Source organism: Heterocephalus glaber, unplaced genomic scaffold, assembly GCF_053883595.1.
Source record: "Heterocephalus glaber isolate CG9 unplaced genomic scaffold, H.glaber_assembly_v1.0 deba00000594, whole genome shotgun sequence".
Classification (NCBI taxonomy): Eukaryota; Metazoa; Chordata; class Mammalia; order Rodentia; family Bathyergidae; genus Heterocephalus; species Heterocephalus glaber.
Genome location: NW_028258151.1, coordinates 16,162,626 through 16,280,304, shown reverse-complemented (window position 1 = coordinate 16,280,304; position 117,679 = coordinate 16,162,626). Strand labels below are relative to the sequence as shown.

At 48.1% G+C, this 117,679-nt stretch overlaps 6 protein-coding genes and 1 pseudogene across 20 annotated transcripts; 3 read left to right on the top strand and 4 right to left on the bottom strand.

Moving 5' to 3' along the window:
• Window positions 1-18,273: 18,273 nt before the first annotated feature.
• Ctsf (cathepsin F) lies at window positions 18,274-23,537 on the top strand. 7 transcript variants are annotated; one of them, XM_013074856.3, is made up of 15 exons: window positions 18,276-18,562; window positions 18,756-18,854; window positions 19,138-19,222; window positions 19,576-19,637; window positions 19,757-19,832; window positions 20,403-20,516; window positions 20,610-20,755; window positions 20,843-20,939; window positions 21,022-21,102; window positions 22,020-22,139; window positions 22,218-22,282; window positions 22,378-22,468; window positions 22,855-22,913; window positions 22,990-23,086; window positions 23,397-23,537. In XM_013074856.3, exons 1-14 carry the CDS (start codon window positions 18,344-18,346, stop codon window positions 23,062-23,064), a joined length of 1,389 nt encoding a protein of 462 aa, XP_012930310.2. In that variant the 5' UTR covers window positions 18,276-18,343; the 3' UTR covers window positions 23,065-23,086; window positions 23,397-23,537. The 7 variants fall into 7 exon arrangements, 5 of the variants coding, with proteins under 5 accessions (XP_021120199.2, XP_021120198.2, XP_087061508.1 ...); XM_013074854.3 differs by having other exon boundaries at window positions 23,394-23,537; XR_015448940.1 differs by lacking the exon at window positions 22,378-22,468 and having other exon boundaries at window positions 18,274-18,562.
• A 125-nt stretch (window positions 23,538-23,662) lies between these two features.
• Window positions 23,663-37,441, bottom strand: Actn3 (actinin alpha 3). The gene is made up of 21 exons (XM_004852297.4): window positions 37,113-37,441; window positions 33,740-33,854; window positions 33,454-33,573; window positions 32,866-32,952; window positions 32,690-32,777; window positions 32,173-32,251; window positions 32,007-32,088; window positions 31,202-31,287; window positions 30,783-30,875; window positions 29,977-30,207; window positions 29,705-29,852; window positions 28,040-28,190; window positions 27,336-27,444; window positions 27,107-27,247; window positions 26,371-26,553; window positions 25,614-25,748; window positions 25,341-25,520; window positions 24,806-24,952; window positions 24,658-24,723; window positions 24,043-24,201; window positions 23,663-23,963 (listed from the first exon to the last, which is right to left on the bottom strand). Exons 1-21 carry the CDS (start codon window positions 37,254-37,256, stop codon window positions 23,805-23,807), a joined length of 2,703 nt encoding a protein of 900 aa, XP_004852354.1. The 5' UTR covers window positions 37,257-37,441; the 3' UTR covers window positions 23,663-23,804.
• Window positions 37,442-38,122: 681 nt separating this feature from the next.
• Zdhhc24 (zDHHC palmitoyltransferase 24) lies at window positions 38,123-46,253 on the top strand. The gene is made up of 3 exons (XM_004852296.2): window positions 38,123-38,445; window positions 40,165-40,442; window positions 43,617-46,253. Exons 1-3 carry the CDS (start codon window positions 38,186-38,188, stop codon window positions 43,910-43,912), a joined length of 834 nt encoding a protein of 277 aa, XP_004852353.1. The 5' UTR covers window positions 38,123-38,185; the 3' UTR covers window positions 43,913-46,253.
• Window positions 46,254-54,328: 8,075 nt separating this feature from the next.
• Window positions 54,329-72,409, bottom strand: Bbs1 (Bardet-Biedl syndrome 1). 2 transcript variants are annotated; one of them, XM_004852298.3, is made up of 17 exons: window positions 72,282-72,409; window positions 71,889-71,965; window positions 71,699-71,733; window positions 70,373-70,645; window positions 69,772-69,818; window positions 69,617-69,655; window positions 69,443-69,515; window positions 66,182-66,313; window positions 65,189-65,295; window positions 62,171-62,291; window positions 61,923-62,081; window positions 60,840-60,909; window positions 60,276-60,434; window positions 58,695-58,828; window positions 57,671-57,805; window positions 56,492-56,578; window positions 54,329-56,246 (listed from the first exon to the last, which is right to left on the bottom strand). In XM_004852298.3, the coding sequence occupies exons 1-17, from the start codon at window positions 72,326-72,328 to the stop codon at window positions 56,160-56,162; spliced, it is 1,782 nt and encodes a 593-aa protein (XP_004852355.1). In that variant the 5' UTR covers window positions 72,329-72,409; the 3' UTR covers window positions 54,329-56,159. The 2 variants fall into 2 exon arrangements, with proteins under 2 accessions (XP_004852355.1, XP_021120202.1); XM_021264543.2 differs by lacking the exon at window positions 72,282-72,409 and adding an exon at window positions 71,194-71,260 and having other exon boundaries at window positions 55,970-56,246.
• A 711-nt stretch (window positions 72,410-73,120) lies between these two features.
• On the bottom strand, window positions 73,121-95,757 carry Dpp3 (dipeptidyl peptidase 3). 6 transcript variants are annotated; one of them, XR_002397379.2, is made up of 19 exons: window positions 95,628-95,757; window positions 94,226-94,500; window positions 92,020-92,109; window positions 91,313-91,450; window positions 90,701-90,775; window positions 89,973-90,066; window positions 87,343-87,473; window positions 87,108-87,238; window positions 86,979-87,037; window positions 85,884-86,078; window positions 85,570-85,682; window positions 85,152-85,244; window positions 84,043-84,105; window positions 83,840-83,964; window positions 83,627-83,747; window positions 81,957-82,136; window positions 75,525-75,687; window positions 74,659-75,018; window positions 73,121-73,680 (listed from the first exon to the last, which is right to left on the bottom strand). XR_002397379.2 is itself a non-coding variant. In XM_004852299.4 (18 exons), the coding sequence occupies exons 2-18, from the start codon at window positions 94,493-94,495 to the stop codon at window positions 73,508-73,510; spliced, it is 2,214 nt and encodes a 737-aa protein (XP_004852356.1). In that variant the 5' UTR covers window positions 94,496-94,500; window positions 95,628-95,757; the 3' UTR covers window positions 73,121-73,507. The 6 variants fall into 6 exon arrangements, 4 of the variants coding, with proteins under 4 accessions (XP_004852356.1, XP_087061505.1, XP_087061507.1 ...); XR_015448938.1 differs by lacking the exon at window positions 73,121-73,680 and having other exon boundaries at window positions 74,668-74,825; window positions 74,918-75,018; window positions 75,525-75,589; XM_004852299.4 differs by lacking the exon at window positions 74,659-75,018.
• A 3,011-nt stretch (window positions 95,758-98,768) lies between these two features.
• Window positions 98,769-108,410, bottom strand: Peli3 (pellino E3 ubiquitin protein ligase family member 3). Of its 3 annotated transcripts, none has more exons than XM_004852300.4 (8): window positions 108,230-108,410; window positions 106,979-107,131; window positions 106,387-106,458; window positions 104,004-104,133; window positions 103,292-103,393; window positions 102,137-102,331; window positions 101,712-101,900; window positions 98,769-100,408 (listed from the first exon to the last, which is right to left on the bottom strand). In XM_004852300.4, exons 2-8 carry the CDS (start codon window positions 107,128-107,130, stop codon window positions 99,839-99,841), a joined length of 1,410 nt encoding a protein of 469 aa, XP_004852357.2. In that variant the 5' UTR covers window position 107,131; window positions 108,230-108,410; the 3' UTR covers window positions 98,769-99,838. The 3 variants fall into 3 exon arrangements, with proteins under 3 accessions (XP_004852357.2, XP_004852358.2, XP_004852360.2); XM_004852301.4 differs by lacking the exon at window positions 108,230-108,410 and adding an exon at window positions 107,973-107,996 and having other exon boundaries at window positions 99,409-100,408; XM_004852303.4 differs by lacking the exon at window positions 106,387-106,458 and having other exon boundaries at window positions 99,409-100,408; window positions 108,230-108,365.
• Window positions 108,411-113,858: 5,448 nt separating this feature from the next.
• Window positions 113,859-115,598, top strand: LOC101721727 (coiled-coil domain-containing protein 181 pseudogene; annotated as a pseudogene).
• Window positions 115,599-117,679: the final 2,081 nt, after the last annotated feature.

Below are 117,679 nucleotides of genomic sequence, written 5' to 3'. Positions count from 1 at the left end.
TAGTTAATTTATTTGCATATTTACAAATTTATTTATTGGACTGGGGATGTAGCTTAGTGGTAAAGCGTGTGCTTAGCAGGCATAAACCCTGGGTTAGACACTCAGTACCAAAATAAATATGTGTGCATATTTATTTAAGCTAACACAAATTGTATTACATATTAACAGAAATAGTGTATTTTTATGAAAAATGATTATATTTTCCAATTGTATGGTGGCACATGCTGAGAGGCTGAGGCAGAAGGATCAAAAGTTTGAGTTTTGGGGCCGGGGATTTAGCTCAGTGGTTCCACTGCCTGCCTCAAAAGCGCAAGGTCCCGAGTTCGATCCCCAGTACCAAAAAAAAAAATGTTTGAGCTCAGCCTGGACATTTTAACAACTTTGTGAGATCTTGTCTCAAAAAAGAAAAAGGGCTGGAGATGTAGCTCAGTGTGAAGGCCCTGAGTTTAATTCACAATGGCACAAAACCAAAAATTTGTATTTTCTAAAACAAAAAATGTAAAAATAGTGGCTATTTTACAGTTTTGTAAATCTTTTCAATGTCTGGCTTCATAGAAGACAGTGATTCTCATATCTGCTTCTGCATGCAATCTGTTGCAATATCACACATCATGTATCCTCTGGGAAGCATTCTACACTTGGGAAAAAGGCAGTATCTTAGCCGTGTTGTGAAAATAGTTTTGACCTCATAAAACCCCAGAAAGGGACTAAGGGGCCCTCTTTGTGTTTTGTTTTGTTTTGGTTTTTCTAAAAACAAAAACAAAGGAGCAGGAATGAAGGCAAGGCAGAAGTGAGGATTCTGGTTGAGGCAGTGAGACATGCTAGAACAGGAACAGCAGAAGAGGGGGATGGGTGGCTGCCTAGGAAAGTTTGTTCATTTCTAAAGTCCAAGGACAAGGCCAGAGGTAAAACTACAACTTAGAAAAACAATGGGTAATTCTGCCAAATGGTTATCTAGCTACTAATCGAGCAGATTGGCTATGGTGATCTGGCTTCTCTGGGAAGCTGAGACACACAGAGCTAAAGCCAAGTGCCAAAGGGCACACAGGTGCTCGTGGGGAGGGGCTGGAGCCCAGGTGTAATGAACTCCACTAAACCACTAAGCTGACAAGACTTACCCCTTCCTGCCCCAGGGTTTTCTGTGTTAGGCCACTTTTACAGTATTTTGTACCATCATCTTCCTTAAATTGACCCCCCCTTTTTTTTTTGGTACTGGGGTAGAACTCAGGACCTTGTGCTTGGCAGGCAGGAGCAGTAACACTAAGCTAAAGCCCTGGCCCCAAATTGACACAATTTTTTTTTCTTTTTTGGGGGGGGGCGGTGTACCAGGGATCAAACTCGGGTCCTTGCACTTGCAAGGCAGGCAGCAGAACCACTGAGCTAAATCCCCGGGCATTGACCCAATTTTAAACTTATTTAAAATGGAGGCTGTATCAGTCATAATTGTGCACCCCTGTAATCTCAGCACTCAAGGAGGCTGAGACAGGAGGATTTCAAGTTCAAGCTCAGCCTAGGAAATTTAAGAACTTAGCAAGACCAGACCCTATCTCAAAAAGTACAGTGGACCCTTGACTTACGAACTCAATTGGTTCCTGAAGGCTGATTGTAACTCAAATTGATTGTAAGTCAATACAGCTGAGATCTGGATGTTTATCTGGGTACATGCTATAGATAACAAGAGGTAGATGAATCTTCCATTAACCTAATTAACCCAAGTTGTTCATATGCCAGGCCAGTCACAACTTAAGGATCCACTGTAGAGCAAAGCACCTGTAATTCCAGCACTCAGGAGGCTGAGGCAGGAGAATCAAAAGTTTGAGGCCAGCCTGGCTACATAGTAGCTAGTCTGAACTACATAGTGAGACCTTGTCTCAAAAAACAAAGCAAAACAGGGCCAGGGATGTAGCTCAGTGGCATTGAGCCTGCTTGGCAAGTGCAAGGTCCTGAGTTCGATCCCTGGTACCAGAAAAAAAAAACCCCAAAAACAATTACTTAATTTGAAAAAGCTAGATAAGGATGTAGCTTATTGTGAAGAGTGTAGTTTCAATCCCCAGTAGCAAAAAAAATTTTTTTTAAATCACATTTGTTCATACCTATATAGTGATTATTGTCAGGTCTTCTCTAAACACCTTCCATGCAGTAATTCAACTAATACTCATGACAATACAATGAGGTAGATACTATTATTATTTCAAGGTCCAGATGAGGAAAATGAGGCACAGATTGGCTCTGTAACTTGTTCAAGGTCACACAACTTGGAATATGGCAGTCTAGATTCAGACCCTAATGGTCTGGCTCTAAGTCCAAGCTCTCAACCACTATAGTGTCACTTAATATAAAATATGGAAATCACCCAGTTGAGGCCCATTGGAAGCCCTGAATATGGGAAGGAAATCAGGCTTTTCCTAGCTAATTTTATTCCTACCAATGACTGAGGCTTACATCATTCCCTTTTCAGGTTCAGGTACATTCATCAACCTCCTCCTAAGTGACAGCCAGACACTGTGTGGGTGTGGAGTGGAATCAAAGGAAACCAAGGAGAACAAGTCCCTGTTGTCCAAGAGTTTAAAGGTTTAGTAGTAAGAAAGATAATTTCAATAATATGTCAAGCAAAGGATACAGTGGGAGCCCACTAAAAGGTCATTCGACAGAGCCTGGAGGTTGGGAAGGGTGGTAAGGAGGAGACACTACCTAAGGGGAGTCTGGATTCTAGAAGGTTGAGCTGGAGTTATGAGGCTCTTCTTGGCAAAGGAAAAGTACTCACCTGGGACCTAAAATATCTCTCAGGATGATTTGTTTAACATTTTTGGCAGAGCTATGCTTTTTAAAAAACCATTACTCACTAAATACAAAGTTCACTCAGTGCCATTGAGTTAGGCATCATTTAAGTACATCCAGGCCAGGCAGTTGGAAGTCCCAGCTTTCACATTCATGGTTTGAGTGACCTTGGGCAAGGGATTCCAGCTCCTTTTCATTCATTCATCACTTTTTTGGGGGATGGAACCCAGGGCCTTGAAAATACTGGACAAGCGCTGTACTTCTGCCCCATTCAGCATATATTTAATGAGCACTCTATGGGTCTGGCACTGTACTGGGCACTGAAGTACAGCAGTGAACAGAACTGACAAGTCTCTGTGCTCAAGGAGCAGATCTAAATAAACACCACAGCACACGGCGTGGAGGAGACAAGGGGAAGCCTGTGGATTACCCAGCACCCCAAGCCTCAGAGACACCCTCTCAAGAGCCTCAGCAGGTAACAGGTTCCATCCAGGCTGACCAAGCGCTGGGATCTGAGCCTCATGTGCCTCATTATGTAGTTTTAGTTCATGCCTGTGCAAATGAATCCTCAGAAACTTTCTCATAGTATTGAGTGATTTGCTCAACCTTTAGAACTTGTGGTAAGTGTGGAAACACAGGCCTGTAATCCCAGGACTCTGGGAGGCTGAGACAGGAAGATCACAAGTCCAAGACCAGTCTGGGCAACTTAATGAGACTTTGTCTCAAAATTTGAAAAAAAGAAAGAAAAAATTAAAAGGAATGAGGACATAGTTGAGTACAAGGGCCCTGGGTTCAGTCTCCAGTATGGCAACAAACAAACAAAAAGTGTCAGTGAGGACATGGAGAAATTGGAACCCTCAGGCTCTACTAGTGGAAATATAAAGTGTTGTTGTCACTAAGGAAAATGGCTCAGCAGTTCCTTAGAGTTAAATATGGAGTTACCATATGACCCGTCAATTCTAACTCCTAGAGATGGACCTAAGAGAAGTGAAAACATATCCACACACAAAAGTTGCACCTGAATGGTTTTTTTTGAAGTTTTATGGTCAGTTTATTAAGTTCAGTGGTGAAAGTTAGCAGAAGAATATTCCCCTGAGAGTTATTTTTTTCTTAGAAAAAGAAGAAAGGAAAATTAAAACCCTCTCAGCACAGCCACAGGTGCTGAGGCTATGGAGCTCTCCGGAGATGGTGCATCAGTCCTCTGAGTCACTCCCTGGGCCAGCAGGGTCGTAGTCTGGGTCATCCTCAACATCCTCCAGCTCCAAGTCATCCAGTTCCTGGAACAAAGACTCATCTACTTCCACATTATTTCCAGCATCCTCCAAGAACTGGATATCAGATGTGTCAAGATTATGATGTTTGCCACTTAATTTATTTTTTCCTGCTTGCTCTTCTTCTTTTATCTGTTTCTTTTTAATTTCCAAGAGTTCTGCATCAAACTTGGCTTTCCAACATAAGAAATTCTCAGTTGTAACAGGAGTGCTGTGGAATAATTCCTTCTCTGCTTCTTCTCCTTCTTTTTCTTTTAGTTTCTTTTCTTCCTCTCTTCTCATTTTTATCTGATCTATTATTTCATTTAATATTTCTTGCACTGCCGTCACTAGAGTAAAAGATCATGACTACACCAAGATTTTCCTCAGCCTGTAATGCTAATAATTTTAAAATGTCTATGACATCATTATCTTCTAGGTTTTCCTGGGAAAATAATTCATAAAGAGGAGCTTCATCTGAGTATTTTTCACTGTATGTAAACTTGAGGGTGGTCTGGACAGTTTCATCATTTTCTCCAGCCTCCGATGTCACAGTGATGGTGAAGCTGGGTGGATTTTCTGATGATACTGTGAAGGAGTCAGGGTAGATGGACTCCAGCGCCTCCAGCTCGTTTCGCTGCTCCTCACTGTAGTCTGTCATCACAGCCCTGGCTGCTGCCCATGGAGCACGCCGATGCTCAGGCAGCACGCCACAGCCGAGTCCCAAGGCCTTCGGCCAGGCCCAGCCTGCTGAGCAACAGCCCCGCGCTGCTCTCAGACGATCGCTAGTTCTGCACCTAAATGTTTATAGCAGCTTTTTTCTTTTTTCTTTTTTGAGACAGGGTCTCACTGTGTAGTGCAGGCTGGCCTCAAACTCACAGGGATCCTCCTGCCTCAGCCTCCCACATGCTGGAATTAAAGATGTGCGCCACCAAGCTCAGCTAACTCCTTATTTTCACAACCTACATAAAAACTATTAGGCCCCATTCCACAGATGAGGACACAGGAGACTGTAGCTGAGCCTGGTCTCAGGTCCCTGTTCAGGTACCAACGATAGTTTATCCACCAGGCTGGCCTTTGCCGCAGACTCAGGTCTCTCCTGTCCCAGGCACCACCTGTGGGGAGCCAGCCCACTCCTCCAAGCTGTCCCCACCCAGGTGCCAGTTGTGGGGGACCTAGCTACTTTGTTCTCCCTGGCCCAGGGGGCAAATGAGGATGAATAATAAAGGGACATAAAGTCAGTTTAACATCCGGGCAGCCAGGGGGCTCTTGCCTCTTAATAGGCAGAGGAACCCCAAGCATCTGGCTCATCTTACCTTTATTCACCCAACATACCAGCAATCAAATAACACAAGGTTCATCTCCTTTCCAATATACATTAGTACGCGCTCAGGTAAACAACTTAATCTCAGCTATCTTAACTTTTCCCTAGAACCTGCAACATGCAATCACCCCTGAGTGCAGCCTTTCTCCTTTGTGCTCATAGAGGCTGCCAATTAGGCTTTACTTCTCTGGTCTCCCACAAGAGACCAATAATGGGAGCCTCTCTAGTTCAAGTGTAGATAGCATGGTGCAAAGGAAAGGACACAGGCCTGTGGGGTTAGACTTACTGGGGACCTTGGACAGTTAAGCTCTGAGTCATAGAGGCCATAAGGAAGTAGTAGGTGACTAAGGAGCTTAAGCTCAAGCCAAAAGACACAGTTGGCTCAGCTGTTATTTGGAGATCTGCCCATTTATAGTAAGATACCTGCTGAGGACTAGGTTTAATCACTGGGTATGGGGCAGGGAGGAGCATGGCAGGAGGGCACTCCAGGGAGGGGATAGGAGGCTGGGACTAAGACATCCTTCGGTATACAAGAGAACCCATGACCCAAGGCTCTGGACCAGAACTAGATTTGATGGAGGCAGCATATTCTGCTTGTCCCCAGCTGATGAGGTCCAAGTGAGGGGGCCTTGCCAGCTGCTGACTGACTCCCATCGCCCATGGGTCTGTATCTCCCACCTCAGGAGGGTCCATGTGGCAACTTGTCCCTCCACCCCCCCACACCCCCTTTGGATGCCTGTGACTGATTCCTGCTATAGGACATTGGGTTCTCTTGGACAGAGCCTCATGCATCACAGCTTCCACACTTGCTCTCCATCCCTGCCCCATAAGTAGTGGTACCAGCACAGGCTTGGGTCTAGTCTCAGGTTTTGAATTGCTATACCACATCTGATTCTCCTCCTCCAATGACAACAACAGCTGATTAAGACAGAGATTTACTGGGTTCCATCAAGGGAATGAAGAAGTCAGCTCCTCCTAGGCCTGAGATCACCACAGATGACCTTTTGAAATTAAAAAAATTAGCACTGGGGACAGAGGAAGCACTGGCCCCAGGTTATTACTATCTTACTATAGTTGTCAAATGACTCCCCTGAGTTATGCAAAGGTGAGGTGAGGGGGAGGTCATTCTGGGATTAGGGTGTAACAAGACTCTTCCTAAATTGCTGTAGCCTGAAATCTTGGCAAACAAATTAGTGAGAATATGGATCAATTTATGCATGAGGCACTGAGGCCTTTGGGATGGGAGTAGGAAGGCCAGTACTGTAACCCTTGACCTAATTCTTCAAAAGGAAGACCTGGAGGCAAACCAGAGCTGCCCACCCAAGGCTAAGGGACACACTGAGTACATTCACTTCAGGGAGGATGTCTGGGCTCAATACTTTAATCTTAGAATCTTTATTCTGTCTGTCCACCCACCTGCCTACCACCTCATCTACCTAGCCATCGAGGCATCCATCCAGGCATCTGTCCATCCATCCATCCACCCACCCAACAAATATAAGGGAAGTCAACTAAGGGCCAGACAAGACCGTTTTTTGACCTTTGTTGGCCTTAGTTTCCCAAACTTTTGGGGGCTCCAGTGTTATCATACTCGATCAAAGGCACCTATGTATTACAATAAATAGTATGTTACTGCAATATTTTTATATGGAACTTTATAAATTTTTAAAAATTATCTGGCTTCATGTAACTCAAATTGCAATTTCCTGTGATGTTTAAAGTAACATCTTGAATCCTCCAGATGGTCTTGGGTTGAGAAATCTAACTTCCAATCTTTTTCAGTTGAACTGAAATCTTTATGAATATTAATAATCAAGTCAATAAAATGAATTTATTCTAGTGGCATTCAATTAAATTCATAGCAATTAAAAATTTGAAGTCAATAGAATTTTTTCACAGTCTGCAGCATTTTCACAGCCCCTGGAAAGCTCAGCAGCCTATGGTATCTGACGGAGAAAATGGTGCTGAGGCTCAAGCAATGTTCCCACACCGAGCATAGAACAGAGAGAATAATATAATCAGGCCCCTATTCTCAGTTTACTGACTAGTAGGACCTAAGAACAATAAGGACAGCAACAAGTACTGGAAGACATAGAGTAATCTGAGACAGGGAAATGGTTTCCTTTACGTAAACTGGTCCTGTGACATTTCCAGCTGAGACTGGGCAGCTAAGAAAGACCCTGAGTTCTACAGAGCAGAAGAAATGTCTTCAAGGAACAGCTAGTGCAAAGGCCTTGAGACAGGAAAGTACCTAGCACGTAGACAGAAAAAGGGTTGCTGTCGCAGTGATAGAAGCATGAGATGAATAGACAGGAAGGTAGGGATCAGAATATGGCCAGCCTCACAGCCCACAGTGTAGAATTTGGATTTTATTCTATGTGTAGGAAGGGCTGTGATGTGTCCTGAGTTGTCCTCTCCAGGAAGCAGACTCTGAGATGGAGATCAGCAGGTAGGTCTGCAGGGGAGGGCTCTCAGGATTAACACTTGGAGAAAGAAGAGAAGGAAGGAAGACTAGGGAGGGAAGTTGAACTGCATGCAATCTCAAATAGGTACTGTACCTCCCCTGACTCCCCATGGAGTAGGGAAGCTTTTAGATTTCTCATTAGATACAACTGGCCTCAAAAGGGGCATGGCTCTTCAGTCTAGGCAGTCTCAACTGGGGAATAACAGCAAAGGACAGCATTCCCAGTAGGTGGACACTAAGTCCACATCTGATGCAGGATCCCAGGCTACACCTGGTCTGGTTTATGTTTAATGAGGTACCTCCAACTGCTGGATGGAGCAAAATTTACTGAAAGCAGGAGAGGATGTTTTGGGGCAAGCAGTGGTAGTGGCTCGACCAGGAGCAGTGGCCATGGGAACGCAGAAAAGTGGTTGGGCAATACTGGGAGATGGGATATAGGGCACTGGAAGATGAGCTAGACATGGGGCATGAAGGAAAGGGAGATCAAGGAAACAGCCAGGTTTCTGGACTAGACAACTAGGATAATAGTGATGCTATATGCAGGGATGAGAGGTTTTTGAGGTGGGGTGGGGATGAAAACAATATGCAGTTTAACCCAACCTAAATTTAATCCAGCACTCAGGAGGCTGAGGCAGAAGGATTGCCATGAGTTCATGGCCAGCCTGGGCTCCATAGTGGGTTCAACACAAGCTTGGATTACATAGCAAGACCCTGTCTCAAAAAACCCAAAATGTAAAAAATAAAATAAAATTTTGAAAGAGCTGGAGTGTAGCTCAGTCTTACAGTGCTAAGTAGCATGAGAAAGGCTGGTCTTGGCTAATTTTGAGATCTAGGGATTTATGCCAAGTGTGAAGAACAGATGTCAGATCTCTGTTTCAAAATTTTAATTTTTTTTTTTGGTAAGGGGATTGAACTCAGGTCCTTGCGCTTGCGCAGCAGGCGGCGAAACCACTGAGCTAAATCTCCAGCCCAGGTCTCTGTTTCAATTTTTTGTTTGTTTGTTTTTTGAGACAGGGTCTCGCTGTGTAGTTCAGGCTGGACTTGAATTCCCTATGTAGCACAGGCTGGCCTCGAACTCTCAGGAGTCCTTCTGCCTCAGCCTCCTGACTGCTGGGATTACAGGAGTGCACCACGACGCCCAGCTCTCTGTTTCAATTTTTAATGGCACATAGGGATGTAGATTAAGGCTGATTTTCATCCAGAGATGCCAACTTCTCTGGTCTGGCTTCCCTGACTCAGTGGTTCTGCTGCGGAGGGCAGTGCCTGAGTGGGAGCTAGGAGTGCACAGAGAGATCTTGAATTTCAAATAGGGCTCCTACCACTCTGGAAAGTGCATGATCTAATCTCAACAGCACCACCTCGTGTCTTTAAAAAGTCACAATACCGTATACTCCCAGACACTTGGTTGCATGATCTGGAGGAGGAAAGGGTCAAGCTAAATAAATCGCTACAGACTTTGGAAAACTTAGAGAGAGAAGGATCCCCAAAATGAAGATGTAGTAGCAAGCTAACGGGGTTTGAATAATGATTTAAGAAAAATAGGGACAGGACATGGTGACACAGGCCTGTAACCCCAGCCACTCGTGTAATTCAGGCAGGAGGATCATAAGTTCGAGCAGCCTAGGCAATTTAGTGAGATCCTATCTGAAAATAAGAAATAAAAAGGGCTAGGGATTAGTTCAGTGGTAGAGCACTCCGAGTTCAATCCCAAGTACTTCAAAAGATAAATAAATAATAAAAAATGAAAAATAAAAAGGGTTGGGAACATATGAGGTAGCTCAGTGTTTCCTGGGCTCAATCCCCAGGTCCACACACACACCTCATTGTACCTGTACCTGTGCCATAAACAAATCAGCATAGCCAGGGATTTAGCTCAGTGGCACCACACTTGCCTCGAAAGCCCAAGGTCATGAGTTTGATCCCTGATACCAAAAAAAATTAGCATAATAATGTTGACAGCTAATATCCAGTGAGGATACACGAGGGTGAGGACTGTATCTGCATGATCTCATGTAGTCTACACACATCTCTACAAGAAACTGAAGCTCAGAGAGGTGAGAAGAGGATATGCCCCAGGTCTCAATGGATGGTGGCAGAGTAAGGGACTCAGGTTGGCCTACCAGGGGATTCCAGTTGTATCAGATCCAACATGTCCTTTGAGCAAGAGATATTTGATGATGTTTTCTTTACAGCATCTAGATTGTGCTTGATGTGTAGTATCTACATGGTCAATACTTGTTGAATGAACAAAATAAAAATAATAGGTGATATCCTACCTATCCACTTTAAAAATCAAGGAAAAAGCCAGGGATTTAGCTCAGTGGCTCTGCTGCCTACCCTGCAAGCACAAGGACCTGAGTTCGATCCCTGGTACCAGAAAAAAAAATAGCAGTACAAAAATCAAGGAAAAATAAAATGAAAGTAATTTATACTAAAGAAATCTGCATTTCCTTATGCACATGCTCAGTTAGGATCACAGTAGAAGACAATGAAATGATCAATGTGAACTTGAACTGCTCCAGTGCAGATACACTGCCTTCAGAGACACAAACTTCTGAAATGGTGAATAATCCTTCAGAGAGATCTGAACTCACCCAAGGAAAATTCTGCCCCTGATTCACATGTTAATAGCATTCCAGGGAAATTCAGTGTATCATAAAGCCGTGTGCATAATATTACATGTTTACATATATAACAGAGTTCAGGTTCTGGGCTCAGATAATTATAAACAGGTTTTTCACTTACATAAGTAACCTGTGGGACATTGGAAGGTCATGTAGGATGTGGAACAATTCTCTCATGTGGGACTGTCCCAAATGAGGGAGGATGTTGAGCATCCTTGGTCCCATCTATTACAGATCGGAAGAGCTTGATAACTCAAAATGCCTATATATCTTTCTAAATCTGTCCTCTTCTTCTTCTTTTTTTTTTTTCCTTCAGTACCAGGGATCAAACTTGGGTTCTTGCGCTTGCACAGCAGGCGGTGAAACCACTGAGCTAAATCCTTGGCCCTACCTTTCTAAATCTGAATTACCAGGGACAGGAACTTCCTTTTTAGACCTCTGTTGAAGCTCAGCTACCCAAGTTCTGCTTTCTTGACCTTCTTCTCCCTCTGGGTCTCAAGAGATGTGGGTTTCCCCATCCTCCTTTTTAGGACAATGCATGCGTTTTTTTCTTCCTAGAAGGTTGAAACTGACATGATAAAAATGAGGCACGTTTCTATCTTCTTTCTACTTCATAAAAAGGCCTAAGGAGTTCAATCCCTGGTACCAAAAAAAAACAAAAAACAAAAAGGCCTAAGGAGAGGGATAGGGTGCAGCTCAATGGTGGAGCAAATCCTTTGCATGTGTGAGGCACGGGAAAACACAAACAAAATAGAGATCCGGAGAAGTAGAGGAACTGGATTATAGTCTCATGATCACACAGCCACTTTGAAGTGGCAGAACCAGAATTAGAACCCAGATCAGATGCCTGCATGGTGGCACATGCCTGTAATCCTGGCACTCAGGAGGATGAGGCAGGAGAATCACCGTGAGTTTGAGGCCACCCTGGGCTATAGTGAGTTCAAGGCCCATCTGAACTACATAGTGAGACCCTGTCTCAAAAACAAACAAACAAACAACAAATAAGAAAATCCAGAAATCATTTAAAAATTTGATGGATACACAAAATTTTTAAAAAGAACTCAAATCAGTCAATATGACTCCAAAATCTATGATTTTCCCTCTTTTCAAATCCTTCCTTCCTGTCTCCCATGTCCCAGTCCCAGAAAAAGATTTTTTTTTTTTAAATTCTGGAAGGTAATGGTTTAGAAACCTGAAATAGTTCATTTACTGGGTAAACTTTTTTTTTAAATACCAAAACATTTATTGGTTCATTTTAGGCATACATAATGATAATACTCATAGGGAATTTGCACCTGTACATGATACATCCTGCCTCTTTTGCGTAAACTTTTTGTTAGTTGTCAATCATCTCGAAGGGCAGGAAATGTATCCAGAGGGGTGTGGAATAGATTCAGACCACCAGTCATTAACTACCACATAAATCAGGGAATATTCCCAGAAGTGGAAACCCTGTCGTTTGCCCCATTTTGTTCTGAAAAGGTCAGTTCTGTCTGGCCATGATCTGGGTGCTGGGCCATCCCTATCAATTTTTATTCTTAGGCAGCATTTGCTTCTGTGTAAAGTGAGAGTCCCCAGACCCTGGGCTGTGGGCCAGTACAAGTCCATGGCCTATTAGGGAACCAAGCTGCAGAGCAGGAGGTGAGTGGGCAAGCAAGTAAATCTTCATCGGTATTTACAGTCATTTCCCATCACTTACATTACTCCCTGAGCTCTGCTTCCTGTCAGGTCAGCAGTGACATCAGATTCTCAGAGGAGCTCGAACCCTACTGTGAATTGCAAGGGATCTAGGTTGTGCACTCCTTTGAATCACCTTGAAACCATTCCCTCCACCACCACCACTACCCCGTCCATAGAAAAATTATCTTCCATGAAACCAATACCTGGTGCCAAAAAGGCTGGGGACCACTGGTATGAAGGATGTAGACCTTTTCAAGTCCTAGTACCAAAAAAGGGTGAAATCAACTCTTTACTCTGAGCCCTGGGGATGAGCAGCAAGTAACTACAATTTAATTGTAACTTCATGTCTTAAAAGACATCCAGCAGGGCTGGGGATTTAGCTCAGTGGTTCTGCCTTCTGCCTGGCAAGCACAAGGTCCTGAGTTTGATCCCCAGTACCAAAAAAAAAAAAAAAAAGACATGTAGCAAATTTTGTGTACTACTGTAACTTCATTTTTGTGTTAGGGGTCTCGTGTTCTACCAACAGAGCTAACTGGACCCTTGATACCTGTGAAAAAAACTGATGTGCAGCCAGGCGTGATGGTGCACGCCTGTAATCCCAGCATTCAGAAGGCGAGGCAGGAGGATTGCCATGAGTTCGAGCCCAGCTTGAACTACATAGCAAGACCCTGCCTCAGGAAAAAATAAAAAATGATGTACAAGGGCATAAGATACACTCATTCCTAAGATTTATCAGCATATTCCAAGGTCCATACCTAGACCAAGTGAAGCAGAGGCAACTACCCTACATCCTACTCTCTGGTGTTTGGTGACTGATTTACTTAGTCCCTTGAGTGTGGTTGGAGGAGCAGTGCTCTATTTATCTGTTGGCTTTCAATGGCACAATGGTGTGTACCTGGGGGTCTGCAGAGGCCAGCTTGAGAAGCAAAAACTTTATGAATATTACAACTTGATTTTAACTCTGCTCCTATATTTCCCTAGTTCCACAGTTTGGGATCTCAAGTTACTGGATATCGGGTTTTTTTGTTTTGGTTTTTTTTTTGTTTTGTTTTGAGATACCAGGGATCAAACTCAGGACCTTGTGCTTTCGAGGTAGGCGTGGTGCCACTGACCTAAATCCCTGGCCCCAACTGGATATCTTTTTGCTTTAGATTCATCATCTGCATTAACCCTATCTCATAGGGCTGTGTGGGGTTAAAAGGCCAATACTAAGAATTGTGCATGCTAAGAATACTGAGTGTTCTGCTTGGCATCGGTGCACATTAAATGTTAGCCATCATTACAGCCACTGTTGTTTCGTGTGCCAGGGAGTCACAGAAGGACAGGCAGATGCTGGGGTGGCCTGCATGATCCCCCCTCCTGGTATTTATAGCCTTGGGTATGGGTGGGGGCTATGACATGCTTCTGACCAATGGAATACAGCAGAGGTGGATACATGTGAGTATGTTATGTTGGGTTGAAGTAGCCTCTTTCCCCCTTTGCTTTGAGGAAGCAAGTGGCCATGTTGGGATGGCCCATGCAGTAAGGAGCTGCCAGCAGTTAATAAGCAACCAGGCCCTCAGGCTGGCAGCCCACAAGGACACGAGTGCTGCCAATGCCACTGAGCTTGGCAGTGGAGCTTTCCCCAGTTGAGCCTCAGTGTTAACCATAACCCTGGCCAACACCATGGTTGCTGCCTTCCAAAAGATCAGTTAATCAGTGCCTGGACTCCTGACCCACAGAAATGGGTGTAACAAAGATGTGTTGCTTTAAGCCACTAATTTTGCAGGAATAGATAACTAGTACACTACCCTTCACATTCTCCAGATCTTTGTTCCTTCAGGTCTGCTCTGTGGTGAATCATCAACCTCTCCCTTTCTCTTCCCATCAACCCATCAACACACTCTACAATCTCCATCTTGAAAATACTCTTAAACTGGGCATGATGGTACACATTTGTGACCTCAGCACTCTAGAAGGCTGAGGCAGGAGAATGGCAAGTTCAAACCCAGCCTGGGCAAATCAGTGTCTTAAAACAAAAAATAAAAAAGATCTAGGGGTGTACCTCTGTGTGAAGGCCCTGGATTCAATCCTGTACTATATAAAACAAAACACAAAGCAAAAACAAAGCAACAACAAAAACACTCTTTAGTTGCCCCTTAGCCCTCTAGTTATCACCTTGTTTCTCTGTTCTCCAAAGCAAATCTTCTTGAAATTCCTGTCTCCAGTTATTGTTCCTGTGTCTCATATTCTCTCCTCAAATCACCACCTTTTTTTCTTTTTTGGAGACAGGGTCTCACTATTAGTTATGGATGGCCTTGTCCTCACCATGTAGCTCAGGCTGACCTCAGATTTGTGGCATCCTTTTGCCTCAGCCGCCCAAGTGCTGGGATTACAGGTGTGCACCACTACTCCCAGCTAAACCACACTCTTAATGGAATCTCCGGGGAGCAACATGTTACCCAATCCAGAGATCAGGTCTAATCTTGCTTGCCCTCTAGATAGCATTTGACACAGCTAGCCCTTCCTCTTTCTTGAAATCCCTGCTTTTATGGTTTCTTGACATTGCACACTATTAGTCTTCCTCTTCCCTTGGCTCAGTCACTTTCTCATTGATGAGACACAATACCCAACATCCACGATTTAAAGGAAGAGAGACTTAATTTGCTCATGGTTTCGGTCTGATTAGCCAGTTCCAAGACAGAGACATAATGGTGGAGGGGTGTGGTGGAGCAAAGGCACTTAGTTTATGGTAGCTGGGAAGCAGAGATGAAGATGACTCCAGTGTTAGAAAACAGACTCAGGGGGCTGGGGATTTAGCTCAGTGGTTTCGGCACCTGCCATGCAAGCACAAGGTCCCGAGTTCGATCCCCGGTACCAAAAAAGAAAAAAGAAAACAGACTCAGGGAGGTGACTGCTTCCCACAAAGGCTAAGTATGACACAATGTGGTTTATGCAAAACCTGGATCTAAGAAAAGTCCTGTGTCTCTCCAGGGCCTGAGAAATCCTTGTTTTCATTCAGTTTCAGATCTTTCAGGAGATGAAGTATGTATGAGTATGGGTAAGTGGCTATCCAAATACAAGTCCTGGGTCAATGACAGGAGGCATCTTCTGAGATTTTGCTCCCAGGGCTCTGAGGACCGTATTCATACCCTTCATCCTTCTAGAAAGTGACCCAGGCATTAAACAGCAGTTGGAGTGGGTGTGGTGGCACATGCCTATAATCCCAGCACTCGGCTGAGGCAGGTTTGAGGCTTGCCCGGGTTACATACTGAGTTCAAGATCTGAACTACATAGCGAGACCCTGTCAAACAAAAAAAAAGCAGTTGGATAAATCATACCTGCTCTAGTGCAGGCCAAGGGAATCATTCATTCACCCAACAAACACTTATTGAGCAGGTATCCAGGGTGTCTGCCATGATGCTCAGTGCTGAGGAAAGAGCAGTGGGTGAGATAACAAGCAACAAGGTGTCTGCCCTGGGAAGCTCCTGGACAAGGGGAGGATGCCGCCAGGGAACAGGAAATATCAGTCCTGTGTGAGAGGAAGTCAAGAGGGCTGGAAATCTGGCAGTGGCAGCTACGATGGGTGAAGGAGAGGGACACCTTCTTGAAAGTGACTTGAGAGCTGAGAACTAAAAGTGTCTGTGATCTAGCAATCCCACTTCTGAGTATTTACCCAAAATATTTGAAATCAGGATTTAGAAGAGGGTTCTGCACATCTGTGTTTGTTGTAGTACCCAAGTTATGGCATCACCCTAAGAGTCCATCAACAGATGAATGAATAAAGAAAATGTCTTGTGCACACAATGGAATACTATCCAGTCTTGAAAAAGGAAGAAATTCTGTCTTTTGTGACACCATGGGTGAAATTTGAAAACATTACACTAAGAAATAAGCTAGGAACAGAAAGACAAATATCTAATGTTGTCTCTTATATATGGAATCTAAAACATTTGAACTCACACAAGCAGAGAGTCGAACAATGGTTACCAGAGGCCAGGGGAGAGGAAAATGGAGAGATGATGATCAAAGGACACAGAGAGAAATTGAACAAGAGGAACAAGGTTGATTTCTTTTGTTTGAGATCTATTGCATAGCACAGTGAAGACAGCTAATAATCAAGTGCTGTACACTTCAATATTGATAGGAAAATAAATCTCAAATGTTCTCATCACAAAAAATGTCAAGTATTTGAAGTGATATGTAGGTTAATTACCTTGATTTAATCATTTCACATTGTATTAAAAAGCATAACATCAGGCCGGGGATTTAGCTCAGTGGCTCTGCCACCTGCCTTGCAAGTACAAGGTCCTGAGTTTGATTCCCGGTACCAAAAAACCCCAAAAAGAACAAGGACAACAAAAAGCATAACATCACATTGTACCCTACAAGTATATAAAGCTATATTTTGTTAATATATAATTTTTCCCCTGAGATGGGGGTCTTACTCTTTTGCTCAGACTGGCCTTGATCTCCTTGGCTCAAGCCATGCTTCAACCTTAAGTCTCTCCAGTATCTGGGACTACCAGTGTGTGACCACATCCAGCTTTGTCAATATATAATTTTTAAAAAGTATCTGGGAGTTGGGCTGAGAGGAGATTGAGTGTGAAGGTTCCAAGATTTGCAAGAACCTGAACTTCTGAAGAGGTGCAAACAGAAAGGCTGGAGTGGGGGTGAGAATCCATCTTGCTGGGGGTTGAAACTACCTGAAGGACCTAGGATCATTTCCTATAAGAGACCAGGCCTCCCCCCCCCCACCCCCCACCCCCCGCGACAAAGAACTTACTTATCCTGGGGGAGAGTTTAAGCAGGCAGATATAAGGATCTGCTGGGACCCCATAGGCCAGCTTCTCTCAGACCTCAGCCGGTGGCTAGGAGCAGAGTTGGCTCACTGGCTAATCTTCAAGTTGTAACAACCTCCGCTGCTGTTTAAAAACAACAACAACAACAAAACATTGAGTTTGGACCAGATGATCTTCAATATCACTTCTCCCCACCTTCTAAAACCAGATTAACTCCTTGCTCCCTTCTGTGATTTCTCCAATTCCCTTAAATTCTCTTCCCAATTCCTCTCCCTCGCAGGATAACACCCCTTTCTTGCCTATCTCTCCATTAGATTGTGAACTCTGAAATGCAGAACTACTTCTAATGCATTTGCACATGCTTCCTTCGAAAACTGCTGATCCTGAGATGAAGTCACTTCCAGGCAAAATTTAGAGTGAGAAAGCACGAACCCGCAGGGTGGGGAGTAGGGGAAGCTCATTCTTTGCTATAAGAACCAGTCTCAAGGCCTTTCTAAAAATAATATCCATCGGAGAGTCTTTCACACACTCCATGCTTTGCATGGTTCACACGTATCCACAGATCTCTGTAACAAAGTTTATTTCTAATACCTTTAACTGCAACAGTCTAGACAAGATGCTCCCAGCAACAGCACCTCCACCAAACGAGCTTATGCCAGCTCCTGCCTGCATTCTCCAAGACCAATGGATTTTGTATCCAAGCAGTTTATGGGAATTTTCTCCTTTTAATAGCAAAAGCCTCCCTTACTTTTCCTAATTCCCACACACGTGCCATAACATGCATCTCGGATTATAACCCTTTTATTCATTCCCAAATAAATTCTTTACACTTGGGAGATATTTTTTTCTCTGCTGTTTCTTTTTGGCTTTGATATGACTGAATGCTTGTAGGAATGATCAGACCCTACGCACACTACATTGCTTTAGTTACTAAATGCTCGCATGATTCCATTTGAGCCTCTCCACAGCCCAAGACACTGCCAGAATCCAGAAGATCACTTGCCAGTTCTCAGATGAGAAGAGGGGCCTCAAAGGGGGAATCAAGCTGCAAAGCCAGCCTCTGGAGTTTATCGCCTGGGTTCGAGTTCTGCTCCATGAGACGTTTGACAAACCATTAATCTCCTCTGTTTCCTCTCCTATAATATGGGGATAGCATCTGCTTTACAGGATTGTCATGATCAAAGGGAGATGGCACACAATGCCTAACATATAATAAGCATGTTATATATCAGTTTGTTGTTGTTGTTTTTTCTCAGACCAGCACCCTTTCCTCTCCTTACACCCCCCCATGTCCCACGTGCCTCACATAAATAATCCAGCGCGCAGCCGCCCCGGGCCAGCGCCAATTGGCTGCCCTGCCCGATACCCGCCGTGGCTCCAGCAGTCGGTTGGTCCCCGTGTCTGTCGGCCGGTGTGTCCGGGCCGCCAGCTTCGCGCTCGCCATGGCGCCCTGGCTAAGGCTCCTGTGGCTGCTGGGGCTGCTACTGGGCGCGGCCCCCACCTCTGCAAACCCCTATCCCTGGGCATCCGGCGCGGAGGCCTGGGAGCCGTTGTCCCCAGAGCTGTTGGGACCCGCCCGCTTCGCGCTGGACGCGTACAACCGCGGCCGGGCTGCGGGGACGCGGGCAGGGCTGGGAGCCGTGCGCGGGCGAGTCCGCCGGGTGAGGACGCGTGGGGGCCGGTCGCCAAGCCTGGACCCAGAAATGGGGGACTTTGTCATAGACTTGGGGTGGGGTCCTGGATAACAGAGAGAAGAACGTCTGGGAACTGGGAACAGGCAGGGGACACGGGTGGACTGTGGGCCCGAAGGAGGAGGGGATTGGCTGTGCCTGCCTTATCTGCTCCTCCGTTTAGGCGAGCAGGGGCTCGCTGTATTCCCTGGAAGCCACCCTGGAGGAGTCGGCTTGCAAAGACCCCATGGTGTGCCAGCTCCCTGTGTCCAAGAAAACCTTGGTGAGTGATTTCCACCCCCGGTCCCGCCCACCCCAGGCCCAAACAGCAGTTGGGATATTAGGTCAGGTCAAGAGCCAAGGGTCTGAGGGAGCAGCAACCTGACCCTTAGTTACTTCTGAGGCCTCCAAGGCCAGAGACCAAGAAGTGTTGGGGTGTTGGCTGTGCCTCTTCACTGTGGGGCCATTGCTTTGGGGGTGGACCCTTTCTGAGGAGCCTTTAGGTCCTTTTGCCTAGAACTTGTTCCCATCCCAGCCCCCACACTGGCTTATTCCTCTCTCTACAGTTCTGCATTTTCGAAGTCCTGGAGGAGCTGGGAAAACACACTCTGTTGAGGCGGGACTGTGGCCCTGTGGATACCAAGGTTACAGGTGCTGGGATAGCCCAAGGAGGCTGGGGTAACTTAGATCAGTGATGTCGAACCTTTGATTGTTTTTGTTTTGATTTGAGATAGAGTCTTGCTATGTAGTTCAGGCTGGCCTTGAATTCCTGTGTATCCCAGGCTGGCCTCAGACTTGAGGCAATCCTTCTGCCTCAGCCTCCCAAGTGCTGGGGTTACAGGTGTGAACCACCATGCCCGGCTATAATGGTGAAACTTTTAGAGCTTTCAATGGTAACAAATAGCCCACTGTGGCACATGCGCCATGGGTTTGCCACCACTGGCCTAGATCGTACTTCACTTAGTGTTCAGCCTTAATTTTCTCTCTGTTCCAACCCTATCCAGACCTCAGAAATGAGACTTTCAATTCAGTCCTTCCACTGTCGAGCAAGGATCCTCTTCCTGAGGTGAGGAGCCCATTTATGGGGAGCTGGCTGCTGCCTTTTTCCCCATCTTCTCTCTTCACCTTAGAGGAGGGCTGTTGGCTCAGGCCAAATTCCTTATAAAGATCCTCCTGCCTTTCCAGGAGTTTTCTATGAAGATGATTTCAATCTTCAAGAACTTTGTTGCTACCTATAATCGAACTTATGAGTCAAAGAAAGGTGAGGACTCAGCTTCGGCTGTACCTGTCCCAGTCAGATTAGGGCCTTACCCCAACTTGGGAGGGGAGGGACACAAGAGGCAGAACATCCTTTCAATGACCCCTCGGTCCCCAAGTTCTTTTCCAGCCCTCTGGGACTGGGAAGCCATCCCAAGTATCTGTCTGCTTCTCTTATCTTCCTGATCAGAAGCAGTGGGTCTCCAGCCTTCTAGGGAGGGTAGGATGGGGCAGAGGGTAGATTTTTCTCTGGGGAAGGCCCCCAACACCATAGCCTTTCCTATGACCTCTCCTGGGGATGCCCCTTAGAACCCATTTCAGTTACTGTTTTCACACCTGAGAAATCATTGCTCCAGTTTCCCCCCAAAAGTTGATCACAGTTCCCACTCCAGCACCCGCAGTTCTGCCCTTGCAATCTCACCTGCCCCAGGCTTCTGTCCTTACAAAGAGGTTCAGGCCAAATCCAGAATCCACCTAGTCCCTGGGAAACCCTTTGCCTCTTAGCCCCACTCAACACTGGCCTTATGATCTGTCTGGGGTCTGAGTTCCTCCTTTCCTGCTCTTTGGTCCTCAGAAGCCCAGTGGCGCCTGTCTGTCTTTACCAGAAACATGGTGCTAGCGCAGAGGATCCAGGCCCTGGACCATGGCACAGCTCAGTATGGGGTAACCAAGTTCAGTGACCTCACAGGTAGGGTTGGAGCCTGGGAGAGAGAAGGTCTGCTCCCAAGGACCCTGGTCAGGGTTAACTTACAGCACTCCTCCCTCTATGCTCTGCCCCTAGAGGAAGAGTTCCGCACTATCTACCTGAATCCCCTCCTACGAGAGGAGCCTGGCAAGAAGATGCACCTAGCCAAGGCTGTGCGTGACCCTGCCCCACTTGAATGGGACTGGAGGAAAAAGGGGGCTGTCACCGAAGTCAAGAACCAGGTTGGAGCCCTGGAAGTAAGGGTGGGCATGCATACTGCACTGGGACTGGGGAAGGGGTCCTGCCTTGATACTGTCCATGTCTTGCAGGGAATGTGTGGGTCCTGCTGGGCTTTCTCTGTCACAGGCAATGTAGAAGGCCAGTGGTTCCTGAACCGGGGCACCCTACTCTCTCTCTCAGAGCAAGGTAAGCATCTTGCTCCATACTCTTTTTTTCCCCAGTCCAGCCCCTCCAGAGGGTTCCTCAGGACCTGCTTTCTGTCTCCTAGAGCTCTTGGACTGTGACAAGATGGACAAGGCCTGCATGGGTGGCTTTCCCTCCAATGCCTACTTGGCCATCAAGAGTTTGGGTAGGCATTAATGGGGTCAGGAGGCGCAGCAGGTATCTCTTGTCCTTCTGTAAGAAGCCAACTTGCAAGGGGGAGAGACAGGAGCATGGAAGTCACACAAAACTGGGTTTAAGTCTTACTGCTGACCTGCTGGGTGTGGTGGTGCACACCTGTTAGCTCAGCTCTCTGGGAGGCTGAGGCAGGAGGATGGCAAGGTTGAGACCAGCCTGAGCAATGTAGTGACTCAGACCCTGTCTCATTAAAAAAAGTGGGGAGGGGGGGAGATAAGTAGAAAGGAATGGGATTTAATCCCCAGTACCACCAAAAAGAAGAGAAAAAAGTCTTAATACTGACCCTTGTTGGCTGAAGACCTTGAGAAAGTCAGTTCTGTCAGAGCCTCAGTTGCCACATCTGTTAAATAGGACTCACCATGCCCATCTCAGAATTGCTTTAAATGTCAAGTGAGAAAATATGTGTAAAGTCCACGTGTATAACAGGGACTCAGTGGGCAAGCAGTAGCAACACAACACACCCCTGAGAGGAAATGTGACCCTACATTGGCAGTTCAGTTCATTGGTGGGCTGTAGTGGCAGGATAGAGCTGGACAGAGACTGGCCCAGGACCTGGGCTAAACTAGAGGGGACTGTCAATGTGACAAGCATGCCAAAGTCCACAGTCCAGGAAGGCTGGGGTGAAACCTCAGCACGACAAAGGCTGGGAGTTGAGTCCTGTCTCTGCCACTGTTTCTGCTGGTCACTGGCTGCTCCCTTTCCCACCTTCCTCCGTCCCCACTGTGTTATCTCTGGAATCTAGAGGTTTCTCATGCGGGGAGGGGATGAGGAATGTGAGATCTTGTGTATAAGGGGAGAAAGTCAGCGAAGGATGAATGGCAGTCCACTCTTCCTCTGCCCCCTCAACCCACCCCCATTGTTCCCCAGGAGGACTGGAGACAGAGGATGACTACAGCTACCAGGGCCACATGAAGGCCTGCAACTTCTCAGCAAAGAAAGCCAAGGTCTACATCAATGACTCAGTGGAGCTGAGCAAGAATGAACAGAGTGAGTGAGGGGTGGGAAGAGGCCCGGCTGGGTGAAGCTGGACCAGGTGCCCACTGATGTGGCCCCTCCCCCTCTCAGAGTTGGCGGCATGGCTGGCTGTAAAGGGCCCCATCTCAGTCGCCATCAATGCCTTTGGCATGCAGGTGAGGTCCTGCCTTTGTCACTTTGCTTCATCTCTTGCCCATCTTTCCCTTCCTCCTTCTTGGAGCTGGCTCTCTACTCCTTATTCTCCCCCTAGTTCTACCGCCATGGGATTGCCCACCCACTCCGACCCCTCTGCAGCCCTTGGTTCATCGACCATGCCATGCTGGTTGTGGGCTATGGCAACCGTGAGTTTTGCTGACAGTCTGTCCATCTACCCTATCCACAGACAGGGGTCAAAGAGCAGCATCTCAGGACCTCTGAGGGGAAGATGAAGGGAATGCCTAGGAAGCCTCAGCCTAGGGGAATCATGTATCCCTTCTGTGGCTGGGACAGATGAGGCTAGGGGAGGTGGAACAGTTATACTGCAGGTAGTGGTAGGTGCCCTCTCCATGCCTCAGAGCTACTCCAGGCCTCTGTGAGGGTAGTAGGCAGCCCTCTCTTGGTTCCTGCTTTTTCCTAGTACCTGTCTTACAGTAGGCCCACTGCAGATATGTGAAGGGTGTAAAGCACTTGAGGCTCTGACTGGAGAATTGGGGGCCTGTGACCCCTTGCCCTCTACACTGTTCCCCAGGCTCTAATGTTCCTTTCTGGGCCATCAAGAACAGCTGGGGCACTGACTGGGGTGAGGAGGTAAGTCTTGCCCACCTGGCCTCTGATCTCCACCCTCTACCTTGCCTGAGCCTCTCACCAATCCTCCCTCCCTCAGGGCTACTACTACCTGCATCGTGGGTCCGGGGCCTGTGGTGTGAACATAATGGCCAGCTCAGCGGTGGTAGACTGAGGAGCCAGTGGCACAGGACCTGGTACTGACCAGAGAAGCTCCTTCCCCGGCCTGATCCCATGTCTAGATCCTCCCCAGGAGGCACAGCTGACTGACCAAGGGGTGGGTGCTGGGAATCTTAGGGTGAGCAGGGGGCACTGGACCCTACTTTTGTCTAACCTGCTCCTGCCGGAAGCCCCCTAGCTGCACCTTTGTTGAATTGTGGTGTGGTAGCTAGGACCCTGGGGTGAAGAATGTTTTCAGAGAAGCCAAAGCTGACGCAGGAACCCAGGGTTTGGGTAAGGAGCAGAATGAAAATATTCCTATCTTAAACCCAGCTCTGTCCTCAGCAGGCTCTGGCTTCCTGCCCTGGCTTTCCTCTGATGCTGTAAATTTTCTGGTCCTCCTGGATTTGGGGACATTGACCCCTTCAACATTCAGGAAACCTGTAATCACCTTTCTCTAACAGGAATAAAAAGGTGTTTGAGTTCCCAGTACAGTGTGAGTACTCAGTCCCTGAGGGCAGGGATGGGTGGTAGTAAGTCAGGGTGGGATAGCTGGACCTGCCCAGGGGTCTGAGGGCCCAGCTTCTACTCTAGGAGCCACCAGGAAATGGGAAGAGGGCCATGGGTGGGTCTTTATTCAGGAACACTTGGTTGGCCAATCCCTGAGGCCCTTGCTCTGGGAGATGGATAGGATCAGCTACAGGGAGCACCCTGCCTCCATCTTCCATCCAGAACTGCAGGGGTAGAAGTCAGAGGTCAGAGGTCGCTCTCCCCATAGAGGGCACTGGAGAAGGCCACATAGTCCAGGGCTCCAGCCGGAGCCCCGGAGCCCTTGTATGGTACCATCCGGCGGATGCAGTATTCAGCCTGCTCAGCTGGGAGCTCCCGCCTCAGCTCCTCAGGAGTGATGTAGTTCTGGGGGAGACAAGGTGTTGAGGTCCACTGTCCCATGCTCTGCCACATGCCACCAGTCCCCCCACTGCCCAGGGCTTACCTTGTCTCCTGCCAGGATCTTGAAAGAGGCCATGACTTGCTCAGCTGTGTCTGTCTCAGCTGTCTCTCGAGTCATGAAGTCAATGAAGGCCTGGAAGGTCACCACACCAGCGGCATTGGGGTCCACCATGGTCATTATGCGGGCAAACTCCACCTCTCCCTGCAGAAATAAAGGCCAGGTGTCATGCTCATGGGTGCTAACATCAAGAAGCCTCCCAGAGTCCCCTCCTGGGAACTGTACAGATTTGGCTTCACAAACCCAGGGAGAGGATGCTGCCTTCCTCCAAAGACCTCAGCCTGGTTTAAGGAAGTCTTTTGTGCTAGGCTAAAACTTCCTTTGTGCCCTTGGCAACACTACTTTTTGCTCATTGGTCCTGATTTTTTCCTGGGGCCATAGCCCTTTGTAGTGCTGCTTCTCTAAGGTAAAAATAGTGCAGGCTCAGACCTTGGGGTCACCCAGAACAAGGTCCAAGTTAATTTACCATTGCCAGTCCCCATGGGGTGTGACGAGGAGTAGAGATGATGACATGTGTGAAGGGAGGAGGCACACAGGAGGTGATCAATATGCAGGAGAGGGTACCAGTGGCGCTCCTGGGAAAGGGGTTGGGGCACTTACCAGGTCATAGCCCATGGAAATGAGGCAGGCTCGGAAGTCATCGGGCTCCATCATTCCATTCCGCTTCTGCAGAGCGTGGGTGGATGTCAGGCTTGGTTCCCCACCAGGCCCCTTAGTATCTTACTCTGCAGGCTGGGACCCTGCTGACCTGGTCAAAGTGGTTGAAGGATGCCCGGAACTCGTTGAGCTGCTCCTGGCTTAGGCCCTTGGCATCTTGGGTCAGTACCTGATTCTCTACTTCGTTGATGGTGCGGGCGATGGAGGTGAGCAGCTGCTCCCAGCCCACACGGATGTGCTAGAGAATGAGAGATGGGCCAGTCAGTGGGTGGCTGGTGCCTGGTCACTATTCTAGCCCCACTCTCAACCCTCTGTGACCCCAGGCAAGTCCTTGCCCTCAATGGCCTCTGTCCCCATCACCAAGTAACCCTAGTATCCCTTCATGCTTTAAAGTTTGATGATTTATTATGTATTCAGTATTGACTGGCCAGCTATGGCCAGTCCTGGCCTGGCTTTAATCTGCTTTGTGACTGAACTGGTCACTGTCCATTGCTGGGTCTCAGCATCCCCACGGGGTATGCTGCCAAGCTGAACTGGAGCCCTTCTGGAACAGACATGCTCCATCCAGCTAGGGTCACGCTAGCCTTCCCCAGCCTGTGCAGCCTTCCTCTCTCAACAAGGCTCACCTCCATGCTGTAGACTGTGTGCTTGTTGTCGAAGACCAAGCTCTCCTGTAGCAGCTGGTGGTCACCTTCCAGCCGGTCGATGTTGCTCTTGTAATGAATAATGTTCTGCTCCTGCTTCCGCAGCCCTGCCATCTGGTCGTCCAGAGAGCCAGCCAGCCCTGCTGCCAGCCGCCCCACCTCCTGCAGGGGTACCCAGGCAGAATGAGGGCTCCCAGCTCCCGGGGGCCCTGCCCTGGCCCCAAGCCCAAGTGGCCCCACTCTCCAAGCCTTTACCTCCACCTTTGCCTGGATCCAAGGTCCCACAGCATTGGCCTGGGCGGCAAACTGTTGCCGGAGCCTCTCATTCACCTGTTGCCGTGACAACTCCTCCTGCAGTGTCTGGTCACGCCTGGGCACCAACTTTCGGACCTGGGAAGGAACTTGGTTAGTCAAAGCCAGTTCTGGGGGTCAGGAGATAGCTTTGAGGAGAGATGGGCCCTAGCCTCTCAAACCTCAGCCCCTGTTGCTGTGAGCCGAATTGGGCCATATGAGCCATCTGTGAGGTACATCACTTAACCTCTGCAGGCTCAGTTTCTCTATGTGCAAAATGGGTCCATGACATCATTTGTAACTAATATAGATGGTTTTATGAAAGATAGCTACACACACAAAAAATTTTTTTGTACCAGGGATCAAACTCAGGACCTTGTGCTTGTGAGGCAGGCGGTGGGACCACTGAGCTAAATCTCTGGCCAGTTACACAAAATTTAATTGTTCACATCAATCCTGATGAGAGATGCTGTTGTTACAGCCATTATAGAGATGAGGCCATGACAGGCAAGGTGATTTATCCAATGTCACACGAAGGCAGCTGGGGATTTAGCTCAGTAGTTCCGATGCCTGCCTTGAAATGTCACACGAAGGCAGTGGCAGACCTCAGATCTGGAGGTCGACTCTGTTCCCCGTATCTTGGGACACCTAAGGCTTCAGGGTGTTTAAGAGTATGTATGAGAGGCTCAGGGGACAAGGCAAGGCTGCTGGTGGCACTGACCGTGTCCCACTTGGTGTTGATGTCTTGCGGGCTAAGGGTGATGTAGGGGTTGGTGGACGAGGGCCGCAACCCATATGTTTGGCAGATCTTCTGGATCTCGCCCTGAATGCCCAGGATGGCACCTCGCTCTCGGTCAGCCTCGGGCAGTGTCGCCTTGAACTGGTCATGCGCTGTCAGCAGGCTCTGGGGGTGACAATCAGGAAGGATCAGCCTGGATCTCCCACAGAACAAGAAGAGTGGGAATGCCTGCTAGGCCTGGTCCAAGAACACAGGCTGCCCACCTCCCAGCCCAGCACTATGGAAATGGGTTTTTCCGCTATCCTCATTCCACAGGAACCCAAAGGATTTGGAGCCAGCTTTTCTTTTTCCCCCTCTATTGGGAATTGAACCCATGGCCTTTGCACTGAGCTATATCCCCAGTCCTTTTTTATTTTTATTTTTGGGTTTTTTTAGATAGAGTCTCGCTACATAGTCAAGGGCTTAAACTCACTATGTAGTCCAGGCTGGCCTTGAACTCACAGTGATCCTCCTGCCATGGCCTCCTGAGTGCCTTTTTTTTTTTTCTTAGACAGAGACTAAGTTGCCCAGGCTGGGCTTGAACTTGTGATCCTCCTGCCTCAGCCTCCTGAGAATGCTGGGATTATAGGCAATGGCCACTGTGCCAGGCTTTGGGGCCAGCCTTGCTGTCATCCAACCCATTGTCCCCTAGGACTGCCTTCAGAATGCCTGCACCCACCTGGGTCTCCTCCACCGAATGCACCAGCCACACGTCCTGTAGATCCTCCACTGCTCCATCCAGCCAGTTATTGAAGGGTGCTGCCCGCCTTGAAAACTCCAGTTGCAGCTGATCAATAGTTTCCAGGAGCTTCTCCATCCGCTAGGGGCAGACAGGACAGGGAGTCAGCACCTCCCCAGCAGGCACTGCCTCACTGCCTGGCCCCCAGCTGTCTGGCCCCAGACTCCACCTCTAGTGCATCCCGTCTCTTCTGGGTCAGTGTGCCCAAGTTGTCCCATTGGTCACAGATAGCCTGGCAGTGGCTGTTCACCGAGGCCACTTCATGGTAGTCCAGCTCACTGGGGGTGAGAAGAGGCCTGAGTGTGGGGCCAGACCCGGGTCTCAGTTGCCCTCCCAGGGCTCGAAGTAGTGCCAATGGTGTTGGTGAAGGCATAAGCAACAGAGGGCAGTGAGGGATAGAGCAGAGCTTCTGCAGGGGGATCCCAGGTAGGCATCCCATGTTCTTAGCTCCAGTCCTTGGAGGTGCTTAGCTGGAGGGGGGGACCTGAGATGTCGGCCAGGATTATTCGAGAATGGGGTGGGTTTGCAGGAGGTGGTGACAAAGCCAAGCTTGAAGATGAGGTTTAGGGTAGTAGGCTGGGGCCCAAGGTAAAAGGAGCAGCCAGGTTGGGGGACAGGCCATGGAGTGGGACAAACACCAGTGGGCAAAGAGTGTGGGCAGCAGAGCTGGTAAGGAGATGGAGCTGGGGTTCCAGAAGGGGAAGAGCAAACGATGCAAGGACTTGGGTACCATCACAGGTTAAGAAACCCGGGACAATCTGGGTTGTTGAGAAGGGCGGGGTGGGGTGGGGTGCTGGGAGCAAGGCGGGGCTCGGCGTGGAGGAGCTGGGTCAGTCAGGGACGTGGTCTCTAGGGCGGGTCTGCCGCGCCTACTTGAGCTCCTGAGCTAGCGCAGCGATGTGTTCCACACGGTCCTGGTGTGCAGCCAGGTCGCTCTCAAAGGCTTCATGGCGCCGCAGCAATGCCCGCACCTCCTGGAGCGAAGCCGACTCATAATCGCGCTGGTTTAGCATCTCCTCCTGCCCTGCTCAGAGAGAGGTCCGGCTCCAGTTACCCGATGGCAGCCGCAGCAGGAGCAGGGCGTTTGGGCCGGGCTGCAAGGGCAGGTGATGACAACTGCCCAGCCAAGCCTAGCGGTTTCCTCCAAGACACCAGCATAAGTGAAGCTCCTGATCTGCAGCACGGCCAGTAAATGAAGCTGCCCCTTGGTTCCATTTTGAAATCATTTGGATGCTAACTTCCTCTCAATGACTCTGTAAGCCACGCGCTTTTCTCCACAGCTTGGCACAGTTATGTGCCCTTGGTAGCCTCTGATGAACAGGGTATTGGTTGGATGAATGAATAATGAGTGTAAAAGTACTTTGTGAGTGATAATTATCTTCATTTTGCAAATAACGACCTATATAATCATAATAGTGGTAGTGCTACTTTATTGAGTGCTTCTGTATTTTGCAGAGGAAGTACCTGAAATTTAAAGGTTCAGTGATCTCTCCAGCACCATATAAATAGCTGTAAATTTAAGGAATTCTTAGTCCAAACTATTGGTTTGTTTTTTTGTTTTATTTTTTTGGTACCAGGGATTGAACTCAGGACCTCGAGCTTGACAGGCAGGTGCTGTGCCATATTCCCCAGCCCCAAACTATTGTTTTTTTATTATATCCACAATCCATTTTCATTGTTTGTTCTTTATATTTTGGCTGGACTTATTTGTAGGATTAAAATCTCTCACAAAATACTGAATGAGTGACTTTATACAGTGACTTAAAAAGTAAATTTTAGAGTAGACTTTATAATGTGAAAGGCAAAATAATAAAGCTTCTTCCAACACTTTTTCATAAAAGGCACTCAGTAAATTAGGAGTAGACATGAACCTCCTCAACCTAATAATGAATGTCTTCAATTAAACCTAGAGCTAGGCATGGTGGCACAGGCCTGTGATCCTGGCACTCGGGAGGCTGAGGCAGGAGGATCACCTTGAGTTCAAGGCCAGCCTGAACTACAAAGGGAAACCCTGTCTCAAACAAAACAAAACAAACCTAGAGTTATTCTTAGATGATGTAGCGATTTCACAGAGTGATATATTTGACTCATGCAATATTTTGCATCAGTATGACATAAGTAATGTTAGGGTTAGAAATGGATTCATCTTTGGACACCTGCTGTATACACAGAATGTCTGGCTTTTTTTGTTTGTTTGTTTGTTCTTGGTACTGGGGATCGAACTCGGGTCCTTGTGCTTGCAAGGCAGGCAACAGAACCACTGAGCTAAATCCCCAGCCCCACCTGCTATATATACAAATACAATGCTAAATTACAAGTTAATCAGAAAAGAAGGAGGACCAGAGTCTAGAGAGAAGGTTAGGGGCCTGAGTTTACACATAAAGAAACTGTGATCCAAAGAGGGGCCAAGATTACAGCAAGTTAGAGTGGGACTAGAAATCTTGTCCCCAGCTTCCCTGCAGAGGACCTACCCCTGTCCTGAGCATTTTGCTAGGAGTCCACTCCAGGAGAAAGTCCAGCCCCTTGAAGTGCACCTACCCCAGGTCCAGGCTTCATGCAGGGAGGCCTTCTGCTGGAACTTCTCAGCCAGGTGCTGGAGTCGCTGCAGGCGCCGGATCTCTGAGAGCAGCCAGTCTTCATAGCCTTTTTCCACTTGCTCCAACCCTCGCCATGCATTGGCAATGTCCTGTGGGACAAGCAGACGTGGCCTCCATCATGGTTCATCCATTACAGAGATGGGGACACAGAGCTTAAGGTCACCCAGAATATGTGGGCAGAGCTGGGGTACCCCCAGGCCCGGCCTGGCTCACCGAGACCAGCTTTCCCTCGGAGGGCATGAAGGCAGGCCGGTGGCTCAGCCGTAGCTTGGTCTGCAGTGTGTTGAAGTTGATCTCCAGCTGGCACTTCTCCTGAACTCGGGGTGGCTTGTGTAGGCGCCAGTAGTCCCGAAAGTCCTCCAGCTTGCGCTGCATGGCACGCATGCTGGGCTCGCCCACCCGGTTCTCCAGCCATGGGACAGTGCGGCGGATCCACTCCAGCAGCTGCCAAGGCCAGTCAGGGGCAGAGAGTGCTGAGCTGACTGCCCACCTCACCTACTCTTTTCCACCCACAGCAGAAGGCTGAGCTTTAAGTACATGGGGTGATTTTCAGAACTATAGAGGACAGAATGCAGTAATCTTTCCCCACTGGTCAGGGAAAGAATAGGATACTTTTTTTTTTTTAGCGTGGGGGGGTCAAACCAAGGGCTTTGTGAATGCTAGGCAAGTGCTCTATCACTGAGCTGCACCTCCAGCTCCAGATAGTTAATTTCTGGGCCTAGGGGCCAGTGTAGGTTGGCACAGAACAAAGGGCCAAATAGCTGCCTAAATACAAGGGAATGGACTGATGAACGAATGAGTGACTGAATGATGAGTGGATTAGGGAATGCCCAGGAACTCAGGTAGACAGAAGGGCAGGTGATGGATAGGTTGGATCAGGAGGAGGCTGCAGGGAAGCCAGGACTATGCTGAGAAGAAAGAGACTCTACAGGCCTACGTGGGGGGCTAGCAGGTTTGGGAAGGCCAGCCAGGCCTACATGGGGAGAAAGCTGAAAGGGGGTCTCTGGCCCCAGCCTCACCTCACTGGCCAGCTTCTCATACTCCTCCATCAGCCTCTCATTTTCCTGGTTCACGGCCAGCACCTTGCAGATCCTGTTGGCAGCTGTCTCTGCCTGTGGTGGGGTGGGGAGGAGGGCTGGCATTAAGACAAGATGCCTCAGACACCCCTGACCCAGCCTCCCTCTAAAAAGCCTTGAAAACTTGGACTGGTGCAAATCGGGGTGGAGGAATAAAGGGAACAGATTTCTTATGTTGGGGAGGGAGCTGCTAGGCCAGATGCCTCTGTTCCTGAGCTCCCTGAGGACAAGTGCTTGCAATTAGGACAGTGGCACCCCTATAACTACATGGTTAGGAACTTCCAAATGTTGGACTGCTGTCAAGATTGGACTCTTGGGCCTGGCCTGAGCCCCCAGGGGTTCAGCATCAAGGCCCTCCTTACCTGCTCAGCCCCAGCAAAAGCATGGTAGAAGCAGGAAACATAGGTCATGATGGCTTTCTCATCTGGCTTGGGGGTGTTCACGATGTCTGGGGGAGGGCAGCAAAGTGTATGTTGACCAAAGCCAGGGAAGAGAATGAGCTCAGCAACCCTCTTTCCCCTCCCCCATCTCCTAGGCAGAGAAGCTCCTCAAGATGGCAGCAATGGAGACACCTAATCACCAGCTGCCAACTAATCCAAACCCAGCATCTTTCTCTTCCCTGAAGCCCTCTCTGATCACCCTGGGGCTTGGCAACCTCCCCCTCTGTGAGTTGAGCAAAGCATGAGGCCCTAAGTGACTGAGCAGACACTGTGACACTGCCGGTACCCTTACTCTGACTGTCATTTCCCCCATCTATGCACTCCAGGCTCAGAACCAGTCCGCTCCTTTGGTGCCCACACAGCCAGAGCACCACGCACAGCAGATCCTCAGATGTTTCCTGCTTCATTGCCTAAATGCCTTGCTTGGTCACAGGCAGAGGCAGGATGTTCCCCAGAGAGGCTGCCAGTTCTGGGGAACCAACAGTATCCCAGGTAACCCAGAGAACTGGAATATGAGATACTCTATGGGGAGAGTCAGGACAAGGCGGGGAGACACGATGGAGGACTCCCGGAGAAGGGGACCAGTGAAAGGAAAGATTGTGATCATGAAACAGGATGAGGGCCAGACCATCCCAGGAGGAAGGAAGAGTAGAGTGTAGGTATGGCACTCGGACCACACCCACCCATGAGGAAGAGGGGTCCTGGTCTGCATGAGGCTCAATCTCACCTTCTGCATCCAACATCTTGGGGATATCTAGGTATTTCTCTGCCACCTCAAAAGCAGTGTTCAGGTTGCCGATGGGGTCATCCTAGATGGGTGTGACAGGGAGAAGTGAAAGGTCAGCTAATAGCAGAGGTTGAGGAGTTGGGGCTGGGTTGGGTCAGAGGCCCACCTTGCGTAGTTTGGCATAGTCAATGAGGTCAGGCCGGTGTCGGTGGATGAGTGCACAGAGAGCCAGGCCATCCTTCCAGCTGGACAGAGACAGGGGGTGTCAGGCCTGGGCTCAAGTTGAGGCCATGCTCCACCCTCAGCCCAGGAGCACCCCAGCACGCTGGCTTCATCTGGTAATGGAAGTAAAGTACACACGTCTGCGCTCTGCAAGCCCCTCATTGTCAGACTTAGGCCATCTCCTCCTGGCTCCTCAGATTCCTGGGCTTAGATTGGCTCATTTCTAGCTGGGTTTGGCCTCCACAATGTCTCTGGCAGGAATCCCTTTTCAGGGATTTTAAACATGCTCCCTGCTCCAGGATTTCTTGGTAACCTTCCTGGATTCAACATTTACTAAGGCCTCCTATCTTCAGACTCAGTGATCCCTCCCTGCCTTGTGGCTTGGGACAGAGGGCCAGCTCTGTGCCCTCCCTGACCAGGCAGGCTCCTCTCTGCTCCCCAGTGCTGATGGGCTTACAGACCTGGTGTGAAAGTTCTGCACATTAACATTGCGGTATGGTGCCGTCTTCCGCTGGCACCACAACAGCAGACCTTCCTTGGCAGAGGTTTCTGGAGGGGGCAAAGGAATGGGAACATTAGTTGGGAAGGGGTCTGAGCCAGCCCTCCTCTCGAGCTGGCCTTTTCCCTCACTACTCACCCTCTACAGAGATGTCCTGGATAGCAAAGCGGAGGATGATGGTCCAGATCATGCCCAGGGTCATCTTCAGGTTCCCATCAACAATCTCTGCAGGGTAGAAGAGAGAGAATAGCCTCTGGTTGGCACTTGAGGCCTGTGTGTCCGAGCTTTAGCTCACAGTTCCCCTGATTAGCCCTCTGGCCCTTGTCCACCACCTCAGGACTGGCACCTAATAATTGAGCATCGAGCAGGTACTTGGTAAGCATCTGTTGTTATTTATTTGTTTATTGAGACAGAGTATCACTATGTAGTCAAGGCTGCCCTCAAACTCTACATCCTCCTGCCTCAGCCTCCCAACTGCTAGAATTACAAGCATGTGCTGCCTTGCCTGGTTCTACTGTTATTTTTAAATGATTTATTGACCACCTACTAGGTGCCAGGTGCTATGCTGACATAAACTTTGGGTACATTTATTCCTTTCGATTCCTTCCATGAGGCAGGGATGATTATCCTCATTATGGGGATGAGGAAACTGAGGTTCACAGAGGTGACTCGTTGATGCCAGAAGAGCCCCCTGCTCCCCCTAGACCCTATCCTGCCCCTCCTCACCTTCAGCACCAATGGACACCAGTTTCACCCCCTTGCTGGCAATGAAGTCCAGGGCCTTGTTGACATTGGCGATTTTGTGGAAGCGCATCTTTCCTTTGTCCGGCCTAGGCAGCCTCTCTCCTGAGAATAAGAAAAATTAAGGATCAAAGATCATGAGAAGCAGCTGAAGACATTGTCCCCAGGGACACCCTCCCCTGACAAGCTCCTTCCAGTGCTCCTTCCACTATTGTCCCACTCCCCCATTCCCCTGGGTCCTGGGGCACTGAGCATGGATATGAACCCTCACCTGAAATGACCTCCAGGAGCAGCATGAGCTTGAGGCCATTGCGGAAGTCCTCCTCGATATTCTCAATCTGGGTGCCTGCCTTACGCAGGTGTGAGTTGCACCAGGCAGTGAAGGTCTGGGGACAGAGGACAGTACTGAGACCCTGTGACTGACTGCTCAGTCAGGGAACATCTCAGAGCCTGAGGACCTGAATGCACATCTCATCCCAGTTGCTGACTTGCTGTGGATCCTGGGCCAGTCTCTTTCTCTCTCTGAGCTTTAGTTGTCATGGAAGGCAGAAAATGAGGTCTGGGATTTATGCTAGGTCCTTTAGCAAGCATTCTAGCTTTGGCTAAGTTTTTATTTTTTTATTTTGAGACAGTGTCTCCCTATGTAGTTTAGGGTGGCCTCAAACCCACTATGTACCCTAAGCTGGTCTTGAACTCAAGGTGCTCCTCCTGCCTCAGCCTCCCAAGTCCTGGGATTACATCCACTACCATTACCATACCTGGCTTGGCTGATCTTAAGCACTGACAGGGGATTCAAATCCCTGCACCCCGCCCCGGTACCGGGGATCAAACTGAGGACCTTGCGCTTGCAAGGCAGGTGCCTCACCACTGAGCTAAACCTCTACCCTGGGTATTTAAAATTTTTAACATACCCCCAAGTGTGGGGTCCCCTAAGGTGCAGGGGTCAGGGCAGGGTTATGACCTCTCTAAACGCTGAGAAATTCTAGATAGAGGCTCATGTGCCCTGAGGGCTATGGATTGGCTTCCAAGGAGACCCGGTACATGCAAGGGCTGTGGATGATTCACCAAGCACTCAGGCCCAGTCTGACCTGGTTCCTGTCACTGGAGGTGTGTAAGTGCACACTTAGAACTACCCAGTGGGGACCCCAAGCACCAGAGAGGGCATTTGTCTCTGTAGTTCTTTCTAACCCTGGAGTTTGGATGCTTTGGGTCTGGATAGGGAATAGGGCAGGGGCAGGGGCACAGGTAGGTCTGGATAGGGTATGTGAGATGTGTGAACCCTGCCCTAAAGGAACTCACAGTCCATCAAAGAAGCATGTTGGTCTGAGAAGTGCTGGGAGAGAAAAATGGAGAAATCTATGGGAGACACTTTCAAAATTGGGGGGAGGGGCATGCTTCTCAGGGAGGGGCTCACACTTCATCAGAGCTGCAAAGGAAGCTCAGGAACTACTCTGGCAGGGAAGGGCAGGCAAGGGCTTTCCAGGCAGGGGGTAGCCCCTCATTGAGAAGAAGTCGGTCTGTTTGTAGGACTTGACTTTCTGGGTATTGCTGGAATGAAGCTGGGGGTGTTGGTGTATCAGTGGCGAGAGGCAGGCCAGAGGGGTGGCAGGGGCCAGGTCATGCAGGATCTAGGATGCTAAGCTGGGGAGTTTGAACTTGACCCTGAGCCACAGGAAGTCAGCAAAGCTTCAGGCAGGAGGGAGGTGGGCAGAACTGTGTTTCAGAGAGCTCCTTCTGGTTGCAGAGTGGAGACGATGGCTTGCCAGAACAGAAGGGACAAGTGAGGAGGTGCAATGGGTCAAGGGCAAGAAAGGAAGGGTGTTATCAAGGGGAATGAGGCAGGATGGATGGGGGGGTGAGGTAAGAGGCAGGCAGGGGCTTTATTTTGTCTCTTGCTGAATCCTGCCACCTAACAGCACTGGGACCTTCTTAAGAAATGTTTATCAACCAAATGTTTTCGTATAAAGAGAACACAGGCATCAGGAAGAAGGGGGAGTGCTCCAGGTCTTTGGGAATGATTGGATGAAGAAATTACTACTAAGAAAGTTAGCTCAAAAGAGCAGGGGCTGGGGGAGAGCTAAAGGGATGGCTAAAGCTAATTACAAAGATATTTATTACAACCTTGTCATAAATGATATTGGATGTGAACAAAATGATCCAAATGTCCCGCTGCAGGGGAGGCTAATTGATTGACAGAACATTTACCAAGGGCAGCTGTTGGAAGAATGGATGAGGTGGGTAGCTGTGAGTTGCGATGAAAGGATGTTCCTGATATTTTAGATGACAAAGGCAAGATATAGACGGGCATGTGTCATATGAGGGGCATGTGGACCTGCAGATGGGAGAAGCCTGAGGGGTTGGGGGTGGGGATGGGAATTGTTGCAAAGCAAATGACAGCTGGAGCCAGGAGCAGGGATGACATCACCAGAGATGACCAAATCCAGGGACCACAGCTACGCTGGGAGACAGGTGCAGGGGCAGTCTAGGGGGGCTGCACCCAGGTCACCCCAGGAGAGTCAGCTCAGCCTCCCAACCCCTGGGGTCAACACCTGTCACCTAACCCAGTGGAAGTGCACTGATTCTAGATTCTGGGATTCTCAGATCCTGCAAATTCCACATAGCACCCCAGTGCCCTGCCCTTTCCAGGAGCCCTGCTTTGTTGCCAAACACTCAGCAGCATCTAATCACCTCATGGTGCCCTTCCTACCCCTGTCTGCCACTCCTCAAATTTTTCTCGTGCAAGCTGGGCTCATTTTCTCTTTAGGGAATCCAGGTGTCCTGCTCCCTCCACTGGTGAAAGTCTGGGAATGAAAATAGTTCAGGGAGGGAGGAGGGCCTAAGTGCCCTACAAGGCTGGGCTGGGCAGCTGCTGCCCATGTGGCCTGCTGTCTCAGCACAAAGTGCCCATCAGGCTGGAGCATCAAGTTACTACGTAAGGGGACCCAGGGCTCCCCTCCTCCCCGACCCTGTGGCCTTTTCAGCAGACTCAGGGCCCCTGAAGCAGAAGAGGTATCTTGGAAAAGAGTGGGGGTGGGACTAGGATCGAGACCCTTAGATTGAGGGCTCCTGTTTTCTGACAGTATATGATTTGGGGGCCACCTCTGCCTCTTTCTGAGCCTCAGTTTCCTCAACTGCCAAGTGAGATAGAGTGACTGTGGACTCACCCTGGAAAGAATACAGAGAAGAGGATCAGGTGGGATTTGAGATATCCCCCTCTCCCACACTCCCAAGTCCCCCAGCATCCAGCTTATCTCCTTCAGGGTGGGGTCTTAGAATATTTAATTAGAGAGTGGAGTGGGCATGGAGAGAGATTATTCTTCTTGAACCCCATCCCCCCAGTTTGTATCTTCTGGGCTTTGCCCAATCCCTTTTTGCTAGCAGAAGTGGGGCAGTAGGCCCAGGGGAATAAGCCTAGGATTGGGGAGACCCTAGGATAGTCCTTGACATCCTAGACCCACATGAGGGACCTCAGCCTGCTTTTCCAGCCCTAGGGGACAGCAGAGGGCTGGTGGGCAGCGCCTGGGCTGAGCAGTAGCAGACGGGTTAAAGTCGAGCTGTGCCCCTGTACTGCTGAGATACTCAGGACACGTGGCCTGGCCTCCTAAGGCCTCAGTTTTGCCGTTGGGAAATGGGCAATCACTCACTTTCCGCTGCTGTTTCTCCCAGGCCGGGTCCAGCAGGAGGTCGCGGTCCCAGTCCTCCTCCTGTTCCATGTACTCGCCGCTCCCGACCCCCGCGAAGGGCCCCTCCCCGGCCCCCAGACTCTCGGGCTGCATAACCATCATCATTTCGCTCTGGCTCCTGGCTCCGCTCGGTTCGGCAGGTTCTGGGACACCCCGGCCCGTTAAGTAGGGCCCGGACCAGCCCCGGATCGGATTCGCACTAAATATGGGGGAGGTGGGTGGGGCCGGACATGGGCTAGGGCGTTCAGGTCGGGACTAGACTAGAGGGTGCACTGGAGCCAGGGGTTGCGGAATTGGGGGACACTGGGGTGGGTCTTGTGGCGGAGTTCTGGGGTTCGCGTTCCAGCTCCGTCGCTTGGGCGCTGTGTGACCTTAGGGAAGCCACAGGCCCTCTCTGTTTCCTCATGTGTAAAACAGAGATGACGACACTGATTGTGGCTGCAGACTGCCCTAAAGGCTACCTCCGGGCCTTCTCCTGAGCCTCTACCAGCGCCCCGCGGAAGGGAAACGGAGCCCCATCCCCATTTCACAGTCAGAAACACGGCGGCGCCAAGCTGTTTTAATGTTTTCTGGGGTGCTGAAGGGAGATACCCGAGCACAGGGAGGGGCTCTGAGCCAGCTGGATGGACCTAGGCAGGGCTATTAATATCTGGGCGGCTGTGGGGAGGTGGGGGAGAATGTGCTGAGCCGGGAAACCCCGACACCACGGAGGATGGAACTCAATCCTCCGAGAGAGCCAGCCAGCCTCAACAGCTAGTGTAGCTCCCGTTGGCCTGGACTGAGCCCGCGCGGTGGGCGGGACGATGAATACTGTGTCACCTGGACTCTAGCGCCAATCGGATTTTGAGCACCTCCTGGCTCGTTCAATAGACCAATCATCTCTCGTCATCTACGATCCCGCCCTTTGAGTCTAGCACGCACCGCACCCCCCTCGGAGTCTCTATTGGTCGCTGAAGATGACCGTCTGCCGCTACCCCCGCCCCAATACGGAAGCGGTGGGGTTCTAGAGCTCCCGTAGTGGGTGGGTCCAAACCATGGGGCAACCGGGGACGCCCACGCAGCTGCCCCTAGTGCTCACGACGCTGTGGGCCGCCGCAGTGGTCCTGGAGCTGGTTTATGTGCTGGTGCTAGGTCCCGGGCCGCCCCCGCTGGGACCCCTAGCCCAGGCCTTGCAGCTCGCGCTAGCCGTCTTCCAGCTGCTTAACCTGCTGGGCAACGTGGGGCTGTTCCTGCGCTCGGACCCCAGCATCCGGGGCGTGATGCTGGCCGGCCGCGGCTTGGGCCAGGGCTGGGCGTGAGTGGGGCGCGGGGCTCCGGGGCAGAAGCGGGAATCTGAGGCGGGGGAGGGGCACCAGATTCGAGATGTTAGAACCAGAGTACGTTTCGGCCGGGTTGCTAGCTCCAGCAAATTTGGGATAGAAGAGGAAGAATGAGTATTATTTTTTCACTCATTTCAGGATCTGAGGGTACAATGAAACATTCTCCACCACTTGGAATAGATCCCAGTGGAGGTGGGGGACAGAGGATAACTATAAGCCTGATAAGTATGCAAATTATATGAAATGTCAGACAACGTTAGTGTGTGGGAGCAAAAATTAGAGGGGGGCTATCTGGTCAACTTGGTGAGACCTTGTCTCAAAATACAGTTTTAAAAGAGCTGGAAGCTGGGCCTAGTGGTGGCACTTTGGGAGGCTGAGCCAGGAAAATAGCAAGAGCACAGACGCCTTAGTGATTCAATGAGACCCTGTCTCAAAAATACAAAAGGACTGGGTGTATAAGTCAATACCAAGCCCCTGGGTTCAATTCCCAGTACGAAAAAGGTGGTGTGTGTGGGGGTGCTGGAGATGTAGCTTATTGCTTTCTGGGATCAATCCCCAGTGCATAAATAAATAAATCAGCTAAGGGGAATTCAAGTTTCTGTTTTAAATAGGTAATCAGTCCTCACTACCAGAAATAAGTTTGAGGTGATGGATTTGTTAATCACATTGATTTAATTATTTTGCATTATATTAAAAAATTATAGTGTGAACATTGGAATTAAAAATAAAGGCTGGGCATGGTGGCACATGCCTGTAATCCCAGCACTTGGGAGGCTGAGGCAGGAGGATTGCCTCAAGTTCAAGGTCAGCATGGGCTACATAATGAGACCCTGTCCCCCCCCCCATAAAATAATCAAGGGAGACCTCATTGAGGCATTTGAGCAAAACTTGGAGATGACTTAGCTTGAGAATTTGAGGGCAGAGTGTTCCAGGCAGAGGGGCCAGACCATGCAAAAGGCCCTGAGGCAGTTGTGTGCCTAGCATGTTTCCAAAACGGCAAGAGAGCCAGAGTGATTGGGATGGAGTGAGAGAGAGCAAAAGATGTTAGGATCATAAGGACCTTCTACTACATTGAAGGCTTTGCTTTTTACTGGAAAGGAAATGGACATCCATTGGAGGTTTCTGAGCAGAGGAGGAACATAAATTCTAGAAGGCTCAGTCTTGGGCCAGGGATTTAGCTTAGTGGCACTGCACCTGCCTTGCAAGTGCAATGTCCTGATTTTGATCCCCGGTACCAAAAATAAATAAATAGAAGGCTCAGTCTGGCTTCTGGGGTGAGATTATGCTTGGAGTGGACAGAGGTTCAAGAGGCTACTATAACAGCCGGGGATTTAGCTCAGTAGTTCCGTTGCCTGCCTTGCAAGCCCAAAGACCCAAGTTCCATCCCCGGTACCAAAAAAAAAAAAAATCTAAAAAAGAGGCTACTGTAATAATGGCAGGGACAGTTCATAGTAACTTGGACCAGAGAAAGGCCTTAAAACTGGGAATGTCAGAGCTAGAAGCCATCCCAGACCTTCAGCCTAAGCCCTGGAGAGCCTGGGGAATCTTAGCTTGCATTTTTCTGCAGGGTACTTGAGGCTCAGCCAGGGTAGGTGGCTGTACTCGTTCTCTAGGATGGGTACAGGGTCTTACACTGGGTGGGATCTGGGGCACTCAAAGCTGCTGGCCCTGATCTTGTGGCTCTTTTACTGCAGTTACTGCTACCAGTGCCAGAGCCAGGTGCCACCACGAAGCGGGCATTGTTCTGTCTGCCGTGTCTGCATCCTTCGTCGAGACCACCACTGCCGCCTCTTGGGCCGTTGCGTGGGCTTCCACAACTACCGGCACTTCCTTTGCCTGCTGCTCCATGCCACTGGTGTCCTGCTCCACGTCTCTGTGCTGCTGGGCCCCGCCCTGTCAGCCCTGCTGCAGGCTCACGCCCCCCTCCACACTGCTGCCCTCCTCCTGCTGCCCTGGCTCATGCTGCTCACAGGTGGGGACCCTGGGTGGCCTGCATTGGGCCAGGGAGTAAAGCCCCTTCTAATAGGAAGTGGGGTTTCTGGCTGGTTCTCCTGGAACTACCCCGGGCCCAGTCCTGTGCCATTTGTGGGGCTAAGGGCAGTCTGGTGGGTGTGCAGACCTGTCGAATACACCATCTCTAGGCAAGGGATGAGTTTTGTCTGGGAGAGGAAGGTAAGATTCCAGGATTTTTTGGCAGAGGAAGAAAGAGCTGTAGGGGCCCATGGGGGTGGTGGGTGGTGGCAAAGCATTGTTAGAGGAGGTGGGCACTCTTAAGTGAGGGCAGCTGCATGAGCAAAGGCCAGAAAAGGAGCAAAGGCAAGTTGGTAGGAATTGGGAGAATGAAGGCTAGGACAGTAGATCAGGACTGGATGGTGGAAGGCCTTGAATGCTGGCTTGAGGACCTGGCTCTGCTTTGACTGGGCAGTGGGGAGCCAGTGAATGTTCTGGGCAGGGAAGCACCCAGTCACTGGGAGTTGAGAGGGAAAGACAGGACAGGGGTCTAAGGTGCAGTGTTCTGAGTGACGAATACTTTCTCCTCTGACACTCCCCATGATAATATTTCCAAAGATCTTTTTACTCTTTGTTCTCTCCCTGTCAGGATGCTTTCTCTCTTGCGTTCTTCCTCCTGACCTTCCCACCATCCTTTATAAACTTGTCCAGTTAGCTACCTCCCCAACTCTGACATGTCACTGTGCCTTCTTATCCTATCCCAGCCCAGCTCTGGCCCAGACCCCCCCCCCCCCGCCCCGCCAGCCCAGGGTCAGACTCTGGAGGCCCACAGGGGTTGTCAGAGTCTTCGGCCCCCAGTGACTCTTTGAGCAGCCCTCCTCCACCCACCTTGCTTCCCCTGGGCTGCACTGAGGCTCAGCGCTCCAGCTCCTTCTCCTTGCTGTCCTCGCAGCCTCCTGCCGCTGCTCCCAGTCGCCAGACTCAGGCTCCATCTCCTAATCTCTCAGGCCTGGGCCCTGAGAATATAAGCATCTGAAAGTCTGTGTGAATGGTCCCATTTGTGCCTAGATGGCTCTGTTTCTTGACCTCCTTCTCCATTTTACTTCCTTCTCCCACTCAAGTTCACATGCTCATCCTTGTCAGAATCTGAAATGTTGCCTCCCAAACCAGCCCATCAGTCAGTCCTCTTTCTGCCCTCCCCCCCTTCTCCTCCTCTCCACCTCTCGTTCTTCCACTCCATGACACCTGTCCCAGGAGCTGCTGGGCCCTGCAGGGTCCTGGCTGTCACCTTTCTGTCCACCTGCTTTCTCCTGTCTTCACTGCCTCATGTTCAATTCTGACCCCTCCATTTCCCACCACTCTCCTACCAGCACCTCAAGCTTCCTTGCTTGTATTCTCCCGGCTCCTTTGTGTTTGCCTCTGACGTGGTACCCTGCCACGTTCATGGCCGTTGACCTCAACAGGTCCTCAGCTGTAGCTGGCCAGCCTTTGTTCTCAAAAGTTTCCTCCCCCAACGACTGCAACTCAAACCTTCCCCACTCTCCTGTCCCCCAAGGTCCATCCTGGAGAGAATAGAACCTTAGATGGTACTTCCAGTCATCCTGTGCTCACCTGGCTGACTGCCTCCAGTTATGTCTGTCCTCCTCCTCCCTGCTTAGACAGCCCTCTTTGTGGTGTCTACCTATCCTCTGCATCCCGCCCCTCTGCTGGCTTCCTTTGGGGTTTCCTACCTTGTGCAGACCTCTGAGCCCCACATGCTCCTCCTGCCTTGCTCTTCTGTCCGGTCTGCTGCTTCTAGAAGGTCTTGTGCAAGGCTCACAGCTACGTTTCTCTTATTCCTCCCCTGTGCTCCAGCCTGGCTTCTGCCTTATACCTTTCTGAGACCACCCCAGGTCCAGACTGTTTCCAGCAAATCTACAGGACTTTTCCAGTTCCCTTTTTGCTTGAGGAGACCGTTTAGACTAAAAAACTGCCAGTTGTTGCATCCTTGACTGTTGTATCCTTGGCTTCACTGATACTTCTGACTTCTGACTTTCGTGATGTTTCCACCTTCCTTTCTGGTTGTCTATCTATCTGTGAAGTGGAGTCTTGCAGGTCTCAAACTCCTGAGCTCAAGCAACCTTCCTAACTCAGCCTCCCAATTATCTGGGGTTGCAGTCACCCATCACCACATGGGGCTTGCTCTCCCCTTTATCTGATGCCTGAGTGTAGCATGGTTCTCCTCTTGCTCCATGTACTCTGGCAGATCCAGCCACCCTGGGGGTTTCAGAGCCCCCACTACTCACATTATCTGTGTGTCCAACCTGAGATGGCATCTCAAACTGTACACTTCCTATCTCACCTGTGCCTCTCTGTCCCATCTACAAATAGAATGTTCTTTCTTCCACCTTGTCAGTATAGACAAAATTCACCTCCTCTGCCCTCTCAATATGTTTGTATGACAACCCTCCTACCTTGAGGATCTTTTTTATTGAGGTAAAATTCATCATATAAGCAATTTTAAAGTGTACAGTTCAGTGGCGTTTAGTATATTTGCAGTGTAGTACAGCCATTTCCACTATCACATTCTACAACATTTTCACCCCAAAAAGAAACTGTGAACCCATTAAGCAAACTCTCCTTATTCCTCCCTAATCTCTCTGGACCTGGCAGCCACTAATTGGCTTTCTCTTTCTATGCACTAGTGGATTGAGCATATCTTACATAAAGGGGACCACACAACACCTGACCTTTTGTGTCTGGCTTCTCTCTCTTAGCAGTGTTTCAGGGCATCTTGTAGTTCATTATTCAGCAGATATTTGTTGCCTCCTGTGGCATAGATGGTACAAGATGCTGTACTTTTTTGTTGTGATACAGACCATAGTTGTAAAGAAATAGCAAACATATCTGCTTAATGCCTGAGAGCACCCTGAGGGCAGAGATGCCATCTTATCCCAGTTTTTACAGTATCCAGCCTTTAGGCAGTCACCAAGTTTGTGATACATGAAATGGAAGTCATCACAGGCAGGAGTGTCTGTCCCGCTTACAATTGTGTTCCCATAATCCAGCATGGGTTGGCCAGTCAGTAGCAACCTGGTGTTTGCAGAGTGGAGCAATGAGCTCTGGAGGGTAGAGGTAGACCCTGGGGGCAAGACTGGGCTTTGGGAGGGCTGGGCCCAGCTGCTGCCCCCTGACTCTCTCTGCTCTCTCCCTGCAGGCCGAGTGTCTCTGGCTCAGTTTGCACTGGCCTTTGTGATGGATACTTGTGTGGCAGGTGCATTGCTGTGCGGGGCTGGGCTGCTGTTCCATGGGACACTGCTGCTGCGGGGCCAGACCACGTGGGAGTGGGCTCGGGGCCAGCACTCCTATGACCAGGGCGCCCGCCACAACCTGCAGGCAGCCCTGGGGCCCCGCTGGGCCCTCATCTGGCTCTGGCCCTTCCTGACTTCCCCTTTGCCTGGGGATGGGATCACTTTCCAGACCACAGCTGATGTGGGACTCATGGCTTCCTGACTCCAGGAGGAGCCAAAACTAAACAGGGCAGAGAGGAGCTGGACGGTGTGTGTAGGGGTAGGGGTTTTTAACATATTTTCAGCCCCACCTCCAGGCACAGGAGGGAGGCCAGGTTGTCCCTTATCCTTGCAGTGGGCAATTCCAGCCCTTTCTCAGCCTTTCTTGCCCCTGCCCAGCTTCCAGCTTGGTCTCAGGTCTTGTGACTATGCCTCTCCTGGCAGAGATTACAGAAGAGAGTCTAGCAAGGGGCTGCTTGGCTGCTGCTCTGCCAGGCTAATAAATTGACCATTGGGTCCTTGGCTTCCCTCTGTCCTTTACTGAGTTTCTGGTCCTTGTTTTGTTGCCTTGGCTGCTGTTTCTAGTTCCTCCATTAGGCCTGGAAGCCACAGAATGTCTGAGGGCCCAGGGCTGGGCCTCCTCTGGCTCTGGCAGGGGAATGGGATACAAGCAGTGGGAATCCAGACATGCTTTACATTTTACCAGTCTTTATGATTGGAAGCATTTCTGCAACATTCTAAGAACTAAGTTTGGAACCTCTCTTAGCTAATGTGATACACTGGGTAGTAAGTATGCTTATTTGGTGAGTGAAAAATGTAAAACCGGAGGAGTTGATGTGCTAAGGTCATGGGGTAATAAACAAAGGAGGCAGGATTTGAACTCAGGACTTTGTGCTTTCCCCTCACCATGCACAGATGGCGAGGAAAGGGAGCAGGAAAAGAATCAGGGCAAAGCAGCCAGCTGGGACTGCAAAGAGGATGGCTGTGCTCTTCTGTGGCTCTTTGGAGCTGTGTGCTTCACCTATTTAATGTAGCAGTCAGCAGGCTTCAACCCACAAGTTTTCTCTGCTCTTAGAGCCTCTCTAAAATGATAGTAAAGAAATAAAAGAGATATAAATTTACAAGGGGAAGGAAGACAGTAGACAGCAGTAAGTTAAGGAGCTTGACAGTTAGCCCAGGCTGGCCTCAAACTCTCCTCAATCCTCCTGCCTCAGCCTCCCAGAGGCTATTAGCAGCCTCTAAAGTGCTGGTATTAGAGGCGTGTGCCACCCTGCCTGGCTCTTGACAATGTTTTCAAAGATGGAAGGTAGTTAGAAGCCTGTTCATCCTTTAGCAGAGAATTAGAAATTGAAATAGCATGTTCTCGGAGGGACTGAGAGGCCAGCAGAATTGCCCCCTGGAGAGGCTCAGGAATTCCACCATAAGGTAGGCAGGTGAGGCTTGGGGCCAGCAGTGGGGATAGAGAGATAGTGGCTAAGGAGCAGGCAAGCAGCTACTGCTGGGGGCCAGGTAGAGTTACTGGAAGAGAACTGGATCAGAGAAGCTCAGGTCTTGAGGGAACTGGGGAAGGTGGGGATGAGGGGCTAGACCAAAAATGAGGTTAAGTGAAAGAGCACAGATAATGCTGGGGCACTTGTGTCCTCCCAGAATGCCCAGGGTCACCCACCCTCTGACAGACTCTGCCCATGCCACAGAGGTGACTGTTTCCTCCAGTCAGCGTGCACTGTTGGTATTTTTTTAAAAAGATGTTAGGTGGGCTGGGGATTTTAGATCAGTGGTGTTGCCTTGAAAGCACAAGGTCCTGAGTTCGATCCCTGGTACCAAAGAAACAAACAAAACAAAAAAAAGATGTTAGGAATTTGTGCCTGGCACTGTGTGCTGTACATAAGCACTGGAAGATCCGTCCTGTTTCCTTCCTGCATCATCCCCCGGCCTCCAGGATATCTTATTTTCATGTTTTTATTTAATGCTGAAGAGATGCAAGAGAATATTTATAACCCCTATACAGACACACACACTCCCACTCCCACTCCCGTTTGAAGGAACTACCATTTCCTTCAGTCTTCCCTGGCAGGGAACGCACTGTCCTATCTTAATCATTCCTTGCTTTGCTTTATAGTTTTGTTATATTTGTATTGGTTTTGCATGTTTTTGAATTTTACATAAATGTAATCATGAAGTTTATTCTTCTATGACTTGTTTTTTTACTTAATGTTATGTTTCTGAGATGTATCCAAATTGTTGCATGAAGCTGTGGGGAGTTCCTTTTCCCTGCTGTACAGTGATCTACTGGATATACCACATTTAATTTTTTTACTTTGTTCCACTGGTCATTTAATATACTCATGTCCTTTGGGACTGAGAGCCCTTGCTCTTCCATATACATTTTACAATCACCTTGTCAGATTTCATCAATAAACCTCTTCATATGGAACCCTATCGAATCTATAGATGAGTTTGGAGAAATCAGAATCTCCATGACGTTCAATCTTCCAGTTCATGAACATGATGTATCTCCTCATTGAATGTTTTCAATAAAGCTATACCTTTTCTTACAAAGATCATTCCCCGAGTATTTATTTTCATGCTACTATACATGACTTAATTGGGTTCAAGCACACCTAAAACTCATTATCATTTACTTGTACATTTATGAACATACTACCCATAAAAGGTTTTGTTTATCCTTTTAAATTTCTATACCTCTATTCTTGGACTTCTGTATGGGTGAGACTACTATAGATAATGGAGTACTGGCAGGGTGCACTCTTATCTCTGACTTTGGGGGATTAAGTTTAATATTTCACCATTAATATGGTCATTATGGGTTTTTGCTTTAATAGATGCTATTTACTAGACTAAGCAAGTTTTCTTCTATTCCAAATATGTTGTTTTTGTCTATTTATTATTTATTTATTGAGACAGTATGTACTCCAGGCTAGCCTTGAACACACAGTGACCCTCCTATCTCAGCCTCCTGAGTCCTGGGATTATACACCAAGCCCTGCCTGTCTGTTTACTTTCCTTTTTTGTTTTGGTACCAGATCGAACTCCAGTCCTTGCGTGAGGCAGGCAGCCAAAAAACTGAGCTAAATCCCCGGCCCTATTTTCCATTTTTGTCTCTTAACAATGGCTTTGCTGGGTGTGGTATCCCATGCCTATAATCCCAGCTACTCAGAAGTCTGAAGCAGGAAGATCACTAGTTTGAGGCCAGCCTGGGAAACTAGTGATAGCCTGTTTCAAAACAAAGTAAGGGTTGGAGATGTAGCCCAATAGTGAAGCACTTGCCTACCATGACTAAGGCCCTGTTTCTTTTTTTTTTTAATGTATAACTTTATTATCATTCACTAAACATACATATACAAAAATTAAAATTATTCAAAGAAAAGCAATACAAAGGGAAAAAAACTATAATAATATTCAAATATAACAGAACTCAACCAAAGCAAAACTGAAAAGTACTTAAACATTTTTCCATATAATTTTAAAAAACATCTCAGGCATTAACAAGACATCAGAAGATGTGATTTGTTTTAGAAAGATTTTCAAAACTAATATTGAACAAATAGTGGTCTGGAGAAAAAATTCTAATTAACTAGTAGACTCCATATAGGCCAAATTGTTTTTAAATTTAAATTTCAATATAGTCATGTGACACGTGATGGAAATATAATGAGAAATATGTTATTAGGCAATTTCATCTATGTGTATCGCAAAGTACCACACAGAGTGTCAACTTCTAAGTGCAAACTGAGAAGGTATACATCAATCATCTGTGATGGCCCCTTGATATTATCCAAATACAGTTAAACACGAGATACATGAGGCTACCACTGGCATAGCAGCACACTGTTTTACAGTAAACTTTTATATAAGTAGGATTATGCTCTAAAGGATGAAAAGCACAGCATGTTATGATAAGTACCTAAAACAGTAACAGTCATCTATCACACTATCAAGTACTGTGTACTGTACATAGTTGTATGTGCTTCTTCTGGAAACACCCTTCTCTCCTTTGATCTCAGTGACTTTTCCTTCCCAACCCACTGATGAGCTCCAGCCTAGTCTCTATCCACATCTCTTCCTATAGTTTTAAACACAATCTAAGTATGGGTTCTTTCCAGATTCCAGCCTGTAACTCTGATCTCTCCCCTTCCCCTCCTGCCACCCCTACCCCTTTGAGCCTATTCTTCATATTTCATGTTATCAATTATTCATTTTTATTATTTTAAACCTTATTTACACTTTCAGTTTCTCACACCAGAGAAACTATTCGGTATTTACACATGTGTGTCCTATTTATCTCACTTAAGAGGATGCCCTCAATATGCATCCATTTAGCTATAAATGTCTCTAGTTTCTCGTTCTTTATGGCTGAGTAGTACTCCATTTTATAAAAAAACCACATCTTCTTTATCCAGTCTCCAGTTGATGGGCACTTGGGCTGTTTCCAAGCTTTAGCTATTACAAACTGTGTCGCTATAAACATAGGTGCACATATATCACTGTGGTATGATTCTTTTAATTCTTTTGGGAAGATACCCAGCAGGGGAATAGCTGGGTCAAATGCAACCTCTAGTCCTAGTTCTTTGAGGTATCTCCATACTGATTTCCACAATGATTGCACCAGTCTGCACTCCCACCAACAATGGAGAAGGGTTCCTTTCTCCCCACACCCCCACCAGCATTTGTTATTGGATGATTTCTTTATAACAGCCATTCTTTTTTTTTTTTTTTTTTTGGTACCGGGGATCGAACTCGGGTTCTCGCGCTTGCACAGCAGGCTGCTAAACCACTGAGCTAAATCCCTGGCCCTATAACAGCCATTCTTTCTGGGGTGAGGTGGAATCTCAGTGTTGTTTTTATCTGCATCTCTTGAATAACCAATGATGTTGAACATTTTTTCATGTTTATTTGGTGCTTTTACTTGTCTGAAAAATGTCTGTTCATTTCAGATGCCCATTTTTGAATTGGGTCTTTGAATCTGGGGGGTCTGATTTGTTTCAGTTCTTTATATATTCTAGATAGGAGTCCTTTGTCTAAGGTACCACTGCTGAAAGTTTTTTCCCACATTGTAGGTTGTCTCTTAGCTCTGCTGGTGGTTTCTCTTGCAGTGCAGAAGCTTTTTTAATAAGGGGAGATCCCAGTTGTTGATTCTTTGTGCTTGTTCCCGTGCTACTGAGGTTTTGTTCATAAAGTCTTTTCCTATGCCAATGTCTTCAAGAGTTCTACCTAACTTATCTTCCAGGAAATTTAATGTTTCTGTCTTAATATTTAGATCTTTAATACACTTTGATCTTAGTTTAGTGCATGGTGATAGGTATGGGTCGTTTTAATCTTTGGTAGGTTGAAATCCAGTTTTTCCAACACCATTTATTTGGCTTTTTTTTTTTAGTACTGGGGATCAAACTCAGGACCTTCCACTTTCGAGGCAGGCAGCGGAACCACTCAGCTAAATCCCCAACACCATTTATTAAATAGGCTATCTTTTCTCCAATGAGGATGGTTGGCTCCTTTGTCAAAGATGAGGTGGCTGAGTATATCTGCAGTTGTTTCTGCATCTTCTAATCTATTCCACTGATCCTTGGGTCTGTTTCTTTGCCAGTACCATGCTGTTTTTATCACAGTAGCTTTGTAGTATAGTTTCAAGTTGGGGATTGTAATACCCCCAGCCATGTCTCTGTTGCCTAGAATTTCTTTTGCTATTCTAGGTCTCTTCTGGTTCCAAATGAATTTTTGGATTGTTTTCTCTAGTTCTGTGAAATATATTGTTGGAGTTTCAATTGGCATTGCATTAAATCTATATAGTAGTTTTGGAAGTATGGCCATTTTCACTATTTTGATTCTTCCTACCCAGGAACAAGGGATGTCTTTCCATTTTCTTATATCCTCCTCCATCACCTTTTTCAGAGTCCTATAGTTTTCAGTGTAGAGGTCTTTTGCTTCCTTTGTTAGATTGATTCCTAGCTATTTCATTTTTTTGGATTCTATTGTAAAAGGAATTGCTTCCCTAATTTCTCTCTCAGTGAGTCTATTATTTGTATATAAAAAGGCTATTGTTGGGGCCAGGGATTTAGCTCAGTGATTTTGCCGCCTGCTGTGCAAGTTCAAGGGCCTGAGTTCGAACCTCAGTACCAAAAAAAAAAAGGTATTGTTTTTTGAGTGTTGACCTTATATCCAGCTACTCTACTGAATCAGTCAATTAAGTTGAGAAGTCTTTTGGCAGAATATTTTGGGTCTTCTATGTAAAGTATCATATAATCAGCAAATAATGACAGTTTAACTTCTTCCCTGACTATCTTTATTCCTTTTATTTCTTTCTCTTTGCTAATTGCTGTGGCTAATGTTTCCAGAACAATATTGAACAGGAGTGGTGATAGTGGCCAAGGCCCTGCGTTTGTTTTTGTTTTTCAGGACCGGGGAATCAAACTCGGGTCCTTACGCTTTCGAGGCAGGCAGTGGAACCACTGAGCTAAATCCCTGGCCCTTAAGGCCCTGGTTTTAATCCCCAGGACTGAAGAAAAGATAGTTTAGACAGATTTTATTTTATTTATTTTTATTTCTTTGTGCCAGAGATCAAACTCAGGACCTTAGGCTTAAGAGGTAGGCGCAGTGCCACTGAGCTAAACCCCCGGCCCCAGATTTTATTTTTTGATAACTGTTATATAGTTCAGGGTGGGCTCTTTGAACTTATTATGGAGCCCAGGCTGGCCTCCAACTAACTGTAATCCTCCTGCCTCAGCCTCCTGAGTGCTGGAATGACAGGCATGTGCCACCACACCTGGCTAGACATGAATTTTTAAAAAATTACCTAGATAATATTCTTGGTCTTTTTTAGTCTTCTAATTGAAACATTCAGCCACTTTTATTGTAACTTTATAGTTGCTATATTCCTAACGCTTTATTTTGTGCTATTTCTTTCCTACCCTTTCCAATGCCTTTTTTTCCTTTGGTACCAAGGATTGAACTCAGGACCTTGCACTTGCCAGGCAGGCATGGCACCACTGAGCTACATCCCCAGCCACTTAATCCACTTTTTACATGTGGAGTATCTGTGTTTTCTTATTTTTGGAAGATTTATTTGGTTCTTTTTCAAATCAGCTTGATCATTTTGTATATTCTTTTGCTCTCAGCCTTTTTTCTTTACATTGAAAATGAAAAAGGACAAAACAAATCAAAATGAAAGAAAAAGAAATACATTGAAAACATTTTATATGTTGGGCATTCTGATAAATATTTGAGGGTCTGCTTCTGCTGGCTACTGTTTATGCCAGTCTTTCCCCAGTGTTTTATGTTACAATTTGACTATGAGTTGTTATTTCTTGGAATTTTATCAGTGGGATTCTTCTGAGGTTGGGTTAAAAACAAATCTCTCCAGGGGCCAGGAATTTAGCTCAGTGGCGAGGCACCTGGCTCACAAGCGCAAGGTCCTGAATTAGATCCTCAGTACCAAAAAAAAAATCTCTCCAGAGAGGAAATGTTTGTTAGTTGCCTGAGGACTAATCTGACCAATCCTACATCACTTTCAATGTTCAGTTTGGGGTTTTTAGGACAAGCCAGGCATTGTCAATTCAGGATTCAAATTTATTCAGTGGCATATGGTTAAAAAGTTCTCAGGAATGAGGGCCGGGCATGTAGCTCAGTGGTACAGCACCTGCCTAGCAAGCATGAGGCCCTGAGTTTGATTCCCAGTATAAAAATAAATAAATAAATCTCAGGAATGGGCCAGGGATGTAGCTCAATAGTAGAATACTTGCCTACCACCCACGAGGCCCTGGATTTGATTCCCAGCACCAGACCCTCAGAAAAGGTCTCTCCATCCCTTTTTAACCACCATGGAAACAATTCCGCTTGCTGATTCTGGTGAGATGAAGGTGCGGGGAGCGCTTACCCCTAGTTTATATTGAACATGTGAACTCTTTAAGGTCCTATGTGACCCTCATTTGGAGTAACAAAGGAGAAAATACCTTGGAAAACAAAAAACTGAAATTCAGGGGAAACACTGGTAAAGTAAAAAGATAATCTCAGTTAAGAGAAGAAAGTACAGTTTTGAAAAGATACCATAAGTAAAGACTGAACCAAGAGCAAAAAAATTGAAAAATAACAAAAAATATTTAAAAGTTCAGAAAAGCTGACAAGCCAGGCACGGTGGCACATGCCTATAATTCCAGCACTCAGGAGGCTGAGGCAGCAGGAGGATCACTGCAAGTTCAAGATCAGCCTAGCCTATATAGTGAAACCCCATCTTAAAAAAACAAAACATAAAACTGCTAAAACTCAGAAAACAGAACAAAAAGATAAATGTGAGAGAAGAGAAAACAAAATCAGAATCAAGCTTAGCCTCCCTGCAATAAATGGCCTTTTATCAGATGCTAGGCTTAACTGAAGTTGCAGAGAGATCAGAGAAAACTGAGAGGAGGAAATTATCCAACAAACAATTCCAATACAATTTCCTGGTTCTGAAGGATGCACATCTATACTGCACAAGAAATAATGACAAGCGCTGAGGATTTAGCTCAGTGGTTTCGCCACCTGCTGTGTAGTTGCAAGGACCCAACTTTGATCCCCAGTACCAAAAAAAAAATAAATTTAAAAAAAAAAGAAAGAAAGAAATACTGACAAAAAAGTCAGGCATGTCACAACATTCAGAACTTCTGAGAGAAAAGAAGACAACTGGAAGTAGAAATGGTACAGAAGTTTAGAAGACACAGAGAACTGCCTGCAAAATGATTTCCAATTTCAAATTTTATGATCCAAAGTACCACATATATTTGAAGAATTAAAAAAATATTCAGCTGGGTGGGGGATTTAGCTCAGTGGTTTTGCCGCCTGCTGCGCAAGTGCAAGGACCCGAGTTTGATCCCCGGTACCATAAAAAAATATTCAGCCAAGGGGGCCGGGGATTTAGCTCAGCAGCACCGCACCTGCCCCACAAGTGCAATGTCCTGAGTTCAATCCCTGTACCCTGTCCCCCTCAAATATAAATATTCAGCTAAGCAGTCCCATAAAATGTTTACCTCTTAATGTTTTAAAGAAGGTACTGTGGATATGTTTCACCAGACAAGGGTGAACTAAGAAAGATGACCTGGAACCCAGGAATCAGAGATCTACACATGGAGAGGGGCAGTTAATTCTGGAGAGCAAACAGACCTCAAGGAAGCAGGGGATGGAGGGAAGTGTTGCGGGGGAGCAACTGTCAGACTGGGAAGGGGGAGTAATAGCTGATGTATTAAAAAACTAAGTGAGGGCCAAGGATTTAGCTCAGTGGTTCTGCTCCCTGCCTCGTAAGTGCAAAGACCCAAGTTCGAACCCTGGTACCAAAAAAAAAAAAAAAAAACCTAAGTGAAAGAAAAAAAGAAGGCAATTACTAACTCCATGAAAAATTTCAAACTTTAAAAAAATTATTTATAGCCCAATTCTTGGCTTTGCATTGGATAACTTTCTCATAGTAATGTAGATATATAATATATATTATATACAATATTACAATATTATATACATTATATATAAGAATATATATTATATATATAAATTAAAACTGACTAGTCATTTACTAGGGATGGATGCTATTTTGAGAAAGCCTCATCTATTACAATACCTATTTTCTTTTCTTTTTTTTTTTTTTTGTACCAGGGATGGAACTCAGGTCCTTGCGCTTGCGCAGCAGGCGGCGAAACCACTGAGCTAAATCCCCAGCCCTATGATACCTATTTTCAACACATATCTACGATTCATAAATAAGAGTAGTATATGCTTATTAGTTTATAAATCCTAAAAGAACTAGAAGTGATTGTTGCAGGTGAGCCATCCCAGGGAATGAGGGGAGCCTGGCTGTTTGTTATAAACTGTCTAATTCCATCTTACCAAGTAGGTGCTTGTTTTAAAATTACTAAAAAACAAAACAAAACAAAACCCCACCAACTCTTCTCATTTTAATGTACACAATTTCCTGGTGCTCTCACTGGGTATCTTGCATTGTTTCATCCTTATGTTGCTTTACGTACACTTGTCCATGAGGTGCAGCTCACATATTAATAGGTGTAACATTATATAAATTCACATCAGGCAATGGGTTGGTTAGAAAGAGCAACCAGATCAGACCTTTTTGTTGAGTTCATGCAGTTCATAGCTTGACTGAGATGAAATAGATCATAAAGTCATCTGTAGCCCCCACCTGCCGCTGCCACCACCAGCTCCAGTGACAAGGTAAGTTTTTTTTTTTTAAGTGACAAGGTAAGTTCTGCAGGTTAAGTTGAGATCTCTCTGACCATGACACTCTTCCCCTCCTTCTACTCCATACCTTTCCATTTCTAGGTTATACCTCCTGCTTGTTCCATCTGCGCCTTAGCTGATACAGAAACTCTTTACCATCCTCACCTAGGTGGCCTGTGCCTGTGAGTGGCTGGGCAATGTAGGGAGGAAAGGCACAGGCTCTTCCTTTGGTCTAGATCCACTGCCTCTGTTTGCAAATGCCAGGGATTGAATCTAGGGACTCTCAAACGGTATTCAAGGGCCCTATCATTAGGTTACATCCCCAGTCCCCGCCCCCCTTTTTTTGGTACTGGGGATCAAACTCGGGACCTTGCACTTGCGAGGCAGGCGGCAGAACCACTGAGCTAAATCCCTGGCTCCCCAATCTCCTTTCGAAAAATTTTACATTGAGACATAGACACACTAAGGTGTCCAGGCTGACCTTGAACTTATGTTTGAACTTATGATCCTCTTGCCTCAGCTTCCTCCGTAGCTGGGATTACAGGTGTGCACTGCCATGCCCAGCACTCTTTGTTTTTTGTTTGTGTTTTGGTACCAGGGATCAAACTCAGGACCTTGTGCTTGCAGCGCCACTGAGCTAAATCCCTAGTCTGCTGTTTGTTTTTTGAGCTGGGATCTTGCTAAATTGCCCAGGCTGTTCTTGAACTCCTGGCCTCAGCCTCCCAAAAAGCTGTGACTAGAGGTGTGTGCCGCCATGCCTGGTATTCCCTTGCCTCTTTAAACTTGACTCTGGATGCATTCCTTGGGGGGACAAGAGGTGGCCTGTGTCATCCTGGTTCCTGTGTCTTGGGCACAGAGGCTCTTAGTGGGCAGTAGTAGCTACCTTGGAACCCTTCTTGAGAGCAAAAAGCTGTGTAGTTACTCCTGCCAAGTGCCACCTTTGTGGGGTAATTCCTCATTTCTCCAGAGGCGCTATTGAGCTCATAAGGTATTAGAGCCAAAACCAGTTTAGAAATCATCTGGCCAAACTGCTTTAGTTTACACAAGGGGAGACTGAACCCTAGAAGGATGTGGTCACTTGCCGCAAGCCTGAACTATGTGCCATACACCAAGCCACACCTGGTCAGACCTGGGAAAGGTGTAGGTCTCCAGGGAACGGGGCTCCTGGCTCTCAAGTGGCTTGGGGTGTCCAGGGACTCAGGAGGCACCAGAGGCAGGGGCCAGGACTGAGGGTCTCTGCTTCTAAATATGTGCCTTTGACCAGTCTTCAGCCTAACTCGATGCCCCTGGTGGATGTCTTTCCAGCAAAATCCCTCACACTCTGGCTGCCATCTAGGCCATTTTCTGCCCTCAGGACTGATTTGGGCTCCAGGGCACAGAAGAGCATCCTGATGGATATTTCTGGGCTCTGTCTCCTGAGCCACCTTCTGGAACCCCGAAATACCTTTCTCGGTGCCGCTGGCCCCATCCCTGCTGTCTGGCTTGGCCTTCCTCTCCAGGGATGCTCTCAGGGCATGGACATCAGGTCAGGAACACACCTGAGTGGTCTGTGGGAGTGCTGGCAGGGGCTGGGCCACTAGCTCCCCACCTGGGCATCCCCTGCCCTCCTGCACCACTTCCTCCCTTGACCACTTTTGTGGGGCCTTAGAAGCCTGAGGTGGTGGTTAAATTTGAGACTTTGGAAAAGTTCCTCATGGGGAAGGGGCCATTCCTTGGGCAGTTTGGTGGAAAGAGGAACCTCTGGCTCAGCACAGGAGGGAGACCAGAGCTTATGCTTTCCTAACAGCAGCCAGGCCTCTGGAACCTCAGTGAGGACAGTGGGCTCAGTCTCACTCAGGAAGGTCCTCTCATTTCCCTAGGTCCTCTACTGTTCTGGCCTTGGTCTGCAGTAGATGAGCAGTGTGCCTAAGGGGCATGGAAAGAAGGGCTGGCCACTCCTCACCTCACCTGGACCACCTCAGAGCACTTCCTTGGAATCCAGTGTGCTTTATCCAAGAGCTGGGGAGGGTGGTGGGCTTCAAAAGCTCAATGGGTCCTGAGGGAGGAAGTGCTGAGCCTCCTGGGTACTCTCTGACCTGCTGCTACAGGTCCAGTGGTAGAGGAAGTGAGCAAGGTGCTGCTTGGGAGAAGAGCAGGAAGCTGGGCCGAGCACCCTGCTGTGTGGGGAGTGGTCTAGGGCCTCTGAACCTGCCCAGCTCAGTAGAAGTGGCTGGGTCTTCTGGCTCCATTCCATAGGGCCTTGAATGCTGGCCCAGGGCTCAGGCGGCCATCAGCCCCTCACTCACAGGCATGCTGATGTGGGCGCTTAGCTGGGGCACACCCTGGCCTTCTCGGAGAACCAGCACCTATGCAGAAGACACCTGTGGCAGCAGGGGGCATGCCCCTTGGCCCCGTGACCCCCTCATCTGCTCCCTGCAAAGGCCAGGCTAGTTGTCTGCACTGCCCCTGATGAAGGGCCACCAGGGTTCTGCCTGGACTGTGCAGATACCCACCCCCACTGCACAAGCCCCAAGGCTCTTGTCCATTCTTGCTCTTTCTGTCCACCCCAGGGTCTCACTTGTCTTCTAAGAAGTACCAACAGGAGACCTACCCTGATAATGTCTGAGGTGCCCTTGCTACTGAGACTCTGCACGAAGGTCTCCAGAGGGTAGTTGAGCCCTGGTACCAGCAAGGGGACCTAGGGGACAAAGAGATAAGAAAATTAGCCCTCGTGTCCACATAGTGCCCTCTGTCTCAGCTAACCTCAGGATGGGCAGGGATGACCAGCTGGTTCCAGGAAAAGCCAGTGCAGAGTGGGGGAGTGAACATTCTAGGGCTGTATGTCCTGTCTGTGGTTAAACCTGGATCTCTTGACTCCTACCAAGGCCATGGCTATCTCTTCTATACTCTAGGAATCTTAGATTCTGCACCTCCTAACTTGGGGTCTGTTGCGGTTTGTATCTAGATGCCCCCACCCAAGAGCCTCATGCACTAATAGGTGAGGCTTTTAGAAGGTGACTGGACTATGGGGGCTTACCGCTGACTTGCTATTAGAAGGTGGCGTCTGGTTGGAAGAGGTGGGTCACTGGGGGTGTGACCTGGAAGGGTTTATCCCCTCCCTTTATTCTGCTTCCTGTCCACCATGACTTGAGCAGCTCCTCTCTGCCCAGGTCCTTCCACCATGCCTTTCTGCCTTGGAACCAGCTGACTATGGAGTAAAACCTCTACAAGATGTGAGCCAGCTTTAAGTTGTGGGTGTCAGATATTGGGTCTCAGCAACAAGAAAGTGACTAAGATAGGGTCAAACAGGGGCTCTAGGGGAAAGCTGACCCTTCATTCCATGGAGATTCTCTTTTCTTTTTTTTTTGGTACTGGGGATCAAACTCAGGACCTTGTGCTTGCTCGGCAGGCGCCAGAACCACTGAGCTAAATCCCCAGCCCTGGAGATTCCCTTTGGAGTGGTAGGAAGCAACCAGCTATGGCAGAAGCAGCTGGGAAGCAGGGTGAGCCCTGGGGTCACCTGGTCCCTGGCAGAGATGGACAGAAGGGGTAGAACCCAGGCTCTGCTGTTTTCTCTGCACCTTCACTGGAGTCTCTCAGGGTGGGAAAACAGTAGCAGAGGCAGGACCTGGTGCTCCCTCCAGGTACCTGCCTGGCTGATCTTGCTTTCTGGCTAGTCAGCCTGCTGGCCAGCTGCTACCCTCATCACAACCTGGTTGGGGCTGTGGCCATCTAATAAGTCCCTCACCCCAGCCTGTCTGCCCCATGCTCACTGAGGCTGGTCCAGTACCTTGAAGAAGGCCCGAGGTAAGGCATAGAGTGCCTCGTCGTACAGGAAGCAGACCAGCAGCCCCAGCACGGGCCTGGCAGTCGAAGTGTTCTGCAGGTGCAGTGTGAGCTTAAAAGTGGGACCCAGGCCCTGTACCTGTGAAGCAGTGGTAGAGAAGGCCCTTAAGACCTGGTGGCCCTGGGCACTTGAACACTTGACCCGTCTGCCTCTCAAAATGCACAGGAGTCCAGAAGGTGTATAGGGGTCAGCAGAGGCCCAGAGATGGGAAGTGCCTTGATGGAGACCACTCAGCAAGTCAGAGGCAGAGCCCACTCCCTCCCGTGTGCTCACAGCTGCCCCCACCCCCTCCTTGAGGCCCGTTCTCCCTCCTACTCTCATCCTGGTGGCTTCAGAGATGTTATTTTCTCTCATACCTTGAGTTGCTCTTTAACCCTTTCCTCTTCTCTGTCTACTCTCTTAAGGGAAAGAGCCAGGGGAAACCTCAGTGGATCAGATGACACTCAGGAACCCACTGAGAGCTCGTCGGGACCCTGTGAACCTCAAGGTCATTCATGTCTGGGTGTGAGTGGGCTCCTTCTTCTTCCTCATGCCTGCACGAACCTGCCTCCGGATGCTGGGGTTGGGTCAGGGCAGCCCTTCCCTGTACCAGGCAGTTCTAATGCCTTGGGCTGCCTGTGGCTATCAAAGTGAACAACCTTCTTCCCAGTACCATGGCCATGAGGATCCTTCTAGGGTCCTGGGAAAAAAATGCCCCAAGGTGACTACTCTGCTCCCTGGCCCAAATCTGGGGTCCGTCAGAGGCACACCATGGAACATGCAGAAGAGGGCAGCACAGGAGGGTGAGAAGGTGAGAGCAGCAAGCACAGGAGGACATGGGACTTGCTCCCTGGGTCTGGGGGTAAGAAGGGAACACAGAGCTTGGCTGGCCTGACATTGATTCTGGGGACATTACTATGTGGTAGGGGTTCCCGCCCATCCCTGACCTCTGCCCTCTGATCCTGACACCCCACCCTTGGAGACTCACCACAGCATGCAACTTGAGTGGCTCCCGAGCTGTGACTGACATGGGACTCAGGCTGGACTCAAGGGCCTGCACATAGGCACGGGCAGCCCGGAGGTGTAGCAGGTAGAGGTCTGTCTGGAAGATCTGGTGCATGCCTGAGGAAGGACACAAAGGCTGAGGCTGGAGGGAAAGGCAGCAGCAGGGGAAGATCCTCCTGCTCAGGCTGCTGAGTAGGGGTATGAGAGGAAGGGGCGGCAGCAGGACCCAGAGAGGCTGGGAAAGTGGGGACCAGGAGGGACCAGGCCCAGTGACCCAGCCTTCTGGTGACACTGGGCACTGTGGACCACACCTTCCTTCTTCCTTCTTCCTCGTTCTCCGACCACCTCACTGCCTACACAATCTAGGAATTTCTTTGCTATTGTGAATGGAGTCTTTCCTATTATATTTGCTAACTGGATATTATCTGTACTGTATATATAAAAGCTTATGAATTTTTAATAGTTTTTGAGTTTTATATCTGGTCACTTTACAGAACTCCCTACTTTTTTGGTTTTTGGTACTGGGGATTAGACCTAGGGCCTTGTGCATGCTAGGCAAACACTGCCACTGAGCTACATCCCTAGCTTATTTTTCTGATCCATTGCTCTGCTATAAAATCCTGCTATTTTCTCAGCCCTATTGTATTTGTCCTTCAAACTGAGACCAAGATCCCTTTTAACAACAGAGCTGATTGAGTTACTGTATTTTTTACCTTAAAATCTTTGTCAGCTACCCACTTCCTAAACATGCCTGAACTTAGCTTTATATTTCAGGCCCTTTGAGAGCTGGCTCTGACCCACCTTCTCAGCCCCCTTGGCTACTCACTCCTTGGTGCTGTACCCACAGCTACATGACAGACACTTGCTTGGATTTAGGTCAGGGTCCTGTACCTCTACTTCAGCCTCTGCCTAAATTGCCCTTCCCTTCCTGCTGTCTGGTGGACTTATAATCATCTTTTGTTTTTGTTTTTTTGTACCGGGGATCGAACTCAGGACCCTTCGCTTGGCAAGGCAGGCAGCAGAACCACTGAGCCAAACCCCTGGCCTATAATCATCTTTTGATGGAAGTCAGTGTTACCTCTCTCTGAAGTTTTTATTTCCCAAATGAAATTTCTTATTCCTGCTTGTATGCCCAGTGGCCCTTAGCAGAATCCCCTTCTATACTTATCACATGAGATTAAGCTGGCCAGGTGGACTAAGCTCCCAAGGTAGAGAGTAGCCTAATTCAAGGCACCTGGAACAATCATAGGGAATGAATGAATAAGGGAAAGAAAAAAATGAGCAGGACAAGAGGAAGAATCTTGGTCAATTTCTACTTTTCTCATGAGGATTTCTGCATCTGGAAGTGACTGCTGCCTCTGAATTCTAAGGGTTCTTGTCCTCACCCAGAGCACTCATCACCTTGAAGAATGGTTATTTGAAGGCAGATGTACCTCCAACATTGTCCCTGGACTTCTAGAGACACAAGACCTGCCCAGTTGGCCAAGGTCTCCCACCACCCAGGGGACCCCAGCAGCATCCACCCTGCAAAGGAGGAGAAGGAAGAGAAGGAACCGAGTCTCACCAGTGCCAGCCTCCCGCTCTCGCAGTGTCTGATCCACATAGAGCCGAGTCTTTCGGGGCACGTTGAGTTTCATGGCTTGGGCTGGTGGGGAACCCACCTCACCTGTTCCTTCTACAAACACTGCTGTACGCTTCAGAATCTTGATGATCAGGCCACCGCCTAGGGAAGTGGACAAACATCTATCCTCCCTAGTTTTGGCTCACATTCTCTTTCTTTGTTCTCAAAACAGTCTCTGTACATGTCTGTCTTCCTGTTATGAACTCATTTTCTACAAGGAATGAAGTGTATCTCAATCATTTCCTATCATTAGTTCATTTATTCATTTAGCAGCTATTGATGTAATGCTTTGAGGTTTGAGGCACTGTGGAAGGTGCTAGGGTATTGGGGTGAATGGGGGAGATACCACCCAGCCCAGGGCCTGGTCCCTTGGCAGCCACATCAAACTGCTGAGGAGCTGTCCTGACAGCGGGCAGGCCCAGGCAGGACTAGTATGGACAGGACTAGCTTCCACCCAAGTCCACCTCAGCTTCATTTCCATTTCATCTTAGTTCTGAGTGCCCTCACCTCGAGTAGTCATAATGAGGGTGTTGTCCTCCCGCCCGTAGCGGCCAAAGCAAAGGCTGGTCACAGTATCCTAAGTGGAGACACAAGAGTTTAGCTGGGGAAAATACTTGAACAAGAAAGCACAATGGAGCCCCAGCTATGAGATACAATGGGTGATTTCGGAGGAGAGGCCTGGGGCTATGTTGCCTTGCAAAGAGTTACTGTATTTCCAATTTCCCTTCCTGCCTCAGTGTCACAGCCAAAGTTCCAGACTAAACACCACTGGCCCTCACTTTTAGGGTTGCCTCCTGGTCAGTCATCCAGCCTATTCTTCCTCCCCGGTCTGTCCTTTGCAATGCTGCCTGGGCTGCCTTTCAAAAGCACAAGGCCTCAGTGGCTTCCACCATGTGTCAGGACATTTAAGGCCCATCTGCCTTAGCTACCAGTTTCCTCCTCTCCCAATCTTACCTGCCCTCCCAGCACTGTAAGGCTCAAACCAGTTGCTTTCAGATTTTATGTTGTGACCCAGGACAATTATATACACATGTAACAGTTTCACAAATGTCTGTCCTCTTTTTTTAAATGTTGTTGGTTGTGATCCACTAAATTGATACAATGATTCACAAGTTAAGAGTCTAGAAATCTCTGATCTAAACCCATCAAGCTATCTGGATTCTTCCATCAAGAACCTCCACACCTCTTAGCCTTTGTTCATGTTGTTCCCTGTTGAGAATGTTCTTCCTCCATTTGTCCTCTTGGGAAACTGATTTGCCAGGTGAGCTGTCACTTACTCTGGGAAGTGTCCCATGAGTTCCACCCCTACTTATCTCTTGCCCCTTTTCTTACAGTCACTCAGCTCCCTCTGTTTTTCCAGTGCTTTGCTCTGCTTCAGTCTGCCTTGTGTTAATTTGCTATGTCTCTGGCTGGCTGTCACCTTAGACTGTCTCTGAAAACAAGGTCTTAGTCATTATTCTGCCCCCTCCCCAGTATGGTAACTTAATGATGTTTTTGAAACCAATCAATGTGAGGTGGCCAGAAGCAGTGAAGCAGCCAGGATGAGATTAGGGCAAGGAGTCAGCAGTAGATGCTGGAAGTGGGACTCACTGGGGTGCGGATGACATTGAGCAGCACTTTGTCCCGGTATATGCGAACCTCTGTGTTGGCCAGCCCAACCATGACAGCCTGCAGGCTGCGGGAGCGGTGCTCCAGGAGGTTCATGGTCAGGATGGCTGCGGGCATCTGCACCGTCCACAGCTTCTTGCCCTGGCAGGAAATGGCCAGTGTCTGCAGGGGGTCAGGGCTTAGCATGGAAAGAAGGGGTGGCTGGAGTTGCAGGGAAGGGGAGGTCACACCTTGTGGGTGAAGCCGTGCAGGCTATCTTGGGTGCTGCCAATGACCAGGATCTTGTGTACCTGGACAAGCCCCACAGGCTGTGCACTCAGCTCAATGCTGTACTTAGGGTGCTTGGAGTCTCTGTGGAACAAAGAAACCCCATTGTGCCCCAGAGAACCCTTCTCCCCTGTCCCGGCTGATGCTCCTCTTCCTAAGCCCCAGACTAACCTGAATGGAGGAACCCAGGCCCAAAGCAGACAACCCTGGGATTGTTTCTACCTCCACCACTTAGGAGATGTGTGACTTTGGACAATATCAAGTGTGTTTCCCTACTCTGTCCCCTTCTGCCCCTACTATGGTGATGTGTATGATAACTTGGTATTTAACAGCTTATGTTAGACTAGTCTACTCAGTGTTAATGGATACAAGCAGTTTACTAGTTTATCAGAAAAAGATGAAGACTGGCTGTGTAAATGTACTGTTTTCAGTCTCCTAGCTTCTCAATCTTAGTTTCCCTTATCCAGAAAATGGGGGTAACTCCTGCCTTCTAACCTCACCAAGGCCAACATCATGGCCCATTTGATAACTGAGAGAGTCCTCACTGGTCTCTGGGCCTCATTCCAATCACTCTCTATCCAGCAGAGTAATCTTTTCTTTTATATCGAGACAGGATATCTATGTTGTCAGGCTCTCAGAGCTCAAGCAATTCTCCTGCCTCATCCTCCTAAGTAGGTGGGACCACAGGCTCACACCACCATCCCCAGCCAAAGTGATTTTTTAAAAATGTAAATAAATCCAGGCAAGGCGATGCACACCTGTAATCCCAGCACTTTGGAAGGCTGAGACAGGAGGACTGAAAGTCTGAGCCCAGTCTGCAAAATTTAGTGACTTAGTGAGACCTTGTCTCAAGATTAAAAAGTTCTAAAAAAGGGCTGGGGCCAAAGCTCAGTGTGAAGGCCCTGAGTTCAATCCCTGTACTATAAAAACAAATAAACAGGAAATGACTCATGTGACTATGATTAGAACACCGTAATGGTTTTCCACTGCATTTTGGATAAAATCCACAATCTCTGCAACATCCTACTAAGGTAAGATAGAAGAAATAAGGATAGAGAGGAAGGAGACAAGGAAAATTGTAATTTTAAAATTGTACTTTTTTTTTTGCGGTACCAGGATGGAACTCAGGACCTTGCACTTGCTAGGCGCCACTGAGCTAAATCCCCCGCCCTTAAAGTTGTACTTTTAAGAAAGCTACAGCTTGGGCCAGGGATTTACCTCAATGGTTGCGCTGCCTGCCTCGCAAGCGCAAGGTCCTGAGTTCGATCGCTGGTATCAAAAAAAGAAAGAAAGAAACAAAGCAAGCAAGCAAGCAAGCTACAGCTACAACTTCAGGGTACAACAAAAGTTACCCAAGGTGTCAATTTTCTTTCTCTTCCATGCTACTCTTAAATCCTGAAAGTCTTAAAAATATAATCAGCCTAGAAAATGGGCCCCTCCTTGCCTTTCACTTGTAAAATGAGCCAGACCTTTCTACAGATTCAGACTCCACAGATTCCCACCCCTAAAACATGTAAAATTATATCCAGTACTAGAACATAATGTACCTCATCCCTACAGAAACCACCCCCACCGGTCCCCTTTTTGGTGGTACTGAGCACTGCACTCAGGGCCTCACACTAAGATGCATCACCAGCCCTTTTAAAATATTATTTTGAAACAGGGTCTTGCCAAATTTCCCAGGCTGGGCTCAAACTCGTGATCCTCCTGCCTCAGCCTCCCAGAATGCTGGGATTATCAGCATGCACAATTGCACTCCCTTCTGACTGTGTACTTCTTTAATTCTACTTAATAACTCTTTAAAGCCTCTTACTAATGAATCCTGAATTTTTATTGTGTGATGAAAACTGGCAAACCTACTCTGTCTGAGGTCTCCATCTCCTTTTTGGGGGCACTTCCTTGGAACCAGTTTGGAGACACTACCAGTTTCTGCAGGAGCCAACCCTGGTTTCCACTTCATCTCTTCCCACCCTCTTCTTTGCCCACCAGACATAAGTTGCACATGCTCAGCTCTTACCCCCCTTCAGTTTGCCTACAACACTCTTCCCCCACTTTTTTTTTTTTTGATACCAGAGATCGAACTTGGGTCCTTGCGCTTGCTCAGCAGGCGGCGAAACCACTGAGCTAAATCCCCGGCCCTACCCTCACTTTTTGAACAACTGGCTCCTTAAACTTTAAGCCAGAGTACTCAACCAATTTGCAATACCTTGGTTTGTTGACTTAGTATCTATCTTCTGGGGCTGTGGGTGTAGTTCAGTAGTAGAGCTCTTGCCTAGCATGTGCAAGACCATGGGTTCCATTCCCAGCAAACACACACACACACACACACACACACACGCACACATCTGTCTTGGGCTGGGGATTTAGCTCAGTGGCACCATGCCTGCCTGGCAAGCACAAGGTCCTGAGTTCATTTCCTGGTACCAAAAAAAAAAAAATCTGTCTTCATCATTGAAGGCAGAGACCATATCTATAATATTTTGTGCATCAGTATAGCCTCAATACCTTGCTCAGTGCTCAGTGTAGAGTAGGTACTCAATAGATTTTTCTAGTTTATTTTTCTGAGACAGGGTCTTGCTACATAGTCCAGGCTGGCCTTGAACTCCTGCCTCAACCTCCCAAATCTGGGATTATAGGTGTGTGCCACCACACCTGGCTTCAATAAATATTTCTTGAATTAAAAATGTTGTATGAGATATAAAATTAATGCATAAGGAAGTGCCACATATACCACACACTTATATAACAAATGTAAGACTATTTCTATTTCCTCCGACTTCTGAGCACACGTCTTATAGCCAGCCCCCATTTCAAAGCCTCCCGACATCCCCTCTATGCTCATGAGCTCAGCCTACTTTAAATTCTCAGCTTTTTCCATTCCCAAATTCCATTCCCAAAGCCCCCTGCCTAGCTTGCAAGCCTTTGAAAGCACCAGCTTTCTGAGATGTTTCTTCTGGCCCAGAGATCATGGCTGTGATTACCTTTTCAGAATATAGATGGTCCCATTGCGGCAAGCAGCTGCAAGCTGGAACTCCACATCAAACTGACCAGAAGCCTCCAGGAAAACAGGGACACTGGGAATGTCCATCTGCAAAGAAAAGGCTCAAACATCCTGTCTCCTTCCCTTAAGTAACTCCTCCAGGTTAGTACCTTGTCTGAAGTCTCACTTTCCTCACTCAGACTCTGTTGGTCACAGGATAAACTCACACAATTTTCTGGAGGGGAACTCAACATTACGTAGCAAAAGCATTTTTGTCTTATCCTTTGGCTAAATTGCTGCCTCTAGAACTGTACTGTAAGGAGGTATTTAAACAAACATGCACAAAATATTTGGTCAAGAAAATCTACTGAAGTGGTGTCAATAACAGTGGCAAACTGAAAACAGTTTGAATGTACAGTAGGTGTGAGGATAAATTATGGTTCATTTATATAATGGACCTATAATAGCCTTTAAAAAGTTTAATGTAGGGCTGGGGATTTAGCTCAGTGGTTCTGCCGCCTGCCTTGCAACCACAAGGTCCTGAGTTCGATCCCCGGTACCAAAAAAAAAGGCTAATGTGGTTTTATAGACATGAAAAGACACTGATATAAACAGCAAGTTACATGAGCCTGTACTGTGACCCTGTTTTTGTCTTTTTTTTTTGTACCAGGGATCAAACTCAGGACTTTGAGCTTGTGAGGCAGGCGTGAACACCACTGAGCTAAATCCCCAGCCCCCCTGATTTTATCATGATATATAGTATATATGTATAATTTATTGTTATATGACTATGTCCATATATGAAAATGTCTGGAAGGACATATGCCAAAACTTTAACAGTGGTAGAAGTTTTGGATATGTATCTTTTTCTTTATGCTCAGCTACAGTTTCTAATTTTTCTACCATGTATGTGCACTACCCAGAACACACTAGGAACACAGGGAGGAATGCAGCCTGGGCCTTGGGTGTGCCCAGGGCCAGACCCAACACTGACCTCGGCCAAAATAGTGAAAGCCTCAGGGTCGATAATCAGGAGCCCCTTATTCTCGGTGCCCAGCACAAGACAGGAAATAGCATCTTCATCAGCCAGGTTCTTCTTCAAGGTGGTCATGGTGGTGATGACTGTCTGTGGAACACCTCCAGAGTCACACAGGGAACCCCCTAATACCCTCCCAACCTCCCTACATGCCACAGGAGGGAAGAGGGCAGAGCAGAAGGCATCAGAAATGTGACGGAATATTTAGGTGTAAAGCGGTTTATTGCAACAAATCTAACTTCCTAACAAAAAAAGCACTGTGTAAGTCACTTATGAACTATTCACAAGACCAGATCAATGCAGTCATTTTTTTAAAAAATCACATAGGGCCAGGGATTTAGCTCAGTGGCACAGTGCCTGCCTTGTAAGCACAAGGTTCTGAGTTCAATCCCTGGTACCAGAAAAAAAAAAATCACATTTTAAAAAAAGATTCAGTGGGGCCAGAGATTTAGGTCAGTGGTTCTGCCACCTGCCTCACAAGTACAAGGACTCAAGTTTGATCCCCAGTACCAAAAACAAAAAAAGATTCAATGGCAAATGCATCTCCTGGGAGAGAAAAATAGGTAAAAGGTCATGTTAGGGTAATCCCAGTTAAAAATATATGTAAATATACAATCATGGTGGAAGGCCAAACCTTTAAATACTGGTTATCTCAGGATGAGATGATGGTGCTTTTCTAGAATTTCTACAATGGGAACATGTTGCTTTTTACTTTTTTTCTCTTCTTTTTTCTTTTTAACTGGACAACAAACAACAACAAAAAGATGCTCCCTTTCAGAGGAATTTATCCTATGGATATTAGCAGAACCCAAATGGTTTCCTTAGCCATCTACTGTGTGATCATCATTAAGACTTTTTGAAAAAGAGGAATCATTCTCAGTACCTAGTGTCAGGAGAAACATCACAGGAATGTAAACAGCTGTTGGTGGTTCCCAGTCCAGTAATCACTATACATGCTTGGGAAGATTGTCTCCTTCTCCCCAGCTCAATAATTAATTCACTTCTTTTTTTTTTTTTTTTTTTTGGTACCTGGGATTAAACTCTGGTCCTTGCGCTTTGGAGGCAGGCAGCAGAACCACTGAGGTAAATCCCTAGCCCCTAATTAATTCACTTCTTGGTCTGAAAAGTACTCAAAGATGTTGACAGCTATAGACCTGAGCTGTTGATCAGCAGGAAGGAACAATACCTTTCAGGACAGTCTCGCAGAAACTAGCAGCATGTGTCAGTTAATGTGTTCAGGAAAGGTGACCTCAACAAGTGTGGCCAGCTACCATGAAGCTTTCTAACCTACAGTGCAGCTCTGGGAGCCTGTCTCTGCACTAAGGGTTGGCAACACTAGGTCAGGAAACATGGGAGCTCATCAATGTGGTCAATAAAGCCCCAAAAATTATAACTAAGAAAAATATGAAGGGAACAAAAGAGAAATATTTCTTGTCCAATGACCTGCATATTGTCACGCCCAGCGGGTGAGGCCATTGCTGTTGCAGAGCATCATATCTCAACCCCTCAGCTCAGTTCCAGTACAGGCACATCACCTTTGGTTCCAGGAAACATCTGAACCACTACCTATTCCTAGGAGTGTGGCCACACTACCTTTGCCTACAGACTTCTCTCTGTAGCTTCTCCTCAGACCAACGCCTGACAACCCCTCTCCCTTAAAAAGCTTTGTTCTCCTTTTGCTCCCTTTACACTTTTCTGACTCAGCCTGCTTGCACCCAAGTGAATTAAACAGCCTCATTGTTAACACAAAACCTGCCAGGGTGGTCTCTCTACTCTCTGCAACTCTGATACATCTGGTGCTAAAACCCAGGATAGGGCAACCCTCTCTGGAAGGCTTTCCTGCCCTATCCTGAGCCTTTTGACCAGGCCACCCTGTGACATTGGCTCCTCAGACTGTGCCTCAGAACGAGATCTGGACAGTCCCCTCCTGCCACTGCAGATGGGTAAGATTTCTCCCTCTATTCCCTCACCCAGAGAGACAGAGAAAGGTTCATTCTGTTTTTCATGTTTCTTAAATCCAGCACCGGTCATGGAAATTCTCTGGGAAGACAGCCTTTCCTTGGTATCTGGCCAACTTTGAGGCTGCCTGCCTTGGTCACCCATCTTTGTTATGGCCCTGAGTCCCAACTGAAGATGTCCATTGTGAACCTTATTGCTGCTCTCATTACCTCTCTCTACTCTCCATGGGGAATCTCCCTTCCTCTATTCCTCTCTTCTCCAATACAGATTTGAATAGTTATAAAGTAAGAATGAAATTATGAATAACCAATAAAATAATTAAGGGGCCACTAAACATGGAGTTCTTAAAGACTAATTCTTAAAATTCGAGCTCATATAATGATACATACTCCAAGAAAGCAGGGTATAAAACTGTATTTGTGAGGGCCAGCGATATAGTTCAGTGGTTCCAGCGCCTGCCTTGCAAACGCAAGGTCCCGAGTTCGATCCCCGGTACCAAAAACAAAACAAAACAAAACAAAAATGTTGGGGCCGGGGATTTAGCTCAGTGGTTTTGCCACCTGCTGCACAAGCGCAAGGACTCGAGTTCGATCCCTGGTACCAAACAAAACAAAAAAACTGTATTTGTGAAGAAAATGTACCAAAAAGAGTAGGCGTCTTGGGCTCAGGATGTAGCTCAGCAGCACAGTGCCGGCCTGGTAAATGAAAGGCCCTGAGTTTGATTCCCGGTACCAAATAAAAAATAAAAAGAGTAAGTATCTCTGGATAATGAAATTATAGTCACTTATATTTCTCCTTTATACTTGTCTTTATTTTCCAAATTTTATAAGTACATTTTTTTTTTTTGGTACCAGGATCGAACTTGGGACCTTGAGCAGGAGGTTGAGGCCAGCCTGGGCAACATAGTGAATTCAAGGCCAGCTGAACTATATAGCAAGACTCTGTCCCAAAAAAGAAAAGAAAAAAAAAAGCTGTCACTGGCTGAGGGTGTAACTCAGTGATGGAGTGTTTACTTAGCACGGCAAGACCCTGAGTTCCATCCTTAGCACTGCTGCGGAAGGGGTGGGGGTTGTCACTATTAAGGAAATGCACAAGACACAGCAGCTTTGTGACTATATACATGTGGTATAGCTGGAAGAGAAACTATAAAGTGAAACAGGTCAAGTTTGGGTAGAATTTACCACTGATGGTACATAGTCTCTTTAAAAAAATTTAAAAAGTTTTTACAGGGCAATAAAAAAAAAGAGAGGGGAGCATTACCTGCCGCTTGATGGTCTTGGATTTGTTTTGGTTCACAAATGACTCCATTTCACTCAGTTCCAGCTGCAGAAACCTGGACACAGAGAGAACTGGCATCTGCATGTTCTGTCCTGGCTGCCTTTGGGGCCAATCCATAGCCACCACCCCACCCCCCAGTCTTCCCACAGTCCTTACCTGAGTGACTGTACAGACAATGGTATCTCTGCCTTCTCCCTGTAAGGAGAGCACCCAGAGTGGCAGATTTAGTGGAGAAACCAGGCCCTGGGGGTCAAACTGAGAGCTTTGGGATGCAGGAGTGTGGGAGGGGGTAGGGAAAGGTGGGCTCTCACCGGATGCTCTCCAGCATCTCCTTCAGGGTTAAGGGGTCAATCCGGTCCTGGGACAGCAGAGGAAGAAGGGAGAGCCTGTGAACTCTGACACCCATACCCTTAGGGAACTCTATACTTCTGGCAGCTCCTCTTCCTCCCCCCAACTTTCCTCCCAACTTGACCTTGCACTGAGCCCCAGGCCCAGGTCCTTGATTTGAATCTAGCCTCAAGGGCACACTCAAGCACAGAGTCCTCTTTATCCACATCTCCCTCAAAGTCTCTAGCTCTTCCTGCTTCCACTTTCCTCCTCTTCTCTGGGGAGACCCATCCTTCTTTAGTTTCCTTTCCCCAACAGGTGGGTAGAGGTGTGGCTACTGTAGGGGAATTCAATAGGTTCCACTCTCCAAAGGGCCTGCTGGGTGCCTTCCTGAGACCTACAGCCAAGGGGCTGAGAACAGCACCTCACCTAGAAGGGCTACCACTGCTACTGGTGGTGATGGGCCATGGCTGACCTACCACCACTGGCCCACTGGGGACCTTACCCTTCTTGCTGGGAGCCTGGCCCTTTTCACCCAATAGCTGTTAATTTTGCCTTTTGGTTCCCATCCCCTTTGTCACTTACTTCCTTTGCCTGGTCCCAAAGGTCTTGTTCCAGAGGATTTGGAGGCAACTGGGGCAGGTTGAACTTGAAGTAGGGTCTTAGATTCTTATATACATAGACACAAGGACCTGAAGCCAGTGCCAAAGCTGGAGTCCGGGGCTCATGCTGCTCCATGAGGAAAGTGGCGGCAGCAGCTGGCAGGGAAGGCAGTGGGCTTTCTGTCAGCACTGTTGCTCCTTTGAGCACCTTCAGGTAAGGATTCTGCCCACCTGGTCCAAGGTCTCCAACCACCAGCTGCAGGAAGAAGATGGCTCATTCTAGACTGAGATTCCAAATGACTGACCCCCTTCTTAGGCTCAGCCTTTTTGCTGGTGCTTATTAAATCACCCCATACTACCAAAGGCTTTGCTGTCAGGTCCTTGGGAAAGTTAATTGATCTTTCTGAGGCTCAGGTTTCCCATTTGCAAAATGGGAATTCTTACCTCATGACATATGTGGTGAAAATCGAGTGAGATAATTAATTACAGAATCTGGTTGAGTGTTTGTGAGGAATAAGTGGCAGCTGATGTTTTTATACTAACTAGTCCATTCAATAGTTCTCTCTTTTTGGTACTGGGGATTGAACCCAGGGCCTCATGCATATCTACCACTGGACTAAATATTTCTTTATTTACAATTTTATTTATCTTTATATTAAAATTAAATTTAAGCATTTACCTTTTTTTTGGTACTGATTGAACTCGGGACCTTGCGCTTGCGAGGCAAGTATTTACCCTTTTATTACGGAAAATTTCCAATCATATACAAAAGTAGAAAGGCATGTATAATGTACCCCCACATACCCATTATCTAGCTTCAATAATTATCAGATCTGGGGCCAGGGATTTAGCTCAGTGGTTTCGTCGCCTGCTGCACAAGTGCAAGGACCAGTTCAATCCCCAGTACCGAAAAAAAAAAAAAATTATCAGATCATAGTGAATCTTAAAATTGATGCTCTCTTGATAAACATTAAACAATCTCTTTCTCTTTTTACTTCCTCTCCAGACTATAATGCCCACCCTTAGCCAAGAGATTTGTGCTTCCAGCAAAGAATTATGTCAAGGTAAGTATAGTAAAAGGCTTTATCTTGGTAGAATCCCCAGCAGCATTTTGTTCTACTTTACTTTCTTCCGTCTATATTATGAAATCAAGTTTCTCTTAATTTTTAAAGTAAAAAGAAAAGTTAACACTAAATATGATTTTCACAGTATATGTGAATTCCAGATTATGTTAAACCTCTTTGGAGCCATTGGGAAATCTTACATCTGGACAACTCCCCCCACCTCCATCTGTTCTGTGATTGCTTACCTTGTACTCTCCATCCCCATGCAAATCTGCTAGTGCTGAAAAACAACACAGGGCCATACATCAGTCTCAGAATCAGTCACATTGCCTAACATTCTCGAGACCCTGGGTTCAATTCCCAACCTCACCACGGGACTATTATCTGACTCCCCCATTCACTTAGAACTCAGAGTTCCTGGTCCCAGAGACTCACCCAGGCAGGAGGAAAAGGTGTGGATGTTGGCCATAGGGTCGTAGTGTGCATCCAGCCATTTCGAATTGGCCTCATTGCTGAAAGTTGGGAGAAAGAGTGGGAAAGTGAGATCCACAGGTGCGGAGGAAAACTTTGAGGGTGCTGGTGTCTAAGGAGTGTAAGGGCTGTCAGTTGGGAATAGAGAACGTCTGGGTCCCAGTCCGGGCCCCCGAACTGGCGCACCGAGTGATCTCGAGTCAGGCACACATGCACTCCCTGGGTATCGGTTCCCCTGATCTCTAAGCGCCTTTCAAGGACTTCTGGCGCTGCCCAAGAGCCACAGGAGTCTACAGCCCGGGACCATGGTACCCTCTACATCTATGGGAAAGAAAGCTTTGAGGACCCGGCCTTCACCTCTCAGCTCTGCCGCTATCGAAATCGGATGAAGATTTAGCAGCCATCTTCTTAGTCGTCTTGGCAACCGGCCCCTCCCCCGCTGCCGCGCCTGGCCCAGTAGAGCCCGGGTACCCGGAAGTGCACGCACAAAGGTTCCGGAGCGAAACTTTCCCAAGGTGGGGTCGGATGCATTGGCATCTTCGCTGGGTGCAGGGTGCTGGGGCGCGGACCCTCATCCCCGCTTATTTTGATGCATGTTTTTGTGCTCTACAGGCTTTGGCTTCGAGGCCTGGAGAGGAGCCCCTGCTAGGGTTTAAAGCACCTAAACGAACTTCATCTTCAAGGCTCAGTTGAAAAGGGCCATGTCCCTTCTGGGTATCTCTCTACAGAGGCCCAGGCTCAGAGAAGAAAATACGAGGGTTAGGGGGCAATATGGCAGATGCTGACAGAAGCTGATTGTTTCTGGTTTTACTTTTTTTTTTGGTACTGGGGATCGAACTCGGGTCCTTGCGCTTGCGAGGCAGGTGGCGAAACCACTGAGCTAGATCCCCGGCCCATGAGTGTTTCTGGTTTTTAGGCTCCTGAATTCCCCCGCCCGCGCCCCGTAAGGGAGATCAAACTCAGGACCTTGCGCTTGTGAGGCTGGTGTGGCGCCACTGAGCTAAAACCCCGGCCCTCCTGGGAATATTTTTAAATGCTAGAAATGCAACAAAGGAGGGTTGCAAAAATTGTGCTGTGATGTAAAAATCCTGTTGTGAACAGAGGGGAGGTGATGTTGGCAAAACTCCCTCCCCAGGGCCTTGATCACACTGCCCTATAGGCAGCAAAAGCAAGGAATCATGCACATTGCAAAGATGGTAGTTGTTTCTAACATTTATTTTTCTAGTTATAAAAGTGATACATGAAGAGCAGTGGATTTGGTGAGAACATTTTGAGCCCCAACTCAAGTCACATACCACCTGCAGGATATAGATCAGTCATTTCTCAGAACAGCCATTTCCTCATCTGGGAAACCAGATAAGGAGCCCAGTAGTGTCTACTCCATAGATGGCAGCACAGATCAAATAACTGAGGCAAAGCACTTGATAAAAGTGTGGACAAATGGAAGGGTTAAGTGTTACCAACCTTAGCTGAGGTAGCACCAAAGTCCCAGCTCCTGCCCCTCCCCTAACCCCTTGATTACACAATGGAGGGCCACACACAATCCTGGTTTGGTGGAGTAGAGGGAGGAGTCACACAAATCCTCAAGCTTGGCTAGACTGGGCCTCACTGGAGCTCTTCCAGAATTGGGCATCAGCAGTGGCCAGCTGGGTGAGAACCGCCTCCAACTCAGGCCCATCCTCTGGGAATCGCTCAGAGAAAGATTTGATGAGTCCAGCTGCTGAGGCCTCGTACTCAAGAAGCTGCACTTCTGAGCCTGGGTTATGGAGAGCAAAGAGGGAAGTTAAATCGTAACAACGTAATCATAGAACAACTGGTTCTTACTGAGCTTTTGTGTCCCAAACTCTGTTCACTGTTTAGGTTAGTTATCTTAGTCCTTACAATCACTCTGCAAACCCAGTCTACTCCCCACCCTGTCTGGCTGTCACTAAAATAAAGATTTACATCCCGTGTCTTCTTAAATGAAACAAATACAATCCTTGGCCTCCTGGAATTTACAGTCCAGTACTTGCTTCTTCTCTGTCTAAACATGGGCAAGTTTTCCAGCATCTATGAGACTCAGTTTTCTCATCTGTAAAGTAGGAGTAAGCATAGTACCTCTCAAGGAACTATGGTGATTACATATACCAATGCACTGACCCAGTGCTGAACAAATGCTAGCTGCCACCAGCAACATCATTATTCACTTGATTATTTCATCTGTTAAAGGGGCCTGTTCTGAGGGTCCCATGAGTACTCACAGGAAGCATTCTCTTCTGCCACACTTCAACTGCTCTACCTACTCACAGCACCTGATGGTCTGTGGCACTGCAAAGTGTACAGTAGTTAAGAGCACAGATTTTGGGTTCAGATGGCTCAAGTTCAAGTCCTCTGTCCCCTACTAGCTCTATGACCATAGGCATATATGCAGCCCTTTTGCGTCTCTGTTTCCAGACGAAAAATGGGGATAACTATCCCTCACTTGGTAGTTAGGAGGTAATTATGGAAAATTTTTTACCAAATTCTTGTTATTTGGAAGTCCCCAAAAATTAGCTATCATCACCATCATTATCATTACTGAAAATTCCACTTTTTCTTCAGTTTAGCTTAATCATCACTTCCTCTCTAGATCTTCCTTCTCCTAAGCACCCAGAGCACTGTATCTTTTGGGCCTCATTAATGCTTCTCTTGTATGATTATTATTTCTATGTCATATCATTTCTAATGGGGCTGTAAAATTCTGGGTCCCATTTACCTCTCCACCCCCCACTGGCTCACACAGGCCCAGACATATCAAAGCAATGGTGGTATTATCCATGGAGCTGGCAGGATTTCTTCATTTACTCATTTGACTACATGGAGCAGCTGCTGTGTGACAGGCCCTGTGCTGCGGCAAGGTCTGTTGTTCCTGGTATGCTGTCCCTACAATCATGGAGACAAGACAGGCAAGAAAGTAGCCAAGTGGAAACTGAAGAATAGAGAAAGAGTTAAGGGGAAGCACTTTATGCTTGCACCTTTACTCCTCTGCTGTCCTGTGCCAAGGAGAAGCAAAATGTAGAGCCGGTTTGGAGTTGCTTGCGGATGCATCTCTCAGGAAGTACAATTTAACAGAGACCTGAATGACAAGAAGGACCAGACAGGCACAATCTGTGAGATGCTCATGCCAAGCAGAGGGAATAGCATGTCCAAAGGTTACAGAAGTGAAGACAGCTCAGTGGGCTGGAGAAACGGAAAGGTACACAAGATACAAGCGCCATGCGGCCTGGTCCAAGCTTCTGGAAATGGACTTGTCACTGAGAAAGGACAGGGATGGTGGGGCTGATCTCCATTGTGAACACTGTAGAGTCCAATATTCCTTTGGGTTCCACTTGGCCTGCTGAGTCCCAGCTTATTGCCTGGACTGACCTCATGCCAGGGCACCTGATAGCTAGGATTCTCCAGTTTCTGGTCTGGCTGCCTGATGAACCCCTACTCTGCTGGCCTCCTTCAACCCTTCTGTTGACAACCAGCATGACCCTGTGAATGGTGGTGGCAGTGGTAAATGCTAAGGTTTTGGTCCAAGGGCATCCTTTGTGCTCCAAAGGCCCTGAATAGTCCCCATCAAACTTCCCATCCCATTACCTTCCAGGTGAGTGTTGGGTTGTACAATGAGCTTCCGTGATTCCTTGCGCAGCAGCACTGTGTCCCTGAGGGTGAGGAAGCACTCAGGGGGAGCATCAGTGACTGCTGCATACCCTTCATACAGGGCCCGCCCTCCGGCCACATCCCCTGTGGATTTCATTACCTGAAGGAACAGGAAAAGTGTATAGGGTGAGCACCTACCTTGTATACACAGGGCTCTGCCAGGGGCCACAGCTGATTGTGCTCAGCCCCAAAGGGTCCTCTGGGCTATGGCTTGAATGTGTCTCCTCCAAAATTCAGGTGTTTAGACTTAGTAGCTTATGTAATGCTATTAAGAGGTGGGGACTAGGTCAAGAGGGTTCCTTCTTTGTGAATGGGATTAGGTCCTGTTAAAAAAGGCTTCAACCACCTTCCACCATACAAAGATGAAGTGTACCTTCTCTCCAGGTGCCACCTTGGAAGAGGAGAGTGGCCCTCCTCAGACACTGAACCTGCTGATGCCTGGATCCTAGGCTTCCCAGCCCCTGGCACTGTGAGAAATACATTTCTGATCTTTATAAATTATCCAGTCTCAAAGGCAGTCTTGGGGCCGGGGATTTAGCTCAGTGGTTCTGCCACCTGCTTCGAAAGCACAAGGTCCCGAGTTCAATCCACCTTACCAAAAAAAAAAAAAGGCAGTCTTCAAAATGCTTCTCTGTCATAGGGTGTATAACCTTGGATCATTTACTAAACCACTCTGAGCTTATCTCAAAATGGGAATACAATCTGCTTTCTCACTGTTGTGCTGAATGAGGAAGAAATGCAGATCAAGTGTTTAGCTCACTGCAAATGAACTGAACTGAATGTTCATTTGATGTGTAGATAAGGCAGCCATCACATTTACTCTTTTTAAAAAACATTTCATATGCACAAAAAATAGTATGTTTGGGCCAGGGATTTAGCTCAGTGGCACTGCGCCTGCCTCGTAAGCACCAGGTCCTGAGTTCCATCCCCAGTACCAAAAAAAATAGTATGTCTGTCATAAAAGATAATCAAAGACACTCCCCCCCCACCATGCTCTCAGTAGCCCATGTAAGAGTTAGTCTCAGATGGCATCCCCATCTGAGCAAATCAGTTTTCAATTCTGAGCAGTTTCCTTGCTTTCTGAGTTTTACTCTGGATCACTTGATATTTTAAGTTTTTCTGGGTTTTTGGGGGGGAGGGTAATACTGGCTATTGAACCCAGGGCCTTCACACTGAGTTACACCCCAGCTGTTCTTTATTTTTTACTTTGAAATAGAGTCTTATGAAATCACTAAGTTGCCTAGGCAGGGCTTGGACTTGCAATCTTCTGCCTTAGTCTCCCAGAGTGCTGGGATTACAGGTGTACATCACCACTTCTAACAAGTTTTGCCTCTTTTGAACTGTATACATTGATTTGCTTTTTTTGCTTGAATTGTGTCTGAGATTCATCTGTGCTAACACAGCAACTACAGTTCCTCATCACTGCTGTATCATATTCCACTCATAAAAGCACTACAACTTAATTTCTTCTACTGTTTATGGATAATTCATGGTTATTTTGGTTCTGTAAGTGGTGCCGGGGATTAAACCTGGGGCCTCCTGCATGCTAAGTACAAGCTCTACTACTGTCCACAGCCACAGACCTAATCTGTGTCTTCTGTTGAAATGCTGCTCTGAATATCCTTGTAGGTCTGGTGAAGGTTTATCCCTTAAATTATATCCTGTAGAGGTTTTGTTACAGGGTTTGTTAATGACAAACTGCTTTTGTTTGTCTAACAATGTTTTTAATCCCACATGCCTGTAATTGCAGCACTCAGGAGGATGAGGCAGGAGGATTGCCATGAGTTCAAGGCCAGCCTGAACTACATAGTGAGACCCTGCCTAACAACAACAACAAAACCAAACAAACAAGCAAAAATAACCCAAAAAACAAACAACAAAAAAGTCTAATCCTCTCCCTCCCCTCTCTGCTTCTCCTGGAGTAGGAATGGAACCCAGGGTCTTGTATACGCCAGGCAAGTGCTCTACCACTGAGCCGTGCCCCCAGCTGATTCATTGCTCTTGTTAAAAGCTCAGTACAGGGTACTGACAGCTACTTACTCTCAGCACCTTCCAGATGTCATCTCACTGTTGTCTGGCTTCCTCTGTATCTTTGTCAGTTCTCAGTCTAATTATCACCTATTTTAGGTAATGTGTTTGGCTGCTTTTAGCATTTTGTCTTTTGTGTTTGGTATCACTCTATGATGTTTCTAGGTAGGGGTTTCACTTGTTCTTCTTGGGGTCTGCACTTCCTTGCAGTCTATAATCAGTTCTAGAATATTCTCAGCCAGTCTCTCCTCATATCCCCTTTCCTACCATTTTTCTCTCATCTTCTTTTGGAGCTTCAGTTAGTCATACATTAGACCTTCTCACACTCTCCTTCCTCCTAGCCTCTATTAAAATTTTTGTAATTTTTTTCTGTGATTTTTTTTTAAATCCAGAATACATTCTAGAACTGATTATAGACTGCAAGGAAGTGCAGAATGTATTTATTTAATCCAGAATTTATGTTTCCCACTTCAAGGACCACCCTTCTGTAAATCTCGCTTTCCTTCCTGTAGGCTGGAAGAGGACAATGGAGCAGCCAACACACGAAACTGTTTGTGTGTGGCTAAAGACCGTGGTCATTCTATAGCATCCTAAGCATTTCACATCCATGAAGTAGGAACTGGGGCTCTGCAGCAGGCTCTTGTGTTTCCTCTCCTCCTCTTCTGGAGAGGGATGAAGATCTTTGCAAGAGGCATATTTTGTAAGGAGGTTGTCACTGCCAGGAAGCTGTTACAAGCTGTATAATTTATCAGCTGAATATAAAACCTATGCAAAGCTGGGCATGGTGGTACACATGTGTAATCCCAGCACTTGGGAGGCTGAGGCAAGAGGATTGCCACGAATTCGAGGCCAGCCTGGGCTACACAGTGAGCTCAAGTCCAGCCTGAACTACATAATGAGACCCTGTCTCTAAAACAAACAAAAAACCTGTTTATCCTGCCTATTAGTTAACCTGCCTTTTTAAATTTCAGTGATTATCTAGTTTATTTCAAGGAGCTCTATATGGTTCTTTGCCAAAGATCTAATATTTTGTGCATCTCATCTTTGTTCATTTTGCCCATTTCCAAGTGGCAAAGTAGGACTTGAACCTAGGGCTCCATCCAGATAAGAGTCCCATCTACTGGGGTTGGGGATTTAGCTCAGTAGTTCCTCCACCTGCCTTGCAAGTGCATGGACCCAAGTTTGATCCCCAATACCAAAAAAAAGAAAAAGACTCCATCTACTTAGACTTAAGAGACAGAATGACTTTTCCTTGCAGTGGAACAAATAAAACTAACTGGGAACTCCTAGAGAAGGGCTAAAAAGGACATGTCACCTTTTTTTCTTTCTGATAATACTTAATACCCATGAGGTGCTGAATTCATGCTTATTGAGACATTTCAGACCCCAAGAATTCAAACAGTATACTGGCAACACAGCTGCCAATAGGAGCCAGGTACACTGTAATGTGACTCAAACCAGCAACTCAGGCAGGTACAGTCTCTGGGGGATTGTTCCAGAACCCCCTGCAGATACTAAAATTCATGCATGCTCAAGGGCCCTACATAAGATATTTGAATATAACGACACATACATTCTACTATATTTTAATCTAGGTTACTTATAATAACAAAGAGAATGTAAATGTTAAAAACTACATTGTGTTTTGTTTTGTTTTTTGAGACAGGATCTCACTATGTAGTCCAGGTTGGCCTTGAACTTACTATGTAGCCCAGGCTGGCCTCAAACTCAGTGATCCTGCTGCCTCAGCCTCTCAAGTGCTGGGATTACAGGTGTGAGCCACCACCATGCCTTTAAAAACACTGATAAAGAAATAGTGACAAGAAAAGAGACTGTACGTGTTCAATACACAAAATAAATTCCCCAAATATTTTTTCTTTTTTAGGGTAGTGCTGGGGATTGAATTCAGGGCCTTCACATTGATTTTTTTTTTTGGTACCGGGATCGAACTTGGGTCCTTGCGCTTGCGCAGCAGGCAGTGAAACCACTGAACTAAAATCCCCACCCCTAGGGGCTTCACATTGAGCTACATCCCAGTCCTTTTGTTTTTTATTTTGAGATAGGCTCTTGCTAAGTCCCTAAGTTGCCCAGGCTGGCCTTGAACTTGCAATCCTCCTGCATCAGCCTCCTAGAATGCTGGGATTACTGCCAGTGCCTGCTCACCCTGAATATTTTTAACGTGTGCTTGGCTGAATTCATGGATACAGAATCCATGAGTAGGCTGACTGAGGACCCAGGCAAACTAGAGAGCCCATGCTATGTCCCAACACTGGCTACTATTCAGTTCCTGACAATTAGTCACGTGGAAATTCGGTCTGTTGTTGACCTTCTATGAAACCAGAAATAAAGACTGATACCCAGACTTTGCCAATTTTTATTTATTTATTTATTTATTTATTTATTTATTTTTATTTATTTTTGGTACTGGGGATTGAACTTGGGTCCTTGCGCTTGTGCAGCAGGCGGCTAAACCACTGAGCTAAATCCCCGGCCCTCTTTGCCAATTTTTATAATACAAGGTGGGCCAAAAATATGGCTGCATTTGGGACCCCTGGCTGAAGTCTTTCCCTACTTGCTGTTCCATGGTTGTGTTCTTAGCTGTTGCTGGGGGGTAATACACAAATAGCCATATCCAAAATGATTCCATATTCTATAATTTCCATAAAATTATTCCTGAGGAAACTGAAAACTATGCTGTACTGAGACCCAAAGGGCCCAACAGTCCCCCAAGCAGGGGCATCCAGAAAGCTTTGTGTTACCTCAATGCTTAGATTTAATTCAGTCTGGCCTAGCGGTTAATAGATCTAATAATTTGGGAATTTTCTCTCTCTCTCTTTTTTTTTTTTTCCTTTGGTCATTTGCAGTTAACCTTCTGGTTTGTTATTACCTTGGAATAATTTTAGATTTATAAAAAAGTTGCGGGCCAGGGATTTAGCTCAGTGGTTTCACCGCCTGCTGCGCAAGCGCAAGGACCCGAGTTTGATCCCCGGTACCAAAAAAAGAAAAAAGTTGCAAAGTTCCCACATGTCCTACACTAGTTTCACCTGTTGTCATCTCTCACAAAATCGCTCCACTTCTACTAACTAAACTACTAACTAAACTACTAACTACTTTTCCTACTAATGTTTTTTTTCTATCCCAGACATTATATTTTGCCATCTAGGGATGTTTTAATTTCTAATTTTGTTTTTTGGTGGCCTTGGGGATCAAACCCAGGGGTTCACATGCTAAGCATGTGCTCTACTACAGGGTTATATTCTTGGCTGCTAATTTCTAATTTTATTTTACTTTAATGTTAAACATATGTCTTTGATTTTTTAAAAATGCCTTAAATCCTTTTTGGAAATAGGTAGGAGGAAAATCACAAAGAGATATTGTGATTCATGATTTTCAAAAATCATGTATCATAAATCATAATTTATGATTTGTGAATTAAAGGCCAGGATTTCTATAGGACCAACAGGATTCTAGTCTGGTGGAGGTATTGTACAGAAAAGAGCAGCTTCTTAGTGGTTAAAGTCTAACAAGCACTAGAATCCCTCAAGTGCTGGTGAACAGGCAGATTCCTGGGTTCCAGCCCTCACAGATTCTGATTCTAGAAGCCTGGGAAGAATGTGCATTTGTAACCCGCTTCTGGATGATGTGACACTGCTGGTTCAGGAACTACACTTTGACCATACAGGCAAAGGTAGCTCTTCCTTTCTTTTCCAATCTCATTTACCATTGTATCCTACTGTCTGTACAGCTCTTACCATGATCTGAAGGTATAGTACTAGGGATTGAACCCAAGGCCTTCAAACTGATATATCCACAGCCCCTTTTATTTTTTTTGGTACCGGGGATCGAACTTGGGTCCTTACGCTTGTGCAGCAGGCGGCGAAACCACTAAGCTAAATCCCCGGCCCTTCCACAGCCCTTTTTAATTTTTAATTTTGAGACAAAGTCTAAGTCGCCCAAGCAAGACTTAAACTTGAGATTCTCCTACCTCAGCCTCCAAAGTGTGGATATTACAGGCATGCACTATGAATGTGTCTTATTCATCTACTGTTTGCATGTGTTTTGTCTACCTTCCCTCACTACCATCTGAGAAACTCGGGACCTAGCACTTGAAAACACTTGCTCTAAGCACTTGCTAAATGAGTAAAGGATCTAATCATTTTGTTTTGTTTTGTTTTTGGTACCAGGGATTGAACTAGGGACTTTGTGCTTGTGCAGCAGGCGGTGGAACCACTGAGATAAATCCCCAGGCCCAACAAAGGGACTAATCGTAAGCACATGTTAATATAGAGTGGGAGATGGGGCAAGCACTGGGAGAGTCCAAGGGGAGAGACCTTCACTTACCTGGAGCCTCCGGAGGAACCGCTCCAGGGCGGGCCTGCCCACCAACCGGATCTTGTTTCGGTCTAGGCGGACTCGAGCATCTGGGCGCCCATCCGAGCCTGTGGTAGGAGTGACGGTAACCAGTCCCTCGCCAGCCTCCAGCAAGACCCTCAGGATCACAAACCGGGCCTGCATGTGGGCCTGCCAGGCCCAGGAGAAAGGAGTCATTTACAACCAGCAGCCAGCGTTGATCCATGGTCTGATATATTGTATATATTCACTAACTGTCAGTTATTACTGTCATTTTATTCTCCTCCACCCCATGGGTTCTCTTCTGCCTATCCCTCTCCCCTCAAATTGTTCCTCTCACCTCTGCTCATAGGGAGGGCAGGCTGCTCTGGGGGACAGGGAGGCCATTTCCAGGTGCCTTGGATTTCCTCATGTCACCCACCATGTCCCCCTGCTCCAGGCCGCAGCTACACCCAAAGGCCTTCACCACCAAAACTCAGAGGTTTTTTTCTTTTCTAATCTTTTTTCTTTTCCATATGTGTGGTTCTGAGGATTGGATGTAGCACCTCACACATGCTAGCTGCATGTTTACCACTAAGCTACATCCCCAGTCCCTTTTTTATTTTTTGAGATGGGGTCTTGCTAAGTTGCCCAGGCTGAGTCCAAACTTGTGATCCTTCTGCCTCAACCTCCAGAGTAGCTGGGATTCCAGGTATGCAGCACCATGGCCAGCTCTCTTCTCCAGGCTTGTTGGTGCTCAACAATGTGACTATGCATTTTACAGATGACAAAAAGAGGCCCAGATAAGTGAAGTACTTGCTTAGGGTCAAACAGATGGTAAAGGAAGAGCCAGGACACAGACCTAAGTTTCCAGAAACTAAAATGTGTATTCTTTTTTTTTGAGTGTATGGTTCTGGTTTTTTTTGGGGGGGGGGGCTTTTGTTTTACCTTGAGTACTAGGGATTGAACCCAGGGCCTTTATCCTGCGCTATGCCCCTAGCCCCCTAGCCTTTTTAAAATTTTGAGACAAGGTCTTGTTAATTCACTCAGGCTGGACTTGAACTTGTGATTCTCTTGCCTCAGCCTCCCAGGTGTGGGATTACAGGCACGTGCCCACCATGCCTGACTAAAATGTATATTCTTTGGATGACATAAACCATACTTTCATAACCACATATTACACTTGATCTTAGCCAAAAGGCCAAGAAGCGATTCATAAGCACATATTATAACTCAGTGGTTGAGTCCAGTGGTTTTAGAGGCTGGTTGTGTAGATTTGAATCCTGACTCTGTCTTACCAGGAAGTTAATTAATCTCTTTCTCTCACTTTCCTTATCTCTAAAGTGAGGATAATAAGAGTACCCACCAGCAGGGGGTTTAGCTCAGTGGCACAGCACCTGCCTCTCAAGGCCAAGGTCCTGCGTTCGATCCCCGGTACCAAAAAGAAGAAAAAAAAAAGTGGCACCAAAATCACCTGACCTGATTCACCCGAAAGGCTAGCCAGGGAGAGATTATTACTCCCATTTTACAATCAGGGACACTGATGCTCTCAGAGCAGGAACATGATATTGTACTAGTGATGGAGTCTGGGATTAAACCATTTCATCTGCCTTAGAGGCACAGTTGTCCCATCCCAGCACCCAGAATCCCTCCAGCCTCCTGAGGGCTCTACCCAGCCCTACCTGTCGCCAGTTGGAGGCCTCTGGGGTGTAGAACTCAAGAGCCAGTAGTCCTGCCCGAACCATGTTGAGCCAGTTCACATATATCACATCTTCTGCATCAGCACCCTGGAAGCCAAAGATCCTGGGGGAGAGGCAGTCAACAGGGATGATTAGGGTGGCTCTGCCCTCCTGGGTGACACCCTGTCCCCACCCCTCCACGCCTGCTGCTCCTACTCCAGCACTTGGGGGTTGAGGCAGAGATAGAGGCCCACACTCTCAGCCCGGCACTCTTCATAGCTGGAGGCAATGGTGCTGAACTTGCTGTCCCACGTCTCCCCACTCCGGTACCAGCTCTGAATCTGGGAGAGGAGACCGAGGAATCAGGCCCCATTTTGCCCACCCTCTCGACACCTGAGTACCATGGAAGCTATCCCCACCTGCTCTCCAGTCTCTGGGTTGATCACTGTTTCTGGGTCAAAGTTGAACACTCCTTTCTCATCCTGTGGGGAAAAGGGTCATCATGAACATGGGGCCAATGAAGGAGAGGATCCCTGAGCCCCAGAGTCCTAGGTCAAGGAGTGGCTTAGAAAGGATGTGTGGAACAGCAAGTGGATGGCAGAAGCAGCAGGCCCACTGCCCTCCTGTTGCCTACAACCCTGAGGCCTGGGATAATGGCTGCCTCCTCAGAGCCTTGGGGCTCTTGGAGGTACAGGAACCCATCCCCACACCTAGAATCCTGATTTCCAGAAATGGGGGCATTACCCACTCTCCCTACTGCACAGAGGGAAACTGGGAGCCAGACAGGAGGGACCTTGGGATGCTGTGTGAAGACCCAGACCCAGGATCTCCAGACCTTGATCAAAGATGCTCCAATGGGAGCACCAGGGAGCCTAGCTACTTCTTTCCACATGCTTTCTGGCACTCTTCCAAGCTACTGCTGGAGGCCTCCGCACCATCCCCACCATCCTGCCCCAGGCCAAGTATCTTTCAGGCATTGTCCATTTCATCTTCACTTTGTCCATTTAGGTCATCCAAGAAAGGCTCTATTATTACCCCACTTCATAGATGAGGAAACTGGAATTGGGGCACATGACCTCTGTGTACACTGCCTCTTAACACACTGGTTTGCTGAGAGGCCACTATGTACCAGGGCATCCTATCCATCTTCATTTTTATTCCTCCCAACAGCCCATATGGTAGGTCAGGAACACTGTTATATGGATGGATTGATAGAGGCTTGGTGACAGGAGCCAAGTTGTCTGATGCCCTGACATGCAGAAAGCCTGGACGGCCCCATCAGCTGCTTTCCACATGCTCCTGACTTCCCAGGCCCGCTCTGCTCTGTGCTGCCCCATCCAGGGAAGTTGCCCACCCATGGAGCAGACTCAACCCAGAACCACACTGTCTCTTATAGGCCTGGCCAGCCCCTTGTCATCTCATTTCTGTGGCTCCGTGCTGGGGGCCTTAAGTTCTCTTAGCCTGCCGGCAAGGCTGTTTGCCTTTCCCTTCACTTCATGTGGGACTGGGCTGACCTGATTTGTCTCACCTGCGCAAAGAGCTTGCCACTGCCATGGCCCAGCAGCTCATGAAGCCCCACCTGCACGTCAAAGGAGGGCCCCTTCCAACGGGTGTACAGGTCCTGTGAAGACAAGGGGAGAGCTGCTGTCTGCTGTCTTGCAGCAGCTACCCACTCTCTAGTGGCCTCTGTATCCCCAGGCTGAAGGGCCATCATGGTGTTTATGGCAAGTGGGCACGTAGCCCAGGTCATTCTTGCTAGGACCTGGGTGGGGAGGGACAGCCTCAACATGTGACCAGTGAGGAAATAGAGGTTCATAGGGGCACATGGTCACACAGCCAGGAAGTGGCCAAGCCAGGACTGAAGCTATGCTCTGTTCTTGCCACAGGTCTGAGCTGTCAGCCTTCCCAGATCACTAAGGCTAGACCCTTGGGCTGCCGGTACCCACTTTGTCCTCCTCCTCCAGGAATGTCAGCTTCTCCCGCTGAGTGGCATAGGCAACTGCCAGCACGTTCCCCAGTGACACATTCTTAAAGCCTTCTGTCTGCCTCAGGTCATCATCTGGAAGAGAAAGCAGGAGGGGACCAGAGGACAAAGGCAAAGGTCAAAGGTCACAGACAGCAGGAGGCGCAAGCTAGGAGGGTGAATGGAGCAGGACAGTCTGCCACCAGCCTGGGATGACAACTGCTGAGTCAGGTTCATTGTCATGGTGTGTGTTGGAGGGTGATTCCTGGAGGTTCAGGGGATACCGAGGAAACTTACAGTTGGGGATGTTGATGCCAGCAGGGATGCCAGAGCCTGCGAAGGTGAGGACATCCAGGGAGGTGAAGTCTGGGGTAAGGAACTTATCCTTCTCAAAGGCTGGGGGCCAGGGCAGTTCCTTCAGCAGCTGTTCTGCACTTGCTACCAGCCGCTCAAACTTTGCACTCATGGCCTTGTTCACCATGGCCACAAAGCCTGTGGGGAAGGGAGGGGTTGTGGCTTGCCCTGATCCAGGGAGGGAATCCCACACCACCCTACTCAACCCCTCCGGACACCACCTGTGTTTTAAATGCCTGCTGTGTGCAGTGGCCCTGAGCTGACAGATGGGGACAACAGTGACCCACGCCTGGGCCTATGGGATCAGGTAGCAGAGCTGTGTGTATGGGAACTCTTGTCCCCCTCAAGCCCCTGGGCCTGGATCCATGGCTCAGATGCGTGCCCTAGTGGGCTGCTGGTGCCTCCCTTCCTCCCAGGCTAATCCCTGGCTTTGGCAGCTCCATGTCTGGGGCTGGGTAAGATGAGGGTAGGCATAGCCAAGTCTGAATCCTCAGGCTGAAGGCCCTGCCTTAAGAAGGTGGGTCCCATGGGGACAAAGGCCAAGGCAGCCTGCCACCAGCCTGGGATGACAGCTGCCAAGTCAGGTTCACTGTCATGGTGTCTGCTCTAGCCACCAGGTGCAGCAGTGCAGTGCCCCATGATGCTCAGAGGTTGGTTACTAGGCCCAAGGCCACAGAACCAGGGATGGGCAAAGCTGGCCTTAGAATGTTCATCTGTCTGTCTGACCAGACACCAGAACCAGCATAGCTAAGTATTAAAGCCCCATGATGTTCCTGGACTTAGTCACCCACCAACAGATAAAAATCTTCATAGGATGGTAACATCTAAACAAGTTGATATAGACAATATAGGTAGCTTTGTGAAATAGTATGGGATGGGATAAATAATATTTGTTTTCTATGGCTGTTATTATTGTTATTACTGTAGGGAAGGGGAGGGAAGGAGGGAGGAGAGAACTCTAGGGGACATGTAAGAGCATGAACATGGTCCTGGGGAGAAGGGATTCTGACCTGACCTCCCCTTACCCCCAGAAGGTACCTTCAAACTCTCCTCGGGAACCAAAGGGATCACGGTAACTCTCGATGAACCCGATGTAACTGGGGGAGAGAAGGGCAGAGATGGAGGAGGATGGGCAGAAGCAGTGGCAGGTGAAGGCTAGCACCTCACCTCTCTACGATGGGGCCTTTGTCCTGGATCCAGAAACGGGAGCCCTTCTTGTGGGCCTCGATGGAACCTTGGGTGAAACTCTCCACATACTGGGCCAGCATCTGCTCCTGGTGGCTGTTGGCTGCGTAAGCCTGGTGGGTGAGCAGGGCTCGTCAGCCTTGGGCCACCTTCCCATTCCCAAGCCCCATTTGCTGCCCAGAGGAGTCCTGAGCCCACACCCCTCAGCCAGTCCCACCTTGGCTTTCTCCAGGTGCTCTACCACCTTCTGAAGGATGGGAGCATAGTCCCCCCGGGTCACCCGGAAATGGTTCCCTTGAAATTCGTAGCTCTTCAGCTTGGAAGTCACTTCGGAGACTGGAGCAGTGTCTGAGGAAAGAGGGCTGGCTCAGGGAAAAGGCCAGGGCAAGGCACCTTAGCAGGCTTTCCACCATGGCACACTCTTACTTTAAGATCTTTAATGGCTCCCTACTATCAACAGAAATTAATATAAACACTCATTTTTAAAAAATCACACAACACAACATTCTAAATGTTTTACATGTGTTAACTCCTTTAAACCTCATACCAACCCTGGAAGGTGGGGGGAAATTACTGTATCTCCCTTTTACAGATGGGGAAAAGAAGGTACCTAGAGGCTAAGTAAGTTTGTTCTCTAAGGTCACATGGATAGCAAGTGGCAGAGCAGAGATTCAAACCTAGTGGAGGAGGCTGTACTTAAAAACAACAACACACAACCCAAAAGTAGTCATCATGGTCCTTATGAGTAGACAACAGGATAACTGGGGAGTAGAAGCTCTGATCTCAGAAGAAGCTGGGGTGAAGGGAGGAAGAGACCACCAGCCAAGGAATGCAGACAGCCTTTGAAAAGCTGGAAAGGCAAGGAAACATCCCTCTGAAGGCTCCAGAAGGAGCACAGTCCAGCTGCCACCTTGAATTTAAACTCTGGACCTCCAGAACTGTGAGAAATAAATATGTGGTGTTTCAACCACTAAATTCATGGTAATCTGCTACAGAAGCAATGGGATACAATACACTGCTATGTTCTGCTTGCTGTCTCTAATCAACAAAATATATAGCTTTTCCCCCCGTCCGTGGGAGATATAGCCCCAAACCCCCAGCAGATATCTGAAACCAAGGATAGTACTGAATCCTGTGTCTGCTACATTACTTCCTATGCATAGAGACCCAGTTTATAAATTAGGCACAGTAAGTGGTTAACAGCAATAACTAATAAAAAATGGAACAATTATAACAATATATTACAATGAGTTATTAAAAAAAATGGAGCCAGGTGTGGTGGCACACTTCTGAAATCCAAGCACTCTGGGAGGCTGAGGAAGGAGGATTAAAAGTTCAAGCCCAGGGGCCGGGGATTTAGCTCAGTGGTTCCGCCGCCTGCCTTGCAAGCGCAACGACCCAAGTTCGATCCCGATACCAAAAAAAAAAAAAAGTTCAGGCCCAGCCTGGGCAACTTAGTGAGATCTTGTCTCAAATTTAAAAATTTTTTAAATGCAGTCGGGGAGGTAACTCAGTGAAAAAGCCTTGGGTTTAATCCCTAGTACTGCAAAAATAAAATAAATAAATTAATTAATTAATTAAAATACACTAATGAATGGTTTACATCTGGCAATTTCTCCTTCAGCATTTTTTTTTGGTACTGGGAATCAGACTCAAGACCTTGCGCTTTTGAGGCAGGTGTGGTGCCACTGAGCTAAATCCCCAGCCCCCCCTTCAATATTTTTGGACCACGGTTGACTGCAGGCTTATGACTATGGCAGAAGTGAGGTTGAGTGGCTCTCCAGGGACACTTAGCCATTTAGCTCTTGGAGCTAAGCCACTATGAGCAGTATGAAGATGCCACAGGAGGCATTTTGGTGGACACTTCCAGCTGAGGTCAAAGCCTATGGCTAATGTCTACATATGAACTTTTGAGTGACCCCAGGCCTCTCCACCTAGTCCTTCCATCCAAGGTTCAGACATTTTCAGCCAAGGACCAGTTGTTCCTACTATGTGCTCTATCCAACTTCCTGACCCACAGAGGCTGTGAGCATGAAAAGGTGGTTTGTATCCCTATATTTTGTGGGTGTCTGTCATACAGCCATAGATAAGCAATATACCCAGGCAGCCTGACTTTGGAGCCATGCTTTTTTTTTACTACACTGCTTGGGATTGAGCCCCAGACCTCGTGAATGCTATGCAAATGCTTTACCACTTAATCACTGTCCTATCCAGACCCTGTGCAGCTCAGTGGTGCCACTGCTTGCCTTGCAAGCACAAGGTCCTGAGTTCAATCCTTAGTACCGAAAAAAAAAGATGACTTTCTCACTTGGCCTGGGGATGAGGAGGAGTTGTCTGGATGAATACGTAAACATGGAGGGGATGGAGGGGTTCTGGGTGAGAAGGGGTCCTGGGTGAGAAGGGGTCAGAGGCTGTGTGAAGGCCTGGAGAGAGGACGTGGGAAATGGAAGCTGTAGGGCACAGCTGGAGCACAAAGTCTGAGCTGGGGGCTATGAACCTATGAGGCCAGGGCTTGAGGGAATGTGGGCAGGTAAAGAAAGGTTTCCATCCATACTGTGTCCCTTGGCCCTCACCTCATATCTTCCAATGCTACCATGCCCAGTCCAGGTGGTTTGGGAGGGGCTGTGCTTGTCCCCTGGCTCCCAAGGGGCTTGAGACCAGAAAGAGCCAGAGACTCATCCTGGTCCACCCATGAGGACTGGTCTACAGATAACAGAGGAGCCCGAATAGACTAGAGCCACTCCCAGGCTTTAAGCAGAAACACCTGGGAGAGCTGGGAGAGCCAGGCCTCTGCAGTGGCCTGTGGTCTGTGGAAGATGCTAGGAGGGAGAATAGGGCCTGACCCACCTCCACTGAGTACAGAAGCCAGCCGCACCTCGTAGCAGGGCTTCCCTTCTTGGTCCACTTCCTTGAAGAGACGCGTGTTGTAGGCACTGAGGTTCTGGAAAAAAGATCAGGGGAGGAGGGGTTTGGGGGAGTGAGGTCTGGAGTGGGCAAGGGCATGGGAGATGGGGCAGCAGGATGGCAGAGCAGACAAGGGTCTCCATGGACCTTCCCAAGCCGGCTGGGAGGGGGAGCAGATGTGGGTGGCTGGGGCTGACTGGCCTGCTTTGCTCTGTATGCTGAGCACTAACTCATAAACATGGACTCAATGATACCAGGCGCTGCATGACCTTGGCCAACCTAGGGCTACCCAAGGCAGGAACCATTTCACAGACATGGATCAGGGCCACACAGCTGGTGAGCAGCTGAGCAGCACACAGGCTCCAGAGCCCTAGCCTGGAAGTGTGGCTCTGATGTTCTGCCCAATCCTGCCTGTCCTGGCTGTCATCAGGCCCTATAATCTGGTGGGTAGAGGGGCTCTATCCCTGGTACACCTGGGACATATATGTCACATCTTAGTTTGTGCTAGGCTGACCTTGTAGACAAGAATTCCCAAAGTCTTTTCCATCTCAAAGACCCAAGATGCCCATGTCTCTGGGCACAAGATGAGACTCATGAGCAGGTGTCAGCAGTGAGGAAGTTGGGACAAGGAGGTCCATTACACAACCGCCCTGAGTCCCCAGTCCCAAAACCTGGGAGTCCAGAAAGTCTTGGGCCAGTTTGGCATCTTCCATGGTACAATCCCCAGAGAAGTAGGTGGTGATTCCCTGTCAGGAAAGAGAGGGGAAGTGGGAAAGAGTAAGCTGCTGAGGCCAGGGGCTGACAGTATCTGCACAGAAGGCAGGTAGATTCCTTTCCAGGCTTCCTGCACCTCTGCCCAGCAGCCTCCACCCCTCCACCTCTGTTCAGGGGAGAAAGTTGTAAAACACTGATCTTGGGCCTAAGGCTAAGCCCCTAAGGCTTGCCATGTCCTCCTCACACAGAGCCCAAGCAGCCTCCAGAAGCAGGGGGAAGCCTGGGCACTCTCCTTCCCCACATCCTTTCCTCAGTGCCCTACCTCCCAGCTCTTTTCTCCTCCTCTCCTACTGCACACAGCATCCTGGGAGGCCAGATCAGGAGGACATTTCAAAACCATTCCCCTAGCCTGCTTCCCATTTTACAGATGACAAAACTGAGACTTAATGGAGAGCACCTCTGCTTCAAGAGTGGGAGGCAGAGCCCACTGCTTCCTCATCAGCTGCCCTTCCCTCTGTACCAGGGGGCCTGGAAGGACAACCTCACTCCAAGCACTTGGGGGGTCTCACCTCCTTCCCCAGGCCAAGGTGCCGAAGCCTGGGCTCCAGAGAGAACATAAGCTCTCCGCAGGTTTGCCAGAGGCCCCTGACCTCTTCTGGGTGCTGCTGCATGGCCTTACTTCCCAGGATCACACGCTCCAGCTTCTCCTGCAGGGATAAGAAGATCATTGGCCGGGTACCCCCAAACTTGCCTTCCAGAGCTTCCTTCACTCCCAAGCCTTTCACCCACAGTCTAAGAACACAGCATGTAGTCCAGGGACCAACAGTACCGGTAGGGCCTAAGAAGTGTCAAACCTCAGGCCCTGCCAAATCAGATGCTGCATTCTGACGTTATAGGTAATACTTATAGGCAGTACAGTCTGAGAAGCCTTAGTATACAAGCTCCACCTGCCCTACCAGACTCGAGCCCCATGGCCCTTAGGAGGGACCTTGTGATGACCAACTGCTCCCTTTCTTACAAGTGCTTAATAATTCACATTCCACACCCTGCCCTGCTTGATCCTCAGATCAGCACGTCTGGAAGGGCTGCCCTTTTCCTTTATATGAGTCTACAGCAGCTGGTGAGGCTGGGTGATCTCCGCAGTCACACAGTGTGGCAGTGACAGGGCCAAGGCTGTGCTCAGCAACCCTGACTCTGCTGGGGCTCCTGCTGCCTTCCCCACGCCCACACCCCTGCTCCTCTGCTCCCCACCTTCCCCAACCCTCCCTTAGCTCACCTTGGGCAGGTTGGGAACAAACTTGGTGTCACCAAAGGACTTGTAGTTGCCCATGTTGGAGTAGACCCCAGCAGCATAGACCAGGAATGCCTGAGGGGGAGGTGGCATCATTAGACACCTGGCAAGCACAGTTTCCCCCACCCTGGGGAAGGTTTCACCTGGGACAAGAATGCTGGGGAGAACCAGTATGGGTGAGGCTGGGAAATCTAGGGGCAGGACCTGGGTTCTGGGAGGCCCCAGATCCTAAGTTATTTTCACATCCTTACTTTCTAGCCAAACTGGTCTCAGGAGTTCGCAAACACACCCAGGCATTCACCCACCTTTGTTTCTTCTACCCTCAGTACCCTCTCAGCCACCTGTGGCTTTTATGTTCTTTAAGGCTTAGTTCCAACATGACCTCCTCTTGGAAGCCTATCATCAGCCACTAGCCGGTCAGCAGCTGGCATCAGAAGGATGAAATGTTAGAGCTAGGGAGCTTTAATCATGCTATGGCTTTTGCTAGCCCCAAATCTAGTCTCCCTTCCTCTGGTAAGAAGACCTCAATGTTCCCTTTAGGAGGGGTGTAGAGATTTCCTTTTCCCCAGCTCTGGGGATAGGCATGTAAGGTAGTTTGGCCAGTCAGAGAAATCACCTTCCCTGGCCAAAAGGATGAGCATAAGGCTCAAGGTGGTCAACACCATCAGGCCTAGAATCCGTGAAGTTCCCTTACTGCAAGGAAGAAAGCAAAGCTGAGTTGAAGATGGCATCTCTATGGTAGCACTGAGCCCTGAATCCAGCAGTACCTGAAGCCTCTACTAGTCCTAGATTTTCAATTACGTGAACCAATAATTCTCTTTTTCACTTAAGCCACTTTAAGCTGGGTTTCTGCTACTAGTAATCAAAAGATTTGCACTAAAAACAGTTAACATTCACTGGGCATTCTGCTGCACACCTGTCATCCTAGAACTTGGGAGGCTGAAGCAGGAACATCACCACAAGTTCGAGGCCAGACTGGACTACATAGTGAGTTCCAGTTCCAGGCCAGCCTGAACTACACAGCAAGACCCTGTTTCAAAAATAAATAAATAAATAAATAATAATAACAACATTTGTGTAGTACCTTTCAATTTATAAGAACTTCCACACACACACACAAAAAAGGATTTCCACAGAAATTAGCTCTTTTACTAAGTAGTCCAAGGCCTGAAATTAGGAAGTGATTATCCAAAGTTCAAAAGAGGTAGAAGAAATAGTACCTCATCTCAGAGATTCAATCCCCTTATTACACATATAGAAAATCAGGCCATATTCTCATACAGTCTTAGTGAAAATATAACTTGAAGCTTTTTTTGAAGATAATAGAATCAGTTCACTGTAAATACTACAGAGCCTTCATTCCAGCAATTCTACTTCTAGAAATAGATCCTACTCACACATGTGCACAAGTATTCTCACTGTAATACTGTTTGAAGAAAAATCAGGGACAACTTAAATATACAACAGTAATTAAAAAAAAGAGTAGATTGATTATAGTGTACACTGCCATGGAATGTTTCACAGCCAATAAAAAAGGATGAGGTGGATTAATATGTACCCGATGGAAGTTCTCTAAAGACATAGCCTCAATGAAACAAGAAGGACAGAGAAGAACACGATCTCATTTATGTTCAAGGGAAAAATAAGGACCTGACATACTGCATGTACAGGTATAGGTATGCAATAGACAGGGAAATGAAAAGTGTATATACCACACCAGCCACAGTGGTCACCCCTGGAGAGGCACTGAGTCTTTGTGTTTTTTCATGTGTCTTTTTGCACTGCTACAATGCACTAAGAATTTATGTATTACTTGGCCAACAGATACACAACAAAAACTAGGAGACGGGCAGAACGTTCTGCCCAGGGTCATGCAATGTGGTAGACCATGGGTCCAGGACTCAGGCCTCCCTCTTCATTCCTATCCTGACTCCCTGAATATCTGTTACAATCACCGAAGCTGCTATTTATCTTGAAGAAGGCACTGTTCTAAGTGGGTCATTACAACACTAAGAGGTACAGAAAACCCAGAGATGAAAAGACTGGAGCTCTGGAAAAGGAAGTTCCTGAGTTTATAACCTTTGGTCTAATCCTTCACCTATTCCAAGAATGAGAGACTGGTGCCTCTGCATCCCTGTCCCCCATACCCAGAACCCACTCAGGAAATGAGTGTTGTCCTGAGCAAACTGACCTGATACTCCTCCTCTGTGAGGCCCTCAGCCAGGGCATGTTGGCGAAGTTGGTCAGGATCCTGGGCACGGAAGAGGCGACTGAGCAAGGCATAGATGTAGGGGGCCTCAGGGGAGGTCTGCAGCAGCACTGCCAGGCCTCCATACCACGCAGCCCGTGACAGGTGGTGGGCATAAAGGCGCTCTGTAGGTGACAGCAGGCGGAAGGCCTCACGGCAGTCCAGGCTAGACACACCAATGTCATTGGGTAGGATGTACTGGGTATCCGCCATGGGCCCTGCAGGAAACCATCACTATCATCACAGCCATCACTTAGCAAGCACCGATTGCACACCTGGCCCAAACTCTTGTGTGCTCGTTTCATCCTTCCAAAAGTCCTGGAGGAAGGTAATACTGTGGTACCTATTCACCAGATATGCTGAGACTCGGAGAAGGCTAGGCAACTCACCAACAAGATTACAAAGTACACCAGTGAACCATATTTGGTCCCTTCAGCTTTAAGGCTGAATCCAACAATCTAGTACTACAGATAGGGAAGCTGAGGCCAGCCAGTAGTCTTGCCTAATCACACAATGGGGAGGGCAGTAGCTGAAATTCTTATTTTTAGACTCCTAGCTCTAACTCCCCACCTCCTTCTCTGACCTCTTAGTCCAGAACTATTCAACACCCTACCACTGTTTACAAGAGGAGAGGGCCAGGATTTCAGCTGGAAGCCCCTAGTTCCAACCCTGACCCAGTACCAGATTTCTAAAAATCAAAACAATTACTTTACTTTTCTGTACCTGTCTTCTTCTCTCGGTAAAAAGGATGACCATTTCCCCAACCTCAACAGGCGAGTATGCAAATTAGATAAGGTCAGCCTTAGACTGGATGTACCCACCTCAGTAAGGCTCTTCCTTGTGTTCTTTTTCTCCCTAAGGCTACCGGCCATCGTCACATTCTCATCTTTCTAACTACCTTTTCTTCAGTCTTCCATTCTCCTTGCTTTCTCCTTGCTCTCGACCAGGGGAGCCACAGAAATCCACAACCCATTTTACAGATAGGGAATTTGAGACTTGGCCAGCCCAAGCAACTTTGACCAAAGTTCTCACAGCCTCGCTGGGACCCGGGAGTCCCCCAAGCCACAGCATTCGCCACTCCTCCCTCCCTGACCAAAAAGGAAGGTCGTCTCCTGGCCCTCGGCCCCGACTCCCGAGGCCTTTCCCCAATAGCACCATCCCTCGGGTTCTGAAAGAAGTGTTAACTCTTTGCTGCCCTGAACGCTCCTTGGCCTCGGGGCCGAGAGAGATGTGAAAAGGTTCTGGAGAGTGAGCAGAAAGGAAATGATCTTGCGCTCGGCCCAGCCTCTCTCTAATTCCCTGAAAATGACACACTGTGACCCTGAAACGCGACGCCGCGCCTCACCTGCAGCTGCTGCTCTGTTCGCAAACTCACTTCCTGCTTCCGGCTATTCCATTCATTGGGGCTCAGCAATCCCCGCCCCCATTAGCCAATTGCCTGGCACCAGGACCCAGACGGGCGGTGACTCCAGCCAATAGACAAGCGGAATTGCGCTCCTCCCACCCTGCAGCTCACGTCCCGCTGGCGCTACGTGTGGAGAATGGCTGGGTCCCCAAGGCCTTGGCCTTTTGTCCCCTGGCTACGCTTGCGCGGAGCCCAGCATATCGGTGCCTTGGCCGTGTCCTGGTTCAGGCAGATGGGACTGACAAGGTCCCCGAGTCTGGACAAGGCTGGCTTGTGTCATGGATGGAGCAGTCGGGACCTCACCACACGACAGGCCAAACTCCGCTCTTGGGAGTTTCACCCCTGCATCCCAAACTCAGCGTTGCAGGTGGGAACCTGCACAATGGAAATAGCGTGGTTCTCCCTGGGTCTGGGATGGAGATTCTTCGGAGACAGCAGAGTACTCAGTGCTCGAATCAAGGTTACGGAAAAACAGGCTGCGGCCGGGCCGAAGTCCTACCCTCAAGAGGACGCATAGAAACGCCCCCAGTGCTTCACTGTGCCGCCGGCGACTCGCCCGGAGAGTGGGGGAGGCCGCTAAACATTTTCAAGCCTCAGTTTCCCTAGCGCACAGGGGCGAGGGCAAGGAGGAGCTGGTGGCTTTTGGTGCTTGCCAGGTGTCCGATAGATGAGAAAGTTCCTTGCGTCCCCCGAAATGCACCCCGGGACCGAGGCGGTCCTGAATTCCCCTCCTACAAGTCGGGGCCATCTGGGTACGGCACTTGGAAGTGCCTGCTTCCGGGATAGGCCGAGCGGGGAGCATGGCGAGGGTCTTGTCAGACTGGAGGCACAGCCAGGTCGCTTAGGGGCAAATCTGGCCTCTGTCACCTACTGGCTGTTTTGCTCTTCTGTGCGTCACTTTACTCTTCCAGTCTTGGCTTCGTCGATTGGAAAACCGAACTAATTGGATCCATTCCAAAATATTATAGGCTTCAGTGACTGTTGGCTGGGCACGACTGTCCCTAGGGGTGGTGATGGGGTGTTTGGGAACTGAAATTCCCACTGTCCTTGCCATGCCAGTTCCTCATTTACGAAGGTGCCCAAGGCCCTGCTGTGCACAATGCTACTAGTTGTTGGCTCTGATGACTATCATTGTAAGGGTGAGTTCAAGAAAGGGGTCTGTGCCCTTGGGAATGTCACCTTCTTTTCTGTCCCTGTTTCATTAAAATTGGTATAAAGTTGAGGGACTCAGGTGAAGTTGAAATTAACGTAGAAAGTGGAGCTGTCCATTACCACCAGGGGCAGCTAAGGCAAGCTGTAGATCCTCCACCCAAGCTGCACCATCCTTTTTTTTTTTTTTTCAGTACTGGGGATGGAACTCAGGACCTTGCACTTGCGAGGCAGGTGTGGCACCACTGAGCTAAATCCCTAGCCCTGCACCATCCTATTTTTATGACTTCCAGTAATATGAGGACTTACTGAGGCCTTTTGCCAGAACTTGCCAGAGGATCTCCTGGAAATGGCCGAGCTTCACTGACATCCCTAAGGTCATGCAGCATGTCTTCAGGGGTCCCTGAATTGGGGCCTTAGTCTTATCTGACCTGGCACTGTCCCACTGTTCATTCTCATATTCTCTCTTTTCTCCTCCTCCTTCTCTCTCACTCTTTGAGGCAGTTTACTCATTGGAGTCAGGACAGTCTCCACCTTAGCTCTTCCCCGGGGTAATGAAAAAGTGGTAGGTGGGGAAGTAACATTAAGTACCTACTATGTCATAGATGCCTTCCTTACATTCACAACCACCTGGCAATATAAGACTCTCATTCCATTTAACATTATGGCAACTGAGGCTCCAAGAGCTGGCTGGAGCAACTCTAGGGCTGACCACCTCCCAGCAATACCCTCAAGTTATCCCCAGCACCCAGGGTGGTGCCTCTGCTTGTCTTTCCCACAGCATGAGATTCTCTGCTAAAATAGGATCAAAATATTCCCATCAGGTCCCCAACAGGGTCAGAAGGAGGACAACAGAGGAGGGTTGCATTTTTAGTGTTTTGGGTGAGGGTGGGAGTTGAAATGCGCCCATACTTAGTCTACCATTGCCATCTGCCCTCTCACTATATCCATATGATACTCTGGAAGCAAGAATTTGATCACATCTCTCTCCTATCACCACGCATGGTGCCCTCTGTGCCAGCCTAGGTCTGGTCCCTGGCCCCAACCTATGACCACAGGCAGGTCCCTCCCCATGGAATCTGCACTTCTAAGGTTCTGGCACCTGTCCTGCACTGGGGACAATGCGCAGGTCAATGTCTATACTCAAAGCTTTTTCTTCCTATCTCTAGAACACTGTGTTGCTCGCCTTCCTGGGAATGTTAGGAACCAACCCCAGCATCTCTTGGCTCACAGGAAGAGGTGATGAACAGGGGTCAAGGTCAGACTTGGCCTCCACAGCAACCAAGGCGCACCAGGCCCCAGCCCAGCCACTCCCACTCCACCCCTTTTCTGCTCCCTTGGTATTTTTCTTGCAGTGCGCTGCTGTTCCCCTCACCTGGGCTGCCTACCCAACACCACCCTGCCTCTGGAGAGATTGCCATTTCAGACATGGCTCAGGCTCCAAGCTATCCCTGAACCTTCTTAGGAGCCTTCAGTTCTTGGAACACCCCAGCTTGGCTGATGACCCACGGCATTAGAGAGTACTGGTGGGCAGCAGGGTGTGTGCTCAGCTTCAGTGCCAGTTCCAGCAGGTCCCTTCTCACATCAGGAGCTGGAGAGGCAGGGTCTAGCTCTGCTGTGATCCTGCATGGGGCTGGGCACTGAGCAGGTGGGTGTCTACCAGTCCATTCTCTAGCCTCTCCATGGGACAGATCTCCAAAACACTGCTCAGTATAGCCCCACCCATTAAAGGAAAGCCCATGTGATATAGAGGGGCAGGCTCTGCCACCCGATGCGCAGCTATGGGTTCAAATCCTGACCCAGCTACTTTCTAGCTGTGACTTGACACATGCACCTTTATATTCCTGAGAATGCAAATTGTGACACCTCCCTCCCCATATTACTGTGAGGATTAAACAACACAACCTCTGAGAAGCAGAGCCTGGGGCCTGGTGAGTGGTCAATGAATGCAGTTGTTATTACCATTGGCATGGTTCAGGTCACATGGTGGGCATTCAGTGATGGTAGCCCTTATGTCAGAGCCAATGCTCTGAAGCATATGTGTTCCCTGCCTTTATTGACTCCTGGCTATCCACAAATGAGGGTCTAAGTCCTCTATCCCATTCTCATGGCCCCACCATCTTCTCTAACTCTGCCCACTGTAGCCCATGCTCCAGCCCCATTAAATCTGTCACTCAGCCCCTGTTCTTTATCCCTAGCATGCACACAGTATGCAGAGTGCCCAGCTCTTCTGTGAGCCTGGAGGATTCTGAGCTGCCATGGAACCTGAGCTCCTATGCTACCTCCCGCATAAAGCATTGCTCACTTACTTGCAGCCAGCAAGGACTGCACCCCAGCTTCTGAGATTCTCTGATCCTAACACACATGAAAGTATCTGTCATTTGGTAATTTGGTCCATCCTCCACTAGTCTGTGAATCCCACCAGGCAGGGAACTTAACTGTCTCTGTGTCCCCACAGTCCACTCAGCAGAGTCCAGGCCATGGTGGGCATAAGCAAATGCCAGTCCCAGCTTGCTGCCTACCTGTCTCTCGCTCAGGGCTGGAGGCATTGCATGCATGCAGGACATGCATATCAGTGAGGGCAGCTGAGCAACGTTTATAGAGGAACCCAGGGCAGCAACAGAAAGGACAAATATGTGGTACTGGGTTAGCAGGCTCAGGGCACAGTCAGCCTAAGCTGGGGGTCAGTGGCCACAGCCCCTTCACTCCCCCAGAGGCACAGTGTAGGTGGCATGATGTGGGACACCCTAGGAAGGGCAGGGGCATGGGGCTGGGCTTCACTTCAGCAGCCTCAGATAGACCTGGTGCTGAAGGCCCATCAGTATGACTGGGATGGAGATCTTGGGGATCAGAGTTAGGGAGAGGGTCACAGCCCATCCAGTGTGTCCAACCTGTGTGGCTAGGTGCCACCAAGTAGAATCCCACATGCAGAGCTCCATCTGGACTGTAGGATAGGGGACCTCGGTGGGCAGTCAGATGAAGCAGCAGGGGTTCCAGAGAGCCTAGTCCAGTGGCCCTTGGAAAATGAGGCGGACACAGCCATGCTCACCGGTGAGCCAGGCGCCACAAAAGGGACAGGCAGCATGGAAAGCATGGGTACCATGGGGCAGTGGTGTCTGGGCCCAGTAGCGGGCAGTCTTCTCAGAGCAGACATGGCCACAGGGAGCAAAGGCATGGCTGGGTGGCCCAGGGTCCAGGCAGAGGCCAGCCTCCTGGCCAAGCCACAGGGGCACATAGGGCCCCACAAGGCGGCAGAGAGGACACTCGCGCTCCTGGGGGCCTCGCTCCCGCCGGCAGCCCCAGCCATGGTAGCCATGGACGTGGCCACAACGGACGTAGACCCAGGGTTGCTGCTTGTCAGGCGCTGTGCGGCCCCGGGCTGGACTGGGGAAGGCCAGGGTACTGAGGCCCACAGGGCACTGGGGCCGTGCTGCATTTGCCTCCTGCCGCTGGGCCTCTAGCTGCTTCAGCGTGGGTGCCCGCAGCAGCCCTGCCGGAGTGCGCCACAGCAGCGTGGCCCCACACAGGTCGATGAGTGAGCCGTCTTGCAGCACGTTGGATTCATTTTCCACCTGCCAGGGGCAGCAGAAGGGCCTTAGCCCAGGAGGTTCAGGCCCCACCATCAGGCAGTCTCACCCCAGGCAAGCTGCCCAGCCATCCCACTGACACTGCCTGCAGAAGGCACCCAAGAGGCCATGTGGGAGGGCAGACGGGTGCTCCCCAGCCACATGCTGTCACTTGCTCACAGTAGGACCTGGGCTCAGGTAAAAGTCCTCATCTACTAAATCGAGAGGCCTGGACCAAAACAGGGATTTTCAAAATTTGTCTGAAGCTCTCCCATAATCACAGAGGCAAGACATGCCTCTCATGAGAATGCTGGATACTTAGCCCAAGGCAGCTGTCCTAGGGGTCAGGGTTAACAGCAAGGAGTCTAGAGCCAGAACCCCTGTGCCTGAATTCTGACCTCGCTGTTCAATAATTCAGTGTCCCTGGGAGAGCAGCTTAACCTTTCTGTCTTAGTCTCCTCTCCTCAAGGTGGAGTCCACATCCTGGTATTTCAAGGGGGTCTCATGAAGGCTATATGGATCAGTCTGCGCAAATGCTTGAAATGGTGCCTCGCACACAGTGGTTGTTCAACAAACATAATCATAGTTCAAGTGCATAGGTTTTTAAAATAACGCTTCCAAAATCTGTAGAATTAATGCTCTAGAAAAAAAGGCTGCTTTCCTCCGAGGTTTTGCACATCCTCAGCTGATGTGCTCAGACTCAGGAAGAGCTTTTTGTGGTCTGTGCCCCACCTCTCTCTAGGACTTACTCCTAGATGCCACGCTTAGTTTTGTGATTGGAAGAGCAGCTGGCGCTGGCAGCACTTCTCCAAGGGCACCCCTTCCTGCTTTAAGGGGATAACAAAGCCAAACCTGCCTGAATGTGGCAGACTTGCTACAAACTGCGAACACTCTAGGCCCGCTGCATGCCACAGCTGGCTGATTGTATCACTGAAAGCTCTAAAAGGTTTGCCATCACTTCTCTAGGCTATAAACTACTCACATGTGGGCCAAGTGTCACCCTCCTAAGAGAGTGGTTTTATTAAGCTGTCATCTGGCTCAAACCTGCTTGGTATTTCATGGTGCATCTATGTGGCTATATTTCACATCATCTGTGGATCTCCAGCACTGTGCAGGCTATTCCTGGGGATGCTGGTCTAGTCCTGTCTGTGTGGCAAGTGGTGTATGTCTAGAACCCCCAGGGTCTACCTCAGTGTCCATTGGGGCTCCCTTGGGCAGGGAGACTGCCCAAGATGATCATCGGCTTGGGCAGGGCATAGGCAGACTGGGAGGGATTTGGGGGGGGGGTGAGATAGAGTGGGCCACCTACCAGCTTCCCCCGCTGCTGGGCTGAGCGGCTGTCCCGCAGTGTGTACACGTTCCCGCAGACTGAGATCTCCCGCCAGACACCCGGGGCTGAGTCCTCGGAGAAGCCGCCCGCAGGGTGCATCACCAGGACCCCATTGGTGGTCAGGCCATCCATCAGGCCATCAGGGGTCCGCCATTTGGCTGCCCGCTCCTGGGACCACACGAGGGATCAAATCACATCCCTGAGTAGGCCCTAGCAAGCTGTACGCTAGAGGTGCTTCCCCTCTACCCTCAGTTCAGAGGTGGCCCCAAGAGGGAGCTGCTAAGCCCCAAGCAGCATGGCTAGGATAGCTGTGGGCTGGCCACACCAGGCTGCTGTACCTCCCCAGCCTCCCCTTTGGCTCCCTCTCTGATGAAGAGCTGGTCCCTGCCTGGGGGCTCACTCACTCCAAGGAAGATGTTGCTGGAGGCGTCAAAGCCAGCGGCATAGATGCGGGCAGTATAGGGTGGCCTGCGGTCACAGAGGATGCGGCAGGCATAGCGGGAAATGGTGCTCTGGGCAGAAGGGCCCTCGGCAGCACTTCCTCCAGGGGATGTATCTGTTACCACAAAGTCGATCATGTTCTCAGTGGAGCGGCCAATCTGCAAGGGAGGGTAGGGCAAGCACAGGGGTTACATATGTATAGGCAAATCTTACCACCTTCCACCTAGAGACTTAGGAGCTGCTTAGCATGCAGGGCTACCAAACAATGAGACTCCCGGGCCTCAAAGAGAGGCAGCGCCATCACAGCTTCTGGGGCCGTCTGGGCTCCCAGGTGGTCTCTATGTCCAATCAACCATGGTCTGAAGCCTCTCATTTCTATTACCTCTATCTACAGCTCTAGGGAACACCCCACTCAATAAAAACTAGCCATTTTGCAGGCAGAACAGTGAAAAGGTGACACACCTGTATAGGCTAAATACTAGCAGCAAATAGTGAATTTTTAATTAGAACTTGCTACATGCTAAGCATTTTAGCTATAATGCCTCAGTTAATCTTCCAGTGGGGTCAGTGCTGTCGTGGGCCCCATTTATAGATGAGGAAACCAAGGCCCAGACAGGTGGTATATCCCACCTGTGGCCTGCGGGTTGGACATGCATGGCTGCCCGGGCCACAATGAGTGAAGAAGAGAAATTGTCTTGGGCCATATATAAAAAATATAATATCATTAAAATATAAATAACAAAACTTCCTTTATTTTAAAATATTTTTATTATAACACAGGCTTGTCCAACCTGCAGCTTGCCCAGTTATCCAGTGGTAGGCAATGGGGCTGGCATCTGAATCCAGGCATGATGACTCACACCAGCCCTCCAATCTCTGAAGCCATATGGCCTCCTGCTGGCTGGTCATCTTGAGTCTGAGTCTTGATAGGCCACCGACGTGCTGTGTGATGTTAAAGTCAATGGCCCATGGGGGACATCCTGCTTCCACATCTGAAGAGCAGTCCACTGCACCAAGTACTCTGAAGCACCCTTCCCGTGGCCTTCAGTCTTGTGTCCTCACCCTGGGTACCTGCAGAGCCCAGGGGCCAGGAGGCTGGTGGAAGGGGATGAGCATACCTGGAACATGTCTGTGTCGCTGTCGTGTGTGTACTCCACTATGACCGAGTGGCTCCGGGACAGTGTGTACGATATACTGTGCTGGCCTCGGTTACTCAGTGCCTAATGGAGAGAAAGAAGTCATTTCCCACAGGATAAGTCATGAGAAGTATAAGCTTTTGAGCCAGAAACAAGATCAGGGCTCAGTGCCCATTCCTAGGAAAGGGCAGCTCCACGGTCTGCAGAGGTAACTGAGTAACAGGTACTCTAAGAAATTACATGATTTAATCTTCCAGTTACCCCACGAGTGGCTTATTGTTCTCATTTTACAGCTGAGGGAACTACAGGCTAGAGAGAACTGGCCTAATGCCACATGGCTGGAAACAGCATAAGTTGATTTCCACTCTAATCCTCTAAAGCCAAAGCTTTTCCTTTGCCACTGCTCTATGACTGTCACATACTGCTCTTGGAGCTTTAGCTGCCTCTAAAATGATGCTCATCATCTCCATGAATGAATAGGATCTGGTGGTCAAAGAAACATTCTGCAAATTATAAGGAACTGTGCACCCTGCAGAGGATTTTCCATCACCACCATTTCTCTGGTAGCACAATAGGCAGTGAGGTGATGACACAGTGGTCTCCCCTGGTGTGGGGCGCTGTGGACAAGAAGGTCTGGGAAAGCTGAAGACTTGGGCCTGGTACAGCACCCTGTCGACTGGGATAAGCAGCTTGCCTTGGATACGAGTGGTGTGGAGATGTGGTGCATGACATCTGGCTTCACTCCGTTGGCATGTGGCCGGCGGCTCAGTGCCAGGCGGCTTCTCCGGCGGCCCTTGTCCCCACTTGCCAAACATCCATTGTAACTATGGATATAGGAGTTAAGAAGAAAGGGTTGTAGGAAGAAAGAGAGAAAGAAAAAGTGAACCTATGATCAGATTTGGAGAAAAGTGCCAACTCTAGGTAGATCCTACCTTAACAGACTGTAGAACTACCCAAAGCTAAAGACCCTACAATAACAAATCCATGTATGGGGCAAGTGTCTTTCATTCAATTAACCAGGTGCTTCCTGAATGCCTAGACAGGTGCCGGGTGTGGGGGCAGTAGAGGTAGTACACTACAGATCAGTTTTGTACCCTCATTGAAGGGGGATCCCCAGCTTCTCAAGGATCCCAGGTACCACCTGTCATGACCCAGATACAATCAAGAATGCCCTAAACGCAGAGGGGAGGAGGGAATACTGGTCCTCGGATCAGGTTTCTAGGAAACACCTATATTCCGCCCTGAAGAACTGGAAAGGATTCATCTGTAGCAAACTATCATTTATTATACCACTACTAGAAAATATAATGAAAGAGAAAAAAAGACACACAATGCCACTGCCTCCGTATCTCCACACATTTCCACCCTCTTTTCCAGTTCTTGTCCAGAGGGAATGATCATGAGAGGCAAATATGGGGTGAGTCATAGCCTTGATTGCTGCCATGTACCACTGCCTCTGTTCCTGGTCCTTCACATTATTAATTACCTAATGGAATCTATGCAATGTCCTGCCAGGCAAGTGTCTTTCTTCCCATTTTACAACTGAGACAAATGGAGGCTCAGGAAGGTAAAATGACTTGCCTCATGGTAGGAAAGTGAAAAAGTCCAGATTTGAGCTCAGGTCACCCTGACTCCAGACTTGAAGAAGCTGGTAGAGATGGAGGGTTCATTCTGAGCTGAGGACCCATGGCTGGCAGAATGTGATAAGATTAGGGAATGGTGAGTTGGGTGGGAAAGATGAAGTGGGCAAAAAAGAACTGAACACCAGGCTAAGAACATTATTTTGTAAATAGATGGGTGGTACAGAAGGTTTTGAAGTAGAAAATGATAGGGTAAATAACTGCCAAATACAGAAAAAGGACCACTTGAGTCAGTCTCCAGTGAGTTTGTTAAAATCCAGATTCTCTGGACCTCCCTGTGTAGATTCTGACTCTGTAGGTTTGGGGTATCTATTAATATGTGTCTTCAGTGCACTCTGCCAGTGGTTCTGATACACAGCCTGAGTGGAGTGTCTCTGCTCTGCACAGGACAGACAGCTGTCAAGAGGGCCCATATGCTTAGGGCTTCGGTGTCAAGCCCCGCCCACCCCCACCCCTGCATCAGTGGCTTTGCCCTTAGCTGGAAAGCCAGTCCCTCCTTTGGGACACTAAGCCCTGCTTTTACAGTGCAATCACCCCTAAGAGGGGCATTGCTTTTGTCTTTTGAACTCTTCTCATGTATTTGGAGGAGGTGTCCTAAGCGCAGGACTCAGATGTACTTGGATTAAATCTTGACTCATTCAGGGCCTGGGATTTAGCTCAGTGGTGCCACACCTGTCTTGCAAGCGCAAGGTCCAGAGTTCAATCCCTGGTACCAGGGAAAAAAAAATCTTGACTCATTTATCACATACCCTTTAGGGCTCATTCTCCAGGTTCATTTTGAGGAGATAAAACATTTAAAAAATTTAAAAATGCTTGGAACATGGGCTGGAGATGTGGCCTAGTGGTAGAGCACTTGCCTAGCATGCATAAGGCTCTGGGTTCTATCTCTAGCACCATAAAGATAAATAAATAATAAAAATGCTTGGCACAGAGTTTGCCATAGTTATAGCAAGCCCTTGATAAGTGTTAGGAGTTGTTATTCTTTTTTAAAGCACATGGCACACATGAGTCAACAAACAGTAGTAATTATTATTCCTTAATAATTATAATCATGACACTACAGCCTATCATGTAGTTTCTTCAAGACTGATGGTAAAGAGAAAGGCCAAAAGATGCTGGGGATTTAGCTCAGTGGTTCCGGCGCCTGCCTTGCAAGCACAAGGTCCTGAGTTCGATCCCCAGTACCAAAAAAAAAGATTCAAAAGAAGACACAGATGGGATGAGGAAGAAGAGGGATATGGGCCGGGGAGGTGGAGGGATCATATCAGGCAAAGATCAGGAAGGGATAAGGTCTGTCTAGTCACCAAATCCCATCACTTCCTCTCTCCTGGCCTCAATTTTCTCATCTGTAGCGTGAGGGTGAGCTGTGGCTTAGTGACAGTACACTAGACCTGGAGTAAGGAAGACCTGAATCCAAATCCCAGCCCTGCCACTTACCAGCTGTGTGCCCTTGGGCCAGTCACTTCCCCTCTCTGAGCCTCGGTTTTCTCACCTCCTTCCTCACAGCATCTTTGTGAAGATTGAAATGAAATAATGTCCATGAAAGGGCTTGGCATAGGCCTGCCTCCCAGAACACTTGATATGCGCTGGGCGCTGTCTTATGTGCTTTACAGCAATCACCTCATTCCTTCCTTCTGACAGCCCTCTGAGGCAGGGATTATTATCATCCCTGTTCAGAAAAGGGGGAATCCAAAACATGGGGTAGTTTGACAACTTGCAGAGGCAGGATGGTAACCAAGCAGTTTGGCTGCAGAACCAGAGTTCTTCACCCAACACTACACACACTAGGTGCTTTACAAAAGGCAGACAGCTGGTGTTGTTACCTTTTTCTCATGTGATCAAGAAATTTATGAGAAACAGGAAGATAAAATAATCATTATGAATTGGGCTGGGTTTGGTCAATTGTCTTTCAGCTGTGAAGGTGATGAGGGACAAACAGCAGAAAGCCATACATGGGGGAGCTGGGGCCCTCCTTCCAGCTGCCCCAGGGGGTGTCTGGTGCCCACCCCTCCTGGACAGGAAGGCTTACCCCAGGACGATGAGTTCACCATACTTGATGAGCTCCTCACCAGGCTGTGCACCTTCACCGGGAGAAGAAAGGAGGCAAGAGCCCTTGTTCCCGGTGTGCTGGAGGTCTGAGGTTCGGGGGGACCCCACTTCAGGGTTTCCCTCCAGCACCATTCTGGGAAGAGCAACAGAGGAGAAAAGAGTTTTGCCAACCTCCCCACCCCAATCCTAGCTCCAGTGAGTTGCAAAGTGTACCTAGGCCAGGTTGAAAGTAGCGTTTCTCCAGTTCTATTGTTATAGTAACCATTCACCTCTGTCACCCCTAAACTTTCTCTTAAACCGTGATACTAGGGAGAGGTTTGTGGGACGCAACCCCAGAGAGAGGGATGGTAGAATCAGAGGATCGGGACATTTGGTGGAGCCAGAGGAATGGACTGACTTGGGAGTGGCCAAAGGCTCCTTTCTGGCCAAGACCCCAGTCTGGGATGGGCTTGGAAGAAGAGCAGTCCAGGAGTTAGGGGCCCTTATCCCTCATCTCAGACTCCATTCCTGGCTTAAGCTCTCAGACTGAGTTACACTCAGTCAGGTTCCTGGGCTCTATCTGTCACTGTAATCTTTCTGCCCCTTTGCAGGTCTAGGCCTCTGTCTGTTTCTCAATGACTCTCTGTCCTCCCAGCACTGTCCTTTTCGCGGTTTCTTTCCACCCTCCACCTTTCCTGCGCCTCTTTGCCTCAGTCTCCCCATCATGCCTTCAACCTGCGGGCAGGCTTCGTGATCCCTCCTGGGTGCGCACCCCCCCCCACCCGCAGGTGTCTGTCTGCGGTCCCCAGGTTGCCCAGGTCTCTGGAGGCCTGGAGGGGAGCGCTCCCTCTCGGATTCAGGCTGCAGCAGAGCCGGTCTCCCGCAGGCAGTCTGTTTGGAAAACATCATACGCCGAAGGGACTTGCGCCGGGCAGGCCAGCGCCCGGCGCCCTGGGCGGGCAAGATAACGGCCCAGGGCATACGCACATACACACCCATACACACCGGGCCCTCCACACAGACGCGCGCGCACGCACACAGCTCCCGCAAGCCTAGGGCCCGCGGGCAATGCCCGGAAAGGCGCAGAGCCCACCCTGCACCCGCGTCCGCAGGGACACGCGCACACGCAAACAGCCACAGGCGCGGGCCTCCGACCCACTCCCTGCGCCACCCCCAGACACACAAACACGCCCCCCGCGCCAGCCCGGCGCAGCCCCCGCCCCCCACGCCCTCCACGCCCTGGCAGCCTCACCTGGCCGCGGTCTGAGCCCCGTTCGGCGCTGCTCCCTGCCCGCCTCACCCCTGCTCGCCCCGGGGCGGTTGCAGCTGGATTGGCCCAGCCCGCGGAGGCTCCGCGCGGCCTCGTCACGGGGACACCCGGGGCAGGGGGGAGGGGGATGAGCGCGAACCGCCACGCTCCTCCCCTCCGTCCTGATGCCCCGCCCCGTTGGCTCCGCCCCCACAGGAAAGCGCTGCCTCACCTCGGCTCCGCCCCTTGCGGTTTAGCCTGATTGGTGAAGCAACGCCCCTCTCAGGAGGCCACGCCTCTCACCGGGCTTCCGCCCCCAGGCCCGGGAAGTCCGCCCACCACTCTAGGACTCCAGACCCTCCTGACTGGTTTAGGGACTCCCTTGTGGTCTTGGAGACCCTTCCCTATTACCGGCTCCTCCGACTCCGCTCCCATTTCTAGGAAGCCAGCTACACTGACGTCCCCACCTTACAGTAGCCCAAAGCTCTCAGCCTGGGTCGGAGTCCCCTTTCCCCAGCCTTCAACTAGGGGCGGGGGGGGGGGGACCTCCCCACCTCCCGCCCGGAGACCCAGCCTCCCAAATGGGAAGGTCGGGGAATTAGAGGTGGAAAGGAGGAAAATACTGTAGGAGGCAGAGAAGGGTGTGCGCCTCAGCGATGGCGGCCTAGGAACCTGGCTGCAAGTTGGCCAGAGTGGCCGACCTATTTTCGAGCCCAAGTGGTCTATTTTCTCACTGGGTGGCCTCCAGAGAAACCCACCATGTCCCCTCTCCTCCTGCCACTACGCACACACTGCCCATGGTGACACAAAGGGTGAGGAGACCTTTAGGGGTCTGGAGCCCCTCTGAATATAAGGCTTGCAAGAGATCTTGTCTGTCCCTCTATACCAGGGCCTGTACTCTGGCTTTGAAGAAATTAAACCCTTTAATCCCTGGGAAGCAAGCATGGTAATCAACCATTTTTACAGAGGAAGAAACAGATTTACAGAAATGCCTTTGCTCATGGTTATTTTAGTAGAGAGGGGATCTGAGTTCCCCAGATTGGGTGCAAACTTGTGATCCTCCTCCTTTAGCTTCCTAGAGTGCTTGCTTAGATTGCAGGCAAACACCACCATTCCTGACTCCATTTATTCACTTTGAGGTATGTGTTTTCTGAGGAAATCAAGGAAAGGCTGCACAGAAGAGGTAGTCTGTGGCTTTCATCATCAGGGATTAGTGGGAGTTTGCCAGCATATTCCTAACGGGGAGCATCTGCCAATCCCTGCTCCTCCCAGCTGGTTGTGTGTAAAGGTCCCAATCTCTCAGACCCCCTGGACCCCACCACATCTATTCCAGCTAATTTCACCAACTAAAAATAGCTAAAGATACCAACTGTTTGGCCCACTGTTCTGGGGCCCTAGCAGCCTGATGACACAAGAAAGCAGCCATCTGTACATCTTTTAGGGACAAAGGCACTTACCGGTCAAAAAAAAAAAGACTCCCTGAGAAAGCCACCATGAAGCAGGACAGATAGCTGGGCTGCTGGCAGCAAGTCATACAAATCCTGCATTGAGCACCTACTGTGTGCACTGGAACTGTCTTATTCCCTTTTTTAACCCCAGCTTCTAGCACATCCTCCCATTGCAGGCCCTCAGTGTCTGTGTACTGAATTGCTATTATAATCCCCTCTGTACAGCTGAGGAAACTGAGGCCCAGTGAGAGGGAAAAGCTTGCCCAGGTCACACAGCCAGGTAAGTGTGGAGTTGATGACCAGAGCTCTAGTGCCTGCCACCTGTCAGCAGATCGCAGTGAGGAAGGCCAGAGAGAGTGTCAAAACACAAGAAAGGCTCAAGGGCATCTTCTGGGGTAGGGCACTGGGCCTGGAGCTGCATGGTAGGGGTTCAGGTACACCTTACCCCAGCATTGTCCAGGTAAAGGAGAGGAAGGCAGGGTTGGGACACCACCAAAAGCCACAGATGCCCAAGTTCTAGCCTTGGCTTCTGGGTTTCCCTCCAAAACTCCAGCATCTTAATCTTTCTGGGCCTCAGTTTCCTAATAATGGGACACAATTCTGCAATACTGTTCTGAAATCCCTTCATTCAGTTCCAGTCTTCTCTGTCTTCAATCCAGATCTGTCCCTACTGCTTCAAAGAAAGGGACAAAGACATGGACTGTACTTCTTCAATTTCTTAAGTTCTTGGGTTCAAGTGCCTAAAAGTTAGAAGAATCTTTTGTTTATCTAGTTGAGAAAGGATGTTGAAAAATACAACAAAAATCAACTGCAAACTCTTGGCAGGGAGATGGGAGGGTTGAGGGAGGGCCAGGTGCTGGGCTATCTCCTTGACCCTTTGCTGGTAGTGGGAGGGTGGGCTTGGGAAAAGATGGAACCGGAACCCTCAGATAGACTTGGGAATCCAGAATGGAGGAGGCCTGACTTTGCTTCTCAGGCCCTAGCTTCAGCCAGAAGCCCCAGAAGCACGGAGTAACAATGTGTACTTTGTGCTACAGTCACCAGTTATTCCATGAAGTCTTGAATGTATGAGTGGCTTAGAAAAACCATAGAATTTCTGTGCCTAAAAATGTAGCCCAGTCATTCCCGTAATCTCAGCACTCTGGGAGGCTGAGGCAGGAGGATTGCAAGTTCAAGCCCAGCCTGGGCAAATTAGCAAGGCTCTATCTCAAAATTTTTAAAATAAATAAAAATTAAAAATGGACTGGGGATGAAGCTCAGTATGAAGGTCCTGGATTTGATCTCCAGTACTGGAGAGAAAAAAAGGACAAAGCTGTTGTATTTGAAGGAGGTCTCACAGCTGACAGAAGGGAGGCTCAAGGAACCTGGATGGATTGACAATATGAGGCTAACAAGAGGCAGATATCTCAGTAGCAGCTAGCAAGGAGGACAGCCAGAGTCTTGGGACACTGGTCGATGGACCTCTCTCTCCATCCAGTGCCATGATGCTAGGGAAGTGTCCTGAGATCAGAGAGGCCATTTCAAGGGAAGAGAAGGGAGGAGGGTGGAAGACTCAGGAGTACTGAGTTTAAACTGAAATGACAGGGGAAAGCTGAAATTTACTAGACTGCACTGTCTCCCAACAAGTTAGTGAGGATGGAAAGAGAGATAACTGAGCTTGAACTGGCCAAATCCAGCCTGCTGCCCATTTTTTGTAGCTATGTGCCTGTGTTTTATTGCTGTAGAGCCATGCCCATTTGTTTAAGTGCTGCTTATAGCTGTAGAGTTGAACAATTGTGAATTATCGCTCTCAAAGCCCAAAGTGGTTATCGTCTGACCCCTCACCTGCCAAAAATGTTTGCTGACTTCTGTTCTAGAAGGTGATGAAAGTTATAATTTCATGTTATAATTATGTCCCACTTTATAATGAAAGGACTGATGGCTTGAATATATAATACTCCTAACACCCCACCTGAAGTCATTGTGAGGGTTAAACAAAATGACACTGGGTACAGCTCATCTCAGTGCTTGGTTATAGTAATGATCTATTACTGTATAATAAACTACCCTAAAATTTAATGGCCTAGATAATAAACACATTTCATCTTAGTCAGCTCTGAACTCATTGATGGACTGATCCACTGATGAGTTAGTGCCCCATGATTCAATCAGCTGCCAAAAGCCCCACTTCTGAAACCATGAGGCTTCTGGGGGAACATTCTAGATCTAAACCATAACAGACAGGGTCTCAGTAATTTTCCCAGGCTGACTTTAAACTTGTCATCCTCCTACTTTATCCTCTCAGAGAGCAGGGATTAAAGGCCTGTGCTACCATGCCCGGCTTCCTTGGGATGCTTGAACGTCTTCACATCATGATAGCTGCTCCAAGTGTGCCTGAGATAATCTAGATGTTGTTCCTTAAATACAACCCCTAAATCCACTTCCTCTCCACTTAAAGACCTGTGAACTAAAGAAAGTTATTATCTTCTCCTATATATCCAACAAACAATAGTGAGACAGGCATAGGTTAATGGCTCTCACAGATATCACAGTAGTGATACCTGGTGCTCCCAAAGGGGCAGTGTGGAACACATGCGGGGATTAAGTGCATAGCAATTATAAAACCTAGCAGACATAAACTGGCAATTCTTAGATTAAAACTTCAAGGCCTAACTGGGTGTAGTGGCACACACCTGTAATCCCAGCACTCAGAAGGCAGAGGCAGGAGAATTTTCCTGAGTTGCCTGGGATAACATAGTGAGTTCAAGGCCACATAGGGAGACCCTGTCTCCAAAAACAAACAAACAAACAAAAGCCTCCAAGCCCTGAGGATATTATTCATGGCTCTTGGCTGTACTCCAAGCCATCCTTCCTTTTACATAAAAGGTGGCCTATGTTAGCAGCTGAGTAGTTTCCTCACCCTGCATTTTAACTGCAGAGGTTTGGAGGATCCAAATGCCTTTCTTCCATTTATGCTGTCTGTCCTTTACAATCCATGCTGGCAATGTTTCCACTGATACAATTCTTTTTAAAACTTTTTGGAATGAATCTTATTGGATTCAGTTAATTAAACTAAATCCACGGATCTCTTTGGAATAAGTCCCCTCTAACTTTGGAATTATGCTGATGGACAGTACCCTTAAGATTCACGAAAGCTTTATTGTTTCACTAAATGGCGTTACTGCCGGGAGCAGACAGAACACAGAACAGGATGTTGCAGAAAAGAGATAAGACTACAGAGTACAGCACAACATCTTCCTGATGCCAACTTACCTGACAACATCCATACATCTGCCTTGACTGCTGCATGAACCCCAACCACAAATATTTGCTCTGACTCCTGTACTTGACCTCTTTCCAATCCCCTATAAAATCCTCTGCCTTTTCTTTCTTTTTTTTTTTTTCTTTTCTCCCCTGTCTTTTCTTTATTCATCACTGATGGGCCTATTGCCCTCAGTCCATCTCCTCCCAGATGAATTCTGTGAAGTCTGTGCCTCACTGCCTTCCACTAGCCTGCTCAGGTGGTCTCATTCCTCTGCTGTTTGTCAGGTTAACTTAAAGATCATCCACCTATATAAGTTACCCAATGCCCTTATCAGTTGTTAAAAGACAAGTAACACACCGTATATAATAATATAATGAACTAGTGAAAGTGGATGAACTATACCCAAATACAAGAATATGGATTAACCTACATACATATCCAGTTGGTTCTGTCTCTCTGGAGAATGCTAATAGAGCTTCTTTCCTTTTATTTTTTTGGTACTGGGGATTGAACTTGTGACCTTGTGCTTGCGAGGCAGGTGGTGAGCTAAATCCAATGAGCTAAATCCCCTGCTCTTTTTTTGAATTTTTGAGACAGGGTCTCACTGTGTAGTTTAGGCTGGCCTTAAACTCACTATGTTGCCCAGGCTGGCCTCAAACTCATAGCAATCCTCCTGCCTCAGCCTGTCAGGTGCTGGGATTACAGGCATGCCACCATGCCTGGCATGAATTTCTTTTTGAAATGATAAAAATGTTCCAAAAATGATTGTGATGAAGGTTACATAGATCTGTGAATATTCTAAGAACTATTCGGTGATATACTTTAAGTGGGTGAATTGCATGATATATGAATTATATTTCTATATAGATATTACTAAAAACACAAACTGGGAAGAAAAACCCATAACATTGACCAAAAGAAGCCAAATAGCTTCCTTTGCCTCTGGGTCAGAGCTTAGAAAGACAAGAGGAGAAAAGCTCCCCTGGCCATCTCTGTGACCCCAGCCATCGCATCTCACACAGGAATTATTCTTTAACAAACTGAAAATGAATGAAAATAAAGATACTGATTCAAAAGAAAGTGGAGAATACGAAGATGACTTTGAAAAGGACCTTGAGTGGTTAATTAATGAAAAAGAAATCGATCCCAGCATAATAGAGATGGCTTACGAGAAGGAAGAGAATATTAATCAGGAATTAAAAGAAAATGAAACAGAAATAGAACACATGAAACAGCTTTCTGATCTTGATAAATCTTTGAAGGGTGAGGTTTTGCCAAGAAGAAATGACTTTATTTCTGTCCCAAGTATTCAGTCTTTGGATCGCATATCAGATTCAGATAGTGAAAACTCTTTTCAGGAATCCAAACTAGAAAGTCAGAAAGACCTGGAGGAGGAAAAGGATGAGGAAGTAAGCAGATATATTAAGGAGAAAATTATACAAACTAAGAAGCCTCTACAGACCCAAGAACCCATGGACGATAAAAGGGAACAAAAACTTAAGGACAAATTAGTTGATCTGGAAGTTCCTCCACTAGAAGACAGTGATACTTACAAAACTTATTTTGAAAATGAAAATAATATGTCTAGAAAACTATCACAGTTATGTATTTCCAATGAGTTAGGGCAAGAAAATGTACTCCTGTCACTTACTGAAGGAAGCTTTGAAGAAAACAAGGATATGAAGATACTGGTAGAGAAAGATGGAAAGTTTGAACTTCTGAATTTACAAGATATTGAGAGCCAGGGGGTTTTGCCCCCCCTTATTAATGCTAATAGTACTGAAAATGAACCCCAGCAATTGTTACTCAGATCTTCCAGCTCATCTATCAATGGTGTCAAGAAAGAAGAGCCCATGGCAGAGATTCAGATTACTCAGTCATCAACAGGAGACCCCCTGGCTTATGTCCCTCAGCCACCACCCAACCCCAAGACTCAGCCACGCTCTGCTGCCACCTCAGATCAAAATAAAGGAAATGGGAAATCTCATCATCGAACACAGTCTGCCAATATATCTCCAGTGACCTCAACATACTATCTTTCCCTTCAACAGAAAGAACTCCAGAAACAGCCAGAAAAGAAGAGAGAAAAGCTTAAGAGAGAAGAAGAACAATGGAAAATAGAAGAAGAGAAACAAAAGAAAAAAGAACGATATGGTCTTCAAAGCATGGTTGCAAAAAAAGAGAGAGAAGGTTCTAGAAATGCGGGGAATCCAGTGAGCTAAGCAAATTAAGGACATGAACAGCAGACAAGAAGACAGAGATCCACAAGAAACTTTTCGATTATGGCTTAAGAAAAAGCATGAGGAGCAGATGAAAGAAAGAAAGTCAGAAGAACTAAGAAAGCAAGAAGAATGCTTATTCTTCCTCAAAGGAACAGAAGGCCAGGAAAAGGCTTTTAAACAATGGCTAAGAAGGAAATGAATAGAGAAAATAGCAGAGCAACAGGCTGTTGAAGAGGAGCTAGACAGCTATGACTAGAAGCAAGGCATTTGAAACACTTAAAGAACTACCTGTATAATATGTCAGAAGCCAAATCTTTTCACTTTACTGATCATTATAACTGAAGAAATCTATTAAACATCTGGTAGCTGCTATTACCAAAAAAAAAAAAAGAAGAACCCAACCACCAAAATTCATATTCTGTGATTCCATTAAATATGAAGTTTAGAAATAGCCTAGGATGAGTTAGTTCAGGATGCACATCTAAGCATAAAACTAAAGAAAAACAAGGAAGTTAATACTATGGAAATCAAGGTGGCAGATTTGGTAGGGAAGGCACACATGACCTGTTCTGGGCACTGTGCAGTTTCTGACGGAGTTGTGATCACATAATCCTTGTTTTTGATAGTTTGCCAGTTGTACTTTTATTCTCTATGAGCTCTTTATGTATCAAGTTTATAATGAAAAATATTAAAAGTAAGCCAAGCTGGTTCCATCAAACCCTGATGTTATGGTTTGGTTTACTTCTAAAATGCCCCCTTAACTCACATGTGTTTAGAAGAGGGGCATTTGGAAGGTGATTGGCTCATGGGGGTGCTATACTACTCATCTCTGGATTAATCCACGGATGAAGTCATAGCTGAAATGTGCCTTTAGGAGATGAGGCCTGCTTGGAGGAGGTGGGTCACGGAGGTTATGATGTGGGAGGATGTGTTCTTAGGGATCTCTCTCTCTCTCTCTCTCTCTCCTTCCTGGTCACCAGGAGTTGAGCAGCTTTCCTTTACCATGCTATTCCACCATGCCACTTCTGCTTTAGAGCCAGCTGAATGTGGGTTGAACTCTCGGAGGCTATGAGCCAAAATAAACTTGTCCTCCTTAAGTTGTAGGTTCAGATATTTTCTCTCAGCAACAAGAAATTGACTGGACACCTGACATGCTGCTGTTGGAACAAGTAGAACTTGCCTTCGCTGAAAGCCTAGGATGGAGAGTGGGCTGGTGAGGCTGTATGGGCCATGGGCCTGGGTAAAGGAGCTGGGCTTGCTGAGAAAGCCAGGGAGGGTGCACAGGGTGGCAGGGCAGGTGCATAGAGAGTAGAAAACACCATAAGAGGGGCCAGGAGGGTCCCTAGAGCTTCAAACCCCAGTGGCTTTCTGGTTTATTCATTTCTTTATCCCTTCAATAATGATATTAAATATTGCTTCAGCACATCCTGATGAATGTACTTCTCTCTAATCCTCAGAGATGCACCACCAACAATCATGTGTCTCTCTGAATCTAGCCAAATGGACTCCGGGTGCTAACCTGAGCCAGGCTGGGTCAATAACTTTCTATCTGCTGGGAATTTGCAAGTGAACAAGGTATGACATCATTCCAGGGATCACACAGACTACTGCAACAGCTTTCTGTCTTTCTCTGACATAAGCATTGGTAAGAAATACATTTTAGCTGGGAATGTAGCTCAGAGGTGCAGTGCCTGCCTGGCAAGTGCAAGGCCCTGAGTTTGATTTCTGGTACAAAAAAAAAATACATTTTATATCATGACTTGATATACATACCCAAATGTAAAGACAGGGAAACAGGTTTCACAAGATAATTCATATTCTATGTGATGTATTCATTCTGCTACTTTTAATTTCTTTTTAAAAATTTACTTTTATTAGTACATGTTTGCATTACATAAATGTTTAATTCCTATGTGAAGTTGGTACATGTACACAACACATTTTAATTCCTTTCTTCATCCCCTCTCCCATCTTTTTTTTTTTTTTTTTTTTTTGGTACCAGGGATCGAACTCAGAACCACCAAACCAAGGTTGCTTATGTTGTTAGGTGGGAAAGAGATCAGCCCTCTGGTCTCTGCGGGATGTAGGCCATGGGTGGGGGTTCAAGTGGACTGTTAGACTTAATGTTGACACTCGAAAGGTGTGGATGCTCCCTATGGAAAGCAGACCCTATGTCCTTCCCAGCCTGAGCTTATATTTCTTTCTTTCTTTTTTTTTTGGAACCTGGGATGGAATTCAAGACCTTGCACTTTCGAGGCAGGTGGCGGAACCACTGAGCTAAATCCCCGGCCCTTGAGCTTATATTTCTTATGGATGGGTCTATATTTGGCCCACTACCCCAGACAGTGATCTCTTGTAGTTGTTTCTCAGCCAGTCATTTTGGGAGGCTAACACTGGAGTCCCTGAAGCTGCTGGCCAGGTCCATGTTTTCTTCCTAGGTCTGCTGGTTTTCTGGGCTTACCTTCTCTCCCTGGGTGTTGTCCTCTTCCAGGATTAGGTTAGTGAGTTAGTCTACATCTCTACTGTCCTGTGCCAAGGA

Excerpts from the sequence above, each read along its gene's own strand:
- Actn3 (XM_004852297.4), bottom strand. The coding sequence starts at position 37,256 with ATGATGATGGTTATGCAGCCCGAGAGTCTGGGGGCCGGGGAGGGGCCC. Across the intron at positions 27,248-27,335 it reads AGAGACGGGATGCACTAGAG|CGGATGGAGAAGCTCCTGGA; the intron begins GTGGAGTCTGGG and ends GTCTGCCCCTAG. Across the intron at positions 26,554-27,106 it reads ATTCGGTGGAGGAGACCCAG|AGCCTGCTGACAGCGCATGA; the intron begins GTGGGTGCAGGC and ends TGTCACCCCCAG.
- Dpp3 (XM_004852299.4), bottom strand. The coding sequence starts at position 94,495 with ATGGCGGATACCCAGTACATCCTACCCAATGACATTGGTGTGTCTAGC. Across the intron at positions 87,474-89,972 it reads GGCTTCTGTACTCAGTGGAG|ACACTGCTCCAGTCTCCGAA; the intron begins GTGGGTCAGGCC and ends CTCTTTCCTCAG. Across the intron at positions 87,239-87,342 it reads AGCACCTGGAGAAAGCCAAG|GCTTACGCAGCCAACAGCCA; the intron begins GTGGGACTGGCT and ends CTCACCCACCAG.
- Peli3 (XM_004852300.4), bottom strand. The coding sequence starts at position 107,130 with ATGGTGCTGGAGGGAAACCCTGAAGTGGGGTCCCCCCGAACCTCAGAC. Across the intron at positions 104,134-106,386 it reads GGCCCAAGGGCACACAGCTG|TTACAATGGATGTTTGGCAA; the intron begins GTAAGTGGCAGG and ends CTATATCCATAG. Across the intron at positions 103,394-104,003 it reads CCACACCACTCGTATCCAAG|GCACTGAGTAACCGAGGCCA; the intron begins GCAAGCTGCTTA and ends TCTCTCCATTAG.
- Zdhhc24 (XM_004852296.2), top strand. The coding sequence starts at position 38,186 with ATGGGGCAACCGGGGACGCCCACGCAGCTGCCCCTAGTGCTCACGACG. Across the intron at positions 38,446-40,164 it reads GGCTTGGGCCAGGGCTGGGC|TTACTGCTACCAGTGCCAGA; the intron begins GTGAGTGGGGCG and ends CTTTTACTGCAG. Across the intron at positions 40,443-43,616 it reads CTGGCTCATGCTGCTCACAG|GCCGAGTGTCTCTGGCTCAG; the intron begins GTGGGGACCCTG and ends CTCTCCCTGCAG.
- Ctsf (XM_013074856.3), top strand. The coding sequence starts at position 18,344 with ATGGCGCCCTGGCTAAGGCTCCTGTGGCTGCTGGGGCTGCTACTGGGC. Across the intron at positions 21,103-22,019 it reads CTTGGCCATCAAGAGTTTGG|GAGGACTGGAGACAGAGGAT; the intron begins GTAGGCATTAAT and ends ATTGTTCCCCAG. Across the intron at positions 22,914-22,989 it reads GCACTGACTGGGGTGAGGAG|GGCTACTACTACCTGCATCG; the intron begins GTAAGTCTTGCC and ends TCCCTCCCTCAG.
- Bbs1 (XM_004852298.3), bottom strand. The coding sequence starts at position 72,328 with ATGGCTGCTAAATCTTCATCCGATTTCGATAGCGGCAGAGCTGAGAG. Across the intron at positions 70,646-71,698 it reads ATGGGGATGGAGAGTACAAG|CTGGTGGTTGGAGACCTTGG; the intron begins GTAAGCAATCAC and ends TTCTTCCTGCAG. Across the intron at positions 62,082-62,170 it reads TGCACGGCTTCACCCACAAG|GGCAAGAAGCTGTGGACGGT; the intron begins GTGTGACCTCCC and ends ATTTCCTGCCAG.